The sequence below is a fragment of the Pleurodeles waltl genome, chromosome 3_1 (assembly GCF_031143425.1).
Source record: "Pleurodeles waltl isolate 20211129_DDA chromosome 3_1, aPleWal1.hap1.20221129, whole genome shotgun sequence".
NCBI classification, from domain to species: domain Eukaryota; kingdom Metazoa; phylum Chordata; class Amphibia; order Caudata; family Salamandridae; genus Pleurodeles; species Pleurodeles waltl.
In genome coordinates this window covers 528,823,712-528,967,890 of record NC_090440.1, presented here as the reverse complement: position 1 = coordinate 528,967,890, position 144,179 = coordinate 528,823,712, and the positions used below count along the sequence as shown (strand labels likewise).

Genomic DNA, 144,179 nt, shown 5'->3' with positions numbered 1-144,179 from the left:
AGGAATAGGGGCACCTACTGAAAGACTTTCCAAATTTATCGATAGTTACTTGCAACCTATTGTTAAGAATATACCCTCGTATCTACAAGATACAAAAGATGTTCTTGCAAAATTAGAGGATGTAGTGTGGACAACAGGAATGATCTGGGTTACACTAGATGTTACCTCACCATATACTTGTATACCTAAGGATAAGGGATTGCAAGCAGTACGTCATTTTTTATCAGGAAGATCAGCATCATACTATGAACATACAGAGATGCTGCTACATATGATAGAATTCACACTAGACAATAATGTCTTCATACATGAAGGACAGTGGTTCAAACAAGCGCAAGGAGTTGCTATGGGGTCTAGATTTTGCCCATCGTATGCAAACTTGTATATGGGTTGGTTTGAATAAATCCATATTTGGAAGAACGGTCCCCCACATCTGACGGAGAATATCATTTTTTGGGGGAGGTATATTGATGATGTTATCATGATTTGGACTGGATCGGAACAACAACTAGTGGAATTTTGTAATCATTTGAATTTGAATATGTACAATATACAAATAACTTATGAATATAGCAAGGAAAATATATGTTTCCTGGATGTGTACATATTCATCAAACATAACATGATACACACCAAAATTTACCGTAAACCAACAGCTTGCAATGAAATATTACATGCGGAGAGTGCTCATCCTAAAACTCAGATCTCAGCTATTCCTCTTGGGGAAATGACTAGCCTCAAGAGGAATTGTAGTGAGCCAAATACATGCAATATGGAATTAGACATTTTGGAAAAAAGATTCCTACAAAGGGGATATTCCAAACTAACTACTGATGTGGCAAGAAACAAAATCAATAGGACATGTAGGACAAACTTGCTGAATAGGCATAGCACATCTCCGAAAAGGTCCCAGGGCACAATGGTGAGTTTCTGTACGGAGTATAGTCAGAATAGCCGTAATATACATCGTATTCTACAAAAACATTGGAACATATTACAAATGGACAATACACTAGCAAAAATATTACCTAAAAGACCGAGAATGATCCATAAAAGGGGCAAAACAATTAGAAATGTAATATGTAAAAGTTATTTGCCACCTTTAAGGGAAGAAACACTGACATGGTTACCAGGCAAAATCAATGGTTTTTACAAATGTGGTCATTGTAATATGTGTGGTTTCACAATGCATAAAACCCTGGAATTTGAGTACAATGGAAGCAGACCACATAAAATTACCACCTTTATTAATTGTAACACCAAATTCACTGTGTATATTTTGGAATGCGAATGTGGCCAGATATATGTGGGAAGTACTATCAGGCCCTTGAAAGAACGCATTCAGGAACACATCCGTGCCCTGCGGAACAATGACACAATCTCACCAGTAGTCCGACACATGAACATCAAACATCCAGGGAGAGAAATTCCTTCGATTAAGTACATTGGAATTTTTCATACCCCTGTTTACCCTAGAGGAGGTAATAGAACATTGGAGCTAAGAAAAAAATGAGGCGAAATGGATTATAAGGTTAAGAACTATAGAAATGGGGATGAATATTGATGATGAACTATATAATTTCTTACAATAATGCATACATGATTGTGGATTATAAGATATGTCTTCTTTTTATTACCAATACATCTCTTTACAGGCTGATAATACATTGGGAGCAGTGGTTTGTTGTGCCTATATGTTTAACTGATGTATACTCACATACTATGGTGATGGATGCCTCTCTTTGAGTGATATTGGATATCTCCTGTCTGTCCAACCACTTTTTATCATATATAATTTTCTATGATAATATGCACATTTTGTACTAATCTGTATAGGATATTTCTTCCAGTTCCTCCTTTCTCCTTCCTATCATTCGGAGTCTCGTTGGTTACCTTATTCTGTTCATACATTGAGGTTGGTTTATTACCTACACAGAAGATTTTTCAATTTAGGTTTATTTAAATCTAAAGATCAGAGTATTTGATAAGAGCTTCACTCGTTGGCCCAATATACTTATATATATTCCGCCTGATGATTAGTATGTATCAATTAGGTTCTCTGACAATAGGACAACAGGTCTGAGTAATATGAAAACGAACTATTCTAAGATGGCCGCCATGTTCGCGATGTTTGTAGTGGGCCCTTTTCTCTTTCTACTATAAGAATATTCTAATTGTGGGTTTGAAACTCAGGGTCGGCATTGGCTAAATTGCCGACACCAACCAGATTTAAGAAGACATCCGTGCTCTTTTCAATGCACACACCTTCGTTGGTATTGCAACAAAGCAACACGGGACGCGGATTGTTATTACGCGGACGTTACGAGGATACAGGTTAGTTTTGAAGGCGTTATGGCTAGCTTGCCTTGGGGATGCCCCATTGATTTTCATTACTCATTGGCCACATAGTTATGTGGGACATTCCTGTTTTATACTATCATGGACAAGACATATTCTTTTGGATATGGTTTTCTGACTTTATTATACCTTTGATATTGATTCAGGTTTGAATATTCTTTCTCATATCATGATTTTATTTAATATCGGTGATACATTTTCTTATGTGACTTTCTATTTGTGGCCTGACATGGTTATGGCCAAGCTCTCTGAACAACAAATAGAGGTTATTTTCATTTGTGACGTGATGTATCTATATGGAGCTAAATTGTACTTTGTAGGGAACCAGGTTTCATGTTATCGTGACGGTTTAGATATTTTGCTTAGATTGGATTACGATTCCTTTGATAAGAAGGATATGATAAATAAAGGCCTTAACATGGCCTGTATCAGCTACTAATATGTGCATACATGTTCTTTTCATTTATTTGTAGGACCAACTATAAGCTGATGAACTAAAATTATATTATAAAAAAAAAATGAAAATCAGTTGTGTTTTTTTTGTACAATGAACAAGCTTAGTGCGGACAATACCAAGGTAAGCGGGGTACCAGATTTTGAATATAGGTAACACATATGGTCTACATTTTGACAGTTGATGATTGGATCTTTTCCCCTGTTCCTCTGTCATTTAGAGATTTGAATATCATTTGGAGATACAAGTGGTCAATGGAGAGATTAAGGTACTTTCCCTTCAAAACTATTTTTGGGGGTTACATAGGTCTCTCTTTTATACTTAAAAATAGTGACTCACCTTCTCATTCATATCAAATTTCATCCCTATCACTTATACTTACTATATCATTTTATTAATCTCAAAGACTAATTTGGGATGTAGGTTCTCTATGGCACTTTTTTTTATTTATTATTTCCAACACACTTTTGGTGCAGGTTGACTAACTGTGATCCTTTCTTTAGTCTTTGGAGTTGTTTTTCAGATTTTGTATTTTTAAATTATTAATGTAATATTTTTGAATTATGATTTATCAGCCTTGAAGAAGTCCAATGTGTGGACGAAACACGTGTCGGCTGATGTTACATGTGGATTCGACAAAATGTCATCCGGTCCTTTGACTCATAGTTTATTTCTATGTTAGATTATGGACTTTTATTGTATCTATTTACATTATGTCTTTTATGTTGATTGGTTGTCTACTGTAGGGGTTTAGTGTTGTATGTTATTTATTATTGTCACCAATTTTTGAAATAAATATTTTAATTATATAAAATTATGAGAACCTACATTGCTTGAGGTTAATAATATATGAATGTATATGGATTGTGGACAGTCTATCACAATTTACTAATTATATAGTCATATTTGACTTTTTTGACTTTTTGAATATCAATACTTTAGAAAAAAGAAAGAAAGAAAAAAGAAAGAAATTGTTATGCTCCGCTAGTACATTTTGGTGAGCTCTTAATTTGACAGCTGGTAGTCCAGCTGGGGTGGCAAAAGAGAGGCCCTCTGCCACCTGACAGCATGCTGCCCATCATATTCTTAATCAGCCTGACATTATATGAAAGGCTCCTGGTTTTATGGGTTTTTTTTACGTTTCCATCTCTATATATACACATTTTTTTAAATAATTGTATCTGTATTTATCCATATTATTTTAGGTTCTGTGAAAAAATAGGTTGAAAATAGCAAATGTTCACATTTATTTAACCAATAAATGTACAATGATATTTAAGCGCCTGTCAGGTTTAGATGACGTGAATACCTATTAATGATAGCTCAATATTCTGGTAGAAAAACATGTATAGTTTAGTATCAAACTTGCACACATCTACAGTTGTTTAAAACTAATTAAGAAATGTTCTCTCTGTATTTGACTTCCCATCTATCAATCTGTATAGCTATTATGTATCTATTGGCCTGGAAGTCATGATTGTCGGCATTGAGAATCATTCAAAAAACAATTTTCGTTTTTATCCATATTTTAAACTAAATACATACAGGAAAATAGATAGTTTTCTGTCTTATTTATCTGTAAAAATCCGTAAACCCCCAAATTTGGGAGACTTAGTTATGTTATTTGATGGATGATGTGCACACTAGTTTTATAATTTTTATTTTCGTGTAGCGCTGCTGCAAGGTTTTTTACATTTTTTTGGAGTGCTTCGTTTGCTCATCACTGGAGAAGTCAATCACATGCTAATAATTTCAAGAAACATTTAATTACTGGCTATGATAGAAGGGGCAAAAACGCTTTTGGGCACTGGCTTTTGTTAATTAGCTTCATGATAATCAGGAAAAGGGATGGGAAAGACAGGTTTGTACTGAAAGCACAACGTTTTCTTTTTGCCCATGTTCACCCCTCCATCTTTGCAAAAGTATTTTATAAATTCGTGATGCTTTCTTGCGTATCAATATAGTCTTAATATTAGTTTCTAGACTGGAATTCTATCTAAAAATGTCTGTGTTTAGAAGCTGTTTTTGTGACTAAAAGAATGTTGTCATTGTTTTATTCTGCCTGATGTTATGAGTAAAGATGAAGCCAAAGGAGGCACACTTTACTTATGCCATGATTGTTGGAGCTGCTGCTTGTATGTCTGAATTAATGCAATATTTTTAAAATGTGCAGCTGCTCAATTCTTAGCACCCAGGCACTAAAACCAGATTCAGAAAGAAAGAAACTATGGCAGAAAGTTACTCAAGTGAGAAGAACCAAGTTTTGCTGAGTTTACAAAACTTGAAATTTATTATGAACTGGGGTGGCGTTTCAAAGATTTACCACCCAAACGGCAAAGAAATTACCATAAATGAGGGACTTGTAGTATTTGGGTGTGACAAGAAGTCTATAAACTCATGACCAGAGGGCTTCAGACGGTTTGTATTGAGGTAACAATCTCTAAAGGTATTTAGGGTCTCTTTCAGTGACTGCACAATAAGTCAGGGTAAGTACCTTGAACTGGATTCTTCTGAGAATTATCAGCCAGTGGTGGGAGATTAGGCACGTGAAGACCGACTGATAACTGGGGATGTTGATGACAAGTCTCACTGTAACACTTTGCACTACTTGAAACCAGTGCATCAGGTATTTAGGGGTGCTCCCTTGCAGGGAATTTTCATTATCTGGTCTGCAGATTATCGTAGTGTGGACAGAGTTGCCATAGCAAATTAACTTCAATATTTTCCTAAGAGCCCTTAGCAGAGACAAACAAGTGGCTGACATGGTGCATATCAGTGGGGTGAAGGTGAGGTTATAGTCTGTTTTATTGCCTAGATTTCTAGCTGTCTTCCTAGAGTCTGGTGAGGAACCAAGTTTGAATGTATGTCGGAACAACACATGCTAAAACAACGCGAGGTCGGAACAATGAGGTCGGAACAACGACTGCGTTGTTACCACTAATGCCTTTACCACGAATGCCTTAACAACAATTTTTCGTTGTAAAGGCACTCTTGGTAAAGGCATTAGTGATCGGCATGCATGGTTCCAGCATGCATCCCCCCTAGTCCCCCACCCCTAAAACCACCCCAACCCCCACCTCGTCCCTAAAATTACTGCGACCCCCACCCTGCCCCTAAGACAACCCCAACCCATCCCTAAAACCTAAACTACCCAAACCCCCACCCCTAAAACCACCCTGCCCCTAAAACTACCTGAGCCCCCCACCCCGCCCCTAAAACCTAAAACCCCTCCAACCCACCCACCCCTAAAATTACCTGACCCCCCAACCCACCCCTAAAACCATCCCAACCCCACCCCTAAACCTACCCCAACCCCCATCCCATCCCTAAAACCTAAACTACCCCAACCCCCACCCCTAAAACCTAAAACCACCCCAACACCACTGCCCTTAAAACTACCCCGAGACTCCCACTCCCTGCCATAACCCAAAACACCCCCAACCCACACCTAAAACCACCCCAACCCCATCCCTAAAACCTAAACTACCTCAACCCCCACCCTTAAAACCTAAAACCACCCCAACACCCCGCCCCTAAAACTACCCCGAGCCCCCCACCCCGCCCCTATAACCAAAAAAAAACCCAACCCCCCACCCCGCCCGTAAAATTACCCGACCCCCCAACCCACCCCTAAAACCACACCAACCCCTAAAATTACCGCAACCCCTCACCCCGCCCCTAAAACCACCCCAACCCCCACCCCTAAAACATAAATCACCCCAATCCCCCACCCCTAAAAACCTAAATCACACCGACCCCCCACCCCACCCCTAAAATTACCCAACCCATCCCTAAAACCACCCCAACCCCCACCTCTAAAATTACTGCAACCCCTCACCCTGCACCTAAAACCACCCCAACCCCCGCCCCTAAAACCTAAATCACACCAACCCCCACCCCTAAAACCTAATTCACACCGACCCCCACCCCTAAAACTAAAAATACCCTGACCCCCCACCCTCGCCCCTAAAACTAAAAATACCCCTTCCCCAAACCTAAACCCCCAGACCCCCACCCCTAAAACTAAAAATACCTCGACCCCCTCACCCCGCCCCTAAAACTAAAAATATCCCTACCCTCCCTCCCCTCCCTTAAACCACCCTCCCCTAAACCTACCTCGATCCCCACCCCTAAAACTAAAAATACCCCAACCCACCTCCCCCGCCCCTAAACCTAAACCGCCCCTAAAACAAAAAATACCCTGACCCCCCTCCCCTAAACCACCCTAACCCCACAAAACTAAACATACCCCAACCCCCGCCCCTAAAACTAAAAATACCCTGGCCCCCCAGCCCCTAAAACAGTCCCACTTACCTGACTGATCGCGTCGTCCTCCTCAGCCGACTCCCTTCTTCTGTGCCTTAACCACACGTGATTAAGGCACCAAACAACGATGCGTTGTTCCGCTTTCGTTGTCCACGACTTCGTTGTTACGGAGTCATGGTAAAGGCCGCTTCCCACCAAGTTCATCAGGCCACCGGACAGGAGTCCAGGTTAAGGTAGACCGATGAAAGAGGATGGCATCAGCTTTCTCAGAGCTAAATGTTAGGCAGCTGAGATTCATCCACATGCTACTTCAGCAAGACATTTTTATTTGTTTTTGTGGCCCGCTCTCTCACTCTTAAAGCATACCAAACACTTGTGTGTCACGAGCGGAGGATAAAATTTAGATTCTAAAAACATGCAAAATGTTAGTAAGAGTGAGAGTGTAGTAATCCACATCCGGAACTCTGGTTTAGAAATTCAATGGACTCCCACAAGCAGCAGTAATTCTGTACATACTGCTGATCGGCTTGGCTTCATGAACTTGAATACACTGAATAGAAAGAAAACGGGTTGGAGGGCACGCTTGCCTCCTAAAAGTTGTCCTTGTGGTTTCGACTAGATGTCTGCTTTGGTCAAAACCAATTGCATGAGCACTGTCCCTCATGGGAGTATCGGGCTGTCAGTTCCCTTATCCCGCCAGGAAGTCAGGTGCAGGAAAAGTGGATGACAGTAACTTAGACAAAAAAAGGAAAACGTGCAGCCCAAAACTTCAAAATTTGCAGTATTTGGCCATAGGCATAAAATGTGCCTGCCACAAAAATACTGCACGGCCTGGGCTGTCACTGCTGGAGACTGTGCTATGTCACAATCTGTAACCTTGCAGTCACCACTAATGCTGCAAAATCATGAGGGGATTTGACTTGCTCAGCTGCAGCACTGAGCCAGTAAAGAGAGGGTCCGTTTTTTTTCCCTCCAACTGTGGGGACACATGTAAAAATTGTGTATTTTTTTTTTTTTTACCCTGAAATGGTGATTTCACAATTTCTGTACAAATCATGAAATCACGATATCCTAGTAGGTCTGACTGTAGGCGCCTGATAACATGGTTCTTTAGGGCACTTCATGACTCCACTGAACCCACCCATGAGCTGAAGACGAAATGGAACACGTATATAGGATGTGACCTAGGTGATGGCGCAAGGCACTTGAATATATGCACAAGGTGCCTAGTAGAGCCTCTTTTAGCTATATCCACTTCAATAATAAGCAGAGGACATATTAAACCCCTGAGAAGACAAGTAAAATCTAAGGCACTGCGTCCTCTGCTTGCCCCAGATGTGCAGGAGAGGATGCAGAGGTGTTTACCTCATGGTGTGAGATTGCCTGGTGACAGGATAGTTTTGGCTAAAGGTCACAGACAAACTTTTGTTATGGTTGGGGAAGACGGATTATTCACCCCAGAGGGATGCCCTGATGTAAATAAAGTGAGCAACAAATTAGATGATTTGGGCTTTTCATTGGCTAAAAGGGAATTGCAAACGCCTGGAAGGTCCCCATTACACTGATTTTGTAGTCTTGTTTTATACACAGTGCTAATTTGACCCGAAGGTACTGGAGCGCTTTTCATGAGCACCATTTACATTAAAAAAGGACACATTCAGTTTTGGTTTTTTTTTTTGCTGTTTTTTTTTTTAGGTAGGGCGAGATTAAGTGATTTACCCTGAATCACAGGATGCTGAGTCGGCACATAGACTCGAACATGGGGCCAGAATGGGAAAAACCCTTTGCTACATCTGGCCCCTGGTTCCCCAGTTCCTGAGTAGACAGCTCTGGACACGACTTTATATGGAGAAGAAAAAGGAGAGTACACAAGAACCCCAGGGTATGTGTATGAAATAGCGTGATTCAGTTGGTTCACTCGGGCCCAGGTTCAGGCAGGGCAGCGACTATCCCAGAGAATACACGCCGGAAGCAGGTGGAGTAGGCACCCCAGGGGAACACAGAAATACTCAAACTGACACAAAATCACAGGTAAGAGACTCGTACCTGGAGCGGAATGTTCAGTGGGGGTGACGTCCTCGGCGGCGCACTCTGTTTCCCACCCTCCTCCCCTCCACTTGACCGGTGACCGGCAACGCGAGAGAGACTCATTTTAAAGTGATACCCAATGCTAACGGGACAGAAAATTGAACACAGTGCCCTTGTACAGGCCCCCAAAATGGAAAGTTATGGTTTCAAAATGGTTATTGTTTATTTTTCTTATTGGTTTTTATAGAGGCCCAAAAGGGCAACGATACAGTTCTGTCGCATTTGATATGGGGACATGAGCTTGTGATGCTTCGACTGCACAACTTCGCGGAACAGACCATCCTCAATCACTAAGTAAATGAATTGTGAGATTACTGACTTTACTTGTCAACTCAATCGGGTTTCCTAGTATTATCAACATCCTTAATGCAGCTGAGTATGTGACTAGCTACAAGCTAGATATCTGGGACCGTATCATGAAGGGCTGCGCTGTCTCTGCCCAGAGCCGAGAACTTGTTTTTATGCGCCCGCAGAAGGTGTGGTGAATTCATGTAACCGATATTTCTTTGAATTGTTCCAATTTTTTTTAGACAGTACCGCTCAGAAAGAGGCAAACTCTGTTTCTAGATGCACTGTGTGAAAATCAAGCGTTCACGAAAAATATTGGGTTAACTTAATTCACTTTACACACTGCACTGAGTTAGCGCAGCACTTCATGCTACGGCCACTGCCTGTGTGTCCTCTTGTTAATATTTTCTGAAAGCTTAGACGGTTGTGTCGATATATAACTTATAAACTATGAAACGATGTGAACCGAAAATGCTAATAACAGTGGTTCTACTTGCCAGGGAAAACCCGAATTCGGTGGACAGTGAGAAGTGTACCAGTGAAATGATGAAACGGGTTTCACCTCACATGGTACACTCCACACAAGGCCGACTGTGTATTGGAATTGTGTTGTGCGTGGTGACACACAAGGAACCAAAATGCCAGTCAGTTAACTCTACAAAGACTCATCTTCTGATCACGAGACATAGTTTTCAACAAACAGTTCGCGGTCCCCGGACCCTCCTCGCGGCCCCGGACCCGCCTCGCGGCCAATATTTAGTGTATGTGAAGGTCGTTCGCCGAGTCAGCTCTTTTGATCGGTGCTGCCAACACACACAGAGCCTCTCTGTTCTCATAAACCGTGTGCCTGAGTACAATAACGAGAGCTCGCTGGCTCCTTGCGTCTTATCAAAAGTTGACATTTCGAAGCATTAAAAAGGTGACCTCATCATGGCTGGCGAAAAGCCACCTGTGTCTAGAGGCTGCCCGGCCTTATAAGGGAGGGCAGTAAAAAGGGGGATGAAGAGAATGCGAGGAAACAAACACATCCAATCGCTGGAAATACCTGCACGAGGTACAAAAACACCCGAGACTGAGAGCGTAGAGGTGGAACTGCAACCCTCGTCCCTATTGTGGGGACAGGTTCCTCGTTTTCTGGCAAACACATTTTTCGGTTACAGTTTTAGAATACCGATTGTTGCTCAAAAATTTGCAATTAGTTTTTGTAGCCTGAACTGCTAAATATCCAACCCCTTTACAAAATGACGCTCGTGACTCCTCCTGGAAGGACAAAAACGTACATGAAAAAAAGGTATGAACTGACATACAGCGGCAGGGCGCCCTCCTCGAGGAGCTTCATGTGAATTGAAACCAGGGATAATCAAAGGCCCGGCTTGCCTGACATTTAATTGCGCCACCTTGATGAACAGTAGCATGGGGCTGCTGTTCACTTGACAGAGCAGGAACAAAGCGGTGAAACAAACCACCATACTTTATTTGCAAGTTAACTTAAGTAGCAGTAAAGAAGAAAATAAGGTACCCTAGACAACTTTTCCTTAGGAATACCTTTAGTTTGAAAGACATCTTCATGCCGCTCCAATCGAAAAACAATGCCATTATTGAACCAAGAGGCAAGTCATTTGTCAGGTGCAACTTGTGCATAGTCTTGAATGCTGTATAATTGGAACAACATGATAGTTTATTAAATAAAACACAAGAGAAGATTTTGTACAGCACACATCCTGAACTCCTGCATTTCAAGGGGCTCTCATATGTGGTAATGAAGAAAAGGGAGGCAACGTGAATATAACCAATTGACTAGGATCACACAATTAGGTCAAGTGGGGAAGCCAGGACTGATAACAGGCTTTCTGGTTTCACATTTTACAAATTTACCCACCAGATGAGTATCTCTTTCCCTCTCACATTTTACAATAGAAGTTAATGCTTTGACTTCTATTTTTGGGGCATGAAAATAGAGCATTGGTGGCAGACAGAAGCCACGTGAAAGCTCATTTGTTGTCCATACCATGCATCTGGTTCGCGTCACCCCAACCCTCACACAGTATTGATCCGTGCGGCCCTTGAGTATGCCACAGACAACTTTGCAGCCCCGGGGAGATGTTTGTGAGTGCCATGATCTAAACCATCACCTGTTTGAACTGCATTGGGCTTCAGGGGTACCCAAAAGTAATTCTCAGACAGAAATGCAGGGCTTCTAAGAGCTCTCAGAGATTAAACTTCAAGGCTACACCTATGTAAAATGTTGTATCTAAGAATTTATACAATAATCTCCACAATCTCTGAAACCAGTGGTTCCCAAACTTTTGTGACCCTCGGCTCCCTTCACCTATATTGGCCACTGCCCGTGGCTTCCCATTATGTTACTTTTTTTTTCTTCGGGTGGGCGATGTAAGCCCAGCCTCAGGAGTACTTCAATTATATTAACGAGCATAACATGGATGTTTTGTATGTTTCCTCCTCCCTGCTAGACCACATAACCTCCAATTCAACCTCTCATTCTTAAACATCTAAATAATGTAGCCACATCTCCCCTCTGTGTCACAATTGCTGTCCTCCATGCACGTATTTTCTTCTCTGTTTACAACGTCATTACTTTGCCTTGACCACACACACATCACACCTCAGCCTTTGGAGCACACATTCTGCCTTCAATCTGGACACTTTCTCCTCTAACAGTACTTGATCATTCACCAGTGCTTAATTTGTGCTTGTCTCCGGTGCAGAGCACTAGCACTTATTTTTGAAGGCCGGCATTTATTTTTCTACCTCAAGCATTTACTGTGAGCAAAAGACATATGGGAAAGACTGAGGAAGAGAAAAACGAAATAGTGTCACAACTGGAGAAAACAGAAATCTGCAAGAGTGAGCTGACGGGGCAGGGATTGGTTTTAAAATCATTGAAGAGGCGTGAGATGGCTTCATTATTATACTGCCTCAGTATTCGGTTTTCCCACATTTAATTGCAGCAGCTACATGTTTAAGAGGAGGGCTTTGGGTACCAGCACGTTTTTATTTACAAATTAAGCACTGTCGTTCACACTCCCACTCTGCAGTTTCTTAAGAATTTAGAAGGCACCGCTGCCTTAAATTATTTCAAAGGCTTCAGCTTTTGATAACTGTGCTTTCCAAGTTCCACTTGGTCTGTACCTCCCATAGCCGTTTTTCTGGCCTCCCACCGAAAATTGCCTTCCCCTGGCAGTAAGACTCAGTAAGTAATCTGATTTGGGCAAGTGAGGGAGGACTGTGGGCCTATAATTTATTTTGGACAATTTACTAGCATTTTGTAAACACAAATGGGGAAAAAAAGGAAAGGTGTGCTTTATAATGAGAAAAGGGTGGAAGGCTAATCTTTCACAAAGCAGAAACGCTGCAATTTTCCCCTGGAATTATCATCAAGGAACTAATAATTCTAATCATGTCTTCTAATCTAAATAAACAAACTCAACTTGTGTGTGTGTGCTGAGTCAAGCTGTTAGCAGTTTTCTCCCGTCCAGAAACTACACAGGGGCCTCCTTTGGAGTGCTCGCCCCGGGGAAATATCCATCTGTTTTAAAAACAGAACATTAGTTATTAATAGTACTATAATTACTATATCAGCGCTGGTTAGGAGAATTTCCTGCGCATTCCAGTGATCTCTGGTCCTGCTGTGCCCGGTCTCTCACCCTAGATTAGAAATCCTAATAATAATAATTACCTGATTATCGTAAATTCAACAAGGAACACGTCCAATGTGCGCACTTCAATGAGGATCCCACGGGAGCAATAACATTCCAGTGCTCTCTTCTGAATTGCTGAGCGCCTGGCAATGATGAAGGCTTTTATTTAAGAACGTAATCACGCTAGGTGAAATCATGCTGCAGACGGCAAGACGTTGACAGGTGAGGCTTATATAACTCCCCCACATGAAATGCTAATGTGGTACTCCCCTGCAAAATACTTTTAACTCGTCATAAGCAGGTAATTTATAAACTGCACGCATAAATCTTTTTAAAATTGTTCATATCATGTTTCCAAAATGCGCTCGGCGCCCCTGGCAACATCTAACGGCGCCCCAGGGTGCTGCGGCGCACAGTTTGGGAACCACTGTCTTGAACTGTACTCCAGGTTAATACGCCTCAGAGGAGTGCGAGGGACACAAGAGATGGTTTATAACAACCGGGACATTGGAAAGGAGAAGACTAGACTGAAGAGAAGGAACGCTTCCAGGTCAATGAAAGAGGCAACTTGGCCTAGAAGCACATTGATATCCTACATTTCCAGACAGACAAGTGCCAGGGAAAGGTTAGCAGTGCTGGCACAAGGTCATATTTAAAAAAAACAATGGTTTCGAGAGGTTTAAGGCATCTGTTAAGAATCCCATGTACCAGGGATCATAGTCCAGGGAGCAGCCATGTGTCGCACAGTCTAAGACTCAAGACCCCATTACGAGTTTGGCAGGCAGACCACCGGATGGCCATGGTGGCAGTCCTTCGAATGGCGGCAGGCTGACAGTCCTAGGACCGCCGGATTACGAGTTCCACACTGGCTGGTGCAACTGGCGAGTGCAGGCAGGGGGCAGTAGAATGGAGCCACTGCCAGCCATGCTCCCCTACCTGTCTGCAACAACGAGCAGACTGCGCCCATGCACCACGCATGCATGGGACACAGTGAACCCCTGAGCTCCAAATTTTTTGGGGGGCCCATAGGGCCCCATACCTGCCTGACTGCCAAGGTTTCCATGGCAGTGGGGAAGCCACTGACAGCTTGGTGGTCTGGCAGGTCGTAATGGCCATGGCAGTCCCAATGTCAGGATCTCCAACATTGGCTGCTGTGGTCACCGCCTTACTAACGATGGCAGTGCCGGCGGACTGCAGGTGGTCTTTTGGTGTTCATACTTCCAAACTCGTAAGCGGTCAGACCAGCACCATGTTGGTCCACGGGCCACCAAACTCGTAATGAGACCTTCAGTCTTTATAGAATATCTTTATGGAGAACAATGCTACCAGCTGGGAAACATCCAGAAGCACGACTCTGGAACAACTAAGTCGTGAACAACGCTTGCATGAACAACTTCATTTTTCTGACTCTTAACCACGCATGTGCTGAACAACGCACATGCATGGTTAAGGCACAGAAAAACAAAGTCGTCATTGGGAGAGGACGCGGTCAGGTAAGTGGGGCTGGGGGTTTGTTTTAGGGGTCGGGTAGTTTGGTTTTTAGGGGCGGGGTGGGGGGTCGGGGTAGTTCTGGTTTTTGAGGGTGTGGGGATGGGGTAGGTTTGTTTTTAGGGGCGGGGTGGGGGGTCGGGGTAGTTTTAGGGGCAGCGGTGGGGGCAGGGTTGTTTTAGTTTTGGGGCAGGGTCAGGGTAGTTTTAGGGGCAGGGTTGTTTTAGTATAGGGGCAGGGTGGGGGGCTAGGATAGTTTTAGTTTTGGGGCAGGATAGTTTTAGTTTTTAGGGGGGTTGTGGCAGTTTTACTATTAGGGGCGGGGGTCGGGCAGTTTTCGTTTTTAGGGGTGGGTGGGGGGTCTGGCAGTTTTGTTCTTAGGGGTGGGGGGTCAGGGTTTAGTATTAGGGATGTGGGGGGTCGGGGTTGTTTTAGTTTTTTGGGCAGGGTGTAGGGCTCAGGTAGTTTTAGTTTTTAGAGGTGGGGGAGTTTTAGGTTTAGGGGCAGGGATGGGGGGGTCGGGATAGTTTTCATTTTTAGGGGCGGGGTGGGGTAGTTTTAGTATTGGGGGTGGGGTGTGGGGACTGGGTAGTTTTGTTTTTAGGGGCAGGGTGGGGGGGTCGGCGTAGTTTTGTTTTTAGGGGTCGAGGGTCGGTATGGTTTTAGTATTAGGGGGTGGGGAGTCTGGGTAGTTTTAGTTGCAAGGACAGGGGTAGGGTGTCAGGGTAGTTTTGTTTTTAGGGGTGCGGGGCAGGGTTGTTTTAGTATTAGAGGGTGGGTGTCAGGGTAGTTTTAGTTTTAGGGGCAGGGGTGGGGATTGGGGTAGTTTTTGTTTTGAGGTGGGGTACTTCTGGGCGTTAGGGCAGGTAGGGGGTCGCATGTTGGAACCACACATACAATCCCACACATACCTTTACCAGACATGCCTTTACAATGAAAAATCGTTGATAAGGCATGCGTTGTAAAGACATTCCTGGTAACAACGCGGTCGTTGTTCCGACTGCATTGTTTAGGCATGCATGGTTCCAGGATTAGTTGTTCCATCATATATTCCTACCAGCTCACATTCCCCTAAATGGGTTAAGAAAGACTTCCTTTATTTTTATTTCAAATAAATGTTGCTTAGTCATTGTGACAGCAAATACAGCACTCATGCAACTGACAATAGGACAAACCAGTTTCAAGACTGCGGTGAAAACAGATAGCTCCGTTTTGTAAAATTGGGTACCAGAGTGTAGAAGGGTGTGGAGCAAGATGTTAGGGTGTAAAAGGAATGTAAAATGTAATTAGCAGTTGGGGTTGAACATCCCAGTCACTGTTGATCCCCAGAAAATAGACATCAGAGATCATGTCCTCACTGTTTACAACATCCTAGAAGCTGACTGGTCATCACTGTATCAGTGAGCCCAAACCCATGTGGTAGGAAGAGGAAAAATCGAAATTTGAGCGATGTCTAAAAAGGTAATTCACAAAAGGCATCTTATGACACCTCTTTATATGAGAAGTTGTGACTCCTCTGTGAAGAGAGGATTCATCATTTCGTGACACAATGAGAGATGGAGTTATCTTTGACTTCAGAAGGCACTGTGAGTAGCAGATAGCAGTCTCCACTCCTAAGAGAGAACCCATCTGAGGCATTCTTGAAGCTTTACACTTTTCTTTAAGCAACAAGAGTGGGCAGTTCAGATGTTTGTTCAAACTTGACCCTACATTGTCATTCTGCTTCACAAGAACTATCAGAAGTCATTTAAGTGTATGACTTATTTCTCCATGTATAAATTTATTAGGGGTTTACAAAGAACCAGCCTGTGCTGCCTTTAATGCCAAGGAAGACATCATTTAACTCCGGATCTTCCAACACACGTTTGAACAGACATTTGGCAATGAAACATTAAATCGTTGAAAACAGGGCGATCAAAATTATAACAAGCTGGGACAAATAGTGTCTAACCAAAACCACAAATGAGAGAAACCATCTTAAGGTACACATAAAATGAATATGATGCCCTAGGAACAATGTAGACACTAATCCATGGTATTGGTCATTAATATAAAAAACCTAATTGAAAAACAAACCTCCCACAGTGTAATATTCTAATGCCGACAGAAAAAGAGGATGACCTACCTACAAAAAAGAACTAACAAAGTTCTAAGAACCCAATGAGGAACAAACAATCCAAAAATCGAGAAGAGTAGTACCGTCATAAACTTTTAATAGGAGCTAAACGTGTTTTCCTGTGAACTGAAGCAATATGCCCTTTGAAACAGTTCTCTGATTTGCAACTTGTTATTGTCAAAATAAGCGAATTTGCAAATAGTATCACCTTTATGTTTTAGGTTTCATTACTCTATTTGGTATATAGTTCTTTAAAATGGCCACACTTGGTGTGCTATCCTAAAAAAGTAAAGCAAAACTAAACATTCACAAATATTGTTTAGCCAGCCAAAAGAGAAGTGGCTCTCTCATATGAAAGAAAGAGCAAGACAGATAGGCAGGCACACAGAGTGGGTAACAGAAAGAAAAAGAGAGAGAGAGAGAGTGCAAACAAGAGTGAGAGACAAAGACAGAGCGATAGAGACAAAGAAAAACTAAAAGAGAACAAGAGACACTAAATGGAAACAGCAAGATAAAATGAAGACTCCTACAGCAGGAAGTAACAGATTCCAACTTTAGTGTTATCCACTTACAGGGTGCAAAAGACTCGAGTAGCGGAGTTTCACGTTGCTGCTATCAACTAACTACATTCCGTTTTATACACTACAGTCACCCATTCTTTGTTCTGGAATACATGAGTGCAAGCAGATGTCGCACATCTCTCTTGCTTCCATTCACCAAATAAGTGCAACCGAACGATTAGCATAGAAAGGATGTCATAAAAATATACCAGTAACATTACAAATGAAACTAAAAACATTTATAATTATGGCGAAAAAATCATCCTAAGTGGGGAGTTATTTAACAAAACTTATTGGAGCACCAATAACTCAAATACAGGGAGTGCAGAATTATTAGGCAAGTTGTATTTTTGAGGATTAATTTTATTATTGAACAACAACCATGTTCTCAATGAACCCAAACAACTCATTAATATCAAAGCTGAATATTTTTGGAAGTAGTTTTTAGTTTGTTTTTAGTTTTAGCTATGTTAGGGGGATATCTGTGTGTGCAGATGACTATTACTGTGCATAATTATTAGGCAACTTAACAAAAAAAAATATATACCCATTTCAATTATTAATTATTACCAGTGAAACCAATATAACATCTCAACATTCACAAATATACATTTCTGACATTCAAAAACAAAACAAAAACAAATCAGTGACCAATATAGCCACCTTTCTTTGCAAGGACACTCAAAAGCCTGCCATCCATGGATTCTGTCAGTGTTTTGATCTGTTCACCATCAACATTGCGTGCAGCAGCAACCACAGCCTCCCAGACACTGTTCAGAGAGGTGTACTGTTTTCCCTCCTTGTAAATCTCACATTTGATGATGGACCACAGGTTCTCAATGGGGTTCAGATCAGGTGAACAAGGAGGCCATGTCATTAGATTTCCTTCTTTTATACCCTTTCTTGCCAGCCACGCTGTGGAGTACTTGGACGCGTGTGATGGAGCATTGTCCTGCATGAAAATCATGTTTTTCTTGAAGGATGCAGACTTCTTCCTGTACCACTGCTTGAAGAAGGTGTCTTCCAGGAACTGGCAGTGTCACGACTCACGTGCTGCTTGCGCCTGGAATTTGCAGATCTGGTGGCGTGAATCTTCAATGTTCGGCTTTGGCCCAAAAAGGGGCGACTCTTTCTGGTAGCCACGGTGCTGTAGGCAATGGAGACACCAAGAACAGACCGTGCCCTTCAGAAAGTAGCGCCAGAGGGAAAAACCCCTTCCAAAGGGGAAAAACCTCCAAACAGGAAAAGTCCTGGAGAAAAACAAGAACAAACAAACAGGAATCCAAAAGGAGCAAAATTCAGAAAACACAGAATGCTGAGTCCAAAACCAAAAGGCAAGGAAATCAGGAGCGAAGACACCAACTGAGCAGAAAGTGTTGCAGCGCAAGGAAAGAGGAAAAACACAGCCCTTATATACCAACAAACAGGAAGTGACCCACAGGAAGTAAAAGGACACCATCTTAGATAGGGAAACAATATATAGAACAGAATAGTAGAGGAACCATAGAGAATAGGGAACAAGGAATGCTGGGAAAGCACAGGAATCTGGGAAGGAGGAAAAGACATAAAGAAAGGCACACAACAGACTGCAAACAGAAGAAAGGACAAGGAAACGAAGAAAAACAGGTAAGAGGGTTCAGAGACCCCTGGGACAGTGAAAGGCAGAAGGAAGAACGAGGCCCCAAGCAAATCTGGGGCCTCGAAACGCGCAGGAGAGGCTGGGGGCGCGCCGCGTCTTAATAACGCGGTGCGCGGCCCGAGCCGAACGCCCGGCCGAAGTCGAGCTCTCGGCTCGCGCCGCACCGCGCGGCGCGACAGTAGGTCCCCCTCCCGAAGGCCCAGGTTTAAGAGGGAATAAACAGTGAAAGCGTTGAGTCAGGAGAGGAGCGTGAACGGAAGAGGCATCTTCCCATGAACATTCACTGAGAGGATAACCCTTCCAATGAATCAGATACTGAAGTCGTTTATGAAAAAGACGAGAGTCACAGATTTCCTGCACTTCATATTCAGGAGCATCATTCACAAGGACAGGAGGTGGACAAGGAAACTGACGTGAGTAAGGATCAGGCACATAAGGTTTAAGCTGAGAAACATGAAAAACCGGATGGATCTTCCATGTATGGGGTAAGTGAAGACGGACAGTGACAGGATTGACCAACTGGAGAATACGGAAAGGCCCATAGTAACGAGGTGTGAACTTGTTTTGAGAGAGACGTGAGGGCAAGAATTTGGAGGAGAGCCAGACTTTATCTTGCAGATGATAATTTGGATTGGTTGTACGTCTCTTGTCTGCAGCCTTCTTCATATACCTCTTGGTATGTAACAAATTAGATCGAATTAGTTTATGGAGTTGGAGAAGGCGTTTGGAGAAATAGTTAATAGCAGGTAGAGGAGAGTTGGATTGTGGAGAAGTAGGGAAAGAGGTAGGATGAAAACCATAGGAACAGAAAAAGGGAGTGACCTTGGAGGCACTATGGACTGAGTTATTGTAGGAAAATTCAGCTAAAGAGAGGTAAGTGCTCCAGTTACTTTGGGTAGAATTGCAAAAGCATCGAAGATATTGCTCTAGTCCTTGGTTCAGACGCTCAGTCTGTCCGTTGGTCTGAGGATGGAACCCTGAAGACAGGGCTCTATTCATATTCAGTGTTTTACAAAAATGCTTCCAAAATCGGGAGATGTACTGAGGTCCTCTATCAGAGATTATGGTATGTGGAAGTCCATGGAGACGGAAGACATGATCTATGAATATTTGACCTAGTTCTTGGGAAGTAGGCAGCTTTTTTAGGCCAGTGAAATGAGCCATCTTTGTGAAAGAATCCACTGTGACCATGATAACCCGGTTTCCTGCTGATGGTGGGAGCGAACACATAAAATCAGTAGAGATAGTATGCCATGGGGCCGATGGAACAGGCAAAGGTTGTAGTAATCCTGCCGGTCTGGTGTGAGGTATTTTGACTTGGGCACATATGGGACAGGCCTGAACGTATCTTTCCACATCCAGTTTCCAGGTAGGCCACCAAAAAAATCGTGAAAGTAATTCTTGTGTGGCCTTGATGCCTCTGTGACCAGCTACAGGGGAATCATGGCACATTTGTAATGCTTTCTTTTGCACCTTGTTTGTAGGGAGGAATATCAGGTCTTGGTAATAAAAATATCCTTGTCTTTTGTACAATAATGGTCTTAGTTCTTCTATGTCATGGTCCGATAGGTTGGCGTATTCTTGTTGTACTTCTTCCAGGAAAGACTGAGCCACTCCAATGATCTTACTGGGTTCTAGAAGATACTGGGATGAGGAAGGAGAACACTCTGGATATCGGCGAGACAGAGCATCAGCCAGAATGTTTTGAGATCCTGGAATATATGTAATATAAAAATCGTACTGACTGAAGAAAAAGGCCCAGCGGGCCTGACGACTATTCTGGCATACAAAATTTCTTAAACATTGTAAATTACGGTGGTCTGTCCTCACCTCAAATGGTTCCTTGGAACCCATCAGAAACTGCCTCCACTCAAGGCAGGCTGTTTTCAGAGCCAATAATTCCCTTTCAAGTACGGAATAATGTTGTTCAGCTGTGGAAAGGATATGAGACAAATAGAAAACAGGATGTTCAAGGCCATCATCCTCTTGTCGTTGGAGTAAGACAGCTCCGATGGCTCTCTCAGAAGCATCAGTTACTACTATAAATTGCTTGGTGGTATCTGGATGTCTTAAGATGGGGGCTTGGGTGAAGGCTCTCTTTAAGCTTTGAAAGGCTGCTTCAGCAGCCTCAGTCCAGACAAACCCCTTCTTTAAATTGTCCTTCTTTAAGGTGTGAGTTATGTGGCTAGTCTGACTGGCAAAGTCTAGAATGAATTGTCGATAGAAGTTTGCTAAACCTAGGAAACATTGTGTTTCTTTTATGGTAGAAGGAGAAGGCCACTCTAGGATAGCTTGTACCTTTTCTTGATCCATAGCTATGCCGGTGGGACTTAAATGATAGCCCAGATATTTGACTTCCGTTATGTCGAACTCACATTTCTCTGGTTTGCAAAATAGTTGATGATCACGAAGTCTTTGAAGAACTTGTTTCACATGGGAAGTATGGAGTTCAGGATTTCTAGAATAAATAAGAATGTCATCTAGGTAGATCACGACTGTCTGATTAAGTAGGTCTGAAAACACTGAGTCCATAAATCTCTGGAAGATTGCCGGGGCGTTAGTAAGACCAAACGGCATAACCCTATATTCAAAATGGCCAAATGGGGTCCTGAATGCTGTCTTCCATTCGTCGCCTTCTCTTATGCGTAAAAGGTGGTAGGCTCCTCGTAAATCCAATTTAGTAAAACGTTGGGCCCCTCTGATTGCTTCCAGTATGTCCCTGATGAGAGGCAAAGGATAACGATCCTTAATGGTGATTTTATTCAGACCTCGAAAATCCAGGCACGGACGAAGATCCTTAGTCTTCTTGGGCACAAAAAAGAGAGGGGCCCCAGCCGGAGACGACGATGGAACAATAAGACCACTCTGTATATTTTCGTCCAGATACTCCTTTAGAACTTCCCTTTCGGGTTCCGTGAGGGAGTACATCCTCCCAAAAGGAACAATTGTGCCGGGTTCTAATGGAATTGCACAATCATATTCTCGATGTGGAGGTAGCACAGGTTTTGACGGTTTTTGGAAAATATCCTGAAACTCCAAATAGTGGTCTGGGACCCCTTGGACCGTATTAATGGACATACCAGTGGCACCTTCAGTAGCTAAGGATCTTTTCGGAGACCAATACTTGTCGGAAGTAAAACAGTTCTCGTGACAAAATTGCGAAGACAAAGAGACTGTCCGGGTAACCCAATTTATATATGGGTTATGTCTAATGAGCCACGGAATTCCAAGAATGATGGTATGGTTAGGGGACGTAATAAGATCGAAGGAGATGTGTTCTTGATGGTTTCCCACCTGTAGACTTAACATCAGGGTAGTGGTGTCTACAGGACCAGAGGATATCAAAGATCCATCCACAGTGTGTACCTGTTCGGGTACTTCTTTTGCTTGAGTAGGAACTAGGTTAGCAGCAGCCCATGTCTTGTCCATGTATATACCACTAGCACCACAGTCTAGTAATGCCATAGTCTTTTCTTGACGACCGTCAGGAAGTTGTAACAGGACAGGAAAGATGAACAAGGCAGTTGTATTGTCATTAAAGGAGCTGATGGAAGGTATAGCTGTAGATCCCGTCCCCTCCCTTCTTACAGAGGACGGGAGGTGGCGTTTCCCGAAGGTCTGGACGGACGTACTGGACAGGTACGGAGTATGTGACCAGCAGAACCACAATACAGGCACAACCCTCTCTTGCGTCTGTCTTCTCGTTCACTAGCAGAGAGCGGACCTCGGGTAGTATCCACCTGCATGGGTTCCCCTTCGATGTCTCTAGCAGGAGTGCGAGGTTCCTCGGAACGCTGCAGGTATGCACGTGAGCTACTTGGCTGGGTAAACCCTCTACTCCTTTTCTTTTCCGATCTCCGTTCCTGAAGACGATATTCGATGGACAGTGCTTGATCCATCAGGCCACGAAGATCTTCCGCTCTGGTAGAATGCACTAGTTCATCCTTTATTTCTTCTTTGAGTCCTCTACGAAATAATGTTACCAGAGTACGTTCCACCCAAGTGGTCTCTGCCGCCAGCTGACGAAAACGGGTTATATATTGCAGGACGTCTTGGGAGCCTTGTTGGATGTCGCACAAGGCTTCTTCAGCGGAGGCTTCCAATCCAGGACGGCTAAACATTTGTTTGAAGCGACTCACAAAGGCGGAATAGTCTGACAATACAGGGTCGTCGGAGGACACCATCGGGGTTGCCCAGGCCAAGGCTGGGCCGGATAAGGCACTGATAAGGTAACCCACCTTGGTCCTGTCGTGGGAGAATTGAGTAGGTCGGAAGGCGAAATACACCGTTAAAGCATCCAAGAACTCGCGAAGCTTGGTTGGTTCACCAGAGAAACAAGGGGTAGAAGCGGAGATTGTCGGAACATCACTGGTGCGGAGGGCCAAAGCCTGTCGTAACGCAGCATTTTCATTACGTAGTTGTTGCAACTCCTGGGCTTGTTGCTGAATCGTGGTTAACAGAGATTGCTCCGGATCTGCAGCAGCCGCCACTGTATTATCCATGGTGTTTGAGGACGTCGGAATGGTTAGGCGCTGCAATCTGTCACGACTCACGTGCTGCTTGCGCCTGGAATTTGCAGATCTGGTGGCGTGAATCTTCAATGTTCGGCTTTGGCCCAAAAAGGGGCGACTCTTTCTGGTAGCCACGGTGCTGTAGGCAATGGAGACACCAAGAACAGACCGTGCCCTTCAGAAAGTAGCGCCAGAGGGAAAAACCCCTTCCAAAGGGGAAAAACCTCCAAACAGGAAAAGTCCTGGAGAAAAACAAGAACAAACAAACAGGAATCCAAAAGGAGCAAAATTCAGAAAACACAGAATGCTGAGTCCAAAACCAAAAGGCAAGGAAATCAGGAGCGAAGACACCAACTGAGCAGAAAGTGTTGCAGCGCAAGGAAAGAGGAAAAACACAGCCCTTATATACCAACAAACAGGAAGTGACCCACAGGAAGTAAAAGGACACCATCTTAGATAGGGAAACAATATATAGAACAGAATAGTAGAGGAACCATAGAGAATAGGGAACAAGGAATGCTGGGAAAGCACAGGAATCTGGGAAGGAGGAAAAGACATAAAGAAAGGCACACAACAGACTGCAAACAGAAGAAAGGACAAGGAAACGAAGAAAAACAGGTAAGAGGGTTCAGAGACCCCTGGGACAGTGAAAGGCAGAAGGAAGAACGAGGCCCCAAGCAAATCTGGGGCCTCGAAACGCGCAGGAGAGGCTGGGGGCGCGCCGCGTCTTAATAACGCGGTGCGCGGCCCGAGCCGAACGCCCGGCCGAAGTCGAGCTCTCGGCTCGCGCCGCACCGCGCGGCGCGACAGGCAGTAGGACTGGGAGTTGAGCTTGACTCCATCCTCAACCCGAAAAGGCCCCACAAGCTCATCTTTGATGATACCAGCCCAAACCAGTACTCCACCTCCACCTTGCTGGCGTCTGAGTCGGACTGGAGCTCTCTGCCCTTTACCAATCCAGCCACGGGCCCATCCATCTGGCCCATCAAGACTCACTCTCATTTCATCAGTCCATAAAACCTTAGAAAAATCAGTCTTGAGATATTTCTTGGCCCAGTCTTGACGTTTCAGCTTGTGTGTCTTGTTCAGTGGTGGTCGTCTTTCAGCCTTTCTTACCTTGGCCATGTCTCTGAGTATTGCACACCTTGTGCTTTTGGGCACTCCAGTGATGTTGCAGCTCTGAAATATGGCCAAACTGGTGGCAAGTGGCATCGTGGCAGCTGCACGCTTGACTTTTCTCAGTTCATGGGCAGTTATTTTGCGCCTTGGTTTTTCCACACGCTTCTTGCGACCCTGTTGACTATTTTGAATGAAACGCTTGATTGTTCGATGATCACGCTTCAGAAGCTTTGCAATTTTAAGAGTGCTGCATCCCTCTGCAAGATATCTCACTATTTTTGACTTTTCGGAGCCTGTCAAGTCCTTCTTTTGACCCATTTTGCCAAAGGAAAGGAAGTTGCCTAATAATTATGCACACCTGATATAGGGTGTTGATGTCATTAGACCACACCCCTTCTCATTACAGAGATGCACATCACCTAATATGCTTAATTGGTAGTAGGCTTTCGAGCCTATACAGCTTGGAGTAAGACAACATGCATAAAGAGGATGATGTGGTCAAAATACTCATTTGCCTAATAATTCTGCACTCCCTGTAGTCTCAGTCAAGGGTTGGAAGGCAGTAACCAAAGATCAAGTAAGGCATTTCCACTTCAAGAGACTTATGTGGCATCATTAAAATGGCCCGTTGTGTCGCAATATGAAACACAGGACAAATTAGTCCCTAATAAACTCCCTAGCACAAATTCCATGCAAGCAATCCATGCCGTTCCATGTGCAACGTAGTTAACACTGGAATTTAGTGAGAAAGAGATTAAACATGCTATTCTCCTCCAAAAGCCGGACAAGGCTGCAGGCCCAGATGGTATTCCTTCAGACGTTTATCGTAACCAACTAACGTTATGGCTACCTGCTTTAGCTCGTCTATTCAATAGTGTTTGGCACCTCGAGGTAATCCCCACTTCTTGGAAGAAATCAAAAATTGTTCCAATACACAAAAAAGGGCCACGGGATATGGTGTGTAATTACAGGCCTATCTCATTGCTTGATAGTGTTGGAAAAAATTTCGCCAAATTGATTCAGTCGCATTTAGATCAATGGCTAGAGGATGGAGATTTATTATCGACACATCAAGCTGGTTTTAGGAGAGGCCAAAGCACAACAGATCAACTTTTTAAGTTGAACATGATTTGCGCTAAATACGTCCCCCTAAAAGATTGTCCATATATCCGGTCTTTGTGGATCTTCAAACAGCTTTTGAAAGCGTGAATCGCCAAACATTATGGCAGTTACTGTCGGAAATGGGAATACAGGGAAAAATCCTAAAGCTGTTAATCCTACTGCATACAGGAAATACCGCCAGGGTTAGATACAGTACGAGAAACGATTACACGGCAGAGATCCCAATCCAGCGAGGCGTAAAACAAGGCTGCGTTTTGGCTCCAACCTTATTTAATTGCTACATAAACAAAGTAAGTCAAGACCTGAGGAAATTAAATCTGGATGTGCCAAAACTAGTCAATGAAATTATACCTATCCTACTTTTTGCAGATGACGCTGTATTACTGGCAAGAACGGAGATAGCAATGCATCGATTACTTGGGGGTTTTGAATCATTTTGTATCTCGAGGAGTATGGTAATTAATGAGCGGAAAACCAAGTTTATGATTCTTAACCAAAAACAGAAGATGCAATCGACTTTTAGGGTAAACAAAAAGCCTTTGGCCTAAGTGGCTACCTATGACTACCTGGGCTGTAGGCTGGACGAAAAACTGACATGGAAACCGCAAATTTATAAAAGCAACATCTCCTTGGCCCAACAAGCTGGAGCTGTACTCAGATTCGCAAAAGCTACAGGCAATCACTCTGAGTTCTGCACTGCTGGCATATAAAACAAAAGCAAGGGCACTATATGGCGCAGAGATCTGGGGATTTAGAAAGACTCCATCAATACAAGTAACCGAGAACAAATGTTTACGCCGATTACTTTGCTTAGGCAATGCCACACCGATGAACGCAATAAGAATAGATCTACAAATGAGGAAGATTGAGGATTACATTGCATTGGCTCCAATAAGATACTGGATCCGTATTTGGGCAAAAGAGGAACTTAAACCATATAGAGATGCATTGATGGACATTATGAAGCTACAAAGTCATCGGAAATTGCCCTGGTTCAAACACATCTCAACTATCCTGGCTGCAATAGGCCAGGAAGATCTCTGGCTTCATCCAGAAAAAATCAGAAGGCCTAGTCTATTTGTTATAAAAAAGGCATACTGGGACCAAAAGACACAGAGCATGTGTGAGACACTTAGTCCTTTGAGTGTTACGTTTTGTTTAATCAAGAGCTCAAACCAGCTGTTTTTATAGATAGTATTTATCCGGAAGAAAAAAGGGCTCTCTATTTTAAATTTCGTATGGGCACACTACCGGTGATAGCGGTGACCAATAGATGGCAACCCGTCCCCCCGGGTAGATTAGATTGCTGGTCATGTCTTCATGGTGGCCAATAAATATTATCCCACTTCCTTTTATTATGTCACTTCACGCTCAAACTCCGCAAATTGTACTTACGTCCACTCTTTAGATCATACGGAGTCAGGAAGTGCAAAGAAGCGGAAGTGTTATGTATGCAATCAGATGAAAAACATATTGTGACGAAGGTCTCAACTTACATACTGGAGGCTTGGAAGTTACGTTTATCAATGCATCTGCAGCTGGCACGAGTATAACTGCTTGCGTTGTCCCATAGCTGCTACCAGCTTGGGAAGCTGGTGCAGGTTGCTGTAAAATGGGGATAGGTCCTGGGTCGCAATCAAACTGGTGGTTGGCACAATAAGGCCTCAAATGATTAGTGCCAGAATAAGTTATCTAACTTTTAGATTTATAATGTCTTTTTAGAATATGTTAAGTGTGCTATGAAAATCATTGTTATAAATCATGTTTATGATAATGCAGGGTAAATTGGGTGCACTTTGGCACACGTCAAACCAAAGATGCCAATTGTAGTTTTTATTGAGATGTTTTATCTAATGTGATTTTTACAGTGTTACGATGGATTGATATTTATTGTGTGTAATTGTTATGGCTGGATAGGCTGACAACAAATAAAATTGTAAAATGGAAAACAATCATCCCAAGTGGGGAGTTATTTAACAAAACATAATCATCAAAGTATGTGGGTTTTCTTATAAACCTTTTGACAGAATGACCAGGAGATTTATTGGAAGAATGTCCTAAAGGACCTAAACAGATCCCTAGGCTTTCACCACATCTCACTCCAGCTCTGTCCCTTTCTCTGAAAACACTTTGCTACATGGCCAAGATTCCAAACCCTGCCATCAATGGCCCTAACCACATTATAACAGATCTTGTCTAAATCCATGGGCCTGGTAAACCTGAAGAATTGTTTACATCCTGCAGGAGTTTTCAATACTGCTAAATCTGTGTCTTTTGCCGTGGTCAACCCCATTAACTTTCGGGAGTCAAAGTGTCCAGTTTTTTTTCTTTTTCTGTCCATTTCTCCTCCTCCAAACATATGAAATTCCCCTTTCACATCAGTCCTTCTTAAAGTCTATCGATCATGGGACAGAGTTGTGGTAGGTTTCCTCCTTTTAAGGAGCTAAAATCAACTCATACCAGTGGTGCTGTCGGATTCCACCCAGTACGCACAGACCTTATTAAATATTTCACCCTCCCACTGAAGCAACTATATTTTGTTAGATGGATTTTTTTTCACAGCACAATTAAACCTCAACTATACCACTCATGTCAGGGTGATATACAGAAGACATAATCCTACTTACTCTACTAGAAATTACAACAGTACCAATTACCACTTTTAGCTTTCTGGAGAACAGATCTGTCATCCCAATAATGGAACTCGGGCCTTTCCCTCCTGGAAAAGGCGCCATTATGTCTAGGCTGGTTTCTTCTTCCCATGGGCCTTTTGGAAGAGTTGTACATACCACAGGCTTAGTTCCACGTTTCATGACCTTATCACGTGACATTGACATTTAAAATATCCTCTATTCCTTCTATACCCATCATAGCTAACCCTGGCCACCAAAACCCCGTTTTTACTCTTTCAATTGTTCTGCTTACCCTTAAATGTCCCTTGACTGCTACCTTTAGCTGAGCCACAACCTTTCTTTTACACCTCATCCTTTTCCATTACCTTTAACCAAGCCACTTTAGACCCATCCATTTGAAATTTCACATATATTTACTTCATCTCAATCCTAATTTATCTCCTCATCATGTTTGGCTCTGCTCTTATCCAGCAATCATCTCAAACAGTCAACAATGATATTGCACACTCAAAGTAAATATTTTAAACTCATATTCCTGTAATGAGAAAATGCGTTTAGAAATCTTGGAGGAGATATCATTCAAGCCTTTTTAACTAACTCCATCAGCGGCTTGAGATACTTTTCCACCAGAAACTTTGTTACTCTTAATAAAAACCCAATAGCATTATCTTCCTCCACTATAACAGCTACTAACCCCTTATATTACTACGATCTGTCAATATTCTGCTTTACATCCTGGGATCAAATGCCTGTAGAAAAGAAGCACTTTTTAAAGTGCTCTTGACTCCTCTAAACCATTTTTTTACAATCATATCGCTCTTGACCCCTCTAAGGCCCTTTTTGTTTTACAATCATCATAACCCCATTTTAATTATGTATTATTGTTCAGTAGCAACCTCATGTTGCAGTTTAATAAGTTAACTTTTCTATGAACTTGCTGAAGAATTCTGCCGTTGTAGATTCATGACCAAATTCTTTTTTGGCTTTATGCCCTCTGCCGAGATCAAAGCATTCAACCTCATTTTTACCAAAACAACACTCCTTTACCTTTAACATCAAACCACTTCTTAGTAGGATATTCAATACTACGCTCGCTCTCCCTATTGGTTTCTTCTCTGTCCTTTCCAACCACTAAAATGTGATCTTGAAAATACTGTTCTCTTTCATTGTCACCCAACAACCCTGCCATTACTGTCTAAAAGACCAGAACAGGAGTCACCAGCCCAAACAACATTTTAATAACTATGAATGTGTCAAATGGTGTCACCTAAGCAGTTGGGTGAGGTGCATTTTCACGCAATACGATCTGGTGATATACATCTTAGGTTGGGTGGTGAAAGACGTGCCCCTTGAAATAAAGTCACCAACTCAGCTATGTTCTGAAACAGGTATTTGTCAACTACAGCATTCTTGTTGGTCTCTCTTAGATCTATAGATAGTCTAATTTACCCTTTACTACAGGAGCTACCCATTCAGTGGCTTCTACTGGTGCTATAATACTTCACCTCTGTAGTTTTTCCAACTTGTTATTCATGTTCTCCCTTACATTTATCTGAATTCCCCTGCCCCCACTTCATTTATCACTATTATGGCCCCTTTCCTTAGCTTGATCTCAAGGACATACCCATTGCAGCATTCCAGAGTCAACATTTGGGAAAACCTGTCTATGAAATTCACCTCTGTGTTCACTTATGACAAATAATGTTGATCTAGGTTTAGTAGGCATGTCTCATATTCATTGAAGCCCAACACCACCTCAAGACCAGGCACATTTTCAAAAACATACTGGCCCTTCAAGCCAAGCAGTACATGAGGAAGAAATACTTATTTCTGCTGAAAGGCTAGTACACTTAATATTTGGCTCCCCCAGTAATGTTAGGAAAAAAGGAAGTGGAGTCACATTCTGTATGGTCACAATAGATGTGGAAACAATACAAATAGCACAGGCTTGTACTCAGCCTTCCCAATGTGATGGATCTGCAAAACTGAATACCAACCCAAAATTACACCAGCACACACATCTGGGGCAATTACGAACACCATGAACTTACTCACCACAGACTCACAACAGGTATATTGCAAACATCAGGTGTTCACCTAACCGATGCTCATCAAACCTTTTAAATGTGATTTCTGTAGCATAAAATTCTTACATAAAATCAGAAGTATCCGATTTGATAGTCGAAAAACCCCTTTCTATGTCATTGTTTTATAGCAACAAATGTCAGCAAAATCTTAGCAAGGTACAAGTCTGCACCAGTATTTATCAGACTGTTACTAAATGTTCCCTTCACGCTTTTCCCTGAATGTCTTTTAATGATAAACAGTACTTTAAAGACCTAGTACCCTGTTTATTCTTCTCCTTATTGGAATAGCAAGAACCTTTTACAGAAGGGATGTGTCCAATTAGAGGCATCAACATTCCAGGAGCCTGTACAAGTCAGCGTAGTTTACAGAATTTTATTCACAGTCCTTCTGATGGCTTGTGTCTTCTAACCTTTATACACACTTCTGTGGCATTTGCTCAGCCACTCATCACAGATAAATCTTCTGGTCACAGGCTACTGCTTCGCTGATCTTGGTACACATGCTGTCAGACACTTCTGACTAACAATAGTCCTGTGTGAATCCAACAAGAGCACGAAGCACAAAGACCTTTCCTCCCACTGCTCATTGGTGCATAATGTCCTCTGCAGACTGCTGGCATGTAACACACTAATTCAGGTATTCTTCATGAGACATACGTCGCCCAAAATCTTGTGCCTGCATGGTCCTTCCTTTCAGCTGACGAACCGCCTACTTATATGGTGCACAAGGACAAATCTTGATGTATGGTGAGCCCTCGTCTTCCTATTACCAGTCTGTATAAGGGTCCTTTGCATCATCAAAATAGCAAGACAGTAACTGTTCATATTAGTCAGACAACTACCTGTCATAAGCAATGCCAAGGCTGAATCCCACCCTTGTCGCCAGAGAAATAAAGGCTCCAGGAACTAACATTCCAGCTTTATTAGTATCCACTAATAGAAGTGGTGGGGGTTCAGTCTGCTGGTATCAACTAACTACATTCAACACACACAAGGGTTATTAAATTTATTAATGAAGCTGCCATCTGGGAAATCCCTTTTACAGGACATAAGTGCCCTCACTGCATGCTTCCTCATAAGGCTAAACTCCCTGTGCTGCTATCAATAGGGGTGGAGCAATATCATTTTTTTCCAGGGATCCACTAGATTGACAAAATGTCACATGGTTAAAACTACTTTGGAGATACCAAATTATTCAAATTCTTTAATTATAGGTTCTCCAGGTAGGACTAAAAACAAACTCCTGAATGGTCATTGGGTATTATTACTCTACCATCTCCCTCTAAATCTTGTCTACATGTTTCTTTCGGCCAATCCGTGTAATGCCACGCCACAAGAAGAAACCCTGAGGGTGGTTGAGGATATCCTGTACCAACAAGAATGGAAATTTAAAACTCCTAGAACGTGAATAATTAATTTAGCCAGATGAGCACTATCAAGAAATTTCTTTGAATATGAAAAGACATTATACCATCAAAGCCATAGGAGTTCCACAGTAAATACATTTGCCCCAAGTTTGGCTTGTTTTTATGTGTCTGAAATAAAAAAAAGGTTTTAAATTTTCATGTAACAATCGCTATTATGAGAACATCAGACTTTGGCATAGATGATATACTGTTGTTATGGAATGGAGATTCGGACTCAGTAGAACAGTTTCTCAATTGGCTAAACACTAGGAATCCCTTCCTATATTTTACCGCACATATCACAAACTCAGTACTGCCATTGTTGGATCTCAACATGATATCAAAAGAGGGTAACCTAATTAAATACATAATATAACAGGCCGACTGACAAGAACAGTCTACTTTCTTATTATAGCTTCCATCTGAAAGCTCTTAGACAGAACTTGCTGGTTGGTCAATTTCTTCAGTTACGCATAAATTGTACCAGTGTTAAAGATTTTAATGAGCAAGCCAGAAAGCATATCCAGAAACTTGAGGATAGGCATTACCCAGAACATGAGATAAGTCGAGCACTCAAGAAAGCCAGAAACATCAACAGGGAAGCATTGCTAGAGATAGTTAGGAGACCAAAAGAAGTTAGACATATCTGTGTGACTACCTTCAGCACGGTCTCTAACCACATAATAATAATCATAAATAGAAATTGGCATATATTGAACTCTAACAGTTTGGACTAAAATAAGCCTTTGTTCTCTTTTTTTTTTAAAGTGCTAGCATTAGAAACATTCTAGTGCATACCAGACACCAAGATAAGAAAGCAACTCAACAGACCAGAATTTGGAATTTACCTCCAGTAGCTGGGCACTACGCTTGTGGTTCATGTACAGTATGTCACCTCAAAAAAAAACATGAAATCAATTTATATAGGATTAAAATATCCATGGATCCTGACCAAACACACCACATGCAATTCCGATAAATTGATCTGTTTTATTAGGTGCCCTCGTAACCTGTTATATATTGGTATGACCACAAGAAAGGTGAATATTAGGGTCATGGAAAAGTAATGTTAAGTGTAAAAAAAAAACTTGAACAAAATTGACTTTACACTTCCTAGATAAACCTCAGATGTCACCGAACACTAGGTGCATCAAAGATGACCTTTTAAAACGCGAGAACGGAGAGGCCTAAATGGTGATATTCTGTGGCACCATACTAATAGTTTGTAAAAGTATTAACTGGGATATATTGGATAAATTCCTGCGTATGTACATGATGGTGGGTGCAATTGAATCCTACCTTGAGAAATGGCAATAGGAAGCACTACCAAAAAAAATGGAAGAATTCCTGTATAATCACATCATTGTGGGTGTATATGGCCACATACAATGTAGGATTAGGGAACACTTTTCCCCTTTATTTTATACATCCCTCTGATTCTCAGTTGTACAAACAGATGGGGTCGTTTACGCTTTAACAGTACCAACAGATTAAGACTGGGCCCAGGAGTCATCTTTCTTACTTTTACAAAAATCAGTGTGGGACAGAGATAAATGAGGCAAGAAGCACTTTACATATACCACTTTTAATCAAGCTAAGTAGGGCGATAGAAAGGTGTTCTGGTCTAGGTCATGAAACAGACCCTCTGACCGATACACTCTTGTGCCAGATAGGGCGGCGAGGTAACAATATTTGGACAAATTCTGGTACTAGCCCTCTTCCACCTATTTTCTCCTGCAATTAACATTATTTTGAGATAATGTTCTTTCGAGGGCCACAAATAACATTGTTTGCGAAAACTGGTGGACAAATCAACTATGGAGAGACTTTAGCCACGACAGCAGTGGGTTAGTTGGCGCCATGATGTAGTGATGTCGGATGCCATTACATGCCCGCGAAAAAGAGAAACTTAAGGCCCCACCACAATTTTCACCTCTGTTGGGGAGGGCAGTGAATGGCTATGAGCGGCGTCAGTCCCTTGATAAAATAAGTTGGGGGGGGGGAGGGAGGGGGCTCTATTACTATGGCAGCGTTCCCCTTTTCTCAGGGATTATATAGATGCCCCTCTGCAGATACCACCCCTGCAGGCGGTAAGGTAGCAAATGGCAAAGAGCAGAGTCAGTACCTTTATGAAACAAGGGGAAGGGGCTCTAACAAAATAGCATCATTCCCCTGTTTCTCGTGGAACATCTTGATGAAGAAAGGGGAGCGTTATATAAGATATGGTAGGCAGAGGATTCAGACTTGGAGAGGAGGGGGACAAACAAACCTCCTGAACAGTAATTTTCATACTTACACAAACGAGCTCAGGTTTCAGTGATGCTATACGTATATCAGAGCATTACCATATGTGGTAACTTACAACCCCTGAATACTGGTTACTGGACACTGTTGTCATGACTAATGTGCTTTTGCATGTATAGTGTGTGATTACAGGGTGACACTACTGCTCCTACCCCGGGTTAAGAATAACACAGTGGACGATGGGGCAAGAAGACCTATGGCTAGACGAATTACTTTTTTGTGTGTGCTCACATATTCTTTCACTATTGTGTGTGTGCTGTGATTCACAGCTTACAGTGTTTCACCTCTTAGTATCGACGGACTTGCATGGGAAAACTATCTAATGTGGAGTTCTATATTTCAGGGCAGCACCTTTCTCATATAAGCCTACACTGCTACCATCTGTGGATTGTCATTAAATATGCAAAAAGTTTTTTTTTGCAGATTAAAAATTGCTTTCGTCAGGCACCAGGGTGAACAGTAAGGTCACTGCATGACAATATTGATGATACCTTGCTTCTAAAAAAACTGACAGGCGCTGACACTGACGCAGATTGTAGGGATCGCTTAATTCTGATGAAGGTCATCAACCCACAGTGGCGCTAGAAGAATTGGCCAAAACAAATAGGTGATATTTAGAGGGCAATAATGCCCAACACTCATCTAAGTGTTTGTTTTTAATCCTGCCTGGAGAACCTACAATTAAAGGACTGGAATACATTGGTATCTCCAAAGTAGTTTTAACCATGTGACATTTTGACAGCATATGAGATCCCAGAAAAAATTAGATACTGCTTCACACCTGTTGATAGCAACACAGGGAGAGTAGTAGCGGCCCGATGATGCAGCATGCCACTATCAATAGGTGAGGGCACTTCTAGCCCATAAAAGGGATTTCCCAGAGGGTAGCTTCCTTTATAATCTCACCAGCTGTTGGGTGTGTTCGATGTTTGAGATCTGGGAGGACGGTTGATGGGTATTTTTACCTCTTGCCCCCTTCTGTGTGATAAATCAACTGACTACATTCAAGTCTATGCATTATAGTTTTCTAGTCTATGTTCGGGAATGCATGGGTGTAAGCAGGTGATACACAAGACTAACAGAGAGCAAGAAAGAGGGATAAAGACATGAATGGAGAAAGACTAGGAGAAAGAGACAGATAAAAAGGGAAACAGGAAAGAGAGCAAGAGAGATACCGACAGGAATAGAATGAGAATTACAGAGACATAAGAAATGAGAGGGGAGACAGAGAGAGAACAAATTTGAAAGAAAGTGAAAAAAATAAAGAACAAACAAAAAAGGAGGAGCAAGAATGGGAGGGAGACAGGAAAAAATGTCAAGCAAATGTATCTCAGGGAGCTTGCCTTCCCTTGGTAGGTGTGCATTAGGCAAATCATATATACATTTAATCTAAATCAGGTAAAGGTATCCTAAGAGCCAACAAAGACACAATGGTTGCACGCTGCTTTGCAAATTAAGCAGCTTTATCTCCCAATTACATCACAGAGACTAAATGCACTATCAGGCAAGTCAAATAAATCTACGAAACATGGGTGGTTTGCAGCTTGTTCACTGCTGTACCAGAGTACATCAAGTAGCACAGACGTTCAAGATGTAGCCATCTTAATTCTTTAAAATAAATTATTTTATTAGTTTATTACAGTTCTGAGCAAACATTTCACAAGTTACTAGACAATGGCTGGCATTGTTCTACATATCCTCAAAATAGTTAGTATCCTAAATTGCCATATTAAGGAGTGGAGGAAAGAATTAAGAAATTACAGTAGTAATACAGTGCTTTACTCTGCCTTATGGCAGTCTCCAAGCACTTCGAGACTGGCAAATCAGATGACGATGAAGGTGTATTGCGCAAGATAAAACTCTGTGTACGGGCTAGATACAAGTCTAGAATTCATGATTCTAAACTTTGTGTTGGAGCATATGTGCCCCTGTATATTGGACAGTGACTTTTTGATTCTGCCAACTTCTCCTTCACCCTGTGTACATTCTGTACTATTAAACAACAACCCCCCTGATACCCGTCATGTCATGGTTGTGTTTTGTATTTCATTATTAAAATAATATTCTGAGAAAAACTCAAGAATCCTAAATTTGGAGAGTCCTGGTCCCTCTTTCTAGTGACATGCTGCACTATAATGTAATAATACTGCCCAAAATAAATAATCTGAGGGTGGAAAACAAAATGTGTTAAACCTAAATCAACCTGCAGCACAGAAACTGTGTTTACATTCAAACTATCCTGTATAGACTCCATCAAAACACCAAAATATTAGGAATGAGCTTTTGTGTGGTTCTAGAGAGCAGAATTTGTAATGTAGCATCCCACAACACAACTGTATAGGGCAACTTGTCAACTGCTCGCCTGCAAAAAACTGAATAAGGAGATTGTTCATGGCGAGCCTGCTCAGGCCATCTGAGAGGTTTCCCCATACGTGGAAGTGGAAGCCACTTTGTCTAAATGAACCCCTTTGCATCTTCATTAGTTACAAAGACAATAATGGCTAGCCTAACGCACAAAGATTTATGGATACATACATTGCCAGTCCCAACAGTTTAATCTGCTGGCCTCTTGCAAGTCCTATGTGAAAGACAGAAGGCAGGCAATCTGTTTCAGTTGCTCATTGCGAGCAACTGAAACAATGTCTTATTTGCAAAAAAATAAGTGCCAAGGCCCAAACTTTTTCTCAGAAACCAAATGTCAACGTTGCCAAATGCCAAGGTTGTTTAGCCTTGATTCCACCTCATGCCTCTTTCATCCACAACCATACACCAATCTGCCTATTTAGCTCACTCTTGCAGTATTGGACCTGGCCCTTTCTGCAGGGTCATCCTCATACTTTTCGCCTTACTCCTCTTATTTTAGCTGAATTTATTTTTATTGGCCTTAGTACCCTGACCACTTCACCACTGCTCACCAGTGCTAAAGTGCATGTGCTCTCTACTTTAACATGGTATATTTGGCTTATCCCCCAATTGGCATATTTAATTTACTTACAAGTCGCTCCTAAAGTGGTAGTATAAGTACCCAGGGACTGTAAATTAAATGTTACTAGTGGGCATGCAGCACTGGTTGCATCACTCACTTAAGTAGCCCTGTAACCATTTCTTGCGTCTGCCATTGCAGAGCCTGTGTGTGCAGTTTAAACTGCCATTTCATCCTGGCAAAATAAACCTTTTGCCAGGCTCAAACCTTACTTTTCAATACATACAAAAGTCACCCCTAGGTTAGACCCTGGACAGCTCAGAGGACAGGATGAGTTGCATTAAAAACGTAAGACATGTACTTTTAAGTCCTGGCAGTGAAAAACTCCAAAATTCGTTTTTCGGTACTGCAAGGCCTATCACCCACAGGATAACACTGTAGTTGCCTTATTAGATTTTCAGACTAGCCAATTTAAGAATAAATTTCGCAGAGTGAGACGGGGGCATGCACTTTGGGGGATGGGGCCTTTATGCTCAGGTACATCTGCCCCCCATTTTCTGCTCCCACTGAGCTCCTTCCTCCTTAAATAAAACAAAAAACACAAAGGTTGCTGGGGTTGCAGCTGATGTCCTGGGGAATGTTCACACCTCTTAATGGACTTTGCTCCTTACATCCTCCAAAGAGGAGCTGAAAATCCACACTGTTCGGTGGTTTCCAGCTCCTCTTGCCACACGGCACACGTTGGCTCCATGACATTTGGTAGGTCTGCATTTTATAAATGTAATTTACAAATGGGAAAAGATAACTACTTTAAGTTTGGTGTCTTTGGAATCAAACTTTAAAACCCTAACTTATGGTGAAGTTGGATTTTCAATTGCAGTTCTGAAAATGCAATTTTTAGAAAGTTGCCATTTTCTTGCCTTAGCCATTTGGTATCTGCAGCCTGTCTTTGGTCACATGACTAGGTGCTGTTGGCAGTTGGACTTTGTGTATTTCTTTTAGACAGCCACACACAATGGGAGCTGAGGTGTGACTTGATGGATCATCTAGAGCAGGATGGGAGGGAGGAGCTGGACACAGCCTCACTTGCACCTTAATAGAATGTGCCCTCTCCACACACAATGGGCCTAACAATCATTTATTGTCACTCCAGGCAGCTTGGAGCCAGGCTAGGGGAGGCAGGGAATTCCTTGCACTTCAAAGTCACTATCTAGAAGTTACTCCCACCTTCTAGAACATGGGCACCAAGGTATAAATACTGGACCTCAGACACCACCACTTCAGGATCTGTGGATACTCTGCCAGAAGAACTATCATGCTGCTGAAGAACTGCAACTCTGCTGGAATGCCTTCTGCTGGACTCCTGCTTTGCTGTGCTGACCTGCTGACCTCTTGCCTGGGTGAGAAGGACTGCACCCAAATCTTTTGAACTCAGAACCCAAAGAGTCTCCAAGGACTTGTTGGTGAGTCTCCTGATCTGAAGTCTCAGGGACATAACTTTAACTTTGCGTCTGTGCCTGGACTCTGCCATCTGTGAATCTAAGCTGCCAAGTGGTGGCAGCCCAGCCCTGGACCCTTGGAAGTGTGCCTAAGGTGCTCGTCCGTGGAACCGATGCATCCCCTCTGCTGAGTGACGCATCACTGAGCAGAACTGCCACATCTCCGCTGCTGCGTTTATTGGACCCATCGCAAAAGACTTGAATCGCCGCCGCATCTTAGATCCAACACATGGCCTTCGGAACCCCCGCTTTGCAACACTTCCCCAGAGCAGATCCTTGCATGGATCATAGTTAAGATCTTAAACATAAACATGTGAAGACATGGATACTATTAAAAGTGCCCCAAGTCTGCTGCAACATGGTCTGTTCACTTCAGTCGGTGGAGGATCAAGCAGTTACTGAAGGAGCCTGCCTAGATAAGCATAGGGATAGGGAATCATAGGGGAGGCAAGGCCAGGAAGGTACTCTGGTCATGCTCTAATGGTAAGCCAAAGTGGGATCGATCCAACTGAGTCAGCACTGATTGAGAGGCCCATTTTGAAAATGTGGAATCTGACGGGATATAGAAAGACAGTCTTCAAAGAAGTAGCACTTGCAGGACAGGAGCAGAGCGTGGCTGTTCACACACCAAAAGTCCAGCCTTCAAGGAGGGGGAAGATTACAGAATATGTGTCTTGAAATGTTACCTTTAAGTTTCCTGGAACACATTCACTTATCAACAGCCAATCAACATTAGTGAAGGCAAGGTGAGAAGTCAATGGTGGATTTAGGAACATAGAGAAGGAGTCTGTTGTAGTAACTATAGTTGTAAACGATAAAGAACCAAGATGTTGCCATATGAATTAACATAAGCATTATTACATTAGAAAAGCATAAGGAAGAGGTTTCGACCTACACAACTTCACAAGAGGCTGGGTTAATGTTGTATATTAATGGCAAAATATAGATTGCAGAAGACCTGTCCCCCATGAAAGACTACGAATGGAAGGGAACAAGTCAATTTCTTTATGAAGGTGTGTTGACTGACCCTGCCCATTCTTTTATTAAAACTGGCACACCCTAAAAAATCTGCCATCATCTCCCCCTCTCCTCTGTGTATCCTTACAATCGTTTGTAATTCTTGATATCCATGTTTCAACTGCACGAACAAATCTACATCCCTCAAAATCTTCACTCCCCAGCCGAAGGCCAAGTCAAAGAAGCTTATTGTGATGGGTTTAGATTGAAAACAATTGAATCTTAACCTTTTGGTTTCTGTCTTCTTCTCCCCGGGCTAGCCACGTCACAAGAAGTACAAGTTCTGCAAAGCTTCATTCCTACTAAAACTCCCAGACATAAACACAAACTTATGGATACGATACTAAGCCCACCAACTTGGAGTACTACCACAGCGTCAGGGTGTCACCTGGCAAATGTGTGGGGCTGTCCTAAACTGCAGGCCACCTGCAACCTTCTTATTGGAAGAAGGGCACACAGCACCAGCCATGTTCCAGCACAGCACACGTCAGGGTGCCCCTATGTCACCAAGGCCATTTGACAACGATGAAAATATGTTTATCACAGTCTCAGGAGTCACTGCGCCCTCATCATGAGCTCCTCCAATGCCTCGTCCCCATGATTCTCACACAAAAGAAGAACTTCCTTGATCTCGTCTTGCTGGAAGCCCATGTCATTAAACTGAAGTAAGAGATGCAAGAACTCTGAAGCCTGAAGAAAAACAAAAATAGCAGAATAGAAGTTCAGTAGCTCCATAAATGCAAACAGGAGATGAGACACAGATCAGCAATAAGCCCTAAATCATTTCAACCTTACTTAAACACCATTATAAAAGTGTGAGCATAGTAAAAAGGAACATTGCCTGCAAATGCTGTAAAGATAGTGGGCTTTAGAATGCAGTGTTTAAAAAGTAAGATATTTATTAAAGAGTTTTGATGCAAACAAAAGTAGTACAAAAAACGTAAATCAGTATTTGAGTAAAGACAGTCAAACCTGCAGAACAGTCCACTACAAGTACATGCAACAATTCAGTACATATAATCAGTAAAACAGTTCATTTACAATTCTCACGACACAGACAACAAATCCTCCCCCACCATGCCTCAAAACACAGTCCCCTAAAACAAGCAGATAATTACTTGATTATGGTTTGCTACTGTTACATTTTTATTTAAGTTTATATAGAGTCTAAATATAATTGTAGAGATATTTCAAAATGGACGCACCACTGAGTCTTTTGCTTGGAGCTTTGCGTGATGCATTACTCCTCCGTATGGACAGTTTACACACAGCTATCACTCTAATGTTATCGTATAATTCCCAACCTTTATCTGCAATGTCTGGGATGCACCTTGATCGGAATCCTATGCTTTACCACAGGCACAACTTTTCCTATATGTGCACACCAATCAGATGTGGACATTTCCAGGAAGTCACTATGGCTAAGGGAACAGTATTAGTCTCTTCGATTAACAGCCACCAGTGGTGTGTCCTCCCTGAAAACAATCATTTTTACAATTAGCTATAAAACGGGATTACAAGCACTTAATTTACTAGTTGTATCCCTTCCCAAAACTCCTGCAAAAAAAGGACAAGGTCAGAGAATTGCGGGTAACCCCCACCCCGCTTCCAAAAAGTCCTAGATGAGAAGACAAAAGCAGAGGATTAAAAATGACATACTAGTAGCAACCACGACTGCACTTGGAGATAAGGCTAATCTCATATGGAATAATTTTACCAAACTAATATGTATTTTACTAAGAATATTAAACTTCATCTCTTCATTTTGCCTGGTGAAGGAAACATCATGAACCATTTCACAGTAAAGAAATACATCATCCATCTAGTTAAATACCCAGTTCTTCCTTCTAAATACGCGATAATGTCTCATTCCAAACAAAAACAAGGCGATTTTCAAGATTTATACACCAGAGTATAATATACAATAATTTACAAATTAGGTAACAAAGTATCTACATTCAAAATATACTGTAATACACAGCATATACCTTTAACTATGATATAGTGTGGCACAGGTATTGCTTGCACGAGTTTGTGATCTTTAGTATATATTTGTACATGGGGAAATTAGGTAGAGAGATATGCGTCCCTTGAGCAAGTGCCTTAAATCTGAAGAATATACAGCCCTCTAGTAGATTTAAGAGTTGCGGGGATATATTCATAACAAGTACAAAAATCGAACGAAGTCTTGACGTTTTAATCCACCAAACAACAAATGGGGAGGATCATCTGGACAGACAACTGAGAAGACACCCACATTTCTGAAATAGCAATTTTATATTTACATTACAAATAACATTTCAGCCTCTGGGGTTCAATACCGCCGTGACCCTGGACTTCTGAGCATCCCGCACACGACATCTGCTAAAGGGGTACAGGGTGCTCGAGGCTCTTGAAGTGTGGTCTGACGGATAAGAGGGAGAGCGAGGCCAAACAGATGGAGGTACCGCAGGATTAAATGTTGAAGAGGCTACGTTACTACTAAATCCTACAAGATATAGCATCACTGAAAGCAGTCCAAAAATTTATGCTGATTTCATTGTTTTCAAACTGAGGATCATTGTGGCTGCAATGAACATGAGCTTTTATTTAAAAAAAAAAAAAAAAAAGAAAAAGAAAACAGTGGTAGTTATTAAGAATCTAAATACAATTTCCAAAGCACGAGTCAAGAATTGTTAAGCTATCTATTTGTGTGCCCCCCTCTGGTTCTCAAGGGTAGAAGTTTTCCATTTTCCGATTCCAGTTTGCTGCCAACTATTGGGTTTGGATCCCTTCCCACCTGCCGAGTTTTAAGGACAGCTTGTTATGAACATCGGCAGATATTTCCGTTGGTGTTCCCATGGTTACCGGCTTGACCGGCACAATATACTGCAATGACCTTATTTCTGAATAGCATCCCGAAACTAAATGTGACTGACAAATTTCCTTACCATGGGAGGTAGTAGACTCCGACATCTGCTTCAACAAGATGCCAAACCGGAGCAAGTTTCTACAGCAGTTTTTAGAAACAAAATGTAACTGCAGACATAGACAGATAGGCCCGTCAAGTTTGCCTGTTTTGTGGCTGTTCTTGGCACAAAGAACATAAGTGGTCTCCAGCTTCACTACTAGTTACTCACACACTATGTTCTCCTGGGTCACGGGGATGCCATTTTGAGTCCAGGCAAGAGAACGGGAAGTTGGGGGACGGGAGGGGAGGAAACAGCAATAACTTAAAAAACAGCAAAGAACACAAACCGCAAAAACTGACATTTGCTGTTGAAAAGTAAGTAGCTGAAAAGACAGAGGCAGACTGTGGAACCAAACCCGGCTTCGTTTTTAAATCCCAGTCCATTTTCATGACTGGCTCGGCCATTTTCTCAGCCCACGTGTTGCTTGTCACTAAGTGTGTGCTTTTGGATGCAGCCCGAGTGAGAAAACAAAAAAGCAGGGGGTTTAGGAGTATGTGGGGAGGTAGTAATAGTAGGATGGTGAGGAATCTCTTGGATAGCTTGGAAAAGTCAATGACTGGTGTAGAATGTACTGTGAGAAGGTCAGCAGCAGATACAATGAAACACTGAATTCACCAAGAACCATCTCAATCATATCATTCTACTCCTGTTTCTGACCAGTGTATACTAGTGTAAATTCTTGTTTCTCCCCTCAGTCTTAAAATTCATGATTTTTCCCATTTCTGGATTACCTGTAGTCTTGCTTTCTCCTTCAAAATGTCTTTTATCAAGAATTATGGAGTGCCTGTTAGAGGTGCTGGCATCATCTTTTTCATTTGTCGTTCTAAGTGGGACGGGTATGCCCCTTGCCACTGAAGTCAAGCTACCCTGGCTGATGAGGGGCGATACCCTGAAACCGGTCCCAGGATGCTGGTTTCCAGTCCATGGGAAACCTGGCCCGGCAGTTCGGGCTGGACTGTTTCCAAAGGGAGCAGGGGTAACACTGATTTGAATATGGCTGGGTCCAAACTAGAATGGCATGGGTAACAAAGAAAAACAATGGATTTAGGCCCAGATCTCTGTACTGGGGGGAATGTTTGACATTGTTCAGCATTCCGCCCATCATTTGTTCTTTTTACATTTGTCACCCTAAGTGAGATGGGTAAGCCCAGACGAGGGTCCCGTGCTCCCCATGCCACTGGAGTCAAGCTAGCCTGGCTGATGAAGGGTGATATCCTGAAACCGACCCTAGGATGCTTGTTCTTGGTCCAGGGAGGACCTGGCCTGGCAGTTTGGGCTGGACTGTTCCCATGAGGAGCAGGGTCAACACTGATTTGCATATGGCTGGGTCCAAATTGTAATGGCCTGGGTGGCAACAAAACAATGGATTTAGGCCCAGATCTCTGTACTAGGGGTGAATGTTTGACACTGTTCAGCATTCTGTCCATTATTTGTTCTTTTTGTAGGCGTCATACATGGCAACATTTTGAACCATGTAAGAGGGATATTTAGAAAAAATATGGGGACAATTTTAACTAGCACTGAAGTGGGCGAACACTAATATGAAACTGTTTTGTTTAAAAAAAAAAATATGCAGTTGCCCGCCTCTAAATTGGCAGCAGTGTAAAGTTTTATTGTTGATATGTTAAAGTAATATCATTATTGTGACCGAGGATATCGCAAATTAATTTACAGGCGGAATAAGTGAGACCCCTGGAGGAAGCTGTGTGGTGGGGTGGGGTGGAGCCTATTTTCGGTGACTCCTGTCGTCTATAGCCATATACTGGGACTCAGGTACAGCAATGCAGTACACAAACTTATGAGTCACATGGTAAAACTCATAAAAGGTTTCAATTTCAAATAATTCACTGATTCAGACATTTCTACAATTTACAATTAGATATTAAAACTTATTGTGTTGGGGGTTGCTTTGTTAAAACTTTTCAGCAGTCTTTGCAAGAGACACAAACATATGTTGGTTGTGCGTTGATGCCCTGCAGCTGCTCAAGATTCAGTCCATCATTATGAGTGGACTGGTTTTACTAGGATTTACTGGATTTACTGGATTTACAATCGCAATTATTGAAAAAAGCAGGAAATAAATAGAAAAGTACAATTATTTCAAGGACATTTTATAAAGCAAAAATAACAATAAAAAAACGAGAAAGAAAATGAACAAAGAGGTCCTATCAGGAATTGGTCTCGCACCTTCTTCTCAGAGTTCTGGAACATCTCCATGGCCTCCTCAACAAGGTCTTCCTCGTAGCCCTGTTTGCATAATCGATCACAGGCACCGAGGTAGCTGAGAACCTACAAAAAGAGACAGAAAGGCCAACGATGGTTTATCACTGCCAAAGCTAGGCTGCCAGCCTCACAATGAGATTACAGTAGTGTATTCATATCTGCTTGCATAAGAGGGCCTCTTCATCTCGGCCTTCCTTTGGTGAACTCAGTTGGCTATAATGAACGTACCACCTCACCTGTAAATCACGTGACTGTATCTTGTACGTCAGAACTCAAGGTTTGGAAGATTACTCAAAAGGGAGCTGAGAAGCATTATTTTCTTCACAATGCCCTTACGACTGTACTAGGTCAGCGTCGCCAGGGTGGAGTTATGGGTGGCCAGTGCCCTGGCTATATTCCTTTTGCCTCCCTTTGGGCCCTACCACCAACACGCTAGCAGGAGGGTAGCGGGATTCCCTACCAGGCCACCGCAGAGCACCCAAACTGCAGCAAGGAAGGTGCTTACACACAGAATTCTGCAGGACAGGGTGTGGTGGGTGAGCAGAAAGAAAAATAAAAGGGTGGCGTGCAGAATTGTTTTATTTATTTATTCACCACAGTAAAATGAACGATTTAAAGTACACCACAGATGAAAGATGAACTGGGCACACTTTCAGAGAAAATATGGGACTGATGTGGGACAAAAGGGAGAGAGGGAGATAGAAACTGAAGAAGTTAAGGACGGGGACGGACTGGAAACCCAAAGCAGCCCTGGCAAATTTTGTCAGGCCAGCCCCTGTAAGGTGCATGGCAGTGAGATTGACCACTACTATGGGGTTTGGGGGTTCTCCTCCCCAAGTAAATTTGGGAGAAATGGCAAAAACAGTGCATTCTTCAACACATCTTTCATTACATATTCAATTGTATTAGCTTTTAAAGCACAGTAAATGATTACCTTCAAGTGCACAAGGATAAGACGATCTTTATTGGGGCTCTTCAATGATCCCCCTCACCATCACCCTCTAACAATGCCTCTTGTCCCTCCATAGACCCTCTCTCACCAGCATTTGGTGTTGGAGCACTTGACATAATACACAGAGACAATGAATCATACATGTGTAAATCAGTGTATAGAAAATGTTGACAAAAGGGACTACTTGTCATCCATACAGGTAGGCATTTTTTAAGAGCCCTTGGTCTGAGGAAACAAACTTAGGATTCAGAAAGTAACACAGTGGTTAAGGTTGACTTTACTAATAATAATTTATTTGTACCCAAACAAACGTTTTATGGCAAAATTAGGATAATCAAAATTAGGAGACTGGTAAAAACATAACTTTTTAACCAGTACCATGCGGTTTGCATGCAGCTCTTTGACAGCAGTTCATAGCTTACTCTGCTAGATTATGATTGCAATTTATCTGTGACAAAAGCAGTATCCCCCTGAGCTATGCACATAAAATACTATTCTGTGATCTGCATAGTGCATGTTCTTTGCAGCAGGCATTGTAACCCTCTGTGTTTAAACGAGTCAAAACTGCCACTAGACAAAACTCCATCTCTCTCCAGCAGGTACATTAGTCACCTGAGTTATCTTGGCACTCTTATTGTTGGATACACACTGAACACTGCAGTGCTTTTAGAACTGCTGCCCTGCTACAAAACCAGCCCCTCAGTAACAAAAGCGGCCCGGCCCTTTCGTCCTTGTGAGGAAATGTCCGATGCTCACTGCGGCCAGTCTGGCCTTGGGTAAGGGTTAACAACTTTGAGGAAAAAAAGGAAGCAGAAGGGCTAATTAATGGAAGAAAGAGGTGAGAGACAGATGAGAGGCACAGGCGTCAATTCACCAAAATGCCAGGGGTAGCAGAAGTGACATCACACTCCATTTCATCTTTACTTGCACTCACACAGACACACATGCTTACACATACACACACATTCACTAATACACACACTCTTACACTGGCGCACTCTCACCAACAAGCATGAACACAACATACATTTAAAAGTGTTTTTACTTACCTCAGCTTCCATGGGGGGTCATATTCTAGCTATTGTACTCCATTTTGTATTACACTAATAGTAAATAACATAATACTATTTGCTATTAGTGTAATAAAAGAAAACTGACTGTAAACAAGGAAGTGGAGCCCCAATCAAGCTGTCACTGTGTTCCTGGCACTGATTTTGCCACCTCTGAGGCCAGGGGTCATAAAGGCAGTGCCAAGGGTCGCAATGGACAAACCAGGGGGGGTTGCAGATGCGACCTCTGGCAACTCCTAAATGACGTCCATGGTGACAGGGTTAAAAGGAAGGAGAAGATGAAGGGTGAGAAAGAAGGGCTTGGGGAACAGGAACAAGAGAACAGATAAGTGGAAGACAGGAGACGAGAATGGTTAGAGAAAGCAAAGGATGGGGAAGTGGAACGAGAGAGCCAAGGGCTGATAGGAGAAAACAGAAGGCTAACAGGAAGAAAATGAGGGAGAAGAACTGTGCAGATGAACATAAGTGAAGGAAAAGGAAGTAGGATTCAGGAATAGGTGTTGGCTAATGCTTATCAGAGATGTTGATACAGTGAGAAGAAGGGCTCTGAGAGGAGGAGGATAATAAAATTAATATATTTTATTGTATATAGAACATGCTGCCACTGTTTTAACTTTTACCACACTGTAAATAACATCTTACGAATATCCAATGCAGCATTACTCCATTGATCAACATTGAGAAGATGAGGGATCAAGACAGCCATGCCAGGATTCTGGGCTATGAGTTTCAGGTATCTTCTAGAGGTCAAAACAGACTGCTTAGTTCACTGTGCTAGCTTACTGGCCAAGGAAATGAGGGCAGGATGATGAGGGGAGAAAAGGGCGATGGAAAATGGAGGAGGGCGAAGGTTTAAGGGAAAGAGGGTGCAGAATGGAGCTGTAGAGAGGGAAAAACTGGGAAGTAAAAGATAAGGTGAGAACATGGGCACAGAAGAGGATGTAATGTAAGAAGGAAGAACTGTGAAAATAAGGAATGGGCTATATTTGGCTGCTGGAAGGCAAAAAAAGAGGAAGGAAATTATTACTTACCTTAGGAGTAGTTTTGAAGCTTGAAGAATTTTCCACATTCACATAGTGCTCATTATTCCACCCTCTAGTGGCTGGGTCTGGAAGTATGTCTTTTCTTTTCTTTTTCCCCCCGTGTTGTGGCGTTGTTTGTATGTCCATCTCCTGTAATAGTAGACGTGCATCCTGGAAGTTCCTATGTGTGGTCACCACCTTTAGATTCTTTTTTTCCCCCTATTTAAACTTACTTCTTGGTGTGCTGCTTCCTCTGCTGTTCGCATATTTTTCGCCTTTGCATCCAAGGTGTTGGTTGGGTTGCACGTGTATCGAGAAAATTCTTCAAGCTGAAAACTACTCCCACAGGTAAGTAACCGGTTTGCATTGCAGCATGAACCTTTTCTGGATTCACATGCTGTGCATTGATTATGTAGTTGTATCCATCTCTTTGGGAAGGCTGGGTAGAATTAATTTGTGCTTGTGGACAGAAACAATGGAATCCACTGTCAAAGTTAACATGCTGACCATTGAAAGCACACCTTCAATTTCCCCAGTTAAAAAGAATGACATGAAAAACAAATGAATATGCTGCCATACAAGAAATTTACAAAGATAGATTTTAAAGCCATGGTTACCCAGACACAGTTCTTCCTAAATCTATAGAACTCTTGAGCAATATCAAAAGGGACACATTGTTGAAGAAAACCAGAAGAGGGGAAACCACTAGAATATGCTTCTTCAATGAGTAGCTCATGAGTTACTCATGTCTGTCCAGCTACCTGTCAGTAGCTCCCTTGGATACAGCCCAAACTAGTAAATTAGAAGTTTTTGCTTGATCGAATGAATATATGCATACCAAATTTATAAGTGTGTACTTGAGCCAGCAATTTTTATATTTTCAGAACTCGTAAGCTGGTGTTTGGAGACAAATGGTAATTTCCAAAATGTATTTAAAGCTGATAATTGAGTGATTAATAATGTGGAATTGGAGAGACTTAGTACTATTAATATTAACTTGATGCAAGGGGCATTACAGCTATTGCTGTTGTGCTTTAGTTACATAGAGACATTCCACATTAACAAACCGTTTTTACACTATTGCTGACAAATTTGCCTAATGAACTGAGGTGATCTCTGCTACTAATCTTGTGTGTGGTGGGATCTAATGTAATCTTGTCTGTAATGGTCAATATTAGATCACTAGCAATATTAGTAGCTCATACTGATTTTCATTGAACATAAGTAGCTCACACTACAGAAAAGGTTGGCGACCCCTCCACTAGAATGACTTTTTTCCAAAGTTTCCTTAGGTCTATTACTATTAAGAAGATAATAAACAGGAGATAGGAACTACTAAAAGCTGCAAAAGATTTTGCCGATTTATTTAAAAATAAAGCTCTAGTCACTTTCCAGTGTTTATCACAGTATCAAAAACATCCTCCCACTGAATCTGGTTACCCTTAAATTGTGCACTATAACAATGTAATTAGTGGTAATACTGTTACTCAGCCACACAAAGGAATTAAGATCCCTTTGAAACATTCCACAAATTGTAACAGCGAAAACTGTATTTAATCTTTGAAGTGTCCATGTGATCTATTGTATGTAGGCAAAACTGAAAGCAAAATTTACACAAGAATAATGGATCGTAACAGCAACATACATAACAGACATAAGTCCAGAGTTGCCGCACACTGGGTAGAACATACACATAACATCAGTTAACTACAATTCCAAATTTTTGAAATTGTGGTTTGTTGCCCTGGAAATGATAACAAAAAAAGAATACTTCAGAGACAAATAGTTTGGACAAAACCCTTGAACACCTTGCATCCTATTGGAATGGATGACAGGCTAGAAATGTCATGTTTTAAAAAAATGCATTGTGGGTGTATTATTTTTCTGTTTAAATGTTGTCATCAATGTATATACCTAGTATATTGTCCTAAGTACGGCTTTACGTTTAGATTTTTTTGTTAAACTGCCTTCATTTTTTCACACTGCTAGCAATATAACATTGAAATTGTTCCGATACTCAATCAATCAATCAGCGCTCGGTTACACTGTGGTTATCTTCACTTTTGTATGATTCTTGGGAGTAGGTCAATCAACCTCACAAACCGTATGGTATTTATATGTTACCTTTACTTTTTTATATTGTCTCACGCTGTTCGCTATGTTTTGATTGGAAAAGGTTGTCATAATTCAACATTCAACAGAGCACTGCAGCACTACAATATAACACCACACTGGAGATGTTGCCAGTCATTATTTTCTAGCTTTCCACGTCCGAGTCAAATTGGAACATTTCCTTTTTAAATTAGGCATGTATGCTTTCATTCGCACATGGGACTAGTGCCATGTTCACTTACTGGATGATAACAAGGGATACAATCTAACAAGTGAGCCCTCTATCTGTGTTTTCATTTGTTTCTTATGCCGTTTACGCACCGCACTCTTAGCAATGATTCAACATGTGAACAAATAGTTTACTGTGGTTCTGGCTCATGTCGTATACAAGTCAGTTTTCACTGAAGGGCCAGCCCTGCCAAATTTCCCAGGCCCATGTGTGATGTGCTGCTCCGGTCCACGTTTTTTCTTTAAAATCTGGAACCTGTAGTCTTGTTTATTCCATTATAAATCAGGACTACAAGTCCCAGAATTCAAAGAAAAAAAATCTGGACTGAAGCAGCACATCACGCATGGACCTGGAAAACTTGGCAGCTATGAAGGGGACGTTTTTACTAAATGGCCACTCTGTTTAGTGACCAAATTCTGACAGTCACTTGTTTCACTATGGTGCTTGCTCACGTCGAATAATCTGGTTTACTGTTAAGGGTATGTTTGTTATAAAACACTGTTCGTTTATTATTGGCTTGATCAAGACAGATGGTGATGTTGGTTTCTGTCATGTCACAATTGTCAGTCTTTTCCTTAAGGCGTGGTTGTGTGTATTGTTTATATATGGTTTGTTTTAACTATTCTGGTAGTAATTGGTGCCATATGGAAACAGCTATTTTTAGTCACTTCAGCGTGGCACAATAAGTGCTGCAGTCTACTAGTGACATTTCAGTTACTGGCACTGGGTACATCGAGTATCATATAGTAGGGACTTATAGGTAAGTTAAATGCCCTAATCAAGTTTTTTAACCAATTCAACACGTTTTTATGGGCCACAGCACATGAACTGGGGCCTGGTTATCAGGGTTCCAATGTACAGAGTTAAAAAACCAACAGCATCAGTCAAATAAAATTGGGGTGAGCATGCAAAAAGTGGCTTTTTCTTTTTTACTAAAGGCATTGCTAATTTACTATGATCTAATGATGTTAGCAATACATGCATCCGAAATTAAGTTAATAGTTTTTGGGCTCAAATAATTACAGAAAGAACCCTTCAGGATAAGAAATAAAAAGTTAGAGGTGGTCTCTTCCTTGATACCCTGGACATCGGATTCATCAGCCTCCATAATGTGGACTAATAAATTAACAAGAGTAAGCAGATGGCTTGCAGACTTCAGGAGGAACACTAAGATTATTTAATCACCTTCTTATGCATTGACATTTGACCAGCTCTATTGTGACCAAGCATAGAACTGTGGGAACAGGCAACGTGACACTCTGATTAGGGTAGCTTATTAGGGCCCTTCTACAGCTAGGCGCAGCGGTGTCAAAAATACCCTTGAAGCTGGAACTGACGAACAATATTGATTTATTTATAGGTTTAAAGCTGCTTCTGTTTTGGATTTGATCAAGTTGATTCCTTTGCTTCCATCTCTAAATCAAACTGAATCACTCTTTGTTGCCTTAGTTCTGTTATGTAGCATTCAGTCTGCAACAGTGCTCAACTTGTATAACAATAAGAACTGGTGTCCGAAGTTCTGCGCAGAAACCAGTGGCTGATGCAATTAAATTTTGGCATGAGAAATTTACAAGGCTGGTGGTCTTCAACCACCTCTTACATCTTTAAGCCACTACCAAACACTTCATGTCCTTTTATCTCACTCTTGCAGGTTCCTGCTTTTTCTCTTTGGGCAAGTTTTCCATATTTCTCTTCCTCGGTCTTTCCAATATGTCTGTTCCCCCCTCCTTCTCTTGGTAATTATCTGCTGCTGAAAAATAAGTGCTGGTTCCCAAAATTAAGTGCCAGTGACCCCCTGTGGTAACCACTGGCTCAAATTAAGCTTCAAGACTATTATCCGAGTTATACGTGGACAGTACTGGAGTTTTTTATCAGGATGACTATTGTGGTCCTTAGGCCTCTGTATTAGGGGTTTAATGTGTAATAAGACATCAGCTACCAGAACAAGAGGTCAATATTTGGGTTCTAAGAGAGGGTTCGGCAGGAGGGATACTCAGATGAAATGTCCCCCGTTACTGGTGCATCCATAGTAGATGGTTATATTGGTGGTGTTTACAGTGGCTTCTTTAATTACCAGGTAAGAAAATGTCAATGGCTTACCTCATACACCATGCTCTACATGTGACAGCTTATCCACTGAATCATGTCTACATATTTTTATTTTCTGTTCTTTCTACTCCTCTTTGCGAAGGTTACAGCTGAGAAGAGTCAGAAGAGTGATTGAGGAACAGGCCTTAAATCGCTGAAAGTGGAGTATGTCAGTTTGCTAAGGCTAATTTTGTATGGAATAATGGGATAGTATGGTTAAGAAATAGTACTTACATTCAATTACGTTTTTTATACTTTCGTTATGTGGGTCTTCTATCATTGTTCATATTTATCTCGCAACAATTTCAATAACTGGATTACCATTCTGTATCCTTTTTGCGGTCTGAGGAAGAAATTAAATTTCTTTTTTGATCTAAACCACATTTCATATTTTTTCAGTGTGCATTCTGCATGTGGCTTACTGAGGTAACCAAACAACTGTCTTAAATTATTAGATTTTAACAGTTTGAAAACATTTGTAATTGTGGATCATATATTGTAATGATGGCTTTCACTAACAAGGAGTGAGATGCACAAAACATTTTTGAGGTCGCAAATTGCTGATTCACTGAATCAGGCTGTTGCGGCCGTTTTTTTTATGAACAAGCAGCAAGCTGTGATTTTACAGATTCGCAATTTGGGTTTGCTATTCAGTATTTGGCAAGGGCATATTCATGGCGTCCATTCCAAATACCAAATCATAGTGGTATGTATTAATGTTTTGCAACTCAATTCCAGTTGCTAAATATTAATATTTTACCACCAGTTCAAAATTGGTGGTACCCCATTCGCTTTGAGAATGCTAAAAAAAAATGAAAGTTAAAAGTAAATTTTTTTTTTTTACGTATCCTGTTTTCCTTTAAAGAAAACGGGCTGGATTTAAAAAAAAAAGCTTGCTTTCTTGAAAAGCAATCACAGATGTGGTGGTCTGCTGACCCAAACAGGCACCACCCCCGAGATGGCTATCATTCCTAATGGGTCGCAAACTGTACCCTGCCGCATTAATGTTCATGATGTGGGTCGATTTGTGACCTTCTAGGAATTAGTAATTTAAAAATAAAAGTTTTACTATTAGGAATAGCGATTTCAGTACATCTGACCTAAAATGACAATGATGATGGAAGGAAATCAAGAAGATTAGGCTAGTGGCTTCCCACTGTAGGCAGTTCAATGTGTAACTGCAGTTTAGAGACCTTTCAAAGTGGATGCACGGGTTACCAAAGGTACAACTTCAACACACATAGCCTGTTGGCACGTCCTATCAGGACACAAGCTAGTGATTTTCCAGCCTTGGCAAGCAGTGTAACAACTAGCCTGGACTGCAAATGCAAGGCCAACCTGGACGGAGAGGCAAGTGGCTGTCTAATCTGAACACATTAATTGTTGAGCGTCCTATAAGGACTTTATTGTTGGAAGGTGACATAATTGAGAGGACAGCAAGAGCCCATTTGACGCCACAATGTCTTCAGATGAGCCCTGAACTGTTCAAAAGGCTGGACTTTGTAAAGGCTGTTGGGACAGTAATTACTAATTTTCACATTGGTGGTGGTGAGGATAGGGTAAACTAAATGAGGAATCAGCTATATTTCAGAGACTGTATAATACTTCCAGATCAAGAAGGCACAGAAGAGTAGGAGTGGGGGATCCAAAGATATGGGGAAGAGGAAAGGGAGTGGAGGGAGGTATGGAGTAAGAGATGGAGAACATAGGGTTAGGAGAAAAATAAGACTAGGCAGCCTGAGAAGATAGGAACTACAGGAGACAGGAAGTCTTAGGCAGAAAGAAGAGATCTCTGTTTTGGATGGATGGCCCATTGCCAGAAAATAACCCCTACCGCCTTAATTTTGGCTGATCTGTTGGAGCTAGAGGGAACACGTGATCAAGCCAGAATATATATGTTTTGGTTAAAGAGAATAAAAGTCCCATTAGGCTTATAGTTTCTTCAAATACTGGAAAATCCTTTTGCTAGTGGTATAAGGCAGAAGTTAGCATGGTTGGGCAGAAGCATATACCAGGAAGTAGAGTGAGGGGATAGCAGGTTATGGAGGGTGACAGGGATCCATGGGGCAGGAGATCTGGAGACAAAGTCTGGAGTTAAGAGACAGTGAGTGAAGGAAGTATGAAGGAGGAGGGAGAGTAATGGAATAAAAACACGGAAGTGTGCATATTACCCCACCTGACAGCACGTGTCCACTAGTTACCTAATATGCACACTAAGCATATTTGGCTGAGCCTCCGCAGCAAGAATCCTCAGGGCAAGGATACCCTCAAGGGTGAATAGCGTCACTATACAAGTCTTATTTGTTGGATTGATTGACATACATCTATCTGGAATGAGCATGCATAATGAATGTTCATTCCTCGGCTTTACGTTCAAACCCACTAAGTCTTATGCAGACACCTAACAAAGCCACTTTAATTCACCCTGCTAACTGCACATAGTGACAAACCTCTTAAAACTCCATTCTGAGATGGAAATGTTGCAACTCTTGAGAAAGGCATCCTCAGACTACAAAAACTGTTGTGATGATATCCTAATGGCAATTATGCGTTATATAAATTCCAAATAGTAATATTAATAATAGGGGGGCTGAAGACAACACAGTTTAAAGTGAGGGGCGTAATAGGAGATATGCCAGCAGGTGACCCACTCCCCTGTTGCCACAGCTTTCTCTGCACTCGTGGAGTCCAGCAAAAGGCAGCGATCCTCTGGCCTCAGTGGCAAATCCTGGGCTGATCTACTGTAGTGAGAACATCTTGCTCTATAAGTCTGCCTTAGAAACAGCCAGGTCAAAGATTGTGTGAGGTCGCCCTCTCTAATATGGCTGTGTGCCCTGAAGTCCATCTGCCGTTCAAGGATTACAGCCTCCAATGGTCTAGGCCAGGCTCCCAGAGGCCAGGGCTTGCTGCTCTCATAGGGCAGTGTGCTGAGCAAACACCCCTTGGGAAGGAGTGAACTCAACCCTTCTTTCTGAAACCAGAGGCTTTTCCTTGGCATTCAACATTGTTATGATCACTGACAACACTATCCCACCAGCGCTTTATAACATCCAAAAAAGCCCTTCGGTGGGAAAAAACAAGCTCACATAACGCCGTGCCCTCCCATCCCCACCTCAGTACACGTTTGGTAATCACTTGTACACATTTTGCACATATGGCAAAACCTCCATGCACCTTTTACAGACAAACCCAAGTGAGCACTATTAGGTCTCAAAGAGGAAGGCTTAGTCCCTTCTGAAGTCGAACAATACTGTGTAGGGGAGCCATAGTCCTCAGATGCAGTGCTCCTTGTTTCTGCCAACTTGCAGAAATACTGTTGCACTAACAGCCTGTATGAGCCTACACCAAGCTCAGACTGCAGTGTTAACAATATTTCTTTATTTTTGTGTACAGGAAAAGTAGGAAATAGGGACACATTTCCACTCTACATCTGCCTACACTGAGTACATCTTACACAAATTGCAAGTTTTGCAGTCTTCGTGGCTGCCTGCTATGAGCACATGATAAAAATAGTGAAGTTGATTCAGCGGTCTGTCTTTGTACTAAACATATAATACAGACTCAGTGTGCCTGGCTTCGCTGCATATGTGATACATTTATACAGTGTGCCTAATTGTAAAGAGCACATGATACTAACTGCACAGTATTTACAGCTCAAATGAGTGTTTGGCTGCACCGTGAAAGCGATATAGGCCCTCATTATGACCCTGGCGGGCGGCTTAATTTTGGAGAAAGGCACTGCCAACCGGCTGGCGGTACCTTTCCCCAAAATATGACATTGGTGCCAATGTGCCACTCCATCCGCCAGGGCGGTAACAGCCGCTGGGCTGGAGACTTTGGTCTCCAGCCAGGCGGCCGTCACAGTCCCACCCGCGAGATTATGACCCCGCCTACCACCATGGTTTTCGTGGCAATCTTACCGCCACGAAAACCATGGTGGTAGGCACTATCAGTGCCAGGAAATTCCTTCCCTGACACTGGTAGGGGTCTCCCCTGCCCCCTCTCCCTCCCCAGAGTCTTCCCCCACCCTCCTCCTCCCCCCTCCTGACCCCACCCCGACATACACACACCTACACGTACGGACATACACACACGCATACCCACATTCACCCACGCATGCATACATTCATACACACACGCACACACAACACACAAGGACATACATCCTAGCACGCATGCATTCACACAACACAACATATACGCACACTCACACCCATTCATAACCCACGCATTCCACACGCCTCACACCCGCATGCACACACACAAAAACAGTCCCACACACACGCAACACTCCCCATCCCCCCTGTCGGAGCACCCGACTTACCTGCTTGCAGGGTGTCCTCCAGCAGAAGACGGGATGCGGCGCTGCTGCCAGCAGCAGCGTCTGCCAGCGGAACACCCTAGACTGTATCATGTGTCATGATACGGTAGGCGACGTTCTACTGGAGTGGTTCTGCTGTTGGCAGCAGCGCCACCTTACTGCCGTCCGCCACCATGACCGTAGCTGGAATTCTGCCATCCTTCTGGCAGAATTCCGGCTACGGTCATAATATGGCGGACGGTAGGTAGCCACAGCGATGGTCTTTTGGAGGGCGTCGCAGTGGCGGTAGGCGGCATTTACCGCCTAGGTCATAAAGACCACCATAGTGTCCAAACTAAAAATAAAACATGAAGACTCGACCCCTAGGTGTAGTACCAAAATATCAAAATATCATACTACAAAAATATTGTAGGCACAATATTGTAAGGACAAACATACCAGGACTCACAATATTGTGTGCAATAATATTGTTTAGCAAGCATTAAGTAAGGGGTAGGGCTCGGTTTTGGGGCAGAATTGGGTTCTGAGTTAGCGTATAGCCTAGGGCTAGGTTTAGGGTTACTAATGTCTGGCGTCACTTTGTCTACTCCAGACTCTGTGGGGTGCCAAAAAGTATATTGTCTTGCTGATGGCCTTTTAGGTTGCTCAATAAGGTTGAAACAGCATCCCTATAAATATTCAGAATAAGTCCACTTTCTATTCATAAAGTATCATCTTGTGTATTAACACTGAGTCCAAGATTACTATTTCTGACCCAAGTCGTTTATTTTATGTTTATACACAAACTCACCTGTCTCTTTTCTGTTTTCACAATAGGCACGGGACAGGACACCCTGTTTACAGTGATTTGAGCCTTAATTACTGTTAAAACATAAGTTTGTATTGGCTTTGCGTAACATTAACAGCGTAGACAATTGATTTGTCTTCCAAGCTTAAAACATATAAGTAAATTAGCTCTCATTAAACCATTGTTTTCTATCCATTTGTATCAGTGTGCTCTAGTCAATTTATGAACCAGATCATGTCTTTCTTTTCCAGTACAAACTTGGAATATGTGTCTAGTCTCAGGATATCAATCTTTTGAAAGTCCCCTTCAATTGTAGACATGAAAGTTGGCCGGTTCATTTTTAGCACTGGCACCTAGTATCTGGAATAGTCTCTCTTTTCCTGCAAGACTCAGCGTGGAGCACTTCGACTTTATGAAAAAAGTCACAACCTGGCACTTCTCCTACAATGTTTAAAGCCTAGTAGCCTATTAGCCTCCAGTCTCTGGGCCTGAGCGAGGCACTTCTTGTTTGTATAAGAGGTGTTAGCATGACAGCATCCTCAGCCAGAAGAACAAGTCAAGATATAATGCTGGCTGAGAACATGTAAAAAGCTAGGAAAATATTTAGATTTTCAACACCAGTACACTTTTAAAGAACTAAGGGCCATATGTACGAAAGCTTTTTCCCATAGACACAGAATGGGTAAAATCCTTTTGTACAACTGGCCCCAACAGATTTAAGAAGGGCATCCAAGTACCGAACAGAAGCTGTACAGAAAAAAGAAAATGAATCTCCAATTAGTCTTCTCCGGTCTCCAGAAACTCGGGTAGTCCTCGGTTATTTGTAACTTCTTATGGCCACTTACTGGTATGTTGTGGCGGAGCGCAGAGGAAAATATCTCTCCCACTTATCTAGCTCTGCAGAACTCAAAGGCCACAGTGGTGTTTAATCCAGAGATCATGGAGCGCTAACAGGTTTGAGACACATAATAGTCATACATTTTGGTTTTCTGCCCAGGACCTTAAAAACAAATTTTAGCTACTGTTCATCTATAAATGTCCAATTTAAATTAAAAACACTGACAGATTCACTACCGAGGCATCCTAAAGAATTGTGTGGTAGAAGCACACTATTGAAGACACAAAGCAGCTGCTCGTGTTTGTGTACGTAGTGGACCTGTCCTCCGCGCACTTCATGTGGCAGTAGGGACACCCCAAGTTAAATTTGGTACTTAGCTGAAAGTACGTCAAAATTCAGGCACGTGAGTTCAGCTGAAATTTTTACGTTTACATACCGATAGTGGAGTAATTGCATTTTGCAAACGTTGAGTCAGATTAGAACAATTACTTTATTTCTGGAATCTGAATTTTGCAAATTGAAAACATATGGTTGGTTACGGTTTATTTTCGGTGTTGGATTAGTTGTGCTGATAAATCAGAGGAATGAGGAAAACATTATGGCATAAATAAATGAACACATCTTTCTTGCTTTCAAAATGTGCAGTTTTTATATCTGGAATTTAAGACATGAAAACCACATTTTCAAACCAGATCAAAATGTCAATACTTGACCTACTAAGCGGTATTTGCCACATACAAACATATGCTATTAGGTACACCTTAACGTACAAGCCCTTGGTGTTCTTATGATGGACCATTAGAAGCACTGTCCTGGTAAGCAAATGTAATATTCCTGCTGCTAGAATTAGCATATACCACACCCGGTTCTCACTCTTTAATCCCCTTTTGTCCTATCCCTGATGACACATTTGATCACTTGCACCCCAGCTTTTCAGCTTTCACAATGCCTTGATCTCCGGTGTTATCATCTTTTTTAACATCATAGAACTCACTTTTACCTCTGCCACAAGTAGCTAGGGAAGCCTCCCCTTCAACAAGACAAACATGAACACAGATACACCACCACCTAGCCTCTTTCAACCTTCTTTTAAGTCTGCCCCATGCTGCCTCATCCTCTGTGTCCTTGCAACTCTAACCAATCGCCTCTCTCCCAGTGTCTCAGGCCTTCACTTTTCCAGGTGATCCTTCACTCATGCCTGTCATATGACCACCTCATCCCTGATCAGCATCTCCATTCTCACACAACCTCCTTTACCTTCTAAATGCCACCTCCTCCATTTTCTCCTTCCACCTCCATTCGTATGCCCTTCTTTTAACTTTTGACTCTTCCTATACCTGCTCTGATTCTCAGGTTGAGCGCGCAAGTGCTTTGACCTGTTGTATAGCCATGCCTACCTCACGGGAATCACTTGGTCGGCTTGCCTTTCAAAAATATCTTGATATCATTGGTAATTGCTTTACGTTTGTCCCGCCTTGGAGCGGTTTTGTTACCCCTTTGCAGACTGACCTTGTTACACGGGTAACTGCACGATTGCCAATATACTTCGGCGTGGGTGAACTATTTTTTCTTTAGTCTCTCCCCTTCATGCTCCATGGAGCTCACAGCGCAAACTCCATCAGCTTTATTGGACTGGTGGTCACATTGTTCATACTGTTATCTAATCAGAGTCATTTATTTTGGCTATCCCCTTCACATTCAATAGCTTTCCCAAAAACACTTATAATTTATAAAAGCTTTACTAAAAAAACACAGAAATCACAACGCGGCTCTCGTGCCACAGAGGGAGAGCCAATACTACAATATTTACTGCACTTAGGAAAAGTCGACCCATAATAATTTGCAAGCATTATTTTTTAAAAGATTGTTGCCTATAACTCAGCCTGGGGTGGTCCGAGGACAATGGGTCCACCACCAAAACGTTCAGCATGACTTACTTTTTTTGTTTTGTTTATGTCACCCCTGGGTCCCCACACTAGGTTGGTGGGAACCCCAAAATAATAACTCCCAAAATTCAGTCACTTTTTAAAGCTCTCTTATGGCTGGAACTTTTGTTTTACAGCTTGGAGTAGTTTGTGTTATAAGGGCCTTAGCATTGCAGTAGGTTTGCTAGGCCTGAACATGTGTAAGGTGCTACGCCTTCTAGGAGCTAAATATATGGTTGCACTACATAACTTTGTGCCATTATATTTTCATGTGATTATACCCTCTAGGGGCTAAGTATATGGTTACATGACCATGTTTCTTACAAATGAGATTTTTATTGTGGTGTTCTCTACTCTATTTGTTGCACCAGTTCGTCCCATAATACTAAACCTTTTTGCTCATAACAGCCTGTGTTGGCCCTAGGACAATGGGACCACCTTCAAAACATTCACCACAACCTGCTCTTTCTGTCTAGATCTGGGTCCCCACACTGGGTTAGTGGGGACCCCAAAATAATAACTCCTTCCTCCATTCAGTGCCTTTTTAATCTCTCTCATGGATGGAACTTCTGTTTTTACAGCTGAGAGTATTTTGTGTTTTAAGGGTCTTGTTTGTAATACTGCTGTAGGCCTGCTAGCTCTGAAAATGTGGAATGCACCACACCCCGTAGGGGCTCAATATATGGTTACACTACCAAACTTTCAGTCATTTTTTTCACGTGGTTATGTCCTCTAGGGGCTCACTATATGGTAACATGACCATGTTTCTCAGGAATGCTATTTTAATTGTGGTGTCCTCTAGGGGCTGTTCTGAGCACTACAGTCTAATGCCAAATGTTTACTTCTGATAAATGTTTCTATTGGGTTTATATGATAATTGTATGTTTTATCAATCTCTCGTTATTGTAATTATGACCATGATTCAGGCCAACTTAACATCCTTATTACATTATGGCTGTTTGAACTATCCGGATATGTTTGGGTGACTCTTCTAGTTTATTTCTCTTGTTACTCCTGTGTGGCTGTCTTGTTTTAGGAATTGTGTTAGCCAGCCAGCAGCTCTGATAGTGGGGTGGTGAAAGTGATATTTTATATTTTATTGGAATCAGCATGGCAGATTTAAGTTAGGATGCTAAATGGCAACATTTTCATATTTGGCTGTAGATAGAGGAATAAGGTAAATTGAAGTGTTTTAGTTATATGCAGGGCCACTGGAATTATGTGGCAGGAAAATATCAAATTATGAGGCAGGGTTGACCAATTTATGTGGCAAGAAATGTCCAGTTATGAATTTACAACACTCCAGCAAATGCGAGACCCCCTGGATTGAAAATGCTTTATTCCCTACATCATTTTCCAGCTATCCATCCTTCTACCTTCAATGATTAAAAGCTGTTTCTTCCATGACTGGCATAATAATTCACTCTGTTTTTGGCACCTTGTGTTCAATGTTCTATAGCACAACAATAAGAAGTAATTACCAGCTGATAGCCTCTGACACTTTACCCTCTGCGTGACAGCATCTCACACCCCATTTTACCAATTTTATATACATTTTTTAAACATGTTTTTATTAGCATTAGTTCAAAATTAAGCCACTTAAAGATAGCATGGGCACCATGGCGTCATGCAGGGCGACCATATGCCCAGTGTATCGGACAACGGAATACAGAATGAGTAAGGGAAAAAACTGCAAATTTTAAAGATTAAAGCAAGAAAGTGCAACATATACTTCAACATCTTACCCCAAAAGAAACAGCAGCTCATCCGAAACAGGGCACAGGAGTGGGAGGTGGGGGTGGGGTGGTGGGGTCAACTGAGAAAAGTCAGCCAGGGTAGGAAAAGGGTGGGGGGGGGGGCAGACTCAGCCATAGTACCCGCCACACATCAAAAGCAACCCCCAAAAACCTACAATGTGTAGGGACTCATCCAGTCTCAAAATCTGACACAGCACTTGAGTAAGTTGTGAAAGGTGTCTCCTATTCCTGGAACCCTGAAACCAGGTGTAAAGAAGGCGTCCGCAAATCAACCTCTGACAGACTATTTAGCATAGCTCCCACATTTCTAGATCCTGTTTGGCATTCTCGTGTGTGCATACAGCTCACAGATTCCTCTCTTCTGCTACGTCCCGTTCTTGCACATCTGGTAGACATCTACCGCTCGTAAGGGCTGTGGACTGTGTCCAGTGTATGGTCACCATTCGCTTGGACAGCACCAGACCCAGAAGAGCAAATCTATAGCGTATTCGGGCCCCATGTTTAGGCATACAGAGCATTTCAAGCTAATAATGTTCCACGGAGGCCTCCACCAACACCTGTGTGACTGCCCGTAATACCCTCAGGACTTCCTCCCAGTACTCTCATAAAGAGCCACAATCCCAGGTCGCTGGAGTCACCCCCACAGTGCGGTCAGTTTTCTGGGCGAGTTCTACTGATCCTCTGTAAGGCGCAGAGTTGTCAGGTAAGCCTGGTGTAAGTAATAAGACTGTGTAAGTATGAACCTCGCATTGCTTGTCACCCCCCTGACCTGGGCAAATGCTCCCTTCCAGGCACCCTCCTTTGAGGGGCACTGTCAGTGCCTCTGCCCATCTGTCCTGGACCGCAGTCATGTTGGTGTGGCGATCCCCTTCAAGGGTTCTATAAAAACGTGAGATCAGGCCTCTGGACGACCCAGGGTCCAGTATTACCTGTAGAGTCTGAGACTCTGCAGGCTTGGCAGGGAAAGTCAGCCAGAGCCCACAAACTCTAAGTGATACCTTGGCGTTTTGTAGGAACTGCCCTTGGTGAAGGTTAAACACATCCTAAGCCTCTGCCATCACGAGGAATATGTTGTTACGGTATAGGTTGCCAACGGTACTGCAACCGCCTGCAAACTATTGTGTGAGGTCCATCACTAATTGAATTTCATGTATGGGTTTCAGCCACCGAAGGGACAAGAGCCTAGCATTGTGGCCCCAACGTAAAAACCCACACCGCCACCTGCCCCCATGCTACAGCCAACTTCCAGGCGATGAAGAGGTGGTGGTTGGGTATACCCGCCCCCAGCATAATGCAGTGACACCTCACCACCCCACGTACCCAGCGGTCTTCTCCATGTTCGGGCCATCAGAACACCACTGAGCAGCATATTGCAACAGGCTTGCAAAGTAGTACAGTTGGAGGTCCGGCAGTCCCAGACCCTCAAGTTCAATGTCTAACATCAGCAGATCCAGCTTAACTCTGCTGTGCTTGCCTGCGAAGGTAGATGGTGGAATTTTGTACATGGCATTTTTCAGGGCATTTATACAGCAGGGAAGGAAAACCATTTTGCTCGGTGTGACCCTGACCATCACCGACAGTGGCAGGCATACCCAAAATCAGATGGGAATCCTCCAGTCCCCGAAGCACCCTGTCCATGTTAAGGTTATAGCGGGCTACCAGGTTAGTTTCTAGCTGGATCCCCCAGATACCAAATATATGCCCTCTCCCAATGAAGCTGAGTCACAGGGAGCTCAGATGATTGCTTCCTTGCCAGTGCAGCCAATGTGAATAGTTCTGTTTATTCACTTGAAGACCCAACGCTACTCCGAATTCAGACATGATGTCCAACAATATACTGACTTACTGACTGCTCGGGCAGTGACATACACTAGACCGTCTTCTGCGTAGAGTGCGGCAATATGTTTGTAGAACCCCACCTCGATCCCCCACTCGGCCATGTTGTGGCAAAGGCGTACCACCAGCGGCTCCATCGCTAAAGCGAAAAGGAGACGCAACAGGGGGAATCCCTGTCTAGTTCCTTATCTTGATGTGGAAATGTTCTGACACCTCTGGGCCTGTCTGAACACTTGCAACCAGACCAGCATAGAGCAGCTTCACCCAAGACAGAAATATTGGTCCCATTCCCTGAGGAGCCTCCCCGAAGTACTCCAATCAAGGGTGTTGAATGCTTTTCCGACATCTAAACCAACCAACGCTATTTCTATCTCATTATAAGCGACCACGTGCAAGACATGTGACAACCGCCACAGATTCATGTGGTTCTCCCGTCCCCCGCCATAAAACCACACTGGTGATCGTGTACTAGATGAGTGACTACACAGTCTTGCAGCAAGAATTTTCGCATCAACTCCCAGCATGAGCAAGGCAGTATATCACTCTCTCACACCTCTAGGTGCGTTTCTCGCAGGTGGAGTAGTAATTGAGTAGGTTTGGTAGTACTCCACTGGCTGCCCATCTGGGCCTGGCACCTTACAACGCACTATCCCCCGAACTGCCTCACCCTACTCCTTCGAAAAGAGCTCTCCCTCGAGACTTTCAGTCTGTTCGACTGTGAAGCAAGGGAATGGCAAATGATTTAGAAAGTTGCATGCCCTCTCTAATCTGTTAACTTCCTGTGCTTCATAAACTGAGGCGAGGAGGTCCCAAAGAAGGAGGTTAACTGTGGTCTGTGAGCCTGCAATGGTGCCATTATGGCGTCCCAGGGAAGAATCACTGAGGGTGGTCGTTCTCTCCTAGACAACCGCACCAGTAGGCATTCGGATTTATCATCCTCACGATGTAGTAACTGCAGACAGTCTCATCGAGCCAGTTGGCCCAGTCTATCCCAGATCCCATTTATCGCCCTCTGGGCATTCAATAGTGGTCCAATCTGGACCCCCAGCAACAATTTTATATACTTAACATTCACCCTAGCTCACAGCCCACTTTACCAGTTCTTTATATCAAAATACTCAGCCATACATCATTATAAAGCAGTTCTTATATTTCATAAAAAAAGGAGAGTGAAAATACTTCAACTTGTAGCGTGGTGGGATGGTGCTAGTCTCCATTGTTCTTCCTGAATCTTGCAGTTTCCGAAGGTCATTCCATCACTTTCTAATGCTCTGGTCCTCACCCTACCAGTATCACATATTTATCATGCACCCTCACAGTGAAACATTCCCAGATTTCACTCTATCACTCCCCCATACTCACTCCCCCTATATCCTACTAAGATCTCTTCCCACCAGTCTCAAAAGGTCAAGCTTTCACCCTTCCCAGTCTCCCCTTAGCTAACTCACCCTACCAGGGAGTTCATCTCTGTAACCTGTACTTGCACTTCTATGTCAGAATGCTAGGCATATAGAGCAAATGGAGCACAGCATCAGAATGAGGGAGTCCGCATAATTGCTAGTGCAACATGTTCATGTGTGAGTCTCTATGGGTACAGCTTTTCTGTGCCTTTCTTTGCTTGGCGCATGGGGCTCATTGGTTTGCTTCTTTGACACTCATTTGCTTGCTTTACTCATTGGCTTATTATTCATTTGTTACTTCCTCTTCATGCATTTGTCCTTCCTCTGGAGCATGGAGGCATTACTTGTGTCCTTTCACTGCTCACTTTTCAGGTGCTACTTTTTTCTTTTTTGTTTAAGCTCTCCACAAGAGTACATGTCTTTCCTACTGTCTCTCTCCTCTTCTGCCCCTCCACCAAGCTTGTATTGCTTTTTCTCAGCCTGTGTGCTTTTCCCCTTCTGAATGTGATGCACTCGCCCTTGTGTGCTTCTTCCCCGTTGCCTTCTCACCCCCTCCCTCCAGCCCTCTCTTGCACTTGTTCATCCAGTTGCTTCCCCCACTCAACATTCTTCTCTTGCTGTTTGCTTCCATACCCACATTCTGTGTTGCTTTCCTCTATCCCTGTTTCTTCTGCCCACCAATGCTGATTCCATGACCTCCAGTTGCTTCCCCCACCTACTTGCACTACTTTGTTTTCTTTTTCTTTACCTATCCAACTCAGATCAGTAAACAGAAAGCAAAACAGAATGCTTGTGTCATTTTGTCGGCGTGTGCATGTTTTTGTATACATACCAACATATTACTTTTTTTCCTATTTTTGAGCCACGTTCTACAAGATCACTGATGCTGTACTGCATTGTTAAAACCACTGGCAAAACCAAAAAGCTCCATAGGCAAGACCTATTGGCTTTGTCAATGCTTGTTCCACTTTGATTCCCAAGAGGATAAATACCCAGACTTTGTCCCAATCGAACTAATCAACTCCTTAAATAAAACTGCTGGTAAAAGAGAGCTTTCACTCTTACAGTTGTTTGAAATCTTCTTTCCATTGCAGTCTTTCATTGAATTGCTTTCAGCAAAAACCAAAATAATGAAAAACAGGCGAAAAAGAAGATCCAGAAGCCCTTAGGGACATTTTTTTTTTTTGCTAAAGCTACCTCCGTAGGATAAAGGCCTGTTTTTCTACCTTTATTAGCACCTATCCCATTGGAAAAGTGCACTATTCTAAATGAGAAATATCAGAAACAATAATGATATGGGAAATGTAATATAAAGGGTTGCAGGGTAATTCACGCCCGGACAAATGGCGATTCAGAATCTGGTACAGCTATTTTTGCTACTCAACCATCTGCAAAATGAAAAATTTCAAGCAAAGATTTGGAGCCTGATTCAGATCTTGGTGGATGAGATATTTCGTCACAAGGTGACAGATATTCCCGTCCGCCGTATTACAAGTTCCATTATATTCTATGAAACTTTTAATACAGCGGGCGGGGTATCCGTCATGTTTGTGAATTAATATCCCATCCACCAAGATAGTAATCAGGCCTCAGGTCTTATAGTTTGCTATAAACAGTAAGTAGAAAAGGGCAAAAAAACGTTGCTCATTAAATCACTAAAAGCTTCCTCATTTATTCAGCTAGGTTCCTACTTTGGCAGACATTAAAGCACAAGGTCTGGACACTGTCTGTTTTCCTAAATCAGTGACTTGGAGGGATTTAATCAAGGTCTCTTTTTTCCCCCTTTTGTAATGTTCACTATTCTCAAGGACAAAACAAATGTAAGCACAATTGGCAAATTAAAAAAAAATGAAAATCTGATGTGACTGATGGGGAATACTCGTAACCTTTACTTACTTGCAATGCTGGTTTGTCTATTAAGTCAAACCATATGTCCCAGTGTCCATGAAAATTGTTACCCCACAGATACCATACCATAAGAGACAGGGACTTCGGCTAAAGGCAACATTAAAAACCCAGTAATCTTCAAACTGGTGTTTCAAATAATCATAGAGAGAGCATGACTGGTTTGTATCCCCATCCATCACATAAACAATATAATATGTTAGCCGCAGTAGAATCACCCAACCTCTTTTCATCTTTTAATGAGGTTTATAGAGACAAAAGTTCACTTGTAAGCTTAGACTAGTTAAGTTGGGTTATCAATGGTTCTGAGCAATTAGAAAAAGTAGTATTAATTAGACTTAACTCTTAAGTGCAATCATGTAGTTATGCTCCAAGAAACGTGGATAAGAGAGAACCCAAATATGGACTCACAATTCTAAATCAAACTGGCTAATTGATAAGTAGAAGCCAAGTATGAGAAGGCCTGCTTACAGTAGTTTTAACTAAAATTTAAATTGATGTAACTCAACTCGTGGTTAACAGTAGATGGATTCAAGTTTACATTGTAAAATCGGACGTTCAAAAAGGGATACAAAAAAAACTATCAATTTGATAAACCTCTATATTCATAAATCTGTTCTCCTTTAGGTAACAGAAAAAACTCATAAAATTATTACTATTTTCGAGAGACTTACAGAAGATTAGAACACTGAAATGTTGGGAGTTCCATTTAAGGCAATAAAGCAGCACAGGGCTAATAATGGTTACTATAAGCTTTCTGTGTAAGATTCCGATGTTTGATTTTCTTGTTTTCTAACAATTGTATAGCCAGCTGCTGAGGGCTACATCAGTTCTTAAAGGCCATGAAACCCAAATTACAGGACCGAGCCAAGGTATTTATAATTATAATTGCGGATGATTTGAACTCTCAGTTGGTGCCTAATAAAACTGATGAATCTTTAGGAAAATTCTTGGAGTTACACTGTGTACACACTGCCATTTCCAGATCGTAACACAAAGGGTGATAAAAAAATATGTAGTTTGATGGCAAGAAACATTGGATGTTCAATTTGCTTCGGATGTTTCAGCCAGGCACACTTTTCATGCTGGTCCCCAGTTAGGTTTATCAATTATATGTATGCCTTAGAGTGACAATGAGCAACAAATAAAAAATTTAATGTTCTTAAATGTGACATTATTGATCACTGGGTCATTCAACCATCCTCTTTGGAGAAGGCATGCTTGGTTGAGTTTTCTTTAGAATAGAATATACCAGAAGACTTAAAACACGGTTGGATCCACTATGCATACAGTTTTTGACAGGATTTCAAGCCTCCACATGTTTTTTTTATTATTATTTCTTGGATAGCATACTACCATGACTGCAAGAGATGAATCCCCAAGCGTGTGATGGTGTCCCATAGTCCAATTTAAATTGGTTTGATCTTACATGTCAACAATTAAAAACTTTAATACATGAGATGAAAACATCATTAGACATGGCTCAACTTACATTGATTCGCTAAAACTTAAAAGGGGGAAAAGGGAGTATAAGAATGTTATTAGAGAGAAAAAGATCTCTTATTTTAATAGCCAATGGGGATTTAAATACAAGTCATTCAGCAAGTAATCAAAAACTAAGTTGGCAATTATTAAATACCACCTTCAATGTCAGTCCTAATTCTTTGGTCTGTATGATCATGGAGGAAAAATGGGTTCTACATTCAATAAATTTCTAAAAGTAAACTCACTCCCTTATGTTTCCATTTGTCATTTAGGGTTGTTACACCTCTTTTTCAGGGAAAGAGAAAGAAATACTATTGCAATCTTAACCCTTAGTAGAACAACATCACCAACCAACATACCTGTATTAAAATGTAAAACAAATATTAATTGGTGGGAAAAAATACTCACCCTCTTGGATGAAATGGGGAAGGTAAATTGGGAATATAATGGAGTCCTGGTGCGGGGCTGTGATTAAACCAATTCTTAAAAAGGGTAACTGGATGCAATTGAGTAACTATAGATAAATAAACCTAAAATGCTTTTTTGAAAGTCTTCTCGAAAATGCTCCTCTTTCAACTTGAGGAGTGAGTGGCTGAAATGAGTCTTCTTCCACTGGGCCTTACTATAGAAGTCAATGAGGCTAAACCAAAGATTGTGTGTTTGCTTTGTTGACTTCAGTACAGATTTTGATTCTGCGGACAGAGGTCATTTGTGGCGCACACCAGAATAATGGAAAACCTCTAGGGGACTCCACTCTCTAATGAAAGCATCACATACATAAAATTGGGCTCCGGTGAAAGTTAGGTAAATTTGGTAGGCTTGCTTAAAGAATTAAGAAACAAAATGGCTTGAGGCAAGGAAGTGCATTAGCACCCTCCCTTTTCAGTACTTTTCTGGTAGATTACTGACCCGCTGAGAGAAATTAAGTCAATCACGACCAAAATGCAAGGTACCCGCATATCTTGTATACTTTATGCAGATAACCTAATTCTTCTGGACTACACAGAGGTAAATTCAAGATGGAAGTTTGATTGTCTTGCTCAGTTGCTCAGTATTGTAAACTACATTTTGGAACTGTAAATATAGAAAAGACTAAAATAATAATTGTTGGTAAAAACAAAGGAGGAAGTACAATCTTATAAGTATCTGGAGTCTAAATTTTAATGACCATCATTAAATCACTACAATCAGTAAAAACCAGAGCCTTATTACATTCGGAAGCCATAGTAAAATTAAACCTTAGATAAGTATCATACTTGCTAACACCTTAAAGAATACTACAGAAATGGAAATGACACCAATGGTACTTTAAGAGTCTTACGTAGTATTTTTGATGCATGTGAAGCATGGTCAAGTACTGACAGCTCATGATGGAAACATATTGAAAGCTTCTAAACGGAACAGTGATACAGGCTATTATTCCCTTTGAGCTAAATCTGACTTCCTGTGCTGAAATGGAAGGAGTTTGATTGCAGAAGTTTATCTGCAAATGGTTCTATACTGAGCATCCAACTAAAAGTATTTCCCACTGTTGAGAACAAGCTCTATATAGTGAAAAAAGTGGCCAAGTTGTCTTCAAAACTTGATAAACTGGAAGCACATGGTAGTATTGTGTTGTGGGAACCATTCCCATCAAAGATAGCTTTAAAATAATCTACTTAAAAAAATTACCATGAATATTTAGTGAGGAAAACATGTACTGTGTTTAACTTATCATTAGGAAGTGAAAATAAATTCCCCTAACTGTATAGCTTACCCATTCCTCACTTACAAAAAGAAAAAAGTGGTACATAACCTGAGAAGACTTTTGGCGGCATTTCAAGCAACCCCACAGACTTGGCTGCTCTCTGCTGATGACGGGCTAAACCTAGAAACACGTGTCCAGAGATACACAGCACTTGCTGCACCTACTTAGGTGAAAGACTTTTGATTACTTTTTCAACACAAAACGAAGTGACTGCATTTACCATGATGCATTGGGGCTAACTTTTTGCTGGAGTGTGAGGCAGTGTGCTCCCTTTTTTCTTGTTGTCCATTCCTCACTTACGTTTGGAAATATTACAATTGAGAGTAGGCTTTAACCCTTTGTGTTGCATTCCAGAGTTCAATGATAAAAGATAGAATGGAATTATGCCTATGAATATTAAATACTAAATGTTTCATCTGCTATATAGTAATTGCCCAATATCTTTAAATCTGTATAAAAAAGTTCTTAAAACCATTATTTCCAAAGTACGCATTTTATACATGGCAGTTTGCAATCACCTTTTTTATCCAATTTTAATTCCTTGGATGTTGTGATTGGGGTTACTCAGTACACAATAGCTACACAAGAATCTCATTTTTGAGATAATGAGGAGTGGTGTATCTTTTTAGAATTGTAGTATTCTAATATAACTTATTATGATTGGAGTTTTTATCTTATCTTAGAATTTTGCACTACGTATCATTGTGTGTGCCATTTCATAGACCAGTATCTTCATAAACATATTTTTAACTGAACAGCCTCTCCTGTACAGCTCTCACAATCTCAGTGTCACCTGTACAAACCTCACCCTTCTAGTCTTCCATGTACGGACCTCACCCACCCAGTCTTCTATATTGAATCCACCCAACTTAATTCTAACTTTGCCAGTCTCATTTGCGCAGACTTCAGTCTACCAGTTTCCCACAATGAAATACCCATGCCTTCCCACTGCTTAAATCGTGCACTACTACTAATTTCCAATTCTCAATCCACACCCTCCACGCCCAGGCCTTATCCTTCCATAGTTTAATTTATGAAATGTGCATTTCACACACTAGGTGATGGAATTACATGCGACATGCAGCTATAATAGATTTACGATTCAAAATGTACTGACAGTTTTCATTTACTGATTTGATTTCATACCTCCCGGCTCCATGGTTCAGACCTCACCTTTGCGGTTAATGTAGTTCTGATATCTGCATTTCAGAATCTGAAAAGAAAATGCCTACCAAGGCGCACGTGCACCGCAGCAGAGCTCCCATTTCACCTGTCAGAACACTTTACTGTATGCCATTACACTCTATGCCGAACCACGCGACTGCGCTCTACCCTGCACCACTACACTATATGCCATTTCACTTTACCCAGAAACAATCTGCTCCATGCCACTCTACTCCACTATCCGCCACTCCACTTTATGCCACTGCACTCAATGCCACTCTACTTTTACCAACTGCACTCTGTCACTGCATTCTACTATGCATTACTGTACACTACTGCTCTGTACATCACTGCACTGACACTACTCGAAAACTGCACTCTTCGCCACTGAACTCTATGCCACTCAACTCTGCACATTATGGCACTATACTCTACTCTGAACCTCTCTATGCTACTCTACTCTGCACCACTCTACTCCACTGCACTGTATGCCATTGCACTCTAATCTGCACCACTCTATTCTGTGCCCCTCCACTCTACTATGCACCACTCTAATCTATGCCACTGCATTCTACAACGCTGCATTGTACTCCACTGAATTCAGTGGCACTGCACTTTAAGCCACTATACCCTGCAACACTCAATGCCAATGCACTCTACACCAGTCCAGTCTACTCTATTCATTCCATGTGACTCCACACTATGCCACTCCAACACACAGCACTCTCCCACTCAACATTACAACACTATATACACTCTTCACCATTCCACTCTACAACACTCCATGCCACTCTCCTCTATGTCACTAACTTTCAGCCATGGTAAACAGCAGCCACGCTGGTGAACAACATGCCTAAAATATCTTGGCAAAGACAATAGCTCTTGCATAGGTGAGACCTATTGGCTTTGCCAATGCTTGCTTCTTTAGGCTTTACAAGTGTCACACTTTTCAAACCTTGTCAAATTAAATGACAAATAAAGTGCAAATTTGCAAGTTGTGAAACTTGCAACCTTACACCCACCTAATACAGACCTAAAGGCACAAGAACAAGTGGATGGCATGGATGCAACAGTGCTGTTACAAATACAAATAAACTCATTCCATCTCTAGAATGAAATACCGACCTTTTCCTTTGAGTTGTAACCCAAAGCCCAATGAGATGTGTATCCATAATTAGTCAACGGATTCACTACTATGTCTGGATTATTAATGGGATAGGCACTGACTGTATCGGAAAGGGCTGGTGGACAGGATTACTAATCTTGACTAGCACTGGTATTACAAATTGAAGCTGAAGGGGGTCAGTTAGAGTTTTGTTGAACAGGAGTTCCATTTCGCCTTAGTAAGAGGTGGGGAAACTCTTAGCTTTCCGATGGCACTGCCTCGTCAGGCACTGCCTTGGAAACCGGTGACCTGCGGCCCCGCCTCCGTGGGGCCACCAGCTTCAGTGTATTTAAAAATCCATTACATTTAGGGCAGCCTTTCGTGTGCATATCTTGCTCACCATGCAAGGTGTGGCTGATGCAGGCAGAAATATAAAATCAGTGCCCCCCCCCCCCCCCGCTCAAGAAGAAAACTCCCAGTACATCAAGAAGTATGATTCTTTGTTCTGCAGAAAGAAACCCCCACGTTGATTTTGCAGGAGAAACAACTACAGAGCAGACCATCATAACACGGCATCACTTTTTTTTTTTTTTTTTAAGTGCGCAATGTCAATGGAAACTCTATAAAATATTTCCCGATATAGCAACACAGAATTGCCAATGCTGTGGCCTGAAGCAGGCCTTCCACAACCCCAGAAATTTGGCAGCATGACCCCAAAGTGTGCTCCAAAGTCTGAGCCACAATGGTTCCACGTGTTTCAGTCACACTGACCTGTCCCAGGCTCTGCCGTCCAATCTTCTGCAGCGTCAGAATGGCTCTCCGGATCGGGTAGCCCAAGGCCATCACAGATTCAATGATGTCGCGTTCTTCTCGACTGAGGGCTGAGAGCACATCAGCAGTGGAGTCTGGGTAAGAACCCTGGGAACTCAGAGGCCGCGGGGGTGGAAGGCATGGATATGGGCTCAGAGACTAAATCAGAAAGAAAAAGAGGAAGTCGTTAGAGACAGTCTCACTGCTCAGAGCAGGGCACTGCTAACTTAAAAATGTTTGCAATTGGCAAAGCGGAGTGACACTGCAGTTTCAGCTTCCACACCTGGGCAAATGGTGTGATCCTGGAAAAATGCCTATATCTCCCTCTGTCTCAGCTCTTATCGTACAACATTGGGGCTGTTTAGAAACAAGCTCAGCAGTAATAAATCACACTTGTTGAAGACAGTGCTTTTATACGTATCAGTAAGGAGGTCGCAGGTAAAAACCCCTACACGAAGCAATGAAGAAGCCACAAAACAGTCATATCAAATCAATAACTACTCTTCACTGGACATTGCAGGTGCACTGCCATCCGAATGGAGACTAACTTGTTATTTTATGTTAGAGCCATGTGTATAATGCACATTCTGCCATCGTTAGGGTCGTGCAGCACTAATGCAGTTGGATACCTCTCATTACTGGTTTGAGGATTCCACTGCAGACCAGTTTGCTTCATCCTGTGGCTGCCATCATTGTGTGTTTAGGTCTGTTCTTCAGCTAGGGCAATGTCTCTCATTCACTGAGTGTTGGGCATATTTTTTATAGACGGGTACAATTTGTCTGTGTTAAAATGTTTTTCAATGTCTGGTATTTGTCAGTTGTGGACAGAGGCGCCTGGCCCATCTGCAACAATCTAGAAATGTTTCAACTGGTCTGTGCCTCTGAACGGCCAGTGTGGCAGAGGGTGATGTCTGACAAGACCGACTCCTCACTAGCCACTCTGGCGTTCAGAGGGGCCTCCATATTCATTTATAGCGCAGGTCCCTGTAGCTGTCAGTGAGTACTTTTTGTTGCCGTTAACAAAAAAAGCAGCGATTATATCAGTAAGACTGAGAAACAATCTTGGCTCTCAAACTGGGCTATAACTGAGGGTGACACACCTTATTTAGGCTGAAGTAAGCCCAGAAGCTTTGATGAAAAGTGACAGAACCAGCAGATACAGGTGTCCCTCGACCTGTTATTTTCCCCTGCAAGCTAGACCTCTCCTCCGTTGTTTTGTTGACCTGATTTCCTCTGAAATACAACAAAGCACCTCTGTATTTATGGTCTTTTCTCAGAATAATAGATATGGGAAAAAGTGAGGATTACCTTAAAAACAGTTAACAAACACGAACCTACTTTTCCAGTGAGCGGGTCTCAACTTAAACACAAATTCAAGCCAATATTTGCTGAACTTTTTCTTTGTACTTAAAATACTGTCCACAAGTGAAGGCAGAATTTCAGTTTCGCATATTTTTCGCATATTTTTCTCAATTTGACCCTCGGTCCGAATGGTTCTCATTTTATGCACAACCAGCTTGGCAGAACACCCACAATCATCAGTATGAGGCTTCCAATAGTGCTCCCATAACAAGTACCCACCACACACATTGCCCCCAACCTTCTAATATGTTTCTTCGCTCCAAGTGCAGGTGCTTCAAATCTCAGATCTTGAAACAGAGTTTCATTGATGGCCATCGCCACTAAAACTTCATATTGGAATCATAATACATCATTAAAGAAAATCAACTATTGTTTTAATTCATCAAATCGTTCTCGTGAGGACTTTCAGGACTAGAACTCTCTGCTAGTGGGAGGTTCTGCACTGGTTCCCTCCTTTTAATAAACCACAAGACCTACTTGGTTCACGTGGACAAGGACAGCTCCTTACCGCAATGGTGGGTTTGTGGTTCCGTATGGGAGGGATGGACCCTGTGCTGGCTGGCCTCTTGGAGCAACAGGAGCTCTGGCAAGAAGGCGGCGGTGATGGCATCAGGCTCCCAGTCCACAGCTGCTCTGAAGCATGTCCATACCGCAGGTGGCGACTGTTCCTGCTGTGCTGATGGGGCGGACTCCCGTTTATGTGGGATAAGCCACATGTAGAGCAATTCAGGGGGTGCACGAGACCTGAGAGCATTCTGCTTGCGCCCTCCAGTTTGTTCTTGGCATTGGTGAAGAGGGCCATCGACTTTCGCTTGTTAATGCTTGACACAGTTATTAAGCTGATGCTCTCTTGTCGGCAGCAACGGCATTTGGAAGGAGGGCTCAACATGAAGGGGGAGGTCTTTGGCCGGCTTGGCACAAATTTAGGGTTCTGGGGGGTGTTTCTACCTAGGCCTTTGCTGCTGTGGAGTCTCCGGGCATCCTTGTCGCTTTCCTCAGATGAGGAATACTCATCATCCTCCGAGTAGCCATCCTCCTCGAAGTAGCCGGTCTCATTGCCCCACTCTGGCAGCATCCATATACCACGCTTGCGGCTGACCTGCACATCTGCTGCGCTCAAGCTCCGGCACCGCCGGACTGTCAGTGGAGAACGGTGGTGAGAAGCGGAGCATTTCGGAATATGGCACTTTGTATCCTCTGAAGTGCTGCTGCTGTCGTCGTTCTCAGCTGGGTCTGGCAAGACGTGTGGGCACATAGGGGCAGAGGGCACGACGTTTCCACTCTCTTCAACGGGGGCCTTCCCTCTGTATGTATTATGCACCCAATCTAAAACCTTCCTCTCAAATGAGAAAGAGAAATCCTGCTGCAAAAACAAAATCAGAAAAGTGTGTTACTCCAGAAAAGAACTATGCCAAACTTCACAATCTGGAAAAATGTTGAATAAAGCAACACTGCGGAGTAACACCGCGTTATGTGGTATATGATATTTTCTGACAGCCACATTACAGTGTATTTAAGACATACTGACATAAACATCTATATTTATGGTCGCTTTTTCCACAACTATCTCAATTCATGTGATCTCAAGATTATAGATGTGGGATCAAAATATGCTAATTGGGACTGTGGACTTTACATAGACACAATGGATTCAAAAGGTATATTTATAACGGCAATTGAATCGTCACATCTTTCAAACAGGGTTTTTTCTCTAAACTTCGAGGAGTCAATATACTAATCTTAACTGTCAGGCTTTAGAGGTATGTCATTATTTCAAACACACATTAACCTACTGAATATATTTGTGACTAAAACCTGATGGAAGATCATATAAAAGGATTTGATAGTCTACTAAAATAGTGTTGACCTCATGTAACAACAATTTGTTCATCTTTGACACAGCAGATCTTTTGTTCATTTAATGATATGCTTTCAACCAGTTTTTTTTTAGGTTAGTCCCCAAAAATAGTATCCAGATTTTATGAGTGCTACAAGGTCTGCTTGAATGAAACAAGAAGTCACAAACCCTCATTCCTGGTCTGCTCAAATGAAAGGAGGTAAAACTGCCTAGGAAAATACCAATATCACACTGTATGGTTTTTATTAGGTCACAGCCTACCAGACAGCTGAGCTGTCTGGTTGCCAAAGACATCTTAGGGCCATTCAGAAAGCTGACCTAGGAATGTATTATGCTTGTTGCTTGCCACTGACTTGGTGAATTGTAACTCATATTTTCTTGCTTTCTCATTGCTGGCTTTATTTGTTTTAGGCTGTTGAGCTGCAGTTACCCAAACCTTATTTACATCCTTCTGATGACTCCCCTTCCGTAAACAGGCCTGTAAATCTGGTTCTTATCTTGTCATATATGTTCATTCAAAGACTAAGGAGAAATGTCAGACGCTGTCTTCCAAGGGCACTTTTTTACTTTTCTTTCTATGACTTTAAAGTGAGACAATCTTGCTGGATACTGGGGGTAGGAAAGAGGTTTTTTTCTAGCATCAACAACATTTAAATGAACTATGCAAGTATTTCAGATTATATCAGAACTAGGAACACAAATGAAGCACATTATTTATTATTTCTGAAGTGTTGGAAACAAATACTTTACTATGATTAAAACACATTTTACACTAGGTGATGCAATTTCAACACATTTTTGTCCATGCACTGTATAGTTTATTAGTTAAACTGTATGTCTGTGCAAATGTAATAGTCGTTTCAATTGAAAATATGTTGCATGTAATGGCATTATGCTACCACACCTTGAATACTTCACCCTACACCACTCCAGTCTACTCTGCACCACTCCTCTTTACACCACTCCACACCACTGCACTCAGCATCACTCCATTCTACGCAACTGTACTCTACACCAATTTACTCTACGCCTCTCTACTCTACCCTTTTACCACTCTACTCTATGACAACTCACTCTTCGCCACCCTACTCTACACCAGTGCACTCTACAGCACTCCAGTCTGGGCCACACTAATCTACTGTGTACAACTCCACTCTTTGCCACTGTACTCTACGCCACTCTGCAACACTGCATGCTATGCCATTACACTCTACACCAATGCACTTTACCCTGTAACACTCAACTCTATGCCCCTGCACTCTACCCTAACCCACTGAACGTCACTCTACTCTACTCTGCACCACTGCACTCTGCACTACTTACGCCATTACACTATGCCACTCTACGCAACTGCACTCTACCCTGTAGCACGCCACTCTACACCACTTGACTCTACACTGAAAAAATCTACTCTATGCCAGTCTACACCACTGCGACACTACTCTGCAACACTGCAGTCTCCGACACTGAATTGTACGTCACTCTACTCTGTACTATTCAGTGGCGGCCCGTCCTTTAGGGCAGTGGGTCCACGCCCCCCACCTTTTGCCCCTCATGAAGAGTGTCTGTCAGGCTGAACAAAGGTCAGCCTGACAGACACTCTCCATGTTCAGCTCAGGCAGCCAGGAGCAGACATGCGCAATTTGCGCACACTCCTGGATGCCTGAGCTGAACTTTGCTGGGCTGAAGAGGTCACAGCTCCTATGGGCGTGACCTCCTCGGCTCAGCAAATGTGCCTCGAGGCCCTCCCCTTGGTGACGAGGAAAGAGTCACCAATTGACACTCCGTCACAGAGTGGGGTGGAGTCAGCAGTCTCACTGACCCCATCCCACTCTGTGACGAGGCTGGGACTGCTGACTTCCCTCATTGGCTGACCGAAGGTCAGCCAATGAGGGAAGTCAGCAGTCCCAGCCCTCCTGGGATCTGGAAGCTGAAGATAAGTGTGTGTGTGTGTGTGATGTTTTAAATTGAATGTTTGGTGCGCGTGTGCATGTTTGAGTGTTATGAGTGCTGTTAATGGATGTGCGTGCGTGCGTGTGTGTGTGAAAGAATGAGTGTGTGCGATCTTTTAAAATGAATGTTTGGTGCGTGCGTGCATGTTCAAATGGCATGAATGTTGTTAATGGATGTGCGTGCGTGCGTGTATGAAAGAATGAGTGTGTGTGATGTTTTAAAATGAATGTTTGGTGCGTGCGTGCATGTTTGAATGGTATGAGTGTTGTTAATGGATGTGCGTGCATGCGAGTCTGTGTGTGAAAGAATGAGTGTGTGTGTGTGTATGTGTGTGCGCGTCCCGCCTGCCCCCCTCCCTCCTAAAGCTGCCGGCCGCCACTGGTACTATTCCACTCTATGCTATTCCAGTCTGCACAACTGCACTGTATGCCACTGCACTCTACGGCACTATACTCTACTCTGCAGCACTCTACGCCACTGCACTCTATACCACTCATCTCTACTCTGCACTCTATGCAAATGCACTCAGTGCCACTGCTCTCTGTATCACTCAACTCTGTGCAACTCCATTCTGCACCACTATACACTACTAAGCACCACTCTAGTCTACGCCACTGCATTCTATGACGCCGTATAGTATGCTGCTGAATTTATTGCCACTGCCCTCTGCAACACCCTACACCAATGCACTCTACACCAGTCCACTCTATGCCACTACAGTGTATGCCACTCTATGCGACTCCACACTATGCCATTCCAACACTCTACTACACACTGCCATTCGACTCTACCACTCTCATCTACACCAATTTTAGCCATGCTGAACAGCAGCCACGCTGGTGTACAACATGACTAAAACATATTGGCAAAGCCAATAGCTCTTGCATAGGCGAGACCTACTGGCTTTGCCAATGCTTGTTACCCTCAGCGGTTTTACCTCCTAATTCAGAGTTCCGTAGGTCAAAGCGAGCGACAGCTGGTGGAACGGGTGTTACTTCACCTGGATTCCACGCAAGTTCCTTCCTTCGGGCCTATTTTCGTCAAGCAAATTCTTCCAGGTAATTCATGGAGTAATTTGTGCTGGCAGATTACTGCTCCAGGGTGCGAAATAACAGCATAACATGTTATTGTGATTTAGGTGCAAACACTATACCCAAATCAGGATTTGGCCGCAGTTTGCAATTGGGCAGGCACTTAGGACATAGCATAAACTTGTAATCAAAACAGCTGCTCCTGCTGTGTTGGTAGGGTAGTGGGCAGGCGCCCCCTTGTGGAGGAGTGCACATGCAACCGTTCAAATCAGTGCTACTACTTCTTTCCTTCACTATGAAGGCAAGTAATTGCATCATCAGTACGGGCTCTAAGCAGACAGAAAGGGAAATGAATAATGTACATCCTATTAAACGTTGATGATTTAAAATAATTATAAATTCAAACGGGAATTAAATTTACACTGTGATCACTTTGTAAAGCTGGGACTCCTATTTGGCCGAGACATCATGGCGATTTAGTTCCACGACAGTTATGGAATTACGGATCAGATTCATTACGATTTTGTTTTCCTAGTCTCGGCGTGTGTTCTCTCGGTCTTTACAATTTTAAAAGAGTCACCTGGTGTTAAGAAACTGTTTACCTTCCTTGCAGCAGACTAACTATTCGATGTGGCCTTGATTACTTGTAAAATACTGGATTGAGGCATAACAACTCATTGGCAGGTCCGGGACTGACCCTATAGTGGTTAGTTTGCGCCGGTGACTGCGGGTACTTTTGGGGGACCAGGAAGTTGACCCAGAGCTAGATAGGTGAAGGCAGGAAAGGGAGAAAGAGGAAGGAATAGAAAGACAGGAAAAAAGAGTCAAAGTAAGACAGCAGGGGTGAAAAATAACCTGCAAGAGTGAGATAATAGGACAGTGGAGGCTAGTGGAAGAGAGGCATGAAATGGAATCAAGCCTAGGCAACCTTGGTATTTGAAGAAAAAAAAACAGTATTCCGCAGTGCTGGAGACAGGCCTCTAAGAAAAACTTTGGGGCCCTCCACCAATTTCTTTTCTGTTTTTTTTTTTTAATGCAAATTAAGCAGTGCCATGCCCTCACACTTCCGACCTTGCAGAGGATCTGATATATCACTGACTCCACCCAAAAGCAACAGGTTCTGCAGTTTCCAACAAATACTTGACCTTGCAACACTTCTACTGTCAGTAATCGAGCACACACCATAAACTCACTAATCTTTTGGTGATTATATAATACGTGTTATAATTACCCAACTCAATGGTACTCATTATTTTGAGCTTGAAATAGGAATTTCAGTTTTGGCTCCATAGAGATTTCAATTTACAACTGCAGGTTGCACACAGAACTCTGTATTAGACATCCAACTTAGTTATTTTACCAGTAAAAGTGTTCATCAAATTGAGACCTGTTCCTGGATTGGGTGACCATCTTGTGGCACAAAGGAAACAAACAATATGCCAAAAAAAAAAAAAAACAATGGAAAAGATGAAAAGAGAACAACTAAAAAAGCTAAAACAAAAACTTAACACGCAACATGTGAACTAGAAGCACACCCAAGCCTTTAAGAGGGCTGGGTCCCCCGGGTCTCCAACCCAGCAGTAATCAAAAACTGACATTGAAATATGTTCCTTTCAGGCCCTGTATTCGTGTCCTTAGCTTTACACATCTATTTCTGAAGAATAAGTGCAAAACAAATTAAGGTAATGTTGTTCATGTCTATATTTCATGTGCTTTACTTAATTTTGCATCCTCTAAAAGTGTTAGCTTTTTCCAGGTTGTAGTATTTCTGTATTTTTTTGCGTATTGTATTGCTCTTCTGTAATGCATACTTTGAAATAAGTCACAGCCCGGGGGTTATAATGGTCACGCTGAGTTGTGTTCACAGGCAGTGTGGTTCTATGCAACTGTGAGGGTAGGGTGGTGTAGCGTCCTCCCCAGCCTGGTACCTGCTGAATGACTAGGCCAAACACAGAGCTGTAATTCACGCCTATTCCTCTGCGTGTACCTGTGAACTATAACATTCTAAACCAAGCTTTCTTTCTATTCTATTCTAGAGATTACGTCACCCTGATTCTCTGGGAGCCTGCAAGGTTCTGTTCTAAATCATGCAAGACATTACATCGCCCCCTCTGTTAAATGAAGAATTACAATTTGTTTTAGAAAATCATTTGCTATACACAAATTTCTACATATAGAAACATTGTACAACTATATCTCTTCAATTAATCTTTTTGGCACTTTGTCAAAGTCAGGGGTTGCTAAAGATTGTAAGGAATCAGCAACAGTCAGTGAGTTTTTAGAATCAGTCTTTTTGTCACCATCTCGAGTTGAAGATCAATGAAATACAGGCCTGAAGTAAGAAGTACCTCTGGTAATAGACTTCCCAGGGTGCTGGGCAGTCACCATGTGTCCTTTGGTAGACACTATTTGGAAAGGTTCAGAATCATAAGAAGCATCGGATATTCTTTTGCGTAACTGTCAAGTGATCACCAAATCTCCTTTTCTGAATGAGCACTCTTGTATGCATAAACTTTAATTTTCTGTTTGTGAACCAAGGGCCACATGTATGAAATATCGGATTTGCGACCCGCAAATTGCGAGTCAGAGCGACTCGCAATTTGCGAGTCGCAAATCTGAATGTAGGATGGTGTCCCTGACACCATCTGCGATTCGCAAGGGGGTCGCAAATGCCCACCTCATGAATAATCATGAGGTGGGTCAAAACTTGTGACGCCCTTGCGAATGGCGGCCCTCACAGGGATGGTGGCCTGCTGCAGACAGCAGACCACCATGTCTGTGACTGCTTTTCAATAAAGCAGTTTTTATTTTTTGTAATGCAGCCCGTTTTCCTTAAAGGAAAACGAGATGCATTACAAAAACAAAAAATGAAACGTTTTAGTTTCATTTTTTCAGAGCAGGCAGTGTCCGTAGGACCACTGCCTGCTCTGAAAAAATGTTTACAGTGACATTCACAACGGGAAAGGGGTCCCATAGGGACCCCTTCCCTTTTGTGAATGAGTTAGCACTCATTTGAAATGGGTGCAAACTGCGATTGATTTGCGACCGCGTTCACAGTCACAAAACAATCCTACACTGCACTGCGAGTTGCAATTAGGAAGGGAACACCCCTTCCTAATTGCGAGTCGCAAACCGGTTTTGCAATTCGGTAACCAGGTTACTGACTCGCAAAACTGGGTTTGTGCATCGCAAAGTGCTTTTTGCATGTCGCAAACAGTGAAATTTGCTGTTTGCGACATGGAAAAAGCTACCTACATGTGGCCCCAAGTCCCTTGTACGAATCATGTTTTCACTTCTGTCTCTTTCTGTGGTCCATTGAGGTGATTTGGTTGCCATTGCTTTACCAAACATCAAAGTTGAGGAACTTTCACTTGTGGTTGAATGGGGGGTTGAACAATAAGCTTGTAAAGTAGAATTTAATGCACTCTTTAAACTGCGCTTCTCAAGAGTTGCACGCTGTACTGCTTTATTTGGCGTACTCTTAAAATGCTCAACAAGTCTGTTGGCCTGTGGCCATAAGGGTGTGATCTTTTGATGCTTTATATTCAGATGCTCCAGAAATTCTTTAAATTATTTACTGTTGAAAGGTGGACCACTGTCAGACTTTACAATGGCTAGAATGCACAATGTTGCAAAGATGCCATCAAGTTTTTCGATTACTCGCTCAAGTCATGGATGAAAGATCTTCCACCAAAGGAAAATGTGAATATTCATCTATAATCACCATTCCATGGTGTCCATTATCAAATGGACCAAATAAATCAACGGCTATTCTCTCCCAAGCATGTTTAGGGAGTTCTGACATGTTCAGAGTATTCGTTGACAGGCAAATGCATATGTGGCAGACCTTGAGTTTGTTTTCAACTCTTTCATCTAAGTATAGAAACCAAACTCGGTCTTGGAGAGCTCTTTTTGTAGCAGCAATACCAAGATGTCCTTCATGAGCCACTTTGATCACCTTTTGTCGTAGGCTCTCCAAAATCAGGATCCTCAATCCCCGCAATATAACTCCTTCCTGAGTTATGGACAATTCATCTTTGACATTTTTGTATTTTCAATTTTCACCATCATTACTGAGAGGTTGAAAGTGTTTATTCCATGACTGATGAGTAATTATGTCTTTTAATATCAGTAGGTCACCATCATGGCTTGTGGGAATGACAATCTGGGCTAACGAACATAGCAGCTGGTGTACTTGACTTGTCCATAAAATTGATGTAGGCTTCAGCCGTTTTAGATGGAGTACCATGACCTTGGATAGGCACTCTCGAAAAGTAGTAGGCAGGATTTTGATCTTTTCCTTCTCGATGCACAGTTGTATAATCACACTCTTGCAATCGTAGTCCCCATCATTCAATCCATGGAGGCATCATGGCCACTGGATTGCTGAAGATGATCAGCAATACCTGATGATCAGTCACCAGCATATAAGGCTTTCCGTATAGGAATACATGGAAATGCTCACAGCCAAACTTTCTTTCTCAGGCTGTGAGTAAGCACATTCTGTTTGACACAAACTTCTACTAGCATAGGCCACAATATGGTGTCTTGCGTCAACCACTATCTCTGTATCAAGCTTTGGATCGAAATATGCCATTTCTGTACCATTTTCAATAGCGTATTTGATTATCTCGAAACTTTTTTCACATTCTCGCGACCATGTAAAAGAAACATTTTTCGTAGTTAACTCTCGTAATGGAGCACTAACAGTGGCAAAGCTTGAACAGTAACTGGCCATTCCAAAAAAAAGAACAAACCATAGAAACATCTTATGGGAGGGGGGGTTCAGCATTTGTTAAAGCTTGAACTTTTGCAGCATCAAGTATCATACTCACATCAGAAAAGATATGGCCAAAGAATTTCAATTTTGTCAAACTGAACTCACACTTGTTTGCATTTAAGGTTAAACCTGCATCACAGCTGACCTACTTGTGAGGGCTTTTTTCGTGCTTCTTCTGTGTAGCTTCAAAAAGTAATATGCCATCACTATAAATGAATGCATTCGCAATAGGTTGTATGATGTGCCGCATGACGTCTTAGAAACGTCCTGCAGACAAAGGTAAACTAAGTTTCTTGTATCTAAACAAATCAACCTGTGCAGTAGAAAAGGTTGTAATGTTCCTGCAGCTTTACTTTTATAGTCTTTTACCTTCCTAAACCATGAAACAATGAAGGAAATTGACTTACTATTTTGTGATAAGCATTTATGCTGTGATTCACCTTGTAGCACATGGATCGGTGCTTGTACTTTATTCTTATTTTTCATTGTCGCAACAAACGAACCTCGACTTCGATGCAGTCCAAGTGTGCGCTTTGACGGTGAAAGCTCCAGTAATGGAGACAGTTCATTGCACTTCACTTCAGGCATAATATTTATCAATGCACCACTGTTGATAATGAAAGGAACTGAACATCCATTTATTTTCAATGTAATCTTTGGACAGTGTTCGTATGATTTTGTTGCTTTGACATGTTGACTTTTCTTTGACTAACTTTTTCTCCTCACAGGCAACCAGTCCAACATGTGCACGTTTTTCTGTGGTAAGCATTGACATGGCACAATCACTTCCTTCACTTTCACTTATTATTGAGGCAGAAGAAATGTTTGACAATGATTTAGATGATGTTCGACTTTGTTTAGTATCTATTTGCCTCAACTGATGTTGGCACTTGGCCGTGTGGGCGCATGTTGAATGTTGCTTCTGTGACGTCTGGTGGCCATTTCGCATTGTGACACACTTTCTTTTTCCTTCTCAAAATGGTTCTCTTTACCACAGCCACTGCATATCTGACCAATAGCAGGACACTTTCCTTCGTGTGGAAATGCAAATCCACATCTAAAACACAACTTCTTTTTGCATGTAGACATCATTTTGTGTCTTCAGTCTTTTGTTTTGAATTACTTTTCACACTCATGAGTGACTCACTGTGGGCACCTCCGGCCTTCATGTCGGCAGCTTGTCCCTCAGCACCTTCCTCAGCTCTGCAAGCCATCAATACTCGCTCCAAACTAAGAGTTTCTCTTAACATTCGTCGTCTGACTGAAATGGACAAGCATCCATCAATCTCTCTAAACTGCATGGCTTTTTTGTCATTAAATTAATTGAACTTACAGTGTGTGATGAGTGTACTGTGTCTTTCCATGTTTTCATCAGTTGTTTCACCAACTCTTTGACCTTCTTGACTGAAAACATATCATTCAACTTGAGATTCAACACATTCTTAATCTGACTGTATGTGACTTCTTTGTCAGTTCTTGGCATCTTCTTTATGATTGCACACCATCACCAACCAGATTTTTGAGATATTCGATAATCTTCATGTTATCAGATTCTTCAAGTGCATCAATGAATCAAAGGTCTCTAGCCATGCAGTCCATCAATCGCCAATATTTTCTTTTTTGCAGTATGGAATGGTGGTGGTTTAAGAAAGTGGCAGCACTGTACATCAATGGGGAACTCACTGATGTTGAGAGTATTGCGCTCCCTGACGCTGGTGAATGGTCATGTTTGTGCAAATCCTTTTAAAAGTTTTTTGACTTGTAAGTCTCAGGATCGTCTTGAAGGTTACTGGGAGCGGTATCTTCTTCCTTAGTTGTCTTCTTCAAGTTTCACAGATCCAACTGTTACCTTCAATCTTTTTTCTCTTGGAACACCTATGAAGTTGTTCTGAGCCCTAATTGGCAGCTTGATGAGCAACCACTTCGGGTACAGACAGCTGCGCAAGCACAACCCAGAGCACTTCTTCTTGAGCATTTCGGTGACTGCTGCGGCACAATGACACTCTTTAGCGGGCTCAGTAAGTCATCTCTTTTACTCTTTTTGCACTTCAGGTTGTATTTCAAACACCTCATTGATCTCTGCCTCGCGGCGTTATTTGGTATCTGATAATTTTCTTTAACTGTGCTTTGTAAACCTGGTTGAATCCATCTTCAGCATTAACACTCCGTATAAGGTATAATTTTATTTTGTGTGGCAGCACAGCACCTTTCTGTAAGATCTCGGTTGTAGTTTCTTGACCAACAATGCATAGATGTATTAGTAAAGCTTTCTTTCCATTCACACGCTTCACATGGGCTGGAGTTACTCTTTGACTCCGCATATGCCAACGGTTCACTCTGCACTTTGACGAAGGCACACATGGCACGCTCAAGCAGTTTGCTTGGACCAAAGCAAACTCTTCAGGACAGCGCTTTCTGCTTCTGGTTACTTATCCCCTATCTCATCGCCAGTTGTAGCCTCCTCCCCAGCCTGGTCCAACATTCTAAACCAAGCATTCATCACATTCTATTCTAGCGATTACATCACACTGATATGGAGTTCTCGGGGAGCCAGCAAGGTTCTGTACTAAATCATGCAAGACACTACAGGTGGCACTATATATGGGATTTTAGTGTATATGTTTAAGCCACACCCTTAATAACATAGGCAACGCCCCTTTTACAGACCCCTTTTTTCATCCCACTTAAATCCCCGAGTATACCAAAAAATACTTGAGAAAAAATAGATATGCAGAACATTTTCTGAGTACATCTGAACATGCCTTGTTTCATGAGAAAATGTCCCATTTATTTTTGAGCCACAAATAGAAAATGGAGGTTTCACTGTGTTTATACCCATTCCTGAATACAGTGTTGCTATCAGCAACCAACACATTTTTGTTTCATGCTTTTGAAAATGTGATAAATCGACACTGACAGGCCTCTTTATATAATGCTGTTTCCAGAAACAGCTTGTCGCCTTTTACCCACTTCCTACTTCTGTGCAATATTGTGAACAAAGAGAACTGAAAAAACAATAGGGAAATTTGGGAAATAAGTTAAAAAGGGTTTAGAACTTTGAACATGATCCCATCCTGAGAATGACTGGTGCGTGGGGTTAAGTCTAGGCTTGGTAAATGTCTGGGTTGATGAGGCACTATACCACTCATATAGTTGCCCTGCATGTGTGAGGCAGAGGGGGTAGGCAGTATGTGTGCTGCATGAAGACAGGAATCCATCTTGGTACCAATGTATGAGGATGGCTGAGAAGATGGAGGTAGTGGATGCGATTTCATAGAAATCTAAGGAACATTCCTAGACACCTTTAAAGTGCACTATGCTCCTGTGAATTGAGGGTGAGGACAGAGCCCCAGTTTGAACAGGAGAGACAGTTCTTAGCCCTTTCCTGCTTCATTCTTCCCCTTGAGTGTGCTACAAACAGGTTTGAGTAGTAGCCAGGTACAAAAGACCCCTCTTCTTTTGTGTCATTGTTTTGCATCCCGTGACTGGGAGAATCCTACTCCACACCCCTTCCTGCTGAATCTGCAGACCAAAAGAGATGTGGCTGCAAAGCCTGAATGAAAGAGACCGATCCCCTGAAAAGCAGATCTTGCCCAAATCCCACAGGGGCCCTTGTATACTCCCCTGCTCCTGCCAGCTAACTATAAATACTGATTAGAAAACCCAAATCAGTGTTTATTAATTTTTTTCCACTGATCGGTGTCCAAATTCTACACAGCAATGAATGCAAGAAACAGTTCTGCAATCCAGGTTTATTGTCCTTGAAACCAAACTTAAGCCCTGCATCCAGGGAGGAAACTGCATTTATATTGCTGCAGGAGTTACATAGCTACATACACTAAAATCTTGTATGCAAGTGCTCATATATCCTATTTACTGCATTACCTACCCATGGGTGGTGGTGAGTAACATACATCTACAGCTTTCCCTACGCACTTGAACATTTTGTGGGTCCACTAGTCCTTGTGCACAGGGATGTGGTTTGCATTCTGAGCACTTGTGTACCTCAGCTTTGGGGCACTGTCCCCAACCTGATGAAGGTGTGAACTATAAAATGCCTTGGGAAAAATTCACAAAGGTATTTTCACCCACAAACATGATCATATATCTCAAATTGCACATGCCAGGAATTCAGAAGAGGATTTCTGGTAGATAAACATGGACCTACTACTGCAGATTTCTCTGCCACAATTGCCCAAGAGGTGACAAATGTGCATTAAAGGGAGTTGTTTGACTTGTAAGTTTAAAGGAAAGGCATTACCAGCAGCACTTTGTGAAGTTGTAGCCAAAGAAAGTATTGCGATGTAACGCACCGTGGATTGTCACAGACAGAATAAATATCAATATCTAGTCAGTTCGTTTAATAAGAAGTAATACTTTAAAATGAAAACACAGTAACTCCCAAATCCCAATCATTTAAGGAATTTGGAAGAACACAGGTTTCGGTCCTGTTCTGCGGGGGACTGGGTAAAAGTTTGTTCTGTGGTCGATTATATCAAAACTGTGCTCCTAGATTATAATAATACCAAAATAAAAAAGGCTGTTAACATTCTCTAACAGTTCATCATCATGTACAGCTCAGGGCTGTCCTGAATGCTGAAAGTTTTTAATATGGGAGAATACGGTGGTAGCGCTGGTTACTCACCCCTCTATGGAGGCAGATTCTAGTGGCAAAAATCTGTTTTTATGGTCCCAATATGACTGAAATCAGTCTTCTTATTATTTTTTACGCACATCCTATTATTCTGGTATTCAAGCGACCCTAGATGCGAGTGGTCAATAGATAGGTGCCCCTCGGAAGTACTAAACTCATCTTGATTTTTCAGGTTTTTGTCATGAGTTACTGGTGCCTACTTTGCCCAATACTTTTAGTGATCTGGACAATGCAGGCTAGGACAGCCCTTTGTTAGAGTTAGGTGAGATGAAACATAAAATGGCTGTTCTCTAATGAATCACTGATAGAGTTTGAGAAATGCAACACAACTGGCATTCTGGAAGGACGGACAGTCCGGTGATTCGATTTAATTGGCCATCGGACTTTGAAAAGCTGGTGCCTTGAATATCATAGACAACACATTCATAGTTATAACAGCCCACTTTCTGGGGGGAAATGGACCTCCTCTACATGTTGAGGAAGGTTTGGGGTTTCTTTAACATCTGCAGGAAATTTGTAAGATTAGTCCGGAAATGCTAATGCAAGGAGTCAGACTTTACAGTCTTTTTTCTAGATATGTGGTGCAGACTGTTGGTTCCCAGACATGTGAGTGGAGGGGCCCCAAAGTGTGTCTGCCAACAATTCTTGCAGCCAATGGCCTGGGTAATCCATTGGCTCTCAATGTAACACCAGGTAGTCAATTTGATAGTTCTATAAAACGAAAGCATTCTCTGACAAGAAAGGAAAGTTAAGAGCGGGGCAGAGTATTATGATCACCATGCAGTGACACCACTCTGGGGCTGCTCATCTAGGCATCTGATATATTTTGGTTTTATAACAGGGCTGTAGTCTGCAAAGGAACTAGAAGACAACTGTGTGTGTTCCTTAGGTGGCCTCCGTTTGTCCTTTTTGGGGGACACCCATGCTGAGGTATGCACTGTTAGCAGGTGGGCACGTGCATCAGCAGAACACTGAGCAGGTTTCTCCAGCTTGCTTCAAGCTCACGGGAGCCAGCTTCACAATTGCAGCATTCAGAAGAGCAAGCACTGGTCAACATGGGACCTTGCGTGAGGCAAAAAAGCTCAGAGGCACTGGTACATGGGGCAGCAAATATTGAGTGAAAGGGCAGAGGTCCAGTTTCAATCAACTCCAGAGGTACTTCACCATTTGGAGGCGCAGTTTGTCAGGAAAACAAGATGATTTGTGGCTTTCTTCCTGGGCAAATGTACAGATACTTGGCTGGAACTAGACCAGGATTATAATTCTAGCTTTCACAGTGGACACAAAGACTCATATTAAGAATTGCCTTTCTTCAAATTCCTTTTCAAGGGGGCAGCAGATGGGAGGAATTGCAGACTTAAAGGGCGGACGGATGGGCACATCCGCAGTACTGGGTACTGGCCCTAAAGATGCACAACTGTTTTCAAAGGCGCATTCAATCAACAGACGTTTTCGACCGCACACTCAAAGTGGTGGGAAAGAGTCCATTGCATGGGGCTGCATGTATTTTACATGTGAGGACAATAGACCTCACATTGGAGTACAAGTAGAAGGGCTCAGAGTAACACCAAAATATACAAATCACCATACCCAATCAGACAATCCATAATTAGGGGTCAACTGAGAATGCTCCACCAAGAATTATAGGACAACACTTTTGGCATCAACTTTTTCCCAGCAGCGACTTAACATCTGCAGGAAAATCACCGAGACTAGTAGCCTGGTGGTGTATTTGATCCTCACCAACCACAAATTCAAAGATAGTGGGGAAACTTTGAGGGCATGGGTGAAAAACTACACAGGGTGGAGGAGCTGTAACATGCATCTGCAAACCTTTGTTGTCTGGCATTATGTGTTTTTAGACAAAACAAATATAAACACTTTAAAAGACTATCTGATCTTATGCCACACTCTAAACGACTATTTGATCCTATGCCACATGGCTCTGTCTGGACACTGGGATGTTTCTCCATAGGGCAATGGCTCGGAAAGTTAAGTAGGAATTGGGTAGAATCAACTGCATGTCAAGCTTGTCTTACATATGTGAATGTCTCCCCTTAAGATGCCATGACCCTTCAGATGCACTGGTCCCTTGTTTGCGTGGCATGTGAGTAACTCTGCCCCAAGATCTGGTTAATCAGCGGTATTAGCCACTTAAGACTCCTTATTGTGGATGTTTCTGGCCAAAATCCTTTCGCCTTCCAAGTCACTATTCACCAGGCGATCATAGTACCTTTTTTTTAAACAACTGCAGTCAGGTGCTTCCGACCAGGACTCACCATAAGCAGCTCACTGCAGTCAGGGATGTTGATGTCTATAGAAGTGTGCTGTGGTGCTTCTTTACTGCAGCTCGACAAGAAAATGTCAGAAACTTTGAAAGGGACCCCATCGAGGTAGCTCATTCTGAAATTCTGCAGCCTGGGAAGTAAAGAGCAGAGACAATCATGTTAGCACAAGCATACCAGAAGCTCATGACAGGGAGGTATCTACAAAACTTTTGTAGTATCAAATGTTATGTTAGGCAGTTTTTGCATTGAACGATTAGTCAATTCCTTAAGCTCTTGGTGACCGCTGCAGCCATAAGGTCTGCAATTCGTACAGTTTTCAAAAAGAGAATTCTCCATGGGAGACATGAGAGGACCCACTCATGGCCCAAATAGGTGTGGATGAGGTTGTTTGCAAGCAGAGTATTTTCCTGATGGCGCTGTTCTGTTGATGAGGGCACGATCTTGCACCATTCTGCCTAATTGTTGTGCGTGTGAATGGCATATTTAGTTTTCCATTTGGTTTGCTTTATGGAGAGGCTCGGGTCTTACAGAACTACCTTGTGTCATCTGTGATAGAATTACTACAGTTATTATACTACCTGCGGCCGTCTGTGTGGATATTTGACCTTAATGCCCTACGCTATGGCCTATATGGGTGTGTATTAGAGTTTTTGCGTTGCTGGGTTGGTGACCTTTTTATTTCTTCTGAGACCAGATTCTATTAATGCTGAAATCACCCCATTTTCAGAGGTGCTGGAGTCAGGTCTATTCTTTTCACATACTGTTTTCAGTTCCTCTTAAGACCCTCTTTCTCTGGATTCTTGAATCATCTGGGTTGGGTCTATGCCACCTTGACCCATGTTCTCTTGTCCCCAAAACCTGTGAAAGATTCCCTTTCTCTGAGACTCCACAGCGCAAAGCCTCACTGTAAAAGACACTGTGCCCTTCATGTCCTTACCCAGAGCTGCCTGGCCGTTTCTAATTCTATTTCACTATGTTTTTGAGATTTCTTATAAATACGTATTTAGCAAATTAATGTTTGGCGCTTATTTTGTGGTAGGTAGTTTATAGGCATGACCATATCACAGGAATGGGCCTAACATGAAGCCTAGGGACACTAGCAGCTCGACAGGGCAGGAAATGGTTCTACCTGTAACTTTTCTGCAGTTTGCATGGTTAGGCACATCTCGGTTCATAATGGAAAACCTTCGGTTAGAATATCATGTTAAGCATCTCCACAGTGTCTTGCCACATCTTCTGGCCTTTTGTTTTAGTACTCCTGATCTTCCCGCAACATGTAAACTTTGTCCCCAGTCTCCGCAACATCACAGCTAATAACACCTGTGTGTACTGTATCTGGGGCTTTATGCACTACCATTTATTTACAAAGTATTGCAATGTATTGCCTGACGTATTGCCATCCCCAGAGTTTTCCCCTATTCAAAGTTTCCCTGGCATGATAAACCTCCCTGGCTCACAGCACGTCCCTTGTCCCATAACTCATCTCGGTCTACAACCATCCCTGGTCCCAGAATCATCCCCATCAGTATCTCCCACGCCTCACTGTCTCCTCAGACCCAATGTCAGCCCAGCCCAGCCCAGCCCAGGAATTAAGGTATAGTGTGGTATAAAGTCATGCTGTATGATATGGTGAGGGTGTGGTCAGTAGTGGCATGGTGGTGTACTTATGTGGTGTAGGGTGGTGTGAAGTGATATGATTGTGTGATGAGTCGTTGGGTGGGATTGGTGTACTGTATCACATTGAATGGGGTCATGTTGTGGTTTGATTATGCAAATCGTGGCGTAGTAGCATTTACTGAATGGTGACAGGGTGTTGTGTGATGAAGGTGTGAATTGATATGGCATGTTCTTTATGTTCTTCTCTGTTGGGATGTGGCGTTGTATGGTGTGGTGTTGGGAAGAGTGAGAAGCGTCAAAGCATGGTGTGGTGAAAACATTAAGCGGTGGGGCAAAGTGGGATGGTGTGCCATTGTGAAATATTCAGTCAGAAGGGTAATATATTGTTGAGTCCTATCATGCAGGATTTAAAATGAGGTAAGATTTCCTTTGGAAATCGTGTTATATTTTCCACAAGGCACTGTGCCTCACTTTAAAATTTGGAGGATAGTACACCTCACCTCCTTCCAACATCCTGAATGACAGGATTCGACAATATATTACTGTTCTGACTGAATGCTTTGCAGTGGAATACATAGATGTAGCTTTATTTGATCATTTAAAAACAATCGAGAAATCAATAAAATAATACAGACATTACATACACAAAAATATATAAATACACCCTACAAATCAGTTTTCTCAGAAATTCAAACGTACGTAAAAACTGTAATTAAAAGTTAAAACGCCAGTTTTTTTCCTATGTCAAAGGGCAGATTTTAAAACGAAGCAAACACTAGAACACATTAGGGACAAACTAAGATGCTGGGCAAACTGCAATACGGACTTACATGAAACAAAACCAGATATCTTCTTAGTATAGGGACTAAAAATCGTTTGGCATACACAAGATAAAAGTTGCAAAACAAAGAAAAATGCAGTAAGGTTCCGGTAGAATGCTCACAGCATGGTCAGATCATGATAGATGACCAATCAACCTGGCCCAAAGGAAAGCATAAATAACTTTGGAAAATACCAAATGTGAACTTAGTAAGATTCGCTCCCAGGTGTTGTCTACCATATCCAAATACTGTTCTTCTCCAAAAGTTGTACAGATTTTAGTCTTTGCTAGTTGCACAACCTCCTTAGCTTCCCTCTTTAGGGCTGTATAATTTGCTTTTAGCCACCCTTTGCCATTGGTGTTTAAACCCCAAGGATTCGGAACTATTGGAGGCCTGTCCAACTTGTTGACTGTTTAGTGGATATAGGGAAACCATGGAATTTGGGACCCTAGTTCCCAAGACAGGCAATCTTTGATGACCTCCCTGTTAAATGTTGCCTACAGATTGCACCAAATCGAGCACTATAGCAGCAGAGAGGCAAGGTTAATCAAACCTTCCTCATACGCAAGACCCAACGCTGCATTAATTGCATAAATAGGGCACCTACCTGGTAGGCCCAAGATATGTCTGCAGACCGTTTTGCTCTTTCTGAAGGGCTCTCACGTTCCTATACCCCCAGATCCCTCGGCCATAGGTTAAAACAGGTAAACACTTTCTTTTGTACATATCTAAGAATGGGTAAATGAGTTTTCTTCCAATAGAGGACGCAAGATTGAAGAACCCAATAACCCAATAGTGTATGACACGGTGTCCTGGATCCTTGGGAATCAAACGCTACACCCAAATAGGGGAATTTGTGTGTTCTAGCTACGGGCGTGCCTTGTATGGCCAGACTGCAGGACTTGAGATTCTTGGGTCCACATACCATATAAACGGTTTTGGTTAGATTAGGTTCAAGATTCAGTTTGGCCATGAAGTCGACAAACTTATCCAGTAAGAGTTTAAGCCCATCAGAAGTTCTTGCAAACAAAACATCATCATGTGCATACAATAATAGGAGGAGAGCTTTATTCTATACCCCTACCCACCTCAATCAGGGCAGTTTAAAGCCCATTAATGTACAACAGAAATAGTGCAGGGGCAAGCACACATCTGTACATCCCCCAAACCCCTAACTCCCCCCCCCCAAAGATACGCTAATGAGCTGTATCCATTCAGCATTCGTACCATATCTAATAGAGGATTCAAGACTGCAGTAAAAAGCACTCAAAAAAGTAACAATACTCTAATTATCCCCCAAGCTCACCAACAATTTAGATCTCACAACACTGTTGAAGGCAGAGGAGAGGTCAATGATTGCTATGTAAATGGCATTGTGCTTGGCAACAGTATATCTGCTGATCAAAAACTGAAAACTGAAACACTGGTCCATCATGCCTAGGACCTCTCAGAAGCCATATTGCACTCTGGATAGGATTGGCTTGATATTGTATAGAATGATGTGATGTGAGCTGGTTTGGGTGGAGAAGACTGTTTTGCTGTTTTAGGGTGTGGTAATATCATGTGTTGTTGTACAAAGTGTTGTATTATGGAACTCTGTGTTGCAAACTTTGATATCTAGTCATATGGGTGACATGATGTTGAAAGTGTTTGCAGTGTGTAGTGTGATGTGATCTGTTTGAATACATTGTTGAATGTTGTCAAGTATGATTAAGTGCAATAAGGTTTTGGTGGTGTGCAGGATGGTTTATTATGACGTGTTATGCAATCATTTGAGATGAATGTTACCTGAAATGATGCAGACTAGTGAGTTTGTATCATTTGGTCTTGGAGACATTGTACTCTGATTGGGTCAATGATTGTGAGTGGCTCTACACTGATACAAGAACAGTTATCTTGCTAGTTGAATAACAAGTCAAATTAGTAGTGCTCCTTTGACAAAAAAAGGAATGAAAGACTTGCAACCTTGAGACCTGCAATCGGCAGGTAATACAACATTTCACTAGGTTTTCTTACTGCATAAATGTCTCGGAAAAGCGTACACTTGATCCAAAATCTACACATGTGATACAAATGTCCAATGTATATATTTATTTATTTATTTATTAGCATCATGAACATGTCAACAAGAAAAACTGTATAACAGAACACTACCAATGGTACATGGGTCAAATGCAACTTTTATGGGTATATATGGACTTTGTAGAGTTATTTAACAATTATAATTTGTATTTACATGCTTTGGGACACTACCATTTATGGGACTGAAAACTAACATTAGAAGTTTATAAAAGATTCTCAGCTGATAACTATCTAGCTTTATGAAATTCCTATAACAAGGAAGTGTGTTTGGAAATACTTAAGAGAGTCCTATTGGCAAAATGTAGAATTTTGTATAGCACTGTGAAAGAATGGGATGGAAGAGACCAACAAAGTTGGAGCTTGCAACAGTCTATCCTTCTAAGGACTAGTAAGAAAAACAAGTGTGCAAAGAAATCTTTTGGTATATCTAAAATGTATTCAGTAGATGAAATCTTGTGGTACACTGGTTATGAAAGTTTCTAAGTTCTTTGAAGTATCAAACAATATCCAAGATTTCTGACAGAGGGTGACACTGTTAATGTGTCTGAAGGGAACTGCAAAAGGGAAGAAAATAGATAATGTTGGTTATTGAGGAATTCTGCATGGCTGTGAGAATAATCATTCAGTGATTGAGGGATGGATGGATATAAGGGAGATTGAATTTTTTTGCTTAAGATGAGGTATGAACTAAGGGAACTAGAAATATTTTAGTATCATCTGGAAAAAGATGGTAGGAAAAGCCAAAGAGATGATTGCCTAATAAAGAGATGTGAATGGATAAAAGGAGAAGACCTACTATCGGACCCTGGGGAACAATGAGCCCCAGGAGAACAAAAAATAAATGACGGAAGAGAGAGGATGAAACCCAGCCAAGGGCGTAATCAGTACAATGTGGAATATATTGCTCAGTCAACTTTGTTAAACTGAATATGCAGAAAAGAATAACAAGATTTATTTAAAAAAGAACCGAATAAGGAGTACCAAAGTTTGTTATAGTAGAGAGCAAGGGAGTGAGGTGGACTATCATGCAGAATGCAGCCGAAAGATCAAGAGGGACAAAATAAATTAGAGGTGGTTGTCATGGACTGAGGATATGAAATTGGTCACGAGTGAGAGAGAATTGTTTCAGTGGAAAGCAATGTCTGGAACCAGATTGAAGAGGATCAAGTAGATTGCAGGAGGTGCGTAAAGTGGTGAGACAATTAAATACTAATCATGCCAGGACTTGTGAGAAGAAGGGCAGTTGGGAGACAGGACGAAAATTAGCAGGGGGTGAATGAAGGTGTGTTTTTTAAATAAGGGCAAGGCCACTGTGGACCTGAAACATGGTGGATAGGTGCCCAAATAAAAAATAAATAGATAAATAAAGAGAGCTGCCATGCAGTTCAGAACTCACTAGAATGCTTCCAGTGATTTGATCCTTAGCAGCTGAACTGGCCGAAATATGTACATAAAGGATTTGTTATGAGTTTAGCTCGAATAATGTGAGTGGAAGCCTTAGGCGCTAAAGTAGGGGGGCTGCTGCACTCCCAAAAGAACCATGCTGAAGTTCAGAAGGTGAATGAGCAATAAGGATGCCTTTACATTTTGTTTTTATATTTGTTTTTGCTGTGCCTTAAAGACATATGTCAAATGCCAGGCAATAACAGCTGGAAAATTGTTATTTACTCTTTTAACATGGAGACTGGTGTTTAATTTCTCTAAAGTCAGATGATTTTGAAAGCTGAAGTATGTGGCAATCTTGCAGGGATACAGTAGATGTCATTTTTTCTAATACACAATGAAATGTAAATACATTTGAACGAGCTGTCAAATGTTTCAGACTATATCAGCATTTAAAAAACGCACAAATTAAGCACACTTTGGTATTTTTTTGTAATTCTGAAGGATGATAGAAACAAGGATTTTAATTGGATCAAAATAAATGACTACATATTTATTTCCTGAAACCCGATTTGCAGACATTATCATTTGTTTGCCTTGTCTGAGCAAATTTAGTGGCCATTTCAAAGGAATGTGTGCTGTCTGTAAATGATACAGTGCAACCATGCTTTGGTAATGTATTTGTGACCGTGTTCTTCATCAAGCACCACCATACTAAACGCTTACCGCTCTCCTGGTGAATGCATTTGCAACACTGCAACAATTTGCAAAAATTGTTCTTTGTGGGACGCTTGGAATTTTCACAATCTCAATGAATTCAGTAAGGTAACATTGATGACAGCACCCCCACTCTGAACACTGTTCCAGCATCACTGCTGGAAGCTGAACGTTTAATAGTGCTCGTAAGACGAGTAGGTGAGCAATAAGAAAACTGAAAAGGGCTACAGAGGAGTGTTTTAAAGGTCTACATAATGCCTACATCCTAGAAAAGAAATTCAACTTCAGCCTAGTTGTAACTGAACGTTATACCTGTATATTTTTTTTAAAGTAATAATGTGTTACAAACATTTGTTTGGAGTAACACATTAGTACGGTTGTAGCTTAGTGGGGGATGTAGGCAGTTAGGATGGGTAAGTAAAATCACCTTGGATTTTGTACCAGGACACGTAGATTTAAAAAAAGAATCATTACAACTCTACTACGTGAGCCAGTGGGTGTTCATGTAAGGTCTTAACTGGGAGTAACATGATTGGTGTTCCAGAAGCACAGGAGCGAGCACTAGCGAGGGATGGCTTCTTACTAGCTTCTTTTTAAGATTCTTTAGCACGAGAAAATCATGTTGAGGTTAAGTTGAGCAGTCACCTCAGTATGGGTACCTGCATTATTTCATACAAGTACCCTATGAACCATCCCAAGGTTAAGCCAGAAGGACACCTCTGAATTGAAGGGACAGGTGGGCAGACCTAGAACACTTTAGAACCTACGCCGCTAAGAAATTCTTGGTGACCCATGGTTGGATGATCTCAAGAATTGTCCACGAGTCAACAATGAGGGTCCTTCCCTGTCTCGGAAACCCTGTCTTGGAAGAACTGTTCACTGGGAGTAGGGGTGGGTCTGTTGAAAAGAGTATCAGTCATATGCGGACCCACCAAGTCCTGGAGCTAACCTTCTGTGCTGCCAAAGACATCCGACAAAGAACTTTAGCTGAAGGAAAGCGTGAACAGCATGCTTATGTCAAAAATGCTCCAACCACATCCAGGCAGAGGATGTTCTCAGAGCAGCTAAATGGAGCATGTCATACTGTGAAAACATGATCTGTGACATAAACACAATCCCATGAATAAACAAAATCCTGGATGTACAAAAAGCACTGAAGTACTTGGAAAAAACTGAAACATAGAAAGTCAAACAACTTTGGGATTTGCCCTGAACAAATGTGCTCTGATCAACCACGGTGCAGACATTCCATTAGCCTAAACAAAGATGAGGCTGGACGTAGGGGTACAATTAATGTTATTCTAACGTTTACTATTCAAATAATATTTTTTAGAAATGTTTAACCTCTATTTTTTTTTGCGATCTGAAACCTATAAAATAAGCGCAGTATAATTGGCAAACAGGAACTGGCATTATGCATGCTGCAAAATAATCCAATCTGTCGTAGGCTGTATAACGGGTCATTACTATACTTACCCAACTACTGGGAGGGGTTCCCCACTCTCAAGGGCACGTTCTAAACAGCTGGGTGTTGGTACATCACAGCCTGGTTCTCAACTTCAACCCGGAACAGCCAACTGGGTCTACAAGAATTTAGATGTAACTTGTCATAACACTAAACCTTTATAGCAGTTCTGCAGACTATTCACAATGGGTTAAAAAGTACAAAGTGCCACGGGTGCAAAACTAAATGGAAGCACAAACACAAAAATTACATTCTTTAAAGTGTACTGAAAAACATTTTTCTCGCTTGCACAGATAGCATGTCTTCTAGTTTACAGACAGTGCAGTCAAGAAGTGGTCTGAAACCAGTGCATCAAAACCCCATCTTCGTCATGTTTGGAAGCCCGACGCGACCCTCAAACAATACAGGTACTCTTCAGTGGTAAAGATCACCACTTAAAATCCCTCTAGGCCCTCGAAAGCTTCACCTTCACATACCCAGTACAACCAGTCTCTAGACCCATCACCTTCACAGGTTTCCTCTGTACGAATCTGCTCTCTTCATCTTCTATTCCCACACAACATGCGATGCAAGAACCACCAGGGTGAATGTTTCTTCCATCACGTTGCTGACAAGCACTGTAGCCGGTGGCACAAGCCTGATACAGTGGGTCTCAGAGTGAACAGAGGAAACACTGAGTGGTATGAGAAGGCCTCAGATCCTTTCAACCTTACCCTACTTAACTGATTCTCTCACAAAGTTGCTTTGTTCTGATCTGAGGTAGGGGAGGCACCAAAGACACAGGTCTCTAAAATCTTCTCCAACACTACCTTGAATACACAGCTGGCCTTCTGATCTTTAGTGGGGTCGTAAATGGTACCTTCTGAACTAATGTTTGCTATGCTATTTGTATTGCCCTCTATAAACAGAAAACAATGCAAACCAGGGGCATCAGCTACTGAAAGGTAGATCGCTGGGCAACAGATGTGCCATCTGCGTTAATGTAGAAACCGCCAGCCAACAAAATCTAAAGTTTGCTTCTATGCTGGCAGATGTTTCGACCAAACTACCCTCACCAGGGGGAAAAAGACAGTGAAGGCCTGTGACTTAAATTTTTTTTAGTTTTAAGGCAGACACCAAAGTAAATCTTTCTTCATCAAAAACAATCCTAATCTCCTCACACACTGGTAGTTTTCTCCAAGCATGGAGGAACATTTCTAATCATAGACCTGCGTGGTTGAATTTGTAGTCCTGGAAAAGAAAGATGGTAGTGGGAATGGTGTCACAGGAGCCTTTTTAAAGGGGAGGGGTTCCTCTAATGCTTTTACCATTTGCTCTCAGTCAATGCAAAGGTTTTCTCAATACTGACTCTGCCTTTGGACACACTGCATTCCTTTTTTTTAAATGAGGTAGGTGGATAAGACATATGACAAATTTGGAGTTATGGAGCCCCTCCAATTTCAGCAAGGAAGACAGCCTTCTATCCTTCTGAAGTCGGTAAACTGAGTCCCGTAAAATAAGTAATATTAGCAAGTTATTTACAGAGCTTAGAAATGGCAGAAGTGTCTGAAAAAGAACTACAGAAAAGACAACTTTTAACTATTATTATTTTGTGGATGTACATATAAAAAATACTTTTAATCACGGTTTAGTCTGTGTGGCCATTGCAAGTGATGCCTGAAGGGTTGGTATGACCTCACAAACAATGTGTGCATAACATCTTCAGTGGTTCCAGTTAGCAATTGTTGGTCTAATAGCTTCAGCTGTTAGCTAACAGGACAACTTAATGATATGGTGACCCTCTTAATCAAAACCATAGGAGGTTCAACTAAAGACAGTGGTAGAACTATATGGTAGTTCTGCAGAAGCACCAGCTTCATGCAAAGGAGGAAGAGCAAGTTGTTCTTTCTCTCCTTTGTACTATACCCACATTTCAAGATCAAGTTGCATAAGTCGCAGAGAAGAATGTGTTTTAGGATAAGATTTTCTGTCTCTCTAAAAACAGAAAGATAATAGTCTGTCTAAACTGGGTCTGGGTCTAACATTCCAACGTAGCCCCTGGATCAGAATCCAGAAAATCAAAAGCTTGTGCTTGGTTCACCATAGTGCCAGCAGTGTTAGTGTGTGCAGCCGCTTCTTGTTCAGCGTACACTGATAAATCATACCTAATTATCAGTGTGGCTGTCTGTCTCAAGGCAGACACTATGAGATCTGTAACATAGCTGGAAGTCAAAGGCTGCCAGAGCAATAAGTCACTTTTAATCTGTGACGTCTAGTGTGGGCACCTAAAAAGCAGTGCATAGGCAATTAATGGCGGAGAGCCCAAGAATTTTTTACAATTCAGAAATTTAGTCCCCGATGTTCAATTATACAATGCAGTCATCTGAATAAAGTCAGTGCCTGCAATCGGGCAATCTAGGCACTGGGCTACAAGTAAAATATAGGATTTTTGGACAGGAACATTTTGTGGCATCAAATGAATGTTGAAAAATGTTTTATTTGCAAGAGCTATTCAGACAAGTCTTGCTCAGAAAAGACCACAATGATATATTGTAATTATAGTTGTATAGCGCTAGTACCCCTGATGAGGAGTTGAAGCGCTCTTTAGTGAGTAGCACGCTATTCCAGATCACAAAAGATTAGTGGTGGATTAGTATATATGTTGTTAATTTGAGCAGTGAGCATGTTACACCAATTAATTTGATTGAATGGGATAAAGGAGGATAAGAGGAGAGAAGAGTCTAGATACTGTTATTAGGGAGAGCATAGTAGTAAAAAGAGGTTTGGGGTAAGTCAAGGAGAAATAGAGATGGGAAGAGTCTATAAGTGGTTATATGGGAGATCATATTAGTAGAAAGAGGTTTGGCATGAGCCTAGAGGGGATAGAGGAGGGGAGACTCAAGAAACAGTCTTAAGGAGAACACATGAGTAGAATGAGGTTTGCAATGAGTCAGAGAGTGAAGGCATAAGATATATTGAGAGAGTTATAGGATGAGACAGAGTATTGCATTGGAGGGAGTTGAAGGCTTTTCTCATACCTTCTACAGTAGAAGTAAATTAATAAACATATAGAGATTCAAACTACACAGAAGGGGTATACATGTATGAGGAAAATAATAAAGAGCTATTCAATTGTATTGTATAAAATTCCATATGTGCATTACGGATAGATAGAAAATCAGACTTGCAGGTGTTGCTGCACATAAAGCTAATTAATTTATGTATTTTTATATTTTTTTAATATTTATTCTATTTTTATAATTTCCTCAATATTTCAATAGTGAAGCACTTACAGGTTTAATTGTTATGATCACACTTACATATTGAGACAGATAAATAATCTAAACAGAGACCCATCAGCTTCTAATCAAATAGCTTATCTGAAAACCATCCGGTGACCTATACACATGTTAACCATAAAATAGTAGGGGGCATGGCTTGGGGCGTCAAGATGGCGGCAGCACCTTGAGAGTGCTCCGGACCCCTTCGTCATCCACCACCATCCACACCGTGCCGGGGCCGTCTCCCTAAGCCCTGGCTGAAGTCGGGTGAACACGAGGAGTGCCACGGAGCCGCCGGACCGCCAACGACTCGGAGTTCTGGACCACGAGGATCCTGTCGGGTAGGCGCTCAAGATGGCGGGCGCCCGCTGAGCTCGACGCGTCGGCGGGCTGCTTGCTGCATAAGAGGCCGCCGCACGCTGTGAATTTGTAAATACCCCGCCTGGCCGGGGCCACCCCAGAAACGTAAAAGGGGCACCCAGGAGACGGATGCCCAGCGCGATCGGCTATGGCAGCCGGGTCGCCTGTGGTGCCGGGCCCCTGCACTGTGCGGCATGGGGCCGGGTCACTGACCGCCCGTGGCTGCTGCCTGCAGCCTTGGCAGACCTCGGGCGGCCTCGACTTCTGGAGTGGAGACGCAGGTGCCTGGGAGACGGGCGCCCGCTGTGACAGACGACGGCCGCATAGTAGCCCGCGCTGGATGCCGCGGGGCAGTGGAGAAGTGAATCGGTGCTGACCCGGCTGCTGCGGCAGTCTGGCGGGGCGGTAACCGGACGCAGATCGGCAGCCGGAGCGGCGATGCCCTTGGATGTTCCGGCAGGGCCACCCTGGGCCCTGGAGGGAAAGTGTGGTGGTGAGTAGATGGCGCCAGAGGCGCACTTGGCGCGGGGGGCCCCGTGGTTGTCCAGCCACAGGAGAGACTGTGTGGGGGCCCCCGTGTCTGCTCCCTCCTGGGGGTGCCCTAGATCCAGGGGACTGTCGCCCGGATGGACTCCGGGGCGGTCCATAGACATGTGATCCCTGGGTCCACGCCTGGGCCCACAGACGGGAGGTGGGCCCACGCTCAAGGGGAGGCCGGTCCAGCCAGGCTGGCCCCCTTGACCCGAGACTGTAGTGGAGCTGGACTGTGGGCCCCATATACCGGTTCAGAGGGATTTTTGAGCCTCGTGGCTGGCTTTCGTGGGGCGGGGCGGACGGGCCCCGGTGCTGTGTACACATCAATACGCCTATGAGACTAGCCGGTGGAACTATGGGGAAAGACAGGCAGGCCAAGCCCTCCTCCTCTCAGCCTTGCATTGATAAGTTCACCACTCCGGCTGGGGTGGGTGAGGGCTCCCGCCCTGGCTGAGCAGATTGAAGGGGACACCGACAAGATCCTGCGTGCAATACAATCCTCCCAGGTGGTGGTGGAAAATACAATTGGAAAGGTCTGAATCCACGTTGCGCTGTTGCGCCAGGATCTTCAGAACGCCTCAGCGCAACTCACTGAGGCAGAAAACCGTGTCTCGACAGTGGAAGATGAGGTCCGGGATCACAAAAAGAAGGTTTCTTGCCTTCTCACCCGCACGCATGAACTACAACAACGAGCTGAAGATGCAGAAAACCGCTCGCGACGAAATAACCTGCGCTTTGTGGGGTTCCCAGAGGCTGTTGAATGCTCCGACCCTGTAGAGTTCATAGAGAAATGGATTAAGAAATTAGTGCCCTCAGACAAGCTGTCTGCCTGGTTCGCCGTTGAGCGCGCCCACAGAGCTCCCTTCGCAAAGCCCCCTCCTGGCGCAACACCCAGAGCATTAATCACCAGTTTCCTTAATTTTAGAGATCGGGACGTAGTGCTCAGGGAGGCGTGTGCTCAGGGGGACATTCACTACCAGAACGCGAGGATCCTGATTTTCCCAGACTACTCTTGAGTGGTCCAAGCAAAGAGGTGCACCTACGAGCAGGTGAAACAGAAGCTGCGAGTGATCAATATGAAGTACATGCTCCTTTTCCCGGCCCGCTTCGAGGTTCTATATGCCGGCAGGGCGCACTTTTTAGACACACCGGAGCTGGCCTGAGAATGGACAATGGAGGAGCGGCCGCTCCAGAGGAGCACCGGGGAGCCCCCCCCCTCACCCTGAGGGATTGTGGGATGCAGTGCCCTGGGGGATCTCTGGGGATCCCAGCCACTCTGGGCGACCTTTGGACTGGCTCCCGTTTCCAGAGGCGTAGGTCCCGGAGGGCCTACTGGGTCCGCAGAGCGGACACTCCCTCGCTGTCGCCGCCTCGGAGGAGTTAGAACTCCCGGGAATCAATCCCCCCGGGTGCCCTGCTCTGGGGGAGGGGGAGAGACTGAGTCAGACCCCGCTCGTTTGAGGCCCCCGGGGCGACGATCGGTTCGACATGGCTTGCTAATGGAGCGTAGCTAAAATCGGAAGCACTGGAGAGGTCTACCACTCCACACCTCTACAGGTGCTACCTTACCTTCTTTGTTGACTTGTTGGGGTCTTCTGGGGCGACCGATGCTTCTTCAGTTAGGGAGGGGAAGTATAGGGAGGGGGGAGTTGGGAGGTACTTATTGCATAAGGAGATTATTGTGTTGTTGTTTGTTTCTAGTTCTCAGCCCTTGGAGATCGCATATGTGGGGACGTACACAGAACACACAGACAATGGGCAATGCAGGGTCCACTGCCCGCCTTGCTGGGTCCAACCCCAGGTTGTTAACCTTGCAATGGTCCAAGAGATGCTGGAGGCTGCCCTGTTCAACACATTACATAACTCACATGACGATAGTCTCCTGGAAAATTAATGGTCTCCTTGATAAAGTTAAACAGATGGCAGTGCTGCGCCACGCACAGCGCATCCGACCTTCTGTCCTACTCTTACAGGAGACACATTTATTGGGGCCCACATGCCCGTTCATGGCCCGCTATGGCTTTGACCGGGCTTTCCACTCTGGGTACACGCGGGGGCGGGAGGTGTGGCGATACTAATCCACCAGGGCTACCACTTGACAGAGCAGCGAACATGGGAGGACCCATAAGGGAGATACGTGGCCCTAACGGTGCCCCACCTGCTGGGCTTGAGGGGTTCTTTGACAAACTCACCGCCCTCCTCACCCAAATGTCTATGGGGTTCACAGCAGTGGGCGGTGACATGAAGGCAGTCTTGGACCTGACTCTGGACATCACGGGCCCCTGGTCTTATGCCCGCCGTAGATGCGCACATGCTTTGACCCACTGGATAATGAATACAGGACTTAATGATGCCTTGCGAGTGTGGCACCCCCGCCACTGGCAAAACACACACACACACACACACACACTTCAGCACCACACCATACCCAGGCCCGTATTGTCATGATCCTTACGCAGGCCACTGATCTTCCTCTGGTCCCACAGATCCAGATCCAAGCACGGGGCCTCTCCGATCATGCTCCGATATCGATGGTTACTGGCCACCCCAAGCAACACCAGAGGCCTATATGGCGTCTCAACGCTTGGTTTCTCCAAGACGAGACTTACTCTGCGGACCTCCATAAAGAGATCAAACTTTACTTTAGCGAAAATGCTGGCTCAGTCCAATCCCGTATCACTCTTTGGGTAGCGGGTAAGGCCACAGTCCACGGTTATGCGAAGTCTCCTGCGACGTAACAGGAAAGAGACACAAGCCCATATCACATCCCTCGAGGCCCGGGCACTCCTTCTGGATCCCAGGGGGAGGACCACAGGCGGGCTCTGGAGATGGTGAGGCAAGAAATTCGAGCCCACTCCCTGGAGGAGGCAAAACAGATCTGGTGGGCAACACAGGCCCGAGTCCACGGTTGGGGGGGGTGAAAACAGTAGGGTCCTATATTGGTTGGCCACTGGACCCCTCAAGGGGCGAGTGGTCCCCGAGATAATGGATGAGTCTGGGCGGATACACACGACCCCTCAAGACACAGCTGAGACCTTCGCCCACTATTATGCTGCACTATACAAGGCGGCGCCTAGACCTCTTGTCGAACAACAGATGCTGCTACTGAATGAGATAACCATGCCAGCCCTCTCGGCCTCCGTTAGCAGAGGCCTTGATGACCCCATAACCCTAGAAGAAATAGGGGAGGCCATTGCGAATCTTTGCTCCGGAAGGACCCCGGGCCCCATATGGCTATCCGACAGAATACTACTCCAGGTCCCCCGACCTCCTGGTGCTCCAGCTTCACCGCCTCTATACGTAGGAGCTGGAGGGGGGCGCCTTTCCTGCGGAACTGGATCGGGCCACCATTGTTGTGTTGCATAAATCTAGGCCGCCCTCCAGGTAGTGCGCAGACTATCGGCCGATATCCCTAATCAATACAGAGCTCAAGATTTACGCCAATCTATTAGCCGGATCATTGTGGCTTTATGCCCACCCGCAGAACTAGACATTACATATGGAGGCTTCATGTTGCCCTAGCGCATAGGTATACGCTGCATGCCCCCCCGGCCCTCGCCTAATTGATTTAGAAAAAGCATTTGATATGGTGGATTGGAGCTACTTGGATCTGGTTCTCCGGAGGGCGGGCCTGGGCGCCCCTTTTCGGTGCATGGTTCACTTTTTATATCAAGCGCCATTGGCCCGGGTCATTGTGAACGGGAGGTCATACAGATCGAGAGGGGTACTAGACAGGGGCACCCCCTGTCCCCCCTCCTCTTCGCCCTCACCCTAGAAACCCTCGCTCAGATGACCCGCCAGTTTGCCTTCTTGGAGAGTGGCGGTGGGGACGGGAGGGGAGGACCGCATTGCATTATATGCAGACAACGTGCTGCTCTACCTGTCGCACCTGGAAACAGGTGGCCCGGGGTCTTCAACTGATCCATATCTATGGCGCAATCTGGCCTCAAAATGAATGCTTAGAAGTCTCTGCCAGTTCCGCTATCTGTATGTCGAGCATTGGTTGACTGGCAGGCGACCATCCCTATCCGGCGATTAATTTTCACATACCTTGGTATTCGAATCCCACTTGATCCCGACATGACCTGGGCATTTAACCTCAAGAGTGAGGGCGGATCTGAGACGATGGCAGCATCTGCCGATTAACGTTATGGGACGCATAGCACTCTATAAAATGTTGATCCAACCTCGTTTTCTATATCTCCTCCAGAATCTCCCCATCCGGATCCCCGGCACTGGTTTTGAGAGATGGATGTAGTGGCCCGTTCCTTTGTGTGGCAGGGGAGCCGGCACCGCCTTTCTTGGGCCTCCTGTCAGCGCGGCATATTTGATGGTGGTCTGGCCATGTCGAACGTATACCTTTACTACCTGGCAGTACAGATACTCACTATTAATGAATGGCTCACCGGGGGGTGGGATGACCCAGCCTATCAATTAGAACTGTCAAAGATGGGATTCCCACGACTTATGGGTTTGCTGTATGGCTCTCCTATCCCCAGGGATGCGACCGAAATCACCAGCCAGGTTCTATTTGGGTGGCGCGTGGCCCAGAAGCTGACGGGGTGGTGGGGTCGAGTCACCTGGCACACCCCGCTCTGGCAGGGAGCATGGATGCTTGAGGTTGCTACTAGGGAGGGTTTTACAAGTTGGGATGACATAGGCATCACGGTAGTGGGGAGTACCCGGGCGACCCGCACAATAGTGGGTACGGCTCTACTTTTTGCCAAAAGGGACACTGCTGGATGTTGGTCGTCTGAGAGTCCCCCCCTCGCTGCAACAATGGAGAAGGGGGATGGACTAGTGTGCTCAAATGGAATGCTCCGTCTACCAGGCTAGGAGGTGTGAAAGTAAATACCATAAGATTGGGGACGTTTGGTTGGGCACCGTCCCTCCCTGAATATGTAATCGGGCCTGCTGGTTGAGTGATCTTGCTCGCCCAAGAGTCTGTATATAAATGCTTCATAGTATTAATGAATTGTGCCTTTTTTTGCGAATTTGTTATGTATACAAATCAATACAATTTGGTTAAAAACCCCCATAAAATAGTATATATTAACTATAAGTAATATATACAATTGTTAAGCAGACCTAAAGAAATCTATTTTTAAACAATAAGTAGTATTTCAAGTGGGATGCTCACAGAGAGGAGAGACGCTCACGGAGAGGAGAGAGACACAACGCCTGTGCCTGCAAGAAGACAGGGGGATGTAGAGCAGCGCCAGAGGAGCGTTCCCGCTGCTACTGCACCACTACCTGCCCAACTGAAGCCTGCAGGTGAAGATCAGAGGCTCTCCTGAGGCTTCCCCGGTCGGCCCCCGCCCCCGGCTCCGGGCGTGGTGTGGCCCGGCCATTAAAGCCTGTTTGCAGTGAAGGAGACAGGGAGCAGAGCAGCAGTGAGGTGAGGTGTGGTGCGGACCTCTGAAGCCTGCAGCTGCATGGTGTAGCGCTGCACGTCAGAACTGGACTTTGGAGCACCAAGATATTGAGTGGCCAGGGAGGCTGCAGGTCCGCTGGAAAATCATCCGCGGATTGGTGGCGGATGTGGCTGAAGTAAGGTAGTGGTGTGGGCTGACTGAGTCAGTCTTGGGGGCAGGGAAGTATGTGGTACTAAAGATACTGGGGTCCCCTTCACCCCCTAGCCCACTGTCCCCCCCCCCGCCTACCTCCCCCCCTTGACACGCCACTGCCAGGAACTGTACCAGGAACTGTGCCAGGGACTGTGCAGCTGGTGTCCTCTCCCTCCAGCCTGGACCAGGACCAGAGGATCTACTGAGGATCTAATGAGGGTCTACTGAGACTTACTGAGACTTACTGAGACAGCAAGACAGTAGACAGTAAAACCCATGATTGAGATGGTCAACCAATCAGTGTAATGTGGCTGTGGCATTAGAGCCAGGGTCCTTGGGTTGAGCCGGAGAGGGGCGGATGTGGACGGACTAGGTTTGGTGGGGTTTGCTTTACTCCGTGTGCTCCTCCGCCACCGCCACCTGGACTGGGGGCAAGAAGCAGCATAGCACATCGCACACTGTGACCACCTTAGTCACTGTGATTATTGAAGTATAGCCCAAGCCCTCCCAGTACGCTGCTAATTGACAACAAATTTGACGATAAACTAACTGGCTTCTGGTTGAAAGCAACAGAGAATGACATTGAAAAAAAAAAAAATGAGTCTCAATACAAGACAAACAGTGCCTAGGCGCTCAATTAGAGCATTTAGTAGACTAGTTATGATGCACCCCAAGGTAAAAGGACTTGGGTGTAAAGCCCCAGGTGCAGGAGGGCCGTCAACGCCTCTCCTTCTCCAGGGCCCCCATGGTCCTGTGCTTGCAGGACCTGGGCCCTCTCCTGTTGAACCTTCCACATCCCCTATACTCCTGGCTAGTGCTAGCAGCGAGGTCAGTCGGTAGACCCCCCAGGAAGCTAATAACCAGCTTCTATCAGAAGGTGGATAAGGCATCATTGCCGCAACAGACGAACGAGAAGGAGAAGGAGGGGTCTAGGGTTCAGGGGGGTAACCTGGAGAAAAATGATAACGTTAATGACCACGGCGACTGGGTTGGTGGGGATGGAGAGTCTGATAAATGCTTTGAGAGAGACAGTGAGAAAAGAGCTGCCAAAAGCATTGCCAAAAGCACTGAACTCATCCTGGCTGGATCACTATGGATCGTGCCAGTGGATGAGGAGGCGAAGGTGGTTAAGGGGCAAACTTGTAGAAATTTGTGTTCTATGCCGAAGAGCCAACTTAGTGTACCGGGGTCCCCGAGGCAGAGGTGTAGGTCCCGGGTATCACAGGGAGGGGAGGACTGTGGCTGCATATTTGAGTCCCCCCCTCCGTGACCGCTCTGCCAGCAATATGTTGCCATCAAGTAGCAGATCTGCTGATCGGAGCGACCGGAGTAATGGCAACATAAGAGGGAAAAACTGTACGCAAGTGAAAGCTCCCTGATGTTCTTGGATTTTACGCTTCCCGACATACAGTGTAGCTCAATGCCAACTGAGAATGCAAAAGGACCCTGCAAACCACCTAATGCTTGGCTGGCATTTGGTGATGGTTCGGCGGAGGCCGCCCCTGATTTTAAGTTCATCAACAAACGCTCCTTCCCTAGTGGGGGATTCTGCTCGATTTATTCGATATATTGGCACCCTGCCTGCACCAAAGGACTAATTCTGTACCTACAGAGTCACCACAAGGGTTTATAATCTCAGAAGCTACGATTACACTAAAAGATATTCTAGCATGGATTCTTGCATTATTGGAGAAATTTCTTGGGGGATCAGAGCATATAGAGTCATTGTTAACTGCAATATTACAGAATTTAGTCCCGGGTGAAAGAACCGAGGGGGTGAACCAGGACTTCTTCCACCAGTCTTCTCAGTATGCTACTCATAGTCAATTTAATCTCCCCCTGCCTTCAAGGAGCACTGTGCAGATGTAAACTGTAGATCACAATACTGTCCAAACCGGGAGTATACCACGGAGCAGTGGGCCTATGGCTATGACTTATTCCCATGGCAACTCTGCACATGCTAACAAAGGATGCACTGGGCTTGCTCAAGTAGGGCAGGATGGCCCCTCTGCAGAGGAGCATCAGTCTAACCCTGGAGATAGAGCTACATCTGCATCCATCAAGCCTACGGATCTGACAGTGGGCTCTGGAGGGTGGGGAAGGAGCATGGGGGGCTGCAAGGGGAAACCCTAGATGGAATATGTGTGATACCAAGAAGAAAGGAAATGGAGAAAAAAATAAGAAAAGGGAAAAAGCGCTATATTGTTTCCAGTGTATTCCCTCAAATGGCTTTTCTCTAATCCCAAGGATGATGCAGAAAGAGGGTCAACTTCAACCGCAAATTCTAAGGATGCGCCAAGGGGGGAGAATACTGAGACCAGCAACCCAGCCGTCCCTGCGCCTGATACTGCTCGCTGCCAGACGCTGGGGTGAAGTAGCCAACCAGCGATCCACCCAGTTCCTGCACCTTGAGACTACACAGCATGAGGGTGATGCGACGGAAGGTGTTGATCGCCAAGTTCACCGCCAAGTGATAGGGAAGCCTAGGAACAAGAAGAAAGGAGTCATAAAGAGGAAGAGAAAAAGAATGATTTCGGGGACTGGTGCACAGAGAGTAATTGAGGCAGGTAGTTCTCTGCCTCGCACCCAGGAGATGGCGGTAATTGTTTCCAGGGACGCATCCTCGGGGTAGGTCTCCAAGTGCGGGACTGTTACCAGCAATTACAACACCAGTCCTACGGCACGCTCGTTCCTATGGAGCCCGGTCCTTAATTTGGGATGGTCTTCTTCTACATACAACTAGTTTACATGTAGATTTGTTTTGTGAGTAAGTGACTGTCACACTTATTTTTTTAGACACATTGCAGTCTTTTTTTTTTTTTTTTTACTATTGAGAAGTGTTTTTGTTTTCTGGTCCTGACAAGCGCCCCCGGATATGTATGGACCCTTCAGGCGTGAAACATGTTGGCCTACGGTAGAGACTGAGGGTAATTCCTTCATCCTCAATTATATGTTATTAGGTAGAGTGATTGAGCATTACCTCTCTGTTCACACCCAGTTTTTTGCTTTTAACCTTGACCAAAACCCTGCCTTGATCAATAAATTGTGGTTTTTGAGCCAATTTTATCTTTCCCTTTTTTGCTCTTGTGTTGTTTGCCTACCTGTGGGTTCCCTATACACCATACTACAGCATATAGTAACAATATAAGATCTCCAGCAAAGAGGCCCCTTCATGGGGTGCCCGTCAGACATTGAAGCACTAGTCTGACGAGGAGCAAGCCAGATGACGAAGCATGGCATCCTATTGGATGTGTGAGGGCATTTGCTTATAAATAGAGGAGCGCCTGGTGGACTTACTGTTCTTTCTTGGAACAGTGTACTCTTATGTATTAGTATTATTGCTTGGGAGACTGTACACTGGACCATTAATCTCCCTGTCCCTCCTAGTATTTGAAAGGTCATTCCAATTGAACAGGGTGATTTGCAAACGTGTAGTGAACTGAGGACTCACCCTGACTCAAACTTGAACCCGGATGCTGTACTATTCCCGGTGCCCTCAGGAACCAGATGCACAGATAGTGTGGATGCTCACCATACATATCATGCAGACACTGCCGCCACTCTTGGTACTGCGCCAGGGAGAAGATATAGCGTACACCGCCTGGAGTTCACTGGTCTATTCCCAGATGTGGGCCTAAATCTACCTCTAAATAGATCACGACTACCCAGCCTCTTTTATGCTGTGCCGGAGCTGAGAGTCCTCTCTTCCAGTGATATGAGACTAGTAAAACTGGGATGCAAGTATAGACAGATTGACTATTGCAAGGGGTATGCCCGTTCTGAAACCACTCAAGGTGATCCAGCCCGCTTTTGCCCTTTGGCCCTGGTCAAATTTGCCTCGTCAGGGACAGCCAGCCTAGTTATTAACCATGCAGATTGTTTTCACATAATGGGGGTCGATGTGCAACCATGCCCCAATTTCAACCAGGAGGAACCTAGGTGGAATGACAAGTGTGGGAACAATCTAGACATGCTAAGGACTGGGAGTTCTCCCAGGTATGGACTGATATTATGGCAAAAAAAGAGAGAAAACCATAGCTAAAAGTAGTGAACGGTGAGAAACATTGACCATTACTACTCATAAGAACTGTAGGCAAATTAGGATCCCCAGCCACGACGAGAGGGTTAAAGGGGACAATTGCGAGGATTGGTCATAGGTAGCAGTGGCATTGGCAGGGAGCTCCGGAGCATTCTCTAGAACAAGCAGTGACTGAACGATTAGGAACTATACTATTGCCCCACCATGCTATCCCTCCCACACTTACTCCATGTAACAAATTGAAGGGGGGTTGCTTGCAAATTCTGTCCTGGAATATAGCTGGTCTGGCTAGTAAGCTGGGAGATAATGATTGGTTACAATTTGTTAGTCTGTATAATATCTGCTGCTTTCAAGAAACCTGGGCTGTTGAAAGAACGTGTATTAATGGGTTCCTGGGATTTGGCATGTTGGCCATTCGGCCCAGGAAGGGACGCCCATCTGGCGGTATCTCAATCTGGGTCTCGTGCAGGTTAAACTGCAAAATAGAACAAATAGATGTGCCACGCCAGTTGGCTCGTGCTAATATCCAACATGTGAGACTTTGGGCAGCAAGGAGTAAAGGGGGTGTATTGTATATTTTGAATGTATATATCCCCCCGGGATGGTTCCCGGGGGTTCAGGCAATCTGGAAAGAATGCTCCACATACACTAGCCAAATTAGAAGAGGCACTGTAAATGATAAAACACCAAGGGGCCATGATAAAGATAGGGATGTGATACTGGTATGTGGAGACTTTAACACGTCAGCCTGGGATTCCATCAATAGCAGTGAAATTGTGACAGAAGATCGGAGTATGGGAATTCCGGAGACAGCAACGAATTGTCCAAAGTCTACAAAAAAAGCTGAGGCCTTTACTGACCTTAAGCTCAGTAACAGCCTCCACTTTGTTAATGGCCGCTCCAAATCAGATGGTGCTGCAAAGTCAACCTTAGACAATGGCAGATTTCAATCTGTCATTGACTATGTCATTGTTAATGTGGAAGCGTGGCCAGCTATCCTTGATATGGCTGTGGTTAGTAGGATAGAAAGCGATCACAACCCACTTGCTCTCAAGGCGGCCAAATGTTCTGGGGTTTGGAAATATGATAGGGCAGGCACCGGGGTTATATGAAAAAGAGAGTGTTTTGACCAACTGCAGAAAGAGAATACGGTGGGATGGTGAAAAGTATCTGCAGGATCTCCCACAACTTGAACTCATATTGGCTATGGCCAATTTATTTCAGATGCTTCGCCCATTGCAAGCCCCCTCATCCTGGCGGCATATGATGCAATGATAGGGGAGTTGAGGGCCTTGTGGTCTAAACCTGTAACATATAAGCCATGTGACAACAGTAGAAAAGGGCGAACGGGTCGTAAAGGATGGTTTGATGAGGAGTGTATAAGGGTAAAAAGAGAGATCTCGCTTGCCCTATCCTAGCGCTGATAGTGAAGAGAAATTCAGAGCACATAGAAGGAGCTATAAGCACCTATTGGCAATTAAGAAGCGGGCGTACCAAAGCACACTTCTGAGAACTCAAAGAAACTACAGCTGACCATGACCCAAAAAGATTCTGGGCACTGGTGGCAAGATTGGAGAAGGGCACAGCGACTGATGTAGAAACCTGCACAGGGCCCCTTGCCTGGGTTGATTATTTTAGCACACTATATAGTACCTCCACGGTTGATGCCCCTCCTACTGCCCCTTGTGAGATAAGAATTTTAATCCCAGAGGTAATTAAAGCACTGGAAACGAGGAAGAGGAATAAGGCACCGGGCCCAGATATGGTGCCGGTGGACCTTTGCTGTGAGGCATCTCTTTACTGGGCCAAAATACTCACCAAGGTGTGGTCAGTGCAGCCCTTGAGGGAAACATAGTACCGCAGTCCTGGCGTTCTGCCGTCATTGTTCCGATTCATAAGAAGGGCTATCAAGGATGTCTTTCTAACTACCATCCGATCTCTTTGCTGGACGGGGCCAGGAAGGTCTTAGGGAAAGTTCTGCCCGATCGCCTGCAGGGGTGGGTTGACACTCAGGGTGTGTTAACAGAAGTGCAAGTGGGCTTTCGTCCCCGAATTGGAACCATCGACCAGATTTGTACTTGATTTCATATAAATTTACTGTAATCAAGAAGTGCTTGTTGTACCTGGTCTTCATAGATCTGAAAGCCACCTTTGATTTAGTAGACAGGGATAAACTATGGAGGTCACTGCTAAGCCTGGGTGTTGATGCCTCCCTAGTGAAAGCTCTAGCATCACTGCATATGGACAACACGGCTAGAGTAGGTATGGGATGGGTGGGGAATGGACTGACCCCTTCCAGGTACAGAAGGGCGTACGGCAGGGTCTGCGTCCTGGCACCCCTACTCTTTAGCCTTTCTTTGAATGATGTGACTCAATTCCTCTTAGGGGAGCAGTTATATGTCCCCCCATGTAGCGGATAGGAGGGTGCCAATATTATTGTTTGCAGACGAGGAGGTTGTTATGGCACGCACTGAAAATGCGGTCCATAGGCTCCTTGCCCACTTTGTGAAATACCGCAAGGGAAAATCATTAACCATTAATTGCATGAAGACCATGGGGATGACCTTGCGGCCCTCTCCTAGCCTAAGGAGGAAGCTAATGATTAACCATTCCCCAATTGAGGTTACCATCCACTTTGATTATCTAGGGGTGTGGTTCTCTGAGAACTTTAGTTGGGACTGCCAAGTTCTGAAGGCAGCCATAGCCCTTAAACAAGCGGCTGGGGCAATATTGAGATTTAAGTATAAGGCTGTAGGCCGTTGTGTTAGGATCATCCTGGAGATATATGCTTGAAAAGCAGGGGCTGTGGCGCTCAATGGAGCAGAACTCTGGGGATTCATGAATGTTAGAGTGCTGCAGATTGCAGAGAATAATTTGTTGAGAACATTATTGGGGTCGGGACCGGGAAACCCCCCGAAATCTCCCTTTACAGAACTAAATTTGACACCGATTTCACTATTGTACTGGTCGAAGGCAGTGCGCAACCCTAGGGCAGCAGTGTACTTAGAAACTTCGGAAGAAGTCACCACGTATGGTGGTTCTGGGCGGCTGGGGAGCTTATGTTAAAAAGACTCTAGGGAACCTTCGGTTGAAGGACCTCTGGGTGAAGAGTTACAAGGATACGGTGGGCCTGATAAAAGATAAATACTGGGAACTCAGTAAGATGAGGGTGTACCAGGAACTCAGGCCTGATTCAATTATGTACTATTATTTTAACAATGTCTATGACCCAGCTCTCCAGGCTTACTTGGATATGTTGTATCCTGAATTGAAGCGGACTCTCTATATGAAATACAGGCTGGGAGTGCTGCCCCTAAGAGGCTACCTGGTCCGTATCCGTAGGCTGGCAGTAGGTTTGGAGTTTAGTGACTGCACCCCTGGGGAGGTGGATAATGTGGCTCACTTCACCTTGGCCTGTAAGAAATTTGATTAGGCAAGGCGCTGGTGGCTTCTCCCTCTTTTTAAGGCTAGTAGAGCAAATTGCACGAAAACTGCACTCGCACTCTGCGCAAGGCCGGGTATTATGAGCGAACATAACCTAGTTGCCTCATATATATGGGCCACTTGGCCCAGGCTAAGGGAACTGCCAGCCAAACTAGAGGTGGCTGATTTTTAAAACGTTAAAAATTTTATATGATCTAATAGGGCTCTAGGAGATAGCGGTATGATGAAATAATGGTTTGCCCTATGCTAACGTTAGGCCCCTCTCTTCCCTCTAAAAGACCCTATAGCTATGTGAGTTATTACTGCTAATATAAAATACTGTAGGTACAAGCACTTTGCCTCTGGGTTCCGCCCTACCCCCCAACCCCCTGAGTAGAGGATAGGTACTGAAAAAGGGCTGCCCTTCTTCCAAGATGTGTTTGGGGATATGTGACTTTTTAGGAATAGAGTGATTGTTGCCACTATGTTTTAAATTGCGATTATGGGACTTTTATGAATTATTACTCTTTTTTGATGTGTACTTTTTATATTATTGTAAGGCTTGTTGGTGATACAATTTAATAAAATTGAAATATGTAGTATATATGTATAAAGAAATTAACATATCTAAATACATACATATAATTAAAGTATACATGTTTAAATGCACAGGTGTATGATGAACTTTTCTGTTGACTGTGGTAGTCATGTAGGAAAGAACAAACTCTTGAGTAGTCTTCTGAACATAAGATAATTATCCATGTCTCTTATGTTTTGGGTAATGAATTCCATAGTGTGGATGCTTGAACAGAGAAGGATGTACCATCTATATGTTTTTCCTTGTATACTGGGGTTTTGAGGCGAGGTGCCAATCTTAAGCAGAGGTTCCTTTGTTGTATTTATTTGGTGATTTTATTCCAGATGAAAAGTGGTCCTGTTCAATGTATTGCTTTGTGGGTGACACAAAGCAGCTTGAAGATGGATCTTTTGGCAACCGGTAACCAAGGAAGGGTCCTCAAGGCAGGAGAGATGTGGTCTAATGGCTTTACATGCAGGAGCAATCTGGCAGCAGAGTTCTGAATACATTATAGTTTTTTCATAGTTGATAAAGATGATTTGTGGTAGAGGCCAATGGCCTAATCAAGTTTAGACAGTACAAAAGAGACAGTAGCTTAGAGTCTGTGTGGTAATCCTAGGTGGGGGAAGATGGTTTGTAGAGTCTTCATAGTAATGAAGCTGGATCCTGCTAATGGCATAGTAAAAATGCTCTCATATTAGAGTTCTTACATGGTCAAAAATCAGCCTAAATAAAACCCATGCATAAAATGTCTATCCGATTATGAACATTCTCCTGGGCCTCGCTGCAGCAGTTGACAGACTCACATCCCATCTTCATTTGGGGCCTGCACAAGATTGGCATCTGACGACCCGCTCTCCACTGGATCTGCTCCTTTTTAACAAGTAGCACACATGCTGTCAGACTGGAACCTTAGTCACTGGAAGTCCACAAACTCATCTGTGAAGTGCCTCAAGGTTCATCTCTCAGCCCCATCCTCTTGAATGCATACATGACCACTCTGGCCAACGTCATCCATGCAACATGACATTAATAGCCTCTCCTACGCAGACTACAAGCAACTCATGCTTTCCTTTAAGACAAGTTCCTCATCACAAGAAACAAGTACACCACCGGCATGACCAAAGTCTCTAATTAGATGAAAGCCAAATGTCTCAAGCTCAACAATGACAATAGACAAGTAGTGACCTTTGGCAAGAAAAACTCACTATGGGACTCCAACTCATGGCCGGTCAAACTCGAACCCAGCATCCATGGAGGATCCTCAGAATAACCGGCAGTAAACTGGACAAGACCATTGAAGTCAATGCCATCAATGCAGCTTGCTTCTATACCCTGAAGATCTTCAAATGGCTCCCAAGCAACACTAGAAAAACTGTCACTCATGCCCTAATCACCAGCAAGTTAGACTACAGGAACACCCACTGCCTCAGGATCACCAGGCAACTAACTAGAAGACTACAAACCATTCAGACTCTGCAGCTAGACTCATCCTCATCCTTCCACACTGAAAACATATCACACCACACCTCAGGGAGCTCCACTGGCTCCCGATACACAAACGTGCTCATTTCAAACTCCTCACACACACATTCAAAGCACAACACAACTTAGGCCCCACCTAGCTGAACAGGTGCATCCCCTTACACTATTGACCACAGAGAGAGATAGAGAGGGAAACCTTAACAACACGTGCTCCCTAGAAAAATCAACACTCACAACTGGTGTGGTGGAGTCGAGCTGAGAGAGACACTTCATCTATTCTGATTAGCAAGACTTGCTGCTGAGTACCAAAGTCTTTGGGGAATGTACTATTTGTCCTACACGTGGGATGTTCCTTAATGGAAGAGGTGGTCTCACACACGTGTCATGCATCGTCCTTGACCACCTCTCTCCAACCTGGTTGGACAATGTCACCAGGGCAGAGTCAACCTCTTGGTAAGACGTACACCAGAGGGAGTTCTTATATAAAGAATACTGGACAAAGGGGAGGGGGGAATGAAGCATGCTGCAAGGCCCCAACCCATGACACAGGTGCACCGAAGGGGGCAACAGCCTCAAAGGAGTGTTCCTCAGGACCCCAGGAGCAGTCACAAGGGAGAACCCAGAAGGTGAAGGAAGGATCTAAAGGTATCACGGAGTACTTTACGCCACTGGGGAAAATCACCAGTCACATGACAGTCGCTGGAGAACCAGTCTCGAGAACATACTGTGACTGGAGATCTTTCAGCGACAGTACAATCACCTTGGGCAACTACTGGGCAGACATCCCTCCAAGCAGTGCAGCACAAGAGTCAATGCTGGCACTTTCTGTACCAAGCACTCTTCCTCGCTTGGAAATCCAACACAACTAAACTGAGCCCGCTTTCCAGCCACAAAACAGGCCACTCCGCTATACCCTACTATAGTGGTAAAGGACAGAAGCAAAGTCCCTGACGACTTCCCAACCAAAGGGCATTGCACAGAAGAAAATCAAAAAGGTAGCTGTGAAAATCTGGCTTTAAAATTAACAACCCCAAGGAAGAACCAGTCCAACCACCTCTGGAAGGCCTCTCTTACACAGGAGGATTAAGAGGAGGTCTTCAACAAAAACGAAGAGCTACGTTCAGGGGAAGAAGGTGACCAACACATACCCATAAAAAAGAACGTTAACCAGCCTTCCACAAACATGCTGTATGCATGTGAAACAATGCAAAATCATGGGCTTATTAACTCGGACGTCCTTCTTCTGACAGGATGGGACTCTTTAAACAAAATTCTCACATCCATAACAAATGCCATTATTTTCAATACAGACAAACTGGACATTCAAATTCAAATCTTGCAAAACTTGGCAACCACTACCATGGCAATTGACATTAAGTTGGACAGATTGAATGTACTAATCAATAAAGCCCAAGTGCATGTGGAGACACACAAGGAGCCAACTACCCAGGCCCATCATTGCCACTACAGTCCAATCTTGGATAAACTACAAGAATTGCCATCAATCATGTTGACAATAGTGGTAAACTTAAAACAGGAAGCCGAACAGTGGAGGAATGGCAGGCCGTGGCCACAGGGACAACAAATTCCTGTAACAACAAACAGTCCTCAAAAGGGAGTGCCAAACGTTGCAACACAGGCAGAAGTGTGCCTTGTTTGGATGTTAGGAGTAATAGCGGAAAGCCCCAAAAAAGTGCACAATCTACAGAAAGGACCTTTTTTCCCCCATTCTGTTCAGGAAAAATAAAAAACGTCTAAGGAAAATGCACAACAAATCATTGATGGGTCAGGAAAACAAAATCCATCATTTGCACAGAAACTGAAGCGATAACCCACTGAGAGGGAATTCTAAAAAAGAGTCAAGTAGCAAAGTGGAATTGATAGAATGCAACCACCGCTCAATTGACGGACCCCAAAGTTCAGCCACTGAGGTCACAGAGTGGTAACAATCCTCAAAGGCAGCAGAAAGAGGAAGGAACTGCTTTGGAGGAAGTATGAACCAAGGGGTCCTTGGTAATACAGCAGCAACTGTCAGGCCCAAAGAACTACAACCAAACTGCCCCAGGTCAAAAACCCACCCGTAGTTGGCACCTCCTGGAACAATCATACAGATCTCAAATCTCAAGTCCTGGTACAGTCCAGGGGGCAACCAGGCTCTACCACCTCTCTTGGGGCCTACCCCATATTAACTAGTATGATGGAGCCCCACAAGAACTGTTTCCAACCCAATAGATACGAGAACTCCATCCAGGACATCAGTCTTGAGTCGCCCTTGAGGAAACAAGGGAACAATCAAACTATCACACCGTCAAGGGTCCCAAGACCACCAGGGTCCATCAGACCGCCACCCACCCGATTAGTGCAAATCCCGCATATCAGGCACCCAACGTGGTAGAGCAAAGGATAAGTACAGATGCCGAAATTACATCAGCTCTGCACTTCACATAGGGCCATACAACAGCACCCCATCATCTGACAAACTCAAAGGATAGGGGAACTCATACCCTAATTTTTCATCCAACATATAAATCTCAGGGCCCCTGTGACATCCTAAATAGAGGCAACCTCAAGAGAATCTGCAACGCTATCCCAGGGCTGGAACAATTCAACAGTAAAGATCTCGAGTATGTAGCCTTTCTAGCACCAAGTAAGGGCGATTCAAACGAGTTTTAGCAGCGTGGAAAAATTACAGCTACTATTGTCAAAGTCAGAAGTATTCGAACTCTGGGGTATAAAGCTTAAAGAAGTGAACAAAGCAAAGTATTCAACATTCCTCATCCCTCAAGAAGCCATAGGAAAATGCGACGGAACATGGACAGCAATCTCTCGGGCTGTCAATCAGAGATCATCCTACAGCACACCAAGGAGGCATCCTCCGCCTTCATCACTGTGCCAAGAGAATTCATAATCTCCACCGCACAGGAACAACCAGTGACAAGACCTTGCCAGGAGTGGACCTGCAAAAAGAGGAAGCCAGTTTGAATAAATTCTCCCCTCGATCCTGACGCACCCTTGTACCCCAAGGATGGAGCCAGATTCCAGCAATGCCAAAAAATCTTAAACTCTAGAACACTGCCCAAATGTGCGCTGGGCAATACAAAAGTAATATCTTGGAACATAGCGGGTGTTACCAAAATCGCTCATGACTCAAACTTGAAATTCTTTTTGAGAGATTTTTATATCATCGGTCTACAAGAAACTTGAACAATGGCTAAACATCCATTAGTAGGGTTCCAAGAATTCTTTAGCACAGCTGCAAAACCAAAGTCCAAAGGGCACCCCGAAGGTGGTCTTTCTTCCTACATAACCGCAAGCAAACCTTTAAAGGCAAGGAGCACTGACAAGCTACGAGCCCACGTTAGCTGTCATCATTGTAAACTGACTATTGAATCGGGCATCAACATAGGTCATAATATTAAACATTTATATTAACCCCAACGCAACTCTCAAACAGCATCTATTAGACACCACGGAAAATTAATTCCTATCTCGAAAGGTCTCATATGGGAACGCCTCCTGGCTCATCATAGGCAATTTCAACCTAAACATGGCCAACCATGGGAAAAGAAGCACCAGAGAAGGAGCCCTGGATCAGTGCATGTTCATCCCGCAGCAACTATTACACTTTATGGACATGGATAAATGTGAGCATCCTTTGGTGAGAGCCTTAGAGGCATTGGGACTGAGGACCCTGAATGGGCGATTCCCCACAGACAGCCCGAAGAAAGCTACACACAAATCAAAGGAATGGGCAAGGACCCTAGATTACACATTTGCGTCTATAGCATTCTTAAAGTTTATTCATGTTTTTAGCATAGAAGTTAGATGCGAAAGTGACCATCATCCGCAAGTTATGGAAATCACGAACAACAACCATTATATGGCACGGGTACATAACAGGGTCACAGCATCCAGGAAGCCAACCACATCGTATAAGATCGTCAAACTTGTGTATGGGGAAATATGAGGCACGAAACACTAGCTTATTACCCTTCCTAGGGGCCCAGGTGGACACAATCATCAAATGGGAAGCAATGTTAACATCATTAAGGAACCAGCTAGCTCCCATACAACAGCACAGGATTGGTCCTCCTCCACGGAACAAAAATCAATGGTTCACACAATCCTAAAAGCAATAAAGGCAACAGTTCAACAAAGCAGCAAGAGCCCTAAAGAAACAACCCAGACACCAGCCAACTTGGTGCCTTCCATGAACTAAGAAAGACATACAAGAAGGCAGTGTGGGAAGCAAAGCAGGGACCTCGAGACCAGGAATGGATCAAAGTCATTGAGGCGTGCAAACAAAAGAAAAGCCGCCCCCTGTGGTGCACTGTCAATCAACTGGAGCGTGGGGATGCAGGGACCAAAGCAACACCATGCCAGAGGTGAAGTGGATTGAGTAGATCTCTAAACTATACGGCTGTCAGGAAGCGGCAGAATGTAATTCTAACTCAAACTACGAGCCAAATCCCCTATCCTTCCAAGTACAAAAGATTGAAGGCCCAAGTCTAAAAGGCCTCCCCGGGGGGGTCTTATAATATGATCTGGAATTTTGGTCTAACAAACTGAGCAATATGTTCACTAACTGCGTCACAGAAAACAAAATCCCCGATTCTGGGAAAGAGGCAATTCTCCATCCAATCTACAAGAAAGGCCCCTATGAGAACCCAGAAAGCTTTCGTTTGAGCGCTCTGCTAGATACTGATGCAAAAATATGTACAGGCTGCCTGTTAGCGGAACTGAGAGACTCGGCAACCAAACTGAACCAAATTCCTCTGAACCAAACAGGCTTCCGTCCCTCATCGAGCACCTCTGACAACCAGATAGCACTTGCAATGTTGGTGGAAAAATATGCAAAAAAGAAAATGGCCTTGTACACCTGCTTTGTGGACCTATCTAAAGCTTTCGACTCTGTGGAACGGCACAGACTGTGGTAGAAGTAAATCTCAATATTCCACCAAACCTGCTAAAAAGAAGACAGATTTTATATTCTGACAACTTGGCTAGGGTAAACGTTGGCAACAATGGAAGAGTGCCTGTTAAAATCCTGATAGAAAAAGGCATTAAGCAAGGCTGCGTACTAACCCTAATGCTATTCAGTATATATCTGGTAGATCTGTGTGCACCAATAACACAAAAAAGTATGGGGTTCACTTATAATGTGGAGCTGCACTCAGGGGAAATTCCCTGGTGCTCCTTAACCTCACTAGATGAGTGGATGGTGTATGGGTGCTGTGAAGGGTTGTGACGTGATGATGGAGGGTGGCCATATATTTTTAGATAGGTGACCCAGTGAGTCCTTACTCTCACAGAGGTGTCCCATCCCAGTTTTTAAACACACCAGCAGACACCATTATTAAAAGTGTACTTTTCACACAGGTAACTGCCTAGGTGTCTTTATATTTTCCCTAGCTCAGCTGGATCCCATAATTTCCAGAAAGTAAAAAATGTACGCACTCCCTCCCGTTCTTTTAACGGTGAGGGTGAGTTCGCCCGGGTGGCATTGTCCAACCTGGGTGGGGCTACGTGGTCAAATGATGAAGCATGACACTATATAGTGTGTGAGACCACCTAGTCCGTAAAGGTAACACCCCCCATCATCACTTCACGACCCTTCACAGCACCCATCCACCATCCACTCACCTAGTGAGGTTAAGGAGCACCAGGGAATTTCCCCTGGGTGCAGCTCCGCATTATAAGTGAACCCCATACTTTTTTGTGTTATTGGTTTCATACATAGGAAGATAGTATGGGTCGATTCCTTCAGGTTTGTTTGATTTGTCTCCCTGACTCTCTGTACTTGTTATGAGAGATCTGTGTGTACAACTGAACTCTTCCAGTTCCCATCACTCCAAATTGAGCCACCAACTCGTAACAGCACTACTTTATGCAGACAACATCGTCCTGCTGAATCTTTCAGGCACGGGGCTCCAAAAATTGCTAAGTACCCTAGATCAGTATTGCAATACCAACATGCTGCTGACAAACCTGGAGAAAACCAAGGTAGTCATATTCGGCAAGCGTTTAATCAAGAAAAAGCAGTGGCTCTGTGGAAACCAGCGAGGGGGGAGAAGTAGTAGCTACAAATACCTGGGGGTTTGGTTGCAGGAATGGTGGTTTCCCCACCTGCATCTAAACACCTTGAAAGCCAGAGTGGCATCCCAACTCGCAGCTCTTCAAAATCTAATTACGAATCTGCAAAGTCCAACCTGGAACCCGCTCCTCATGGTGATCAAGGCAAAGTTCCTGCCCTCCCTGGTATATGGCTTGGAAATGTATCCTGGCAAGTTTAAAGATTTCTTGAATATTGCTCAGAGTAAAGGTTTCTGCTTTCTCTTCCACTTGCCATACAGTTCTTCACCGGCACAAGTCAGATTGGAATTTGGGCTACAAGACCAAGCCTCTGTACAGAACTGAGCTATCCTCAAGTATGCCTCTCTACTAAGACAAGCACCCCCAAACACACTAAAAGCACATACCTGGGAGGAAACAGGCCTGAACACGCCAGATGACTCAAATTCAGGGTCTGACGCGATCAAGCTACTACAGGCAGAACAGCTGTGGCATAAATCATTTAAGCAACTAATAAATTAGCAAATCAACCAGCTATTGTGGAGCAAGGAGAAAGACATTGTCAGGCTACTATCCCATTCATGGATGACTATTAACCCATACAAGGCTTCAACAGCACAGCCATACCCGGCAGAAATACAAAACAAATCTCTAAAAACAAAGGGGCTGCACGCCAAGTTTGGTCTACTCCCCTTATTGGATGCAGTTCCAAAATGGCTCGAACCCTCAAATAACGGGAAATGCAGCCTATGCACATACCATAAGGAAGGCTTTTAACACCTTATATGCATATGCCATACACCTTTACCCTGGCGGAAACTGTACCTCAAAAATATGTCTCTCTCCAATGGCATTAGATCGTGCCGACAAGCTATCCTATTTTGTATCAAAGGGCAGACAGCACATGGCATGCGCAGCAAAATTCATATAAAGAGCGGAACACCTTTTAAAGCATCCGCCAAATAACTGTGAAAGCTGATGGAGCTATTCAGCTCATGACTAAGCAACTTTTTTAATGCTATTTTAACACACCACTCAGATGTAGAACTTTAAGGACAGCATGGAGTTGGAGGGGACAGTTCATGCTTCTACCCCCGTGACGAAACACACAACCCCATTTAGGTGGGTTTCCAATAACTTATCCTGGTATCAGTGCTTCAAATCCATGAGTTAGAAATCCCAGTAGGTCTTTTGGGGGATTTCTATTTTAGTTGCTAACTCTTTATTTACATTGCTATCTGCAATGCTTTTTATTAATTATGCAAAGGTATATTATTATTATTAAAAAAATAAATAAACGGCGGCGGATCGCAGTGCTGTCTGCTGCGCCATTGCCAGTCGTACCAAGGCACGTCACATCACCTCCACATGAACTGTCTGGCGAGATGTATTCTTAGAAAGCGGATTGGACACATGTCCCTCTCCTGCAGCTCTGAAGTAGTTAGTAACAGGATTAAGTGTTATGTACGTGAGTGCATAAGCCGGTTTCCTTCATATACGTGATGCGGAGTTCTCTTCAGACACTGTGCCATCTGGCGCCAGGCATAAGCCACCCTTGTTTACAAGGCTAAGCACAGCAGAGGCCTCCAGAGGCCCGAGAGACCACTTCTGTATCATCAATAAGTTGAGCGCGTCCTGCCTCATGTGCGACCCAGCTCCCCCCGCCCCAATTCATGATAATTACTTTGCAGAGTGGTACTTGTAGCGTGACCCTTACTATTATAAAGGCCGCATTTTAGGTACCAGAATGCACACATACAACAACAAAAAATCCGACGAATTTAGGATTTTTCCATCGCTGACACGTAATAACGTAAGAACTGTACGTCAGACCTCTGCAGAGAAGCAACGACAGAGCATATCTCGGAGAAGACAGCAGTGCCCCTCCAAAGTAATAAAATGCGCAGCTTTGACATTGCGCCTTACACGGGCAGCCTAGGCTTCTTCTGAGCACTTCTAGCTTATATAACTGGAAGGCCAGAGAGGCAGCCTACATATTCTCGCCGGTGACAAGACCGCACCTCACCACATTTCGACGAATAGCACTCCATCAATTAGAGCATTCATTGCCGCTTGATAGATAATCCAACCGCTGCATTGTCCTCATACTGTACAAGGTGATACATTTGCACATGCGCTGAACGTCACAACGCAGCTTCTTGCTTATTCCTGAAAACAAAATGAATAAGAACACTGCAGAGAAGAAAAGCATTGCATGCAATTAATACACAATAATACACAGTACCAGTGTGGTATGGTCGGTGCAGTGGTCAGTGCAAAAAGGAGCGGTAGGTGAAACTGTGCAACAACAACTTGTTAGGTATATTCTTATCCTAATCACTGACAGGCAAGAGGCAAATGAAATTCAGATGTTAAACAGAACTGAATTATACTATTTGGTCTGTGGGGCAATTTATGAATTGACACTAGTTGGTCTCTGCGTAACGTCCACGTTTCTACCTAGAGCGAAAAGCTAAGGGGCCATCGTCAGAACGGGAACGAAATAATTATTCAGTTCAGAGTTATATATTACAAATGAAGTTATAGCTTTGCAGGCCATGAGAAACTAAGCTCCGGAGGTACAAAATCTGTTAGCGCAGGTTGAAAGGAAGAACCAAAGTCCATAGAGCCGGTCGGATATCTTTAATGGACGGCACGAGGTCGTGTAACGAGGTATGCACCATATTCTCACTCACCCTTCGAGGTACAGAGCACAGCAGTAGACTGCCACTGTTCGTGCGCGCTAAATTGCTCCACAGACCAAATATTCATTAGGTTGGTCTCGACCCATGAATTTCATTGGCATCTGCCTCTCGGTGATTAGCGGGCAGAATGTACCTATCATGTTGTTGCACGGTCAGATATTGCACCTGTATGCACTGAGTGCTGCGCCATTCACATCACATTGGCAAGGTGTACTGCTGTACATTTAGTTTTTGCATGGTTTGACTACTTTTCTTATTAGTTTTGTGTTATTTATTAACTTATTTTCTAGAATTGACACAATATTGTGTTAAAAGAAGTTCAGTTGTAAAAATGCAATGTGTAAATATAGCAACACGTGATAGATAGATAGATAGATACTATCTACTACTATAGATAGCTCCTCTGTTGGCTTTTGGTCTCCTTTTCTGTTACATATGCTGCCGTTTTCGGTTTGGGCTGGAAAGAGGTGACGCAAACACTTGGCAATTTGCCCGCCAAAATTACTGTGGGCCTCAGTTCCGAGGTACAATACCCGAACACATGGGCCAACGATGTGCGAGGCCTTGTTTTCACGTGGATGCACGCTGCCATTTTACCTCACTGCGCAGTTATTCAACCCCTGGTACTCGGGGTCTGGTTTTTAGAGACGATTACTCAGAACAGTCCGAGGAATCAGCCTTCAGTGATGCTTTCGTGTCCTGCACGGTCGTTCTGCTTACGTCACTCAGTCGCACTACCTGCCGTAACTGCGCGCAATTAGACACGCGTTAAATGTGCAAAACATCGGATTTGCATATAAAAGGACCGCGGGATTCTCCTGAATGTTAATAATCTCCCCTATGCAGCTCTTGAACCGAAATCCCACTGATCACGCCAAAACTGGGCTAACTGTCCAACATGCTTTGCGCAAACAAGTGATAAAACTTCAAGAGGAGGGTGGTCTGAGCACGTGTGCATGGAACAAGGTCAACCTGAATGCCACAGAACCAACTCTGTGGAAGGCTCAATTATTGACCGCGTGCAGAAGAATGTTATTTTTGCAACGCTCCGTGTGAAGCCCTGAAGAGCGGGTCATTTTTTTAAAATGTATCTATACCTAGTTAAAATGCGCTCGTCGTGGATAACCATTAAAACAGCGCAGTGGGTTAGGCCCCAACAGTACCGATCCTTCTCTAACGTGCAGGTCACCGACTCAAAACACCAGCATGACCAACTCAACCTTTGATCCCTAATAAAGGAATTCAGTTGGTGCCGTTCGATTGGGCCAGACCTGGGTGTCGAGGGTGAAGAGACAATTCATCGGTTAACAATGTGACACCATTGCACGTATAGAACAATACGCCCTTCTTACCTCGGTAAAACAAGGAGCAGCTCGCTGTGTGACACAGGCTGACTGCAGCAGACCTCGTAGGCCAACTTCGTCTTCGGTTTTGCAGTGAGATAGTTCTCTTGTCTAGTTCTGCACCGAGGTCGATTTCCGGTCTTGTTCACCTGTACCTGCGGATCTCGCCAGGTTCTGCAGGGAGGTAGATATCTTATACAGTTTTGCACAGAAGCAGATTTCAAGTTTTTTTCTGCAGATTGTTTGTAATTATTATTTTTTGCCCCCAGTCATGCGATGCTAGCGAATGTCCGGTGGTGTAGTGCAAAAGCACTTGCTGTTTCTGGTTGCAGGTGGATGTTTTGCAGGTCTCTGGCTTTCAGGTGGATCTCGTAGGGTTCCGCAGCGCAGGCGGATGTCTTGCCGCTTCTGCTTTTGTCGGAACTCCTATCCGGTTCTGCTGGAAAGGCTCTGCGGTGCAGACGGATCCCCTATCCAGCTCTGCTGTGATGATCTATCCGGTTCTGCTGGAAAGGCTCTGCGGCGCAGGCGGATCCTCTAACCGGTTCTGCTGTGATGATCTATCCGGTTCTGCTGGAAAGGCTCTGCGGTGCAGACGGATCCCCTATCCAGCTCTGCTGTGATGATCTATCCGGTTCTGCTGGAAAGGCTCTACGGCGCAGGCGGATCCCTTATCCAGCTCTGCTGTGATGATCTATCCGGTTCTGCTGGAAAGGCTCTGCGGCGCAGGCGGATCCCTTATCCAGCTCTGCTGTGATGATCTATCCGGTTCTGCTGGAAAGGCTCTGCGGCGCAGGCGGATCCCTTATCCAGCTCTGCTGTGATGATCTACCCGGTTCTGCTGGAAAGGCTCTGCGGTGCAGCCAGATCACCTATCCGGTTCTGCAGTGAAAGGCTTGGCAGTGCAGGCGGATGTCTTACCTGTTTAGGCTGTGGGTGGATCTCCAATGCGGGATCTTTTGCTTGCCGTGCTCCCGATGCAGGCAGGCCTCTTGCAGGGCTCTGAACTATAGGCGATCTCGTTAGGTTCTGCAGTGCAGACTGATTTATCTGGGTTTGCGGCGACTGGTTCTGTCGTGCATAGAGTCGCGATGGGTGAATATCTCAAACGGGTATTTCCCTGGCTGTGTTCTGATCTGGAGGTGGGTCTCGCTAGGTTCAGTGCAGGCTTCTCACTTGTCCGTTTCTGAAAAACAAAGCTGATAACCATTCCGGTTTTGCTGCAAACTGGTCTGCAGTGCTGGTTCTTCTTCCTGCTGTCCTCTCTACTGCAGGGAACACTCTTGGCGGGTCCGGTCAGCAGGCGGACAAGCGAGGCCAGGCTCCCGCCACTGTCGATGCAGATTAGCAGGGCTCAAGGCGTCTGTGTCACCAAATCCCCTCGACCCGTCCGCAAGAGGCTGGGGACCAGGCTCCCTTCAGGTCACATCCGGACACTTTCAGTTTGTGGAAAGAAAGAAACACGGTGCTCTCTTCCCACACATAACGCATCGCTACCTGGCTCAAGGTGAACCATTCTATGTCAGGACCGGGGGCTTCATGTTATGCTCTCCCTTACCTTTACTGGCAAACAGCCGCCAATCAAAATACTGTAAGACTTTATACGATATGTCCCAGGAACTATATGCTGTCCCAATCAGGGTCCTTCTCCTGACCCTTATAAGGCTCAAGCAACAATGATCGTCCTCTTTCTTTGCTGCTGCAGCAGCCAGTTAAGTGCTTGGTGTTTGTTCTGTTCGATTTTGCATTTCTGAAGCGCACGTGTTAAAGCTTTCTTGTGTGGCAGTGCGTTGCGCCCTAGAAAGGGATCTGACGATCCCTGGCGCTGGGCCGGTGGGGAACCAGTCCAGCAGAGTTTCTCCGCATTTGAGTATCCACGTTGTTGGAGGATGCTGTCCTCTTTCTGTTGTGCTGCCCGCGCATTTCCGATCGGCTCTTCGCACGCGTGTCACTCAGCACAGTTCAAGCGGCCTCAGAGGGAGCCCGTAGGGGATGAAATAAACGTTTTAGGGCTGGGCCCTAGGGGATTCTGATACATCAGATAATTTTCAGTGTGCAGGTGCTCCCTCAGTCTAATTATTTGAGCTGGCCAGGCAGTTGTATTGCTGCCTTATTGAAAATATTTTCTACATGCCTGTAACAGGCCCCCCCCCCTCGCACTCCCCCAATCGAACTCTTCCACACCTCCCAGTTGTAATATTGGTGCACTATGCTGATGAGCAATTTCAAGAATTGCAAGAGGTGCCCATGGAACACCAGATTGAGGAGAGATTAGTGGAGGCATTTGGTCACCATGTGCAGGACTCCTGAGTTGAGCCTTGATAAAAGCCTTGAAACTTTTCAATCAATCCTTGACTAGTTTTGTCAGCAGAGAATTTTTGGGCAAAAGCAATCAGCAGACGCAGTCGCAATCTTATGATTCCATGGACGTATCAAGACTGCCAAGGCAGCGCTCGGGGGGGAGGGGGGGCGTCTTCATCCAATATTTTGGCGCAGATGGCAGCTTCTGTGCTGCGTGATCATGAGTATGGAGGGTTTAACCCTCGTGAATCCACAACTCCTTTTCCATTGTTCTCTCAGCCTCAGGAGAAGACACAAGAACGTTCATCTTATAATTCAGAGTCAGAGGACTCAAAGAAAGACTCCCCTCACTAAAGGAAAAATGTAAATTCCACCAGGTTTCATCAGAAATTTCATCCCCAGAAGATATTATCCATCCCCGCTCCACAAAGTGCATTCCTAGTGCCGAGGTGGCTCATTATGTTCAAGACAGATTACGGAAACGTTTTAAAAATGACATCCTCAACACTCTTCGTTCAGAATGTCCCAGGCCATCTTTGACTAGTAAAGGGGCAGATACTCCGGAGCTAGACCCCAGCATGGCAATGTTTCTTTAAAAATTTGCCAAAGAAAGGGCGGGACCACGCTTGGCAGGGATGTCAGAATAAAGTCTTAGATGTATTTGGGCAGTTAATGAAAATATTAGATTTAGCAATCCAGGCTACTGAAACCAACAAGCCCTTGGACCCGGAGATAGTATTGTAATGGTCTCAGTGCGCTATTTGCCTTCTGGGCAACGCAAACTGCGCCATGTCCACTGAACGTCGTCGCTCATTCCTTATGCGCTTGGACCCTAAGTTAGCTGATTTGGCAACTAATAAAGCAGGGTCCTTGGTTAATGGTATGCTATTTGGCGACAAGTTCATCAGACGTGGGCAAATACGTAGCGACATTTGCTGCACTTGACAAAGCCCAATCGTCTATTAAAAAAAAAGCTCTTCAATTATGCTCTTTTTGCACAGACCAGACGCTTCAGAGGTCGAGTGCCAGGCCAAGGTTTTCAGGCCTCACAAATTGCACAACAGAAAGGCAGAGGGGGTAATGACGGTTCCTCAAACTTCTACCCTCCTGCTACAGAGGTTCTGGCAGGGCCTCCAGAGGATCCCGCGGAGGCAGTTCCAGTCAAGATACCAATGCAACAGGTAAGCATTTTTTACTTTTCAGAAGTGATTTTGGGGGGAAGAATTCAACATTTTCTTTTGGCATGGCAGAGGATCACACAGGACCCATGGGTGTTGCAGACTGTCCAAGGTTTTCAACTAGAGCTCTATGCACCGCCAGTTCAGAAGGCCTTTCTCCCTCCTCTCCATTTTTCCCTCGAAGACCATTCTTTCACAGACGAGGAGATTGCTGCACTCCTGCAGAAAGGAGCGGTGGTAGAGTCCTCTCCAAGGGTTCATGAGCACGATTTTTCTGGTGCAAAAGAAAGGGTGTGGTTCACGACTTGTAATGAACCTCAAGCAGTTCAACTCTTGGATTGTATGCCGCCATTTTAAGATGGAGGGCATACATCTCCTCAGTGATTTATTAAGAAACAGCAATTGGCTGGTCCAATTAGATTTAAAAGACGCCTACCTTTCAGTGCCAATTTTCGGACCCCACAGACGCTTTCTTCAATTCCAATGGTGTCCCCATTGGTTCAAGTTCACTGCACTACCCTTCGGTCTGTCCTCAGTGCTTTGGTGTTTCACCAAGAATCTGTGTCCGGTGGTTCAGTATCTGAGGGAAAGAGGTGTAAGGCTGATTGTTTACCTCTACGACATCCTAATTATGGCACAAGAAAGAGACATGGTCATTTGTCATCTCACTTGGACAATTCAATTATTACAGGATCTCATGTTCCTCATGAACGCCGAGAAGTCCTGCAGTGCGCCATCACAGAATATCGCTTTCTTAGGTTTTCAAATAATCCCAATCAAGGCTCTGCTATTGTTTCCTTTAGCCAAGCGGATAGCGATCAAGGAAGAGTTGAGGAGAGCCCTTGTCTCTCCAACTACATAATTGAGGATGTTAGCACGTTTAGTGGGTCTTTTGGCATCTTCGATTCAGGCCATTTTTCCAGGGCTTCTACATTACAGAGCTCTTCAGAGGCTAAAGATTTTGCACATTTAGAAGGGGATACAATACTCAGAGATGATTTTGATTTGAGAAGAAGCCAAGACCAAGATTTTCAGGTGGCGTACCCACATGGATGCATGGAATGGGAGGGCAATTTATTTTCTCAGTTCTGGACATAGTGATAGAGCCGGCTGCCAGCCGATGGGGGTGGGGAGCACGTTGTGGCTCGGTGGAGACTGGCGGTCGTGGGTCCCCAAGATATTGAATGATCACATCAATTGTCTAGAACTCTTGGCAGAGGCATTTGTGATCAGATCACTCTCTCCACGCAGAACACATTGTTGTATTTTCCTCCAGATGGACAATGTGTCGGCAGTCCGATAAATCAATCGCCTCGGAGGGACCAGATCTTGCCTGTTGGCGGAGATCCCAAAGGATTTTTGGCATTTTTATCTGCATCACCAAATGTTGGTAATAGCGGAGTATATCCCAGGTCGTTCCAATACGACAGCAGATTGGCATTATCGCTTCCTTCGAGATTTCAGCGATTGGAAACTCAATCCGAGGATTTTCCAAGCATATCAGAGGCAGTGGGGGCCTTGTCAAACAGACTTGTTTGCTTCCTGGTTGAACAATCAAGTTCCAAATTATTACAGTTGGAGACCAGACCTTCTTGCAGCAGGGACGGATGAGTTTCTTCAACCTTGGATAAGGGGACTTTTATATGCCTTTCCCTGTTCGCCATGATTCTGCGGGTCATGGCCCACATACTCCGTCAGTCGGCGGAGGTGATTTTGGTGACTCCATTTTGAAGAGCACAGCCTTGGTTTCCGCTGGCAATGACATTATCATGCGAATTCCCGGTGTTGTTGCCGGGGAGCGAAGATCTTTTGTTGGATCCATCGGGCAGAGCGCACCCTTTGATCCTGAGGGCCAATTGTCCCTGATACGAGGAGACGACAGCAAGTGCCTGGAGTTTCGGAATCTGCACTGTTTTTCCTATATCAATCTTGGGCCCCCTCCACTCATAAAAGATATGAGCAAGCCTGGAGGAAGTGGCTATGTTTGTGCGGTGAAAGGAGTATGGATCCCGTGGGATCAGAAATTCACGTTATAGTAAATTTTTTGTATGACTTGGCCTCACAGGGTTTAGCTTACAGGACGATTAATAATTGTCTTTCAGCTATCTCAGCCGGTCACCCTCATATTCAGGGTAAACCAGTGGGGGAACATCCATTAGTGTGTAAACTTCTCAGAGGTATTCACAAGGTTAAACCTCCCCAACTGAGGTATTCTTCTTTATGGGATGTTAATGTGCTCCTACGTTTTCTTAAAGCTTGGCCTTGTAACAAGGATCTTTCTCTCAAACAAATTTCAGCAAAATGTACAATGTTAGTCCGTATACTTTCCTGTACACAAGTTTCGGATGTTGACGCATTGGATTTAGCAGGTGGAGTATTTACTCCCTCAGGGGTTTCTTTTTTTCATTACAAAACGTACAGAAAAATCATCACGTTGTATTGCATACCCGTCTTTTTCTGATGACAAAAAGTTATGTGTAGTGCAATGCATAAAAGCTTATGAAGATTGCACAAGAGAATTTAGACACAATGTTTCTGGTCAATTACTTATTTCCTTATTGAAACCTTTTAGACCAGTTACTGCAGCAACTTTGGCTTGTTGGGTCAGATGGTTATTAAATGAAGCGGGTATAGATACCTCTATTTTTGGTGCTCATTCTGTTAGAGGAGCCATGGCTTCTAAAGGTTTTTCAACTGGGGCGAGATTGGAAAATATCATGGCCGCGGCTGACTGGTCGAATGATTCTACTTTTAAAGTGTTATCACAAACCAATTGAAGATGTGGTGTCACAGGTGGTGAATAAACTTTAAACTAGCATAATCTGAAGCCTCCGGTCCTGACATAGAATTAACATTTTTCTAGCTAGCGCATCAAGAGTTTTAGATTCTATTAAGGACACGGAGGTGAGGATTATCCCACCCGAGATATTGATGTTATATATACACAATATATTTGATTGTGTACAATGAAAATGTTTTATTGATGGATTGTCTATCCCTATATGAGTTTGGATATTAGTTTGGTTTATTGTTCTCATTAGGGGTAAACACTTCTGCTTCATGAAAAGGATTCAGATGGATCGCTTTGTTGGAATTCAAGAATTCTGGTCTTCGATGAAATTCGATAGAAGAATATGACTATGGAAGGCTAGCAGTGTTTCGGGATCGGTTGACTGAAAGTTCTTTACATTTGACTTTATGTTGTTACTGTTATGGCAAAGAAAGAGGATGGACATTGTTGCTGGAGCCTTATATAGGGTCAGGAGAAGGACTGTGATTGGACAGCCTATGGTTCATGGGACATGTAGTTTAAAGTTTTACTGTGTTTTGAATGGCTGCTGTTTGGCAATAAAGATAAGAGAAAGCACAATCCTCGCCTCCATGTCCTTAATAGAATCTAAAATTCTCAACGCTCTAGCGAGAACATTTTTAATTCACATGCTCTTCAGTGGCGGGAGCAAGGAGTACTCTTCTGTCTCACAACCCTGGATGCAGCTCCAAAAGGCCCAAGTGCTGCACCTATTCTAAAGTTAGAATTACCGCCTTTTAACTTCTGTAGCAGAATTGTAACACCAGCTGGGATAAGGAAGAACATCAATCTACAGGGCCATGAGGGGCATGTGGGTATTTTCAGAACAAAAAGTAGAATTAAAGACCTGTATCAGTGGCAAAGAATTGACATAGAAATGGATGGCTGTGTGCGTGAATGTGTTGACTTTGAAGGGCAGACAAAACACAAAATACTTTGAACCCACCGCTTTGTCCAATGGAGCCTCACTATGCCTTGGAAGAGTGAATCTCTGAATGTAACGGGCCTATAGTTTGGAATGTTGTGCGTAGTGTGGAAGTGAAAGAAGGTCAGTGGGTCCGAGTAAGACATGGACAATAAATGATAAAAGAAAGAGTGTACCTTTAACTTTGGTGTTATTGGCATTTTTTGACAGTTAAGACACTAACTTTGTTCCTTTAATGTTTTTATAGTTTATAGTTGTGCACCTGCGATTAGTTTCTACTTTGTTACATTTTGTTATTTACTTTTATACAGGGGGAAATGTGCAGTGTATATATTTACAGCTTGCACCGTTTGAGGATCGCTCGTGCGTTAGAATGTTTAAGTAAGCGTTTGTTGTAGAATGTTTTACCAGTTATTGAGAGGACTGTTGGAGGATGACCCTGGAGTGGACGGCTGTGCTTGCCAGAGACTGGTGTTGTGTTACACACTAAACTAATCTACTGCAAGCTGGCCTATGGCGCAGTCCTTGCAAGATCATTACACAGAGTGAAGGACAGCAGCTCTGGATAAGTAAGTGGGAAGCAGTATACATACTGAGAAGCACAGTTGTCCACAACAGCACAGGCCATGGCAAACATGTTTTGGGAGTACAGCACAAGGTCCAAGGGACCTGTGGCTGGGGCTTCAGAACTTCAGTCAGAAGGGAGAAGAAAGTGGCACAAGGTCAAAAGGATAGGGATCAGCGGAGTCGAGAAGAACGAGCAGAGGGTCTGGAGAAGAACAGATTCCAGAGGGAACAGCAAATAGACAGTGGTGGAATAGCGATGGGTTCAGTGAAGAACAGTGATGAGTCCACTGAGAAGCAGCAGCACACAGGTGCAGAGGGAGCAGCAGAAGGTCCAGAGGAGTGAGTGGCGGGGTTGAGGAAGAATAGACTCAATGGGGAGGGGTGAGGAATGAGAAAGTCTGGGAGGGAGCAGCCACGAGTCCGGTGGGGGGGAGCAGCCACGAGTCCGGTGGGGGGGAGCAGCCACGAGTCCGGTGGGGGGGAGCAGCCACGAGTCCGGTGGGGGGGGGAGCAGCCACGAGTCCGGTGGGGGGGGGAGCAGCCACGAGTCCGGTGGGGGGGGGGAGCAGCCACGAGTCCGGTGGGGGGGGGAGCAGCCACGAGTCCGGTGGGGGGGGGAGCAGCCACGAGTCCGGTGGGGGGGGGAGCAGCCACGAGTCCGGTGGGGGGGGGAGCAGCCACGAGTCCGGTGGGGGGGGGAGCAGCCACGAGTCCGGTGGGGGGGGGGAGCAGCCACGAGTCCGGTGGGGGGGGGGGGAGCAGCCACGAGTCCGGTGGGGGGGGGAGCAGCCACGAGTCCGGTGGGGGGGGGAGCAGCCACGAGTCCGGTGGGGGGGGAGCAGCCACGAGTCCAGGGAGGGTACAGCGAATAGTCCGGTGGGGAAGCAGCGAATAGTCCATCGGAAAGTAGCAGCACACAAGTGCAGAGGGGAGCAGCACAGGGAACAGACAGTGAAGGAGAGCATGGTTCGAAGAAGGGAGCAGCCACGAGTCCAGTGGGGGAGCAGCGAATAGTCCGGTGGGGGAGGAGCAGCGAATAGTCAGGTGGAGGAGAAGCAGTGAATAGTCTGGTGGTGGAGGAGCAGCGAATAGTCCGGTGGGGGAGGAGCAGCGAATAGTCCGGTGGGGGAGGAGCAGCGAATAGTCCGGTGGGGGAGGAGCCACAGTTCCAGTGGGGGAGCAGCCACAGGTCCTATGGGGGAGCAGCCACAGGTCCTGTGAGGGTGCAGAGAATAGTCCGGTGGGGGAGCAGCAAGTAGTCCCACGGGGAGCAGCAAATAGTCCCGGGGAGAGCAGCAAATAGTCCCGGGGAGAGCAGCAAAGAGTCCTGCTGGAAAGCAGCAACTAGTCCTGCGGAGAAGCAGCAAGTAGTCCTGTGGGGGAGCAGCCACGAGTTTTGGTGGGGGAGCAGCTACAACTTGCGGTGGGGGAGCATCCACGAGTTTCCGTGGGGGAGCATCCACGAGTTTCCGTGGGGGAGCATCCACGAGTTTCCATGGGGGAGCATCCACGAGTTTCCATGGGGGAGCATCCACGAGTTTCCATGGGGGAGCATCCACGAGTTTCCATGGGGGAGCATCCACGAGTTTCCATGGGGGAGCATCCACGAGTTTCCATGGGGGAGCATCCACGAGTTTCCGTGGGGGAGCGTCCACGAGTTTCAGTGGGGGAGCGTCCACGAGTTTCCGTGGTGGAGCAGGAGCAGCCACGAGTTTCCGTGGTGAAGCAGGAGCAGCCACGAGTTTCCATGGGGGAGCAGCCATGAGTTTCGGTGGGGGAGCAGCGAAAAGTCATGGGGAAGGTGCAGCACACAAGTGCAGGGTGGAGCAACACAGGGTACGGCTGTAAAGAAAAGTGTGGTTCAAAGAAGGAAGCACCACATGAGTTCATAGCATACCGGGGTAGCTCTACAGGTTCTGGGAAGAGCACCCCATGGTCCACGGAAGGGAAAAAATGCAGAGCCAAAGGGAAAAGGATCTCAGGGTCATGGAGAGGAACACAAAGTCAAAGGTGGTAGAAGTAGAGAGTTCCAAGCAGTTGGCACAGGCATGAGGTGGGGGAGGAGTAATGCCCAATGTGGAAAAAACAGCCCTGGGTCCAGCGAAGGGGTGCAGTAGAGATTGTGAGAGAGGAGAAGTGCAGGGTCCAGAAGGCAGCAGCTCAGCAGGGTCCAGATGAGTAAAGCAGGGTAAGAACAGTGCAGCCACCACAGGGAAAAAGCAGCACAGAATTTAAGGGGAGAAGCAGTGCAGCATTCAAGCAACAGAGAACTGCATGCTCTGTGGTGGGGTTGCAGCCCTGCATCAGGTGGGTAGCCTGTCTGGAGGGGGGATTCAACAACCCAGGTATCAGCAATGCAATGATCCTTCCACACATAAAAGATACAGATGGGCAGGTTTCACTCCCTCTGAAAAAAGGTAGTTTACGTTAGTAGCACAAGCTTCCCTATATTCTCAAAACAGGTGCAGTAAAGAAGCAGCATTTCACCCTTTCCTGCCACCAATAACAGCCATGCACACTCTGTTCACTTCAGCAAGCTGATGAGGGTGGGGGTGCAGCATGCAACATAGGAACTCGCTGTTGAAGTTAGTGGGTACATCAAAGGCTTTACTGCACTTTTCCTGCAGGTGATCATGTCTTCTTATTAGCACCTTTAAAGGTTAGAGAATTTATAAAGCTTTGCTGTGTAGCTACATCTTCGATGCTACAACATTTCCCTTCCCTGTAAATACATATTGTATATTTGCAGGCCCTCAGGTACAGATCACCTACACTTGTGTCAGAGCACCACAAATCTGTTTACAAACAATGGAAAAGAACAAACGGGTACTTCGGCACCAGGGTAAAGTATTTTGAGATGGAACAACGGTCCCTCAAGTGGAAAATTTCTCCAGTGAAATGCAACATAGATACACAGTGGAGTCCATGGTAAATTTCCAAATGGATAGTATACTGCATTTATTGACCTTAACACACCAATTAGTGGGTAAACAAGTCATCAAGTGAAGTGTAATAATGACGGAAAAATCCAATCTGGCACAACAGGATTTGATTAACACTCAGGCATTTGACAGGTGATATAAAATTATATGCAATAATAAGGTCACAGTAGTTAGGTACCCATATTCATTAAAACTCAAATGAAAGAAATACAGAAAAATGAGCTGTGGTACTCACGTCGACGACGTTTCGATCCCTTAACACACTGTCTGGTTCATCACCAGGAAAAAATTGTGCCTGAGGAAGGACAGTTACCTCCAAAGTACCTAGGTGCCTAGCTACCCTCCAAGCGCCCAATATTCTATACTACTGGAAACACGCTTGTGAATACGGTGCGTCAACAAGACTATCAATGGCGAGTATGACCCAAACTTGGGTAGCCTGGGAAGTCACAAGGTGAGTTACCAAGGGGGTCCATGTGCAAGTAAAAGAGAATTAATTGTAGTTACCCCTAATGGATCTGTCTGCTTGTACGGCCTGGATAGAGGAAACATGATCCGGAATGCAGGGTATCACCTAAAGGTAACAAGTTTGCCGAAGCTAATAATAGCGTGACACCGCTTCAGCTAATATTAGCATATTGGGCGTTTGCAGGGTAGGCAGCTGGTTACTATCGCAGTAACCGTCATTCCTCAGGCACAATTTATGTCCTGATGATGATCCAGACATTGTGTTAAGGGATCAAAACATCATCGACTGGAGTACCACGACTCATTTTTCTGTATTTCCTTCATTTGAGTTTTTATTAGTATGGATACCTAACTACTGTGACCTTATTATTGTATATAATTTTATGTCACCTGTCGAAAGATTGGATTTTTACATCATTATTACATTTCACTTGATGCTTTGTTTCCCCACTAACTGGTGTTTTAAGGTCATTTGGACATTTAAACAGACTCCAGTATCTATGTTGTATTGTACTGGAGAAATTTTCCACTTTAAGGAACATTGTCCCTTCTCAAAATATGACACCACAATGGGCATCTTGCCCCTAGGGAACACTTTGCAGTAGCAGCAGAGTTAACACCGAAGATGTGTTTTCTAGCCAAATGTGCACCTGCCTCTGGTTGTTACCCCCATGTCCCCAGCCACCGCATGTCAAAGAATAGATTCTACGCAGGAAAGGAGACCGAGGTGTGAGGACCAGGATTTGTTGCGCCGCGGCCGCAAGCACGGGCCACTGTGGCGCAACTCGGGGAGTCTGCGGCGGCCCGCGGGCAGGCCGCAGGAGAAGCCGCGGCTCAGTTCAAGGGTCGCGGCACCCGCCGCGGCCCTTTTCTCCGGCCGCGAGTTTCATGGCAAGCGCGGCAGGGCCGGAGACCCCGATTCGGGTCACGGTCCTTGCCGCGCTCAGCGCGCACAACACATTAAACGGGCTTTGGATGCCTGGGACCCACCTCCTCATACCCACTTACCTGTCACACAGTCAAAAGCCGTCTGCCTGCATATGACTAGTTTTTATGCATGCCTTTCTCCTTCCCAGCATGCTGTTCACTTCCTTTCTTCCCTGCATGCATTGCTTCTCTTTCCTCTGGAGCATGTTTTCTATTCTTAGTTATGACATTTTCCCAAACCAAGATGGTGGTATTACTACTTCCTGTTTCCCACTTCCTGTCTAGGGGTATAGAAGGGGAATCTATCCTCCTTCTCATTGCGTTGCAACACTCCTGCGGTGGTAGTCACGCTCCGGCTGGTTTCCTCTTGTGGCGCCAGTTGTTCTTGATCTGTCTTCAGTCTCCAGAATTCCAGAATCTTAAGTCCTAATTCCTTGTGTCCTCCATCTGTTTCAGGGAGTTCCTGTTGGAGGTTTTTTTTTTACCCTTTTGGGGTTTTTCCTCCGGGACTCCTTCTGAAGGGCACGGACTGTAGTGGCTTACTATTGTCAAACAGCACTGTGGCTACCGGAAGGGGTCGCCCCTACCTCGGCCAGAGCAGGACTTGCAGGAACCGGGGCCGCTCACCACCTCTCTCCAACATCGACGGTAAGCTCAGGGTGAATCGTGACAGGAGTGGAGCAAGTCCAGTTAGAGGAAGAAGCTGGATTAATGGCAAGGGGTAGAACACAGGACCGGTAAACAGAAGTGAAAAGAAAACACACTATAAGCTAGTTAAAGCCATAACTGAACAGTTCAGTGATGTCTGTATGCCAATCACAGTGAAAAATAAAAAAAAGTGAGGGATGGGATGCTTAAATTAATCTCCCTTATTGGAAAATACTCTGGACAGCATTCTGTGTTTTGCTCACAGAGCCACTAAAGACAGGGACCAACATTATGCCATTTGTCTTGGCACAGAGGCAGTCCATTTCGAACTGCTAGGCTATGTTCCCTTAGCAAAGAAACACAACCAACATGTTTTTAACCTCCTCCGGGAGGAGCAGGTGGAGTTCATTGGCACAAGGAGCCTGGGACCCAAGTCTGGCTAGACATATCAAATTTAAGGTCTCATTGTGAAAAACAAAACAACCATTGGCAAAGTCAGATTTTTATGAAAAGGAGCCAGAAGATGAAGTTTGCATTGTAAGTGGTGAACTTTAAGATGCTTTTGACAAAGCGCCTGTATTTTTGTTGCATATTTTTAAATCTCTGTACAAGCACATCCTTACTTTGGAATCAATAAAACACTAACATGCATCAAGAGAGAAAACTAAAACAAATGGAAGCACAAGGACAATTAGTGAATAGCACTGAGTGTTTAGACAGGCTAAATCATCCAAACAGCATGCATTTCATAAACAAAAAAGCAGATTTTAAGAATTATAATTCTAACATGTCAGCAAAGTAAATACATAAAGGAACACACACTAGTTCTCATGTCGACTCCACAGCCACAGATTATTTAATCTCCTTAACCAAATCTGCTGGGAAGACTAATAGGGCCCTTTAACCATCCTTGAAATGCCACCAGCTTGGTAGACAATCTCTTCAAACAATTAAAAAGCATGAAAAACACATGGAAAACAATGGCTGAAAGGGATCAACCCAAAGCTCTCTCCCTCTCTGAGCTACTACTTATTGTCTTTTTTGCAGTGAGACCTACAAAAAGGTTGTACCAAATGCTTGAATTAGTCCTAGCCACTGGTAGTTAATATGGGCTTTATTGAACAGTATGCTACTCGTATAAGCGCCCAACACTTTCACTACTAAGAGCTGGTGCAGTTACCACTACAAGATGGATAAATGCCACCACTATTGCAACGAATAGACAATTAGTTGAGCATTCACAGTATGGGAAGCACTTCTTTGGCAGTGTAATATGATTTAAGGGCACAAGTCCCAAAAACATAAGTTAGGGGACAACTTGTCACAGGCAAACAGCAGAAAGAACTCTGACCGCACTCGACTTGTGCCTTGCATGATGGAATGTAAGGTGATATGCAAAGGGCCAGCTACTTCCTGCCCAGGGGTCCTCTTCATCGTCTCTCAATTTACCAAATTCGACATAGAATATCAGGCTTCAGACAACAGAAGTGTGGCTGATGATATGCTTCATGTGATGGATATAAATTAAGCCTGCTAATTTGGTCTCTCAGCCCGACCCAGAGCAGCCAAGGTTGGTACTATGGTTTATTTAAAAGATGACAGAAACAAACAACAACAAAGCAAATGATACTGGTTTGTGAAAAAGATTGTTACCAAGTGTCATACTCACACATATACAGCGTGAACTGCAGAGGCGCAAGCTTCAATAACACAAAGAGCACCTACAAGTCAATGCAGCAGGTCACGTTTCGTCACCCATGCACAACAAACGCTAAACTGTAGCAATAGTGCTTCCATTATGTGCACAGTGCTGCACAGGCACAGACATACACACAAAACCAGTGCATGTTTTCCTGCCACATACAGAACTGTTACTGAAAATGTAGTAGCAAAGTATGCTTCTTAATGAGCACTTATCAGAAACAGCAGCAGTACAAGTTTCCTCACATATAGATTACAGGCAGCAGCAGTGCAAGATTCCCTTCGCTTGTGCAACTGCATATGATTGCATATGATGACGAGCGAGGGATTGTGTGGTGTATTAGAGTGAAGCGTGTGGCTAGTAAAAGACTGCATGTGAGACATGGTGTGAATCACAAGGTGAAGGGATGGTGTATATGTGTTGGTGAATGATTAAAATACTTGAAAGAGGGAAGAGACAGCAACATTTTACTCTTATAAGTTCTGCCTTTTCCTCACAATCCAGGAAGACATGGGTAAGGGAAGAGGGGGTAAGATGGGAGCAGAGCCGGCCTTAGCTAAGAGAGCGCCCTGGATATGGGCAGAGAGAAATTTGGCATCTTTGCTGATGGTAGTGAATTAAGTGAGGCAGCAGGGAGTCCCTTTTGTGTTCACTGGTCAATGCCTGGATGAGCAGCGACTGGCTCCTGAACACAAACATCCCTGGACCTCCCCAAGCTCACTTAAATCACCTACAGCTTAGTTGCCTCACACAGACCATGGTTTGTTGAAATGTGTCAACAGGGGTCAGAAGGTGAAGGGAGGGCAAGGAAGGGGGCAAAAGGGGTGTTAAAAACTTCGCCCATGGTATGATAACGAAGGACTAAAATCACTTAAAACTGGCAAATCAGACAGAAACGAACAGACCGGTTACAAGGACAAGACTGGAGCAAGATGAGAAGGGTGCTGCTGTTGGCATAACCTTAATGTACGCAGCTCCATGCACCCCCCCAGAATCCTGGTGCCCTGGGCGGGAGGAGGCAGGGCTTGAGCACCAAAGAAAGGGAGATGCAGTATCCTCGCTCCCCTCCCTT

General features: G+C 43.9%; 1 protein-coding gene across 1 annotated transcript; it reads right to left on the bottom strand.

Annotated features, from left to right (window-relative positions):
• Positions 1-35,704: 35,704 nt before the first annotated feature.
• On the bottom strand, positions 35,705-129,894 carry UBAP1L (ubiquitin associated protein 1 like). Its single transcript, XM_069222821.1, has 7 exons — positions 128,650-129,894; positions 99,287-99,393; positions 91,182-91,320; positions 75,135-75,989; positions 73,226-73,423; positions 44,676-44,777; positions 35,705-40,227 (listed from the first exon to the last, which is right to left on the bottom strand). Exons 3-7 carry the CDS (start codon positions 91,302-91,304, stop codon positions 40,093-40,095), a joined length of 1,413 nt encoding a protein of 470 aa, XP_069078922.1. The 5' UTR covers positions 91,305-91,320; positions 99,287-99,393; positions 128,650-129,894; the 3' UTR covers positions 35,705-40,092.
• Between the last annotated feature and the right edge of the window lie 14,285 nt (positions 129,895-144,179).

Bases quoted from the DNA above. Each gene is read 5' to 3' on its own strand.
- UBAP1L (XM_069222821.1), bottom strand. From the start codon at position 91,304: ATGAGCTACCTCGATGGGGTCCCTTTCAAAGTTTCTGACATTTTCTTG. The intron at 44,778-73,225 runs GTCAGTGTGACT...CTCTTTTTGTAG, and splicing joins GACGGCAGAGCCTGGGACAG to GTTCTCAGCTACCTCGGTGC. The intron at 40,228-44,675 runs GTGCGAGACCAA...GTTTTTCTTCAG, and splicing joins TCCAGAACTCTGAGAAGAAG to GCTTCAGAGTTCTTGCATCT.